At 22.3% G+C, this 144,179-nt stretch overlaps 12 protein-coding genes across 23 annotated transcripts; 8 read left to right on the top strand and 4 right to left on the bottom strand.

Moving 5' to 3' along the window:
• Positions 1-24,124: 24,124 nt before the first annotated feature.
• Positions 24,125-28,979, bottom strand: LOC122858697 (DNA fragmentation factor subunit beta). 2 transcript variants are annotated; one of them, XM_044161786.1, is made up of 6 exons: positions 28,457-28,979; positions 28,286-28,387; positions 27,574-27,703; positions 27,169-27,380; positions 26,466-27,082; positions 24,127-26,338 (listed from the first exon to the last, which is right to left on the bottom strand). In XM_044161786.1, exons 1-6 carry the CDS (start codon positions 28,511-28,513, stop codon positions 26,179-26,181), a joined length of 1,278 nt encoding a protein of 425 aa, XP_044017721.1. In that variant the 5' UTR covers positions 28,514-28,979; the 3' UTR covers positions 24,127-26,178. The 2 variants fall into 2 exon arrangements, with proteins under 2 accessions (XP_044017722.1, XP_044017721.1); XM_044161787.1 differs by lacking the exons at positions 28,286-28,387; positions 28,457-28,979 and having other exon boundaries at positions 24,125-26,338; positions 27,169-27,445; positions 27,574-27,689.
• A 2,330-nt stretch (positions 28,980-31,309) lies between these two features.
• Positions 31,310-36,421, top strand: LOC122858717 (elongation of very long chain fatty acids protein-like). The gene is made up of 4 exons (XM_044161822.1): positions 31,310-31,634; positions 34,048-34,133; positions 34,213-34,484; positions 34,812-36,421. The coding sequence occupies exons 2-4, from the start codon at positions 34,085-34,087 to the stop codon at positions 35,343-35,345; spliced, it is 855 nt and encodes a 284-aa protein (XP_044017757.1). The 5' UTR covers positions 31,310-31,634; positions 34,048-34,084; the 3' UTR covers positions 35,346-36,421.
• Positions 36,422-37,228: 807 nt separating this feature from the next.
• On the top strand, positions 37,229-43,593 carry LOC122859643. The gene is made up of 10 exons (XM_044163325.1): positions 37,229-37,616; positions 37,684-37,955; positions 38,381-38,564; positions 38,641-38,942; positions 41,791-41,881; positions 42,289-42,479; positions 42,555-42,638; positions 42,719-42,775; positions 42,855-43,097; positions 43,157-43,593. Exons 1-10 carry the CDS (start codon positions 37,556-37,558, stop codon positions 43,313-43,315), a joined length of 1,644 nt encoding a protein of 547 aa, XP_044019260.1. The 5' UTR covers positions 37,229-37,555; the 3' UTR covers positions 43,316-43,593.
• Positions 43,432-57,800, bottom strand: LOC122858712 (elongation of very long chain fatty acids protein AAEL008004-like). Of its 2 annotated transcripts, none has more exons than XM_044161813.1 (6): positions 57,781-57,800; positions 46,186-46,293; positions 45,839-46,110; positions 45,598-45,781; positions 45,297-45,412; positions 43,432-45,219 (listed from the first exon to the last, which is right to left on the bottom strand). In XM_044161813.1, the coding sequence occupies exons 2-6, from the start codon at positions 46,280-46,282 to the stop codon at positions 44,959-44,961; spliced, it is 930 nt and encodes a 309-aa protein (XP_044017748.1). In that variant the 5' UTR covers positions 46,283-46,293; positions 57,781-57,800; the 3' UTR covers positions 43,432-44,958. The 2 variants fall into 2 exon arrangements, with proteins under 2 accessions (XP_044017748.1, XP_044017749.1); XM_044161814.1 differs by lacking the exon at positions 57,781-57,800 and adding an exon at positions 50,111-50,397.
• On the top strand, positions 54,760-63,102 carry LOC122858714 (elongation of very long chain fatty acids protein 7). 3 transcript variants are annotated; one of them, XM_044161818.1, is made up of 6 exons: positions 54,760-55,167; positions 55,270-55,395; positions 58,589-58,932; positions 59,950-60,087; positions 60,384-60,626; positions 61,616-63,102. In XM_044161818.1, exons 3-6 carry the CDS (start codon positions 58,594-58,596, stop codon positions 61,793-61,795), a joined length of 900 nt encoding a protein of 299 aa, XP_044017753.1. In that variant the 5' UTR covers positions 54,760-55,167; positions 55,270-55,395; positions 58,589-58,593; the 3' UTR covers positions 61,796-63,102. The 3 variants fall into 3 exon arrangements, with proteins under 3 accessions (XP_044017753.1, XP_044017751.1, XP_044017754.1); XM_044161816.1 differs by having other exon boundaries at positions 55,267-55,395; XM_044161819.1 differs by having other exon boundaries at positions 54,804-55,183.
• Positions 63,005-63,856, bottom strand: LOC122858731 (NADH dehydrogenase [ubiquinone] 1 beta subcomplex subunit 7). Its single transcript, XM_044161838.1, has 3 exons — positions 63,635-63,856; positions 63,170-63,338; positions 63,005-63,102 (listed from the first exon to the last, which is right to left on the bottom strand). Exons 1-3 carry the CDS (start codon positions 63,741-63,743, stop codon positions 63,012-63,014), a joined length of 369 nt encoding a protein of 122 aa, XP_044017773.1. The 5' UTR covers positions 63,744-63,856; the 3' UTR covers positions 63,005-63,011.
• Positions 63,857-64,220: 364 nt separating this feature from the next.
• LOC122858722 (probable U2 small nuclear ribonucleoprotein A') lies at positions 64,221-65,540 on the bottom strand. Its single transcript, XM_044161828.1, has 4 exons — positions 65,308-65,540; positions 65,172-65,212; positions 64,533-65,109; positions 64,221-64,443 (listed from the first exon to the last, which is right to left on the bottom strand). Exons 1-4 carry the CDS (start codon positions 65,387-65,389, stop codon positions 64,400-64,402), a joined length of 744 nt encoding a protein of 247 aa, XP_044017763.1. The 5' UTR covers positions 65,390-65,540; the 3' UTR covers positions 64,221-64,399.
• A 5,413-nt stretch (positions 65,541-70,953) lies between these two features.
• On the top strand, positions 70,954-73,911 carry LOC122858711 (elongation of very long chain fatty acids protein-like). The gene is made up of 4 exons (XM_044161812.1): positions 70,954-71,302; positions 72,478-72,729; positions 72,803-73,046; positions 73,112-73,911. The coding sequence occupies exons 2-4, from the start codon at positions 72,478-72,480 to the stop codon at positions 73,570-73,572; spliced, it is 957 nt and encodes a 318-aa protein (XP_044017747.1). The 5' UTR covers positions 70,954-71,302; the 3' UTR covers positions 73,573-73,911.
• Positions 73,912-77,043: 3,132 nt separating this feature from the next.
• Positions 77,044-87,661, top strand: LOC122858710 (elongation of very long chain fatty acids protein AAEL008004-like). Of its 3 annotated transcripts, none has more exons than XM_044161811.1 (6): positions 77,044-77,170; positions 80,891-80,963; positions 81,797-81,987; positions 83,711-83,848; positions 84,457-84,699; positions 84,783-87,661. In XM_044161811.1, the coding sequence occupies exons 2-6, from the start codon at positions 80,903-80,905 to the stop codon at positions 85,116-85,118; spliced, it is 969 nt and encodes a 322-aa protein (XP_044017746.1). In that variant the 5' UTR covers positions 77,044-77,170; positions 80,891-80,902; the 3' UTR covers positions 85,119-87,661. The 3 variants fall into 3 exon arrangements, with proteins under 3 accessions (XP_044017746.1, XP_044017745.1, XP_044017744.1); XM_044161810.1 differs by having other exon boundaries at positions 77,048-78,117; XM_044161809.1 differs by lacking the exon at positions 77,044-77,170 and adding an exon at positions 80,570-80,651.
• Positions 87,662-92,607: 4,946 nt separating this feature from the next.
• Positions 92,608-101,559, top strand: LOC122858703 (elongation of very long chain fatty acids protein AAEL008004-like). 6 transcript variants are annotated; one of them, XM_044161798.1, is made up of 9 exons: positions 92,643-92,821; positions 93,088-93,106; positions 96,997-97,159; positions 97,776-97,966; positions 98,232-98,312; positions 99,498-99,581; positions 100,064-100,120; positions 100,192-100,297; positions 100,365-101,559. In XM_044161798.1, exons 3-9 carry the CDS (start codon positions 97,102-97,104, stop codon positions 100,850-100,852), a joined length of 1,065 nt encoding a protein of 354 aa, XP_044017733.1. In that variant the 5' UTR covers positions 92,643-92,821; positions 93,088-93,106; positions 96,997-97,101; the 3' UTR covers positions 100,853-101,559. The 6 variants fall into 6 exon arrangements, with proteins under 6 accessions (XP_044017732.1, XP_044017735.1, XP_044017733.1 ...); XM_044161797.1 differs by having other exon boundaries at positions 92,608-93,106; XM_044161799.1 differs by lacking the exon at positions 93,088-93,106.
• A 1,373-nt stretch (positions 101,560-102,932) lies between these two features.
• LOC122858669 (probable cationic amino acid transporter) lies at positions 102,933-118,249 on the top strand. The gene is made up of 13 exons (XM_044161726.1): positions 102,933-103,829; positions 107,681-107,824; positions 108,715-108,868; positions 109,476-109,706; positions 111,590-111,798; positions 113,193-113,364; positions 113,612-113,795; positions 113,868-113,992; positions 114,054-114,307; positions 114,370-114,609; positions 114,683-114,921; positions 114,991-115,118; positions 115,553-118,249. Exons 2-13 carry the CDS (start codon positions 107,681-107,683, stop codon positions 115,909-115,911), a joined length of 2,439 nt encoding a protein of 812 aa, XP_044017661.1. The 5' UTR covers positions 102,933-103,829; the 3' UTR covers positions 115,912-118,249.
• Positions 118,250-132,294: 14,045 nt separating this feature from the next.
• On the top strand, positions 132,295-140,317 carry LOC122858721 (latrophilin-like protein LAT-2). The gene is made up of 6 exons (XM_044161827.1): positions 132,295-132,399; positions 137,429-137,688; positions 139,092-139,193; positions 139,276-139,462; positions 139,539-139,622; positions 139,710-140,317. Exons 1-6 carry the CDS (start codon positions 132,334-132,336, stop codon positions 139,761-139,763), a joined length of 753 nt encoding a protein of 250 aa, XP_044017762.1. The 5' UTR covers positions 132,295-132,333; the 3' UTR covers positions 139,764-140,317.
• The last annotated feature ends 3,862 nt before the right edge of the window (positions 140,318-144,179 follow it).

Here is a 144,179-nt window from a genome sequence, read left to right as displayed (position 1 = left end):
AAAAAAAAAGATCGTTATCTGTAGGATGCAGCAAACAAATCCCTGATCCAACTGTTGTACAACACATGTATAACCAATTTTTATCTATAAATAAACGTTAAATCTTGAAAAAAAAAAAAATCTTGTTTGTGTGTATATACCAAAATAAAATGCAGATACATAAAGAAAAAAGAAAAAAAAAAAAACAAAAGATAAAGGTCCACCGCATTTCCGAAGATAAATATATTTATGTAGTTTAAAAAAAAAAAATAGTGGGGTGGTTGCCAAGGGGATAGTGGTTGAGTGTATAAGGTGTCGGTCGATTCACCTCAACTCCAAAGAAACTGAAAGGAGATTGGATGAAATAGAAGAAGTTTAAGGTACATCTCTACTCGGCTTACAGGGTTGTCTTCCAGGTGTACACTCAATTCCATGGAGATCCGATTTGCATTCACATTTACACGCATATACAGCAGCATGAAGACAACAAATACCAAGTGTAAGCGCATAAGTGGTTGATGGTGATGGTGGTGGTGGTGGTCCACCCTGAATCTCGCGGGATAAAATCATCCAACTGGGGACTGGCCATGTTGGATGCTTGTGTGTCTCTTGTTCGTGTTGATGTCCCCTCACCACTATTTTCAAAAGCTTTATATACTGTGTGAATTCTGGACAGCAACAAAAATAAACTTCAACATTGGCAACTCAATACAGACACCTTCAATCATCTTGAATATTTTATTTACTCAAACATTGCACCAGCATATCATCTCTATGTTTATATTTATTTTTTATTTTTTCGTTTACTTGGTCTTATTTTATAGCCTCTTAATCGTTGAGAATTTTATTTTTCTTTATTTCCTCAACTTTTCTATCCTCTTTTTTATTGTTATTTTTTTTTGCCATTTTTTTACTCGCTAAAATTCGACTATGTTCTTGTCGGAGATCGTATTACTCAAGAGAAAAAATGTATCTCTTATTCATGATGTCTTTATCCATGGCCTTTTTTTTTTTTTTTCATTTAAACTAATTGAAAGTGAAATAGAAAAAAAAAAAAATATTCTTCAGGGTGTATATACTTGAAAAAAATAGGTTTGTTGGAGATAATATATTTTAGATAAAAATAAGAGATTTTTATTTATTTTTTTTCATGTGAACTGTACGTATGTGAGGGTGATAAACTTTTGTTGTCGTGGGAAGACTCAAGCTGGTGACATGAGATTAGAAGTAAAAATAAAAAAATAAATAAAAAAATAAATTATAGACTATTTGGTCCATCAACTTGAGTGTATATGTTTAGAAATAATTTTTTTTTTTCTTGATATTTTTAAGATTCAGGTTCTCTTTTATTAGAATTATAATTTTTTTTTTTTTTCTCTCTTTCAGGACAGTGTATTTAGTGGATGCTGGCATTTTATATTGAAGCAGGAAATTCACCACTTAACAAGGTGACTGTGGGGTCGTACACTCTTGTATAATAACTGGCTTAAAATATAATACAGGGGCGGACAGGTGAGACCCAAAAATGTCGTTCACTTTTTGCGGCTTTATAAAACTCTGCATGAAATTTTTCATCCCTTCATTTTACCTCATTCTTACTACACACATACATACTTAATTTTTTCATATACAAATACATGAAAAAAATTCTCCTCTCTTTTCAAGTCTCATAAAAATTCTTACACCTTTTTTTTTTTTTTTTCTATTTTCTCATCCGTTCAATTTATTTTTCTTTTACTCCATTTCCTCGTTCTTTTACCTTATTTATATTTATTTTTTTTTTAATTTTATTTTTCCATTCTTTTTTATATTTTATTTTTTTTTTTATTCAGCAAGAATTTATCGCTAGAATTTTCACATTATCTCGATGCACACAATAATCATTTTCTTGAATGTGCAATTCAATCCATTACAATTTTATTTATGAACTTGTGAAAATCAGTGAGTCTTTTAATGCATTGTACAAAACTCACTAAGGTTTTTATTATAAAAAAAAAAATATAAAAAATTATAGTTTACATCAATATAAATTGTGTATAGTGAATTTGAGATAAAAAAAATATAAATAAATAAACTTTTGAACTTTCTTGATCTTACAAGTATAAATTTAAAAAAAAAAGCTTCAAGAAAAATGCGCATGTGCGTCTTTTACTTGAGCTTAAAAGCTTCATATTTTACTTTTTGCACAACATTCACTGTGTCGCCCTGTGCTTTTTTTTCAATTTTTTATTCTTCTCTTACATCTTGCCCTTTATTTTACTATAGCTGGTTTACTTGGTACCTTCTTACTTGGCTCTATCGTTCTCGACGACTTCGTGCTCTTTTGTTCTTCTCTCGAGAGCCTCATCAAACTCTTAAATATTTCATTCCTTTTACCTTTACATGCAGTATTATGGCTATTTTTTTTTGTCCTATTTATTTATTTTTTTTTTTTGTTTTTTTGCTCCTTTTCAATCTTGACTTTATAATGATCTTTATTTTTTCTTTTTATGGCTTGATGATTTATTTTAATTATTTGTTTGTTTTATTATAAATTGCATGTTTTTTTTGTTTAATATTTTAGTTTTTTTTCTTCGACAGAAAATAAGAAAAACTTTGGTCATTTTGGTGGGTTTAATTTGTGTCATTTTTTTGGTCTTTTGTTTAAAAATATATAAAACAAAATTCATTATTTAATAATAAAAATTATCCAACAAATTTTAAACAATAAAAATCTATTTTTAAATAAAAAGAAAATTTTTTAAATTTCATTTTATAATTATTATTTTTTACTCAATTAATCAACAATTATTTGTTTTTAAAAATAAAAAAAAAGCTCATTTTTTATTGTTTATTATTAAAAAAAATTATCCAATAAATTTTAAACAACAAAAATATATATTTCAATTGAAAAAAATTTAAAAAAATATTATTTTCGTTTTTTAATATTTTCAAATAAATTAATCAATTTGACGTAAAATTATTCGTCTTGAAAAACAATAAAAAAATCTCATTTTATATAATATTTATTATTAAAATAATAATTCAATAAATTTTCAACAACAAAAATCTATTTTTCAATTAAAAAAAATTTTTAAAAATATTATTTTCTACCTATTGTTTTATATATTTATTTTTTTTCAATTAATCAAAATTTTTCAGGTATATTTATTTGTCTTATAAAACCAAGATAAAAGCTCATTCTATTTTGTATATATATTTATTCTGACTGTTGCCATTATTATTCTCACAGATCATTTTTCATATAAAAAATATAAACGAGGTCATGTGTGTGGCACTAGATCCTTCCGTTTTATTTTTTTCTATCCCTAGAGGTGGAATAATAAATAATAACTTAAAAAAAAAAAAATGAAAAAAACAACAAAACAATAAAAAAAAAAAAAGGAGAAGCACAAAAAAAGTAAAAATTAAATATATATAAAAAAAAAAATTAAATAAATAACTTGGACAAATGATCGATGCTTCTTTCGTTCAACCCGGAACCTGCGTTTCTATATAATTGTTCGTGTTTCCACAGCATTATATATTTCGTGAGGTAAATTTATTATTTTATATTTACTCGACCGTGTTTATATTTATATACATATTTTCATACATGTACCTGAATTTTTATTTACTTATTTTTTAAAAACTTTATAAATATGTTAGTTTCAAACATTTTTACATGCAATGCTATTTTTTTCTTCATACAATTAAAAAAAAAAAAGAAGCAAACATTTTAAACATCATCACAATTTATTAATAAATATTTTAAAATTTATTATTAATTTTATTTTGCGTATAAATAAATATTAAAAATACATTAATATTCCTCGCGACTTTTTGGCTCATGTTCACCGACCACCAATTAAGCCCCAAAGGCAACCAGAAATTTCAGTCAGCATTTTGTTCCCTTGTGAATTCTACCCCCCCCCCCTCCCCGTTAAATATACTCCGCCACTTTTATCAAACCCCCTTACTCGCTTTTGCATCCTCTTACAAATTTAACCAGAGACGCATCTGTTGTTAGCGTTGAAATTATCATTTCACATTTTCACTTTTACTCAACTCGTTACAATGTAAATTGGCCATCATATGTATTACAAAATTTATATATCTAGAGGGTAAAATAAACTCTAACAAAAATAATAATAATAATAATAATAATTAAAGTAAAAAATAATGAGAGTAAAATATAAAAAGAAAAAAACAAAATGAAAATTACAATTCGAAAATATATGGGGTGGAATGAAATAATAATAATAATAATAATAAAAAAGAAAGAATGAGAGATGAGGTAGAAAAATCAATTGTTAATTATCGTTTTCTCCTGAGAATTTCACACCTTTTGCGTCACGTGCACGTCTGGGACTTCGGGGTGAATGGTCAGAGCCATGGGGACATTATGTTGAGGGTGTCAAATGGGACTCGAATAGTTTCCTTCATATATTTATATTCTTTTTTTTTTTTTTTTTGTCAATTTTGCACTTTTATAAATTTCATATATATTTTTCTTAAACTATATTATTCAGTGATTTTTCAAGATTTTTTTTATCATTTTATTTCAATATATATCATCATAATATGCCACTTGAAAATAAATTTTTTTATATTTGAAAAATTGTTTTTTTTGGTTTTTATTTATATAGTATTATCAATAAATTATTTATATAAATGATTTTTAAATAATAAAATAAGGTAATTGAATAATAAATGAATAATTTAATTTTTTTTTTTTTTTTGAATAAATTCGGTAAAATATCGGTGCATATTATTTTTTTTTTTCAATAAGTTAAAAATTCATTTTAATTATTTTTTGTTTTATTATTTATTTGTGCAAATAAATTATAATTTAAATGGATTTTTTTTTTTTATTTTGGTTTTTTTGTTTTGACAGAAAAAAATTAAGAAAATTGGTTCAATTTGATGTAATTTCGGTTTAATTTTTGTCGCTTTTTAATCTTTTGTTTAAAAATATAAAAAATTAAATTAAATATACGAAAGTATTGAATTTTAATTTCTTAATTTTTATACTTTACAGTATTTATTAATAAAAATTACCCAACAAGTTTTAAATAACAAAAATCTATTTTTAAATTAAAAGAAAATTTTTAAAATTTCATTTTCTAATAATTTTTTTAAATTCAATTAATCAACAATAATTTGTTTAGAAAAATAAGATAAAATCTTACTTTGTATTATTTATAATTAAAGTAAATAATTATCCAACAAATTTTAATCAACAAAAACCATTTTCTTATTTCAATTTAAAAAAATATTATTTTCAAAAATCTATATTTTTAAATTCAAAGAAAATTTATAAATCAATATAAAATACTAAATTATTTAAACAATATATGAATAACGAACTTGTATAATTCAAAACCCCATTTAAATAATTAGTATTTCATAAAAAAAAATTTTTAAAAACCCGTTGAATATTATTGAAAATGAATACTTTGTATATTTAAACAAATCGCCTGGAGATAAATTTAATTATATATACGTTCCAAAATCGATGGTTATCGTTATTAAACGTTTCGTATAATAACTTTTAGGAATTACATTTGAGTATTTCAGATTGATTTTGAGTGTAGATTGAAATGGGGACTATACGAAAATAGGGAATTGAAGTGTTGAGTGGTGTACAGTTCTTGTCTGGATGATTATGAAGAAGAAGAAGAAGAAGAAGGAGAAAGAGAAGGGATGTACATAGAAGAATAAATTGCATCAATGAAAAGCAATATATAAATAAATAAAGAGATGGTATGAGTTATGTCTGTGTGGATCTCATGAAACTGTCGCATTTTTTCTATCCCATTAGAATGTAACAGTTGTCAAAGTTTATGCCTCGGCTAACGCAACTTTCAACTAGCCAAAGGGAAATATATTTTTGGCTGAATAATATGAATGAAGGGTGATAATACCCACTAGTAAGGGCCAAGTAATGCCATGGATTAATACACCCTTTAACATTGCATAACCCGATATCATTTTAATTTTCTTTTCAACATAAAATACCTACTTGAATTTTTTTTTTTTTTCCTTTTTTTTTTCTCATATTTTTTTAATTGAAAAGAAAGTAAGATTTATTTTTTTTTATAAAAAGGATAATATGTATTTTTAATTTAAAATAAGCTGATTAATTTATTTTTAAATTAATATTGTTAAAAATATAATTTTTTTATTGAAAAATTTGTCGGATAAATTTTTTTTTTTTTTTTTGTGTAATGTTTTATTCAGTGTCGATTTAAAAATAACGATAGCCAATAAAAATATTGAAATATAAATTGTCGAATATTGTCGATAACAATTTAATGTATTTCAAAACAAATATACGTTAAAAAAAATATATATAAAATCTGATCAGTACAAGTACAAGTGAATAACTGGTAAAAAAAAAATGAAAAAAAAAAACAGCGGTGTGCTTGGATCTGACAGGTATAAAGTGGCTATACCAAAACAAAAATATATATATATTATTGTTATGTTATTTCCAGATACCTAGCACACGTCGAAACCATATAATCTTGGCTTGAAAATCAGGGATCATTCGTGCATACTTTCGCCGCCCAAAACCATCAGTATCATTCATCCGTAACAAATTTTAAAATACAGGTATATATAAAAATTTATCCGTGACTCATATTTATCAATCAATACCTTTGTAAATAAAAAAATAATATAAAAAACCTTCTCTCTCCTTCATTTTCTTTTTCTTTGTTATTTATCTATTTTTTTTTTTTCATTGAATAATTAATTTTTTCTCAAACTCCATCATCATTATCATCGTCAACATCAAAGTCAATTTAATTATTTTATTTTTTTTCAAAATAATCCAACCCTAATACACAGCTCCATGATTTTTATATTTATAAATAAACTATCACTAGAAAAAAAAATAAAATCATTAATCTATTTACAAGAAAAAATCATAAAAATATTGCGCGAAAAAATTGAATTATAAATTAAATACTGCATGCTAAAAAAAAAAATAGAAACAATATAAATAAAATTGTAAAATTGTTGATATAAATTTATGAAAATCAAGATATTATTTATTTATTTATTTATTTATTAACGTGATATATAACGAGTCTAGTTTGGAAAATTCTGACGCAGTTATTAAAACGGAAACTAATGGTGTTGAAGTTCTTGATGGGTGCTAAAATATAACGAGTAGTTTTATATGGCTACTTCGATCGAGACACACGCAATTCATGAACAAAAAAAACTCTATTATTTTTTAATTTTCTTATTTTTTTCTTATTTATATGAGAGTGTGTGTGTGTGTGAGGATAAAGTAATTGGAATTTGCAAGTAAAAGCTGACATGCTACAACTGTGTGTATTCATTTATGAAGTTTAAGTATACACAAGTTGAAATTGGTCACACGCAGCTTAGCCTTATGCGTTGTACATATATATTGTGTATAAATATATACACGTTGATTTTGCAAAAGCTGTTTGATAGTATGGGTCATCCAAAGTGAGTGAGAAAAGCCGGAACCGACACGCGCGCTAACCAACAACAACTCGACCTGCGACATTCACATCACACCATCAAGATCAAATCGACTATATATACATAATATATATATTGTATAAATATAAATGCACATTACAGCCAGTATTCCGGACGTCGCATGCACAGTCTGATTATTTAATGACATAATATTCATATGGCTGAGCTTGCAAGCCAACGAGCAATAATTTTTTTTTCTTTTTTTTTTTTTTACTTTTTTTTTATATAAACAAGTGGATGAATATTTAAAAGATGTTTATATTTCATTTGAAAATATAGACACTCTATTAAACAATTATTTATATTAGAAAAAATAAAATTGAAAAAGAAGAGGGTTTTATTTTGATAAAAATTATACTTTTTGATTTGATTGGAAAAGAGAGTGAAAAAAAAATATTTTTTGTTAATTTTTAAAATTTATTTTTATGTTTGTATTTAATAACTATTATAAAATTATATTTTTATTGCATTATTATAGAGTTAAATAAATTATTTATATTTTTTTTTTAATAATTAATAATAATTTTTTTTAACTAATTTATTATATTTTTTAAATTAAATTATTTATATTTTTTTTAATATATATATAAATTTTAATTTAAAATGATTTATTTTCATTTTATTGAAAATTTTAGAAATTCTTTTTTTTTTTTTTATATAAACGAGTAGATAAATATTTAAAAGATGTTTATATTTCATTTAAAAATATAGACACTTTATTAATCAATGATTTATATTAGAAAAAAAAAAAGTTAAAAAAAAAAGGGTTTTATTTTGATTTGATTGGAAACAAAAGTTGAAAAAAAATATTTTTTGTTAATTTTTAAAATTTATTTTAATGTTTGTATTTAATAATTATTATAAAATTATATTTTTATTAAATTATTATATAATTAAATAAATTATTTATATTTTTTTTTTAATAATTAGTGTTTTTTTTTTAACTGAAAATTAATTTTTTATTGAAAATTTTGTAAATTCTTTATTTAATTTTTTTTATCAGACATAAAATCGTGGATGAAACATATGAATGTGAATAAATAATGAATATTAATCATAAATAATTAAACAACCAGAAACAATAATTCACATTTGAATTAAAAAAAAAAATAAAAAACCTTGTAAAATTCGTTGTAACAAAAAAATTTTTTGTCTTAGTTTTTACCAGGTTGCGGCAAACACCCCTCACGTTCTATATAATTTTTTATTTTTTATATTTCTATATACAAACACGCAAAGCATTGGAATTTTATTATTTTGTTTATTTATTTTTTCAACATGAGCTGCATTAAGTAGACTTAGAACAATTGAAATATATTTACTGCTTAAAATGTCACCGAGGTTAATTTCTCCATACGAAATAAATAAAATAAAAATATGATAAAAAAAAAAAAAATGACCTACATCAGATGTGTTTTCTGTAAATTCAAAAAGAACGAAAAAAAACCGAAAATTATATTTATCTATCGATCAAGTTGTAGGGCAAAGGGCAAAAAGAAAAAAAAAAAAAAAAAGGGAATTATAATGGTATCGTATTTTTTGGGGTTGCTATTGAGCACTCTCTTCAAAACGCCCTATCACGTTTAAATGGTATGGGTATAGCCATATATGTGAATTTACTGTCAGGGGAAAGAAAAAATATATTAGTATAATGTTCAGATGTAGCTATACACTATGTCCTTACCAACAAACGTAAAACTTTGCCGCTCGCAATCGATTACTCTGATTCATTGTAAAATAATTTTTTTGTTTTCAATTTTTTTTATCTTTTTCATTCATTTTAAAAAACTACTTACGTATTATTTTTTTTTTTTGAAATATATTACATACAGCTTCATATTTCAGTTTGACATTATGATATTAAAATATTTATGTAAAATTGGTATTTGCGGTGGGCTAACCGCTAAGTGCATTTTTTTAACTTTTCGAGTTTTATTTAAAATATGTTCTTGCTTTTAGTAAAATATTCTCAATACGAAATTGTGTTTTTAAATTAGTTTAATAATTTATTTATTATTGATTTATTATTGATTATTCTGAGACACAAATTAATATTGTAAATTTATTTGTTTATTTGTTTTAAAAATTAATAAAACTTGCATTTTTTTTTGTAAATTAAAATACTGAAAAACCAAATGAGTCATAGTTTGTCTCATTATTTTTTAGTTATTTGTTAACTGTTGTTTTTATTTGATTATTTTTATTATCGTTGGGTAGTTTACAAAAGAATGAGAGAATAGATTTGAGGCAAGTTTTTTTCATGGGGCTTTAAATTACAACGGTTTTTATTCTTTTTTTATTTTCATATGTGTAATAAATTTAACGTATATATATGTAAAATTCTCGACTAGTGAATACATATATACATACATCAATGTGAAAAAGCAGTTTTTATTGTTTAAGAGAATAATAGCATGGTTAATCTGGAGGAAATGATGATGTTGGAAATTGTATGTTTGAATGAAATACACAATATGAATGGAAAAAATAATAGTAAAGTAAATATTAAATTCAAAAAAAAAATTAAATAAACATATTTATTTTTAACATGATACACATCAATCATTCTTTTTTCATTTAAATTATTAAAATTTTGAAAAAAAAACATTTTGCATTTGGTGTAAATGAATTTTTGATATATTTTTGAAAATTTTATTTCAATTATTAAATGCTTTACACACTTGTCAAAATATTATTTCAATCAATCAATTTACTTTGCAATGTATAATAATTAAATTTTATAATAATTTTTAAAATTATTTTTAGATAAATTGAAATATATTTCATTTTAAAAAATTGTATATTTAATAATGCTCAGCCAATGAAACAACATGATGAAATATTACATAAAAAAAATAAAAATATATTCAAAAATTATTCCTGTTTTTGATTTATGTCATTTTTACTATTATTAAAATAAAATTTAAATATTTGGAATTAAATTAAGGTTGATTTTTAAATGATTCATTGACATGATTTTTTAAAATAATAATTATTGAATAAATTTTTTTAATAATTTTATTTTTTACTCTGCTTAAATGAGGAATTTTATTTATGAAAAATTCAACAACCCTGATGCACTGGAATAAAAATAAAAAATAAAAAAAAATAGTCTTTGAAAGTGTGTTTGTTGTCAAGTTGATGGATCTCGTTTCATAGAGATAATATGGCAGGTGTAAAGGTTTGATACCTGTTTTAAACTATCGGCTTTTGTCAAGGCAACAAATAATCGTTTTTTTTTTTCAATTTTATGTCATCACCACTTAAAGTATTTTTATATAATTTATTATTTACTTTATTACATTTTTTTATATTGAATATAAAAAAAAAAATATAAATATTCACTAAAAGTAACTCTCGTCTTCACATAGTGTCATGTAAAGCCAACAATTTAATTACACTTTTTTTTTTTTTTTATATTCCCAAGCATTTTGAACTTTATTAATATCGAATTCTTTGACTTGGAGAATTATTTAATGTTGTGATCCATCAAAGTGTCTTTCTCATGTTGTGACTGATCTTTCTACTTGTAAATTTAAATAACTCTAAAAATAAATAAATAAAAACCATTATAAAGTTATAAAAAAAATATATAAAAAGTGTAGGCAGATGCCAGACACATGTGTAGGTGCAGGTATTTAATTCTTGGTATTTAAATTTACCTTAAAATTTAAATGTCTATAAAATTTAAAAAACATCATTTATATTTTATTTATTTATCTTTATGTATACATTTAAATTATTCAACTGTTAAATAATTATATCATAAATTTCAATTTATTTAATTCAAATGATTTATTATTATTTCATTGTAAATTAAATTTTTTTTACAATCAAAAATATTTTTTTGTTATCGTTTAAAATTCAAGGAATTTTTTACAAATAAAATAACTAAAATTTCTTTGTTTCAAATCAAGCTATAAAACCGTTTGAAATTATTTAAAAAAAAAAAATTTAAAGCTTTTTTATCGTTGAATTATTTCGTATAAACTTTTTTGTAAATTAATAAAAATTAATTTAAACTTTTAATTGAGAAAAATTTTTTTTAAGTGTATATTATTCATTCGAAATATTTCGAAATATTTCGAAATCATAAAACGACTTTCTAGAAGTGTAAAAAAAAATCCTCGTAAAAATTGAGAAATTAAAAATTCATTGTTTATTTGAAATTATACGAGATTTGATTATTTTTATGTTGGAAATATTATTCTATTACAGTTTAGAGTTATTATATATTTAACATATGAGAAAAATTTAAAGATTCAAGTTTTATGAAAGATGCAAATTTGCATCTTGAATGGTAAATTTTTTATTGTCGTAAAACTATTCGCAGTGTCTCAACTGAATGTAAAATTACGTCCAGAAGATTCACACTTTGACCTGTTTTTTTTTTTTCTTTATATTTCTATCTCTATTTTAACATTCTTGAAAAAACTCAAGCGTCTTGCAGTACACACTTGATGTTCTTACTGCAAACCTATATACAAAAACTGCGGTGAGAAAAGTTTATGGATAAGTTTACCATTGAGTTTTCTATTTTTTATTCTATTTTTTTTTTTCTTTTAAATTTAGTATGAATGCCAAATATATCCAAAGACACGTATACTGATAAAAAATAAAAAAATAAAATTCATCCAAGTAAAATCAACATAAAACTTTATTCAAATACTTTAATAAATATTTATAAAAATTTTTTTAATTTATTAACTCAACGAAATAAGTTTACAAAAATAACACAATTATAAATTATTTAATCAGTCGATATCCGGTGTCTCAATCCATTATACAAATAATAATTAAATTTAAAAATTAAAATTATGAATATTTTTGAATTATTTAAAGCTATATTTGCAAAAAAAAAAAATATCCATTTATTATTAAATTTCATTGACAGGATACAGATAATAAATATTTATCTGTAATTTTAAAATATTGAAAAAATAAAAATAAGATATAAATGTCAATCGAATTGAGGTATAAAAAATAAAATAAAAAAAAATGAAAAATTGAATGAAATAAATCTGACACAGTAGTAAAAAAATAAATATATAAAATAAAAAAAAAAAAAATTCCCGGAGGAAAGAAAAAAAGTAGTAGACAGTAGTGAGTATCCGGTTTGTTGGTCGTCGTCTAAGTAATATTGAAAGACAAGGAAAGACATTGAAAATTGAAAATTGAAAATTGAAAAAAATGAAAAAAAAAAAACAAGATTCAATGTGTCATTTATTTATTTATTTAATATTTTTTTCAAGTGATAGTTGTGTAAGTCTTGTCAAAAATAAATAAAGTATATATATGATAAAAAATAAAAATTTTTTCGAAATAAGGTATAGGGGCGTGAACAGGATAAGTTATCCAACTTTTCATTCAAGACCGCCCACGTTTACGTACGTTGTATAAAGCAGGACACTTTGGGCAGCAAGGATGTCCTGCTTTGCTCACGAGTTGAATTTTCAACTAGAAAATACACATCTATCTTTGTCTCTACAACAAATTTATATACTTTTTTTTTTTTTTGCTATATTTTTCAATGAAAAAAATAACATCAAAATGAACAAATATAAAATGAATAAAATTCAAAAGAAATTCATTGATGTGAGAGAGTAAAATTGACTTGTCGTTTTAATTTTTTACCCTCTCATCATATTGACAATTTACTCTTAACTTTTGATATAGATAACAATAGAAGAATTAAAATTCACCCCATTAAAATATCTATGACTAAAACTATTGTCATATTTTTATTCTCGTTATAACAAAATAAAATATTCCCACGAAATTTTTAACGCTACAAGACACAAATATAACAAATAAAATAATAACGCAAATAATTTATGAATGAAAAAAAATTATAAGTTAAATGCAAAATATAAAAATTGGGGTTGTAAAATAAAATATAATTTTAAAACGGATATTTGATATGGTTATTAATTCATTTTAAATACAAATAAATATATTTTAAATAAAAAGGGCCTGAATTAAAAAGTGATGTGATAAAATGACGAGGCGGAGCGAGACGAAAGAAAAATTTAAAGGGTCGGATTAAAAGTGGAAAAAAAAAAAAAATATAAAAAGGGATTGAGAAAAAAAAAAAATTTATAAAAAAAAGGATCGTAAAAACAAGTCTATTGTTGTCGTCGTTGTTATTCGGTGGCTCGTTTTGCAGTGGGCAACATTTGACTACCGGATTCCACGTCAGTATGTGGACGTTTTTATTTTTTTTTTATTTTATTTTTTAACCCCTATGACACTCTCGGCCTTTCTGACCACTACCCTCTACTCGTCGCTAGCTTTCATGTGATTCTTTGATTAATCTCTAGGGTATTTCATTTTTTTTTTTTTTATTATAATTTCTTTGATAAATATTGTTCTTTTATTTTAAAATTAATTGGGCGATTTAATTTTTATATTTTGTTTATTTTATAATTTTTTTTTATTTGTTTGTTCAAGTGGATGTGTGGATGAAAATAAATATTATAATAATAATTTTAAATTGTGAATTGGGTTTTATTATTTTTGGTTAATTTATTGGAGTAAATAATTATTTATTTTAATTTTAAATTGATGCAAATCATGCTGCATTAGATTCATTTGATAAAGCCTGAAAAAAATTTTTTTTTTCAATACTAAATTTGTTTTTATGTATTATTTTAAATTTTCAAAATTTATTTTATCATTGCAATTTATTATTCTTGTATTTTACTATGGATTACGTCAAATTTATTTCATTTATTCAACAAATATTTACAAAAAGCCACAAAAAACACCAACAAATTTTGCTTATAAAAATAATTTTTCTACAAATGCATCGACAGACTTACACTATCTACTATTGTTGCTAAAAATATTTGAATAATTTATTTTTAATTTCCCTCAAACAATGACAAGATAAATTAAATTTTATAATAAAAAGTTACCAAGATTATATGGCATAGTAAGTATGTCAAATGTTTGGTGAAGTGAAGTTTATAATATACACATATACGTTTGATGTGCACAGTATATAGTTTGTTAAGTTGACATATTTTTATGTTGGTGTGTGAAGAGATAAAATATGTTGAATAAAGAAAGGGAAGTTAGCTATAATGTGTATTGTACATGGACTTATACAACTCATATATAAAGACCCAATGTTCCCCCTCAAGTTTACCGACACTTACTGCACAGATAAACTGATTTTTTTTTTTACTTCTATTTTATTCATTCTTCATCGATCGTTTGTTATTCTATGATACCTTACATGATTGCTCATAAATGAGGCAATTTGTTGTACGTTTAAACTAAATACAAATTTATTTATTTTTTTTTCTAAAACAATTTAAATTTTATTTTTTTCTAAACACTTTTTATTTAATTTTCAAATTTATATATCATTTAAACTTACCACAATTTTTATTTGCTTTATTTGTCGAGCAGTGATGTTTTTTTTTTATAATTTTCCAATAAATTAAAGTTATTTTCACTTAAAAAAAAATAAAATCTTGAAAAAAAAAATTAATCACAAGATGCTGGAGTAAATATAAAATAAAAAATCACTGGTTGTAATAAACACTCACACGTCTTTCAATGGATTATAATTGTCAACTATAAACAAGATTAATAAATGTGAAAAAAAAATTATAAAAAATAATAATCTTCACTGTCGAGTATATATATTTTATAAAGCAAACACTGGATTAAATATTAAATCTACTTTTTGTGTAATTAGCATGGCAGTTTGTTGGTGATGGGTGCTTGTGGGGTTGCAATCACTGTCAACGTGATGACACTTTAGCCAAGTTTAAATAAAGCACAACACGTTAATAAATTTTTAAACAATCACAAAAAAAAATAAAATAAATCATTCACCAACGTCTGACTAAACTTGGCCTCTTCCACTTCAATTTTAAATACAATTTTTAATTCCAAATATCTATTCTATTATTCAAACAACAATAACAACTATTTTTTTCACAAAAAAAAATTTAAAAAATATTATAAATAATATTTTAAAAAATTCACTGAAACACGTCTCAAACAAAAATTAATACAAAAAACTTGAATTTTTTATTTATAAATATTTCGATGAAATAATAACAATATATTTTTTATTCACCATGTTATTATTATTTTTTTTTTTTCGCGTTTATTATTACAATTCACTGTTTTTTTTAAATGACAATAAACATTAATGTAATTCAACGAGATTATTGATAATTTAATGAGAAAAATTTTTAAAATTAAAAAAAAAATTATAGACACAATTTAAAAACCGTTGCGTATCGGTGAAACGTCCCGGCCGGACTGAATCCTGAATATTTTTCTATCGCTATGGTGGTGTCTCTCCCAGTCTCTCCCCTATTTCTGTCGGGAGTTTCGTTGGGTTTGTATGAGACGCGCACACGCTCTCTCATCAAAGTACCACTGGTACCAACACCCCCCACCCGGAGGAGCCACACGTTTTGCAACTAACACATATATCGAATTTTAAATATATATCTAACTCTATTTATCTTATTCGCGATATCATGCTATTCATCTTTATCATTTAGTTTTTTTATTTTTTTTATTTTTTATCTCTTTAGATGCTAGGGATGCTGTGAGCTGCTGAATTTGGTTGCAATGCGCACATTCAACAATCAAACTCCATGCAATTATTTGTATAAAATTTTTAGAAAATTAGAAAATTAACTGGAGATTAGAAATAATTTTTTAAAGATTGACAAATTTTTTTTTTAAATTTGTTTATTTGTGTCATAAAAAATTCAACTGATTTTTGAATTTTTAAATTTTTATATTTAATAATAGTTTAAAGGCAAAAAAAATTATTAAATTAATAAAATTTAAATAAAAATCATTATTAATAAATAACGAAAGATATTTTTTAATTGAATTTATTTTTTACAACACTTGAGATGAAATATTTGGAGTATAAATATTATCCTTAAAAATATTTAATATCTATTTAAACCGTAATATTGCAATATGTAATATTCCACCGTTGGAATTTAATTTAGAGGTAAATTAATGTTCCAGAACAAATAGTAGAAAAAAAAAAAAATAGATAATTAAGTCAGTTCAATCGAGATAAACAAAAAATAAATTAAAAAAAAAAATATTAATTAGTTGTTTTACTATTTGTTTTTTTACATTGTGCACAATGTTATTTATGCTAAATGAAAAATTAAATTCATTTTTTTTTTTAATTATAAATTTTCATTTGAATAAAATTTAATAAACAGCATGTATTTACTTGCTGTACAAATAGTAATTATAACTTTTGTGCTTTTATTATTTTAATTTGTGCAATATTTTCTTTTTTTTTTTTATATAAGATATGTATATAAATACATAAAGTTTAAAGTAAATTTACGACTGGCGCCAACTGGCAAAGTCCACAGAAAAAAAAAAAAGAGATTGATACTTTTGCTTTGGTGACGTTGCAGTTAAATAAAATTTTCTCACTGTTTTCGAGTGGTCTTTTTATTAAAATAAATAAAAATATTGTTGTTAATTTATTTGGGAGGAAGGGGAGCTTTTCTCTTTTTTTTTCAGTAAATATTTTGGTCATTACTATTTGTGTATGTTGATGGATAGTTATGGCATCAACGAGTCGATAACTTTCCCTTCGGTAAACTCAAATGAGAATTGAGAATTAGTCCATCGTTAACCAAGTTTACCAACGTGTTCGCACCGTCTGCCTTTGTGCAAAGTGAGCGATCCAGTGGTATGGGGGTGAAATAAATGTGGTTGATAAATTCAAGGGGAAAGATAAGAGGATGAGATAAACAGACACGTTTCGAAACAATCATAGTGTTTATGATCAGTAGCTAACTCTAAACTATATTTCAAGAAAGTATTTTTAAAAAAGCTTTTTTAGAAGAAAAAAAAATAAAAATTATATTACTCTTCAAGACACTGAGTCATTCTTTTAATTTATTTTATTTTTTTTTTGGCTTATAAATTAGGCAGAACCCTGACCTGTTGAAATTTAAAGTTAAAAAATATTTGGATATTTATTTTAGAGTGATGAGATTATTTGAAATTTGAATTACTCCATGTGGAAATGACACATCTAAAATTAGATTTATTTATATTTAAAAAATATATTAATTACGACAAAAACTAGATTATATTTTTAAATATGACACTATGGTATTTTAACTTGTAATAAAAATATTTATTTACAACTTTTATATTACTAAAATAGCTTGATTTAAATTCAGCAAAATGATGATAATAAAAGATACAATTTTTATAATATTCATTATTTAAAGAGACAGTTGAAAATAAATATAATAGAAAACTAAAATTATTGGATTTGTATGACGTCTTTTGTAATACGTATATAAATAAAATAAATTTACTTTTTTTTCATTATTTGTTATTAAAAGCTTTATTATATTCATATAAATATAAATTATGAAAATATATATATATAATATATGTTTTTTTGTCGATTTAATTTTAATTAAATTCTATCAATGTAAAATAATTAATTAAAAATTTTTTAATTATATAAAAATAATAATTATTATTATAATTTAAAATAATTTATTAATTTTTTAATATTATTATTAATTATTATTTATTATTTTATAAAATAACATTTTCAAATTTTTTTTTTTCTTTTTCGATTTTTTCGTTGACTTTTTTATGAAGCTAATGACTTGAATATTTAATGAATATGTCAAATAATTATTGAACAATTTTATAACAATATAAAAATCATTATTGTATTATGAAAATAATTTTTTTTTTTATTAATATTACTATTTATTTAATAATTAATATTTTTAGCTTGTTTTTTTTCTTTTTCGATTTTTTCATTTATTTTTTATTTTTTCCTTAATAACTTGACAAGTTTAACTTCTAATCAATATGCAAAATATATATTAAATAATTTCACAACAATATAAAAACAATAATTATATTTTTAAACCAATTCATTAATTTTTTAATTTAATTATTCTTATTAATTATTATATTATTAAATAATATTTTAAACTCGTTTTTTTCTTTTTCCATTTTCTCATTTAATTTTTTAAAATATTTTTACAACTTCAATTTCCAATCAATATGTAAAATAATTATCAAATAATTTTCCAATTACTATTATCATCAAAATTATTTACAAAAATATTTTTTTATACTCCCAAAATTTATATAATACGAGTGAATAAAAATGCAAAATTCAAGTCAAAAAAAAATTAATAACTTTGATTTATTTGGCTAACAAAAAAAATTAATCCTTAATTTAAATTATCATTTTTTTCTTTGTTTTAAAATACCAAAAATTTCAATTTTACAAAACAATTCATAACGAAAATATTTTTTTTTTTTTTTTTAAATGATAATTGAAATATATTTTAATACGTGCTTTGTTTTTTAGTTGATGCAATGACATAATATAAATAATTTAAATTTAAATTGAATTTTTTTTTCAAATCAGGAATAAAGTTTGATTATTTATCATACTTAATCGTGTCAGCCGATGGTTAAGTCGTCAAGAGCCCTGCCTACAGTGCTCGTGGTCTTGGGTTCAATCTCATATTTGAACATGGGCTGTCTTTGATTCAAAACATTCAACGTGTTTTCTCTGATTGTTAGAGCAAATATAATCTAGCATAGACAATGTGAACTACGCACTTTATCTACGCCAGACAATATTTGCCCAAAACACTGAAAATATTTTTTTATTTTTTTTTAAAGAAAGATAATGTAACACACTTACATATATTCTATCTATCTCTCTTTCACGATTATCAATGAAAACTGTTCTTCTTATAATAGAGAAAGAATAATATATAACAATTTGTTGTATTTTTCTTCTTTTTTTTTTCACTTTAATCATTTTATTTAGCAATTTTTTTTTTATGTTTTCTCACTTCCCCATTTATTTTTTTATAGTATATCTGCATAAGCTGATACTCAGAGAGAACGGACGGTTTTTGTTTCGAAAACTTTTCACAAACGTGTCAGCCCAATGGGACAGAAAAGCGTATATACGTGTGACATTGAATAATCGCGCCATGTGAAATAACCAGCTTTTTTTTTTAAACTTTTTTTTCCTCATATTTTCCAAGCTGGATTTAAAATCAACGTATATATAATTTTTTTTTTATTCTATTCTCCTACTTTCGTCTATCTATATACATAATGAATGTATTCGCCCCCAGAGGTACTGTCATTTTCCATATATATATTTTTTTTTCCATTCACCATTTTAATATTAAAATGAATAGAAGATTTCTCTCTGAGCATCTCATTGAGTCGCGCTTTTTTTTATTTTTATTATCATCATTTTTATATCATCCATTAGTGTGTGTATATATATACATATAAAAAAAGGTGACAGTTGAATGCTCGATTATGTGAATTGATTTTAAAAAATCATTATTATTGTTTAAAAAAAAAAAAAATTTCATTTCTGTAAATCACCGAGGATTGAATAAATTTAAAGTAATAAAAAAAAAATTGTATGAGTTATGTAAAAATTAATTTAAGGTTTTTTTGAATTATATTTTTCTACTTGATTTTTTATAACTCATCACAGTCACTGCTCATCAGCACCCTTTTTTTTATTTTTTTTTTTGTCAAATTAACTGTGGTTCGTGCTGTATCTTTACTCTCATGATGCCCAACCAAGTGTTTGTCATATTTTTTTGCAAAAATGCGTTGAAAAAAATTTTCGCATATCCATAAAAGCTTGTGCCTCATGTCACCCTCTCAATCCTCTTCTGCACGAGTTGGCATTGTTGTATTTCTCGAGAGAAGTGATGCCGAGTGAAAAGTGCCTACTTGAGTTTGTTCAGTATTCTTTACCCTCAACCATAGTTCATTAGTAAACTCGAGTATTTTAGAAAGAGAGTTGAGCATTTCACCATCATCCATCGACTCGTATTCACATGAATAAAAACAATAGCTTTGTTCAGCTAAAAAATAAATACAAATTATTGTTTAATATATAATTAAATTAAAAAATAAAAAGGCAAGTTTTTTTTTTTTTCATAATTAAGTGTTGATACATCAACAAATCTTGAAAATAATAATGAAAAATATTTCATCCATAAATTTGAAATTTATAAAAGAAAAAAAAATTTTAAAAAATTAAAATGACAACTGTGGTTTCAATGAGATTACGTAGATTGATCCGATTGTCAAAAAGAAATAAAAAAAAAATATACAAGCTTTGACGCAAGTCTATTTCTTGAAGCTTTTATTTTTTTATTTTTTTGCTCGATGAATTTGTATGTATTGTCTTTATATATAGAGACACAGTTGTTATGTCGTACATAGTCTGTAAATGTCTGACAGCCGACTGTCGAGGGTTGCCTCTACATTCATGAATTTTTTTTTCATCACAGTAAAAAGCTATATGAAAACTGAGTGACTTACACACGTGAAAAAAAATAATATGTAAGCTAGATAATTTAATATGTTTATTTATATATTTTTATGTAAGTTGGAAGAGAATATTTACTGTGCGGGTAATTGAGTATTTAATATTTTTGGTGATGTCACGACACATGTGGCTACTGAGTCAACACTTTTATTATGTATATAGACAAACTCTAATAATAACAGAATTTTATTTGATTGATTTTTATTATTTTATTTTTCTTTTATTCAATTATATTTATTTAATTAGAGATACTTTTTATTTATTTATTTTTTTTTTTTTGAAAGTACATGTGTAAGACTTCATGGAGTTGTTTTATTGGCTGACTGATTTTTTTTTTATTTATTTATTTTAGACTCTGTTTGAAGAGAGCAGTGTCTATTTGATTTGACTACCTGCAAACTGGATAAATTCGGGCTGCTGGAGCAACTGATTATTAGCATTTAGATGAGACAGAAGTACGTTCCATCAATACAACGGGATGGACCGTTGTATTGAGGGAACGTATTTCCAAGTTGTTCTAAAAAAGAAGCTAATATATATAGGGAAACTCTGCCGCTGCTCCAGCTGAAGACTTTGTAATTGTGCTACAACTTCCTAGCGATCTTAAGACTGTTGTTCAGCTGGAGCAGCGGCGCAATTTTTTTTTGTAACAATAAATTCGCGACGTCTCAAAAAATAAATATATACATAAAATCAGTCTATATCGTGCCAATATACACTGAAAAATGACGCAAACCAAACTTATATATACTTATAAGAACTTATATATATGTATTTGAAAATTAGCTTTAATATACAATGTCTCTAGCCAAAAAATATTTTTATTTTTTCATTTTTATGAATATTATAAACATTTTATCTTACCAATTAATTAAAAATTGAACCTTCATTCCCATTTAATATTAAATTCAATGTTACATAAAATTTTTTCTTAAATATGAAAATTAAATTTAGATATTTGTTGGCAAAATTATTATTTTGATACGGAGAAATTTACGGTAAATCCGGAGAAACTCTGCACTTATCCCATGTTCACCATAGATTTCCCCGTAATTTGTACAAATCTTTCTCGTAAATTCCTCCATATTAAAATAAAAATGTAGTTATTTTAATTTTTTTTTATTTTATAAATTTTATATTCATTTCATTAATTTTTTTTGAGTATATATACTCATGTAAATTATATATATATTTAATTTGAGATATTTTGTATTTTTTTTTTTTTTTAAAAGTACATGTGTAAAACTTCATGGAGTTGTTTTATTGGCTGACTGATTTTTTTTTTCATTTATTTAATTCAGTCTCTGTTTGTTTAAAGAGAGCAGTGTTTATTCAATTTGACTACCTGCAAACTGGATAAATTTGGGCTGCTGGGGCAGCTGATTATTAGCATTTAGATGAGACAGAGGTACGTTCCATTAATACAACGGGGATGGACCGCTGTATTAAGGGAACGTTGTTCTAAGTTATTCCAAAAAAGAGGCTAATGTATATAGGCAAACTGTACCGCTGCTCCAGCTGAACACTCATCAGCTACTTGCCAGTACTTGTGACATAACTTCCTAGCGATCTTAGGACTGTGTTCAGTTGGAGCAGCGGCACAGTTTTTGCTATAACCTCATTAGTATCAAAATTCATCCGACATTGATGGCCAAAGAGTAGATATAAAATTTAATTGAATCAACTTTAAACCCGGTCCGGAGAAATACTAAAAAAAAAACAATTGTCATCAATTGTATTATCAAAGAACTTATGTTTGAAGATTAGCTTTAATATACAATGTATCTAAATCAAAAATATTTTTATTTTTCATTTTTATGAATATTATAAACATTTTATCTTACCAATTAATTAAAAATTGAACCTTCATTCCCATTTAATATTCAATTCAATGTTATATATAGTTTTTTCTTAAATATTAAAATTGAATTTAGATAATTTTTGGCGAAATTATTATTTTGATACGGAGAAATTTACGGTAAATCCGGAGAAACTCATTCATCCCATGTTCACCATAATTTTCCCCGTAATTTGTACAAATCTTTCTCGTAAATTTCTCCGTATACAGTGCCATTAATTTTACACATAATATTTCCTTGAATATTAAAATAAAAATATAGATATTTTTATTTTTCTACATTTTATAAATTTTATATTTATTTCATTAATTTTTTCGAGTATATACCTGCATGTAAATTATATTTATATTATCATTTAATTTTTAAATAAATTGTAATTCATAAATTATTGCTAAAATGAATGATATTAGTCATAATAAATACACGACATACCAAAACAACTGACAAAGCATAGTGATCATTCAAATGCGAGACAAGAGTAAAGGTCACTTGACAACTGATTGTAGAACTATATGAATTTGCTGTCCAGAAAACTAAGTGTCCTCAGATATCATGAGTTTATTAACTGCAATGTTGTACCTCTGCCAGTTTGACCTTTGTCTCCATTAATCCTCAAATTATTTCCAAAATTAAAACCACAAAAAAAATAGCCAGTAAAGTAAATAAAATGAACTAAAAAATATAACAATAAATAAAATAAATAAAAAATTTAAAAAGAATAAAAAAAAAAATATAAAAAAGTTAATATAAAAAGCAATCTCATTGAGGTTTTATTCTCACGCGAAAAAGTCATCCAACATCAACACTATTTCTTGGCATTTTTGCATGATCGTAATTCACAGATTGGCCCTTATTAAATTCTCCACTAAAATTATTTTCACATGCCAACACAAACACACATAAATCACCTCTACAAAATAATAATTATTAATTTTTTTTATCAAATTATTATCCACTCTAATACATGCACTTTTGATAGACACTTGAATTTAATTTTACACACTGAATTATTTTAATTAAAATTGAAATAATTATGATTAATAATGAGACATGAATATAAATTTTTAATTCAAACAAATTTTACAAAATAACATTGGTATTAATTCAAAGAAAAAAAAAATATATTGATCCTATAATTAATACCAGGTGTAATTATTTTACAATCATTAAAAATTCAATTAAATTTATAATTATTTGTGTTAAATTTTTTTAATTTTTTTTCTGGTTTGTTATTTATACAACAGATGATTTTTATTGGATGATGAAATGGTACTCCCTGAGAAAAGCTCAATAGAATGAAGAAAAAATAAAATAAAATAAAAAAAAAAAGGTAGAGCTCATAAATTATTTTCCATTGTGAAGTCGGGGGTGTTCGTGATCGTCTGGATGCGACTAAACCCAGCGGGATATATATATATCGTATTATTCGTAGTCGTTGTGTGTACATGATGCAATATATGTATAATCTATAGTTGAATTAGTGGACACACTCGGGAATATTTGTCCGTCATTCTCATACGCCTCCAATGTGGTTCATCTTTTGGTCTCGCACCTCGGGGATCACATCATATAATCCTACAGTGTTGCACGTGGTGAATATAAATATTTTGTCATTTAAAAATACTCCAGCAAACAAAGATTTATTTTTCTTTTCATAAATAATATTTATAATTTTTTATGTTGAGACACCTTGAGAAAAAATAAATTTAAATTGTAAAAAAAATTATTTTTCAATGGAAATATTTCGAGAGATTATTTTTTTTTAATAAATTTAAAGCTGGATAATTGAAATAAAATTATTTGGAATTGTTTAAATAATTTTTAATGTATTTTTTGGTATTTTTTTTAATTTATAAAGCTGAAAATTGAAAGCTCTGTTAATTTTTAAACTGAAAAAAATTTAATTAATTAATTATCAATTTAATTTCGCAGTAATTTCATGATTTAATGTGTTTTTTTTATTTTTAGTTTTTTTTTTATTATTATTATATGAAATCCAGTCGTCTGGAAAGTAAATTCAACGAGACGTAAAATGAAAATTTATTAAAGCATTTCGATGTGGTGTCACATCTAGCTCTCTTCATTGTTTTTGACTCAAATATAACTGTCTCAATTGTATTTTATAAAAACTGTCTAATATTTTCTTGACATGGCAAACGAATCAATAGAAAAAATATTAAACTAGACACTTTTTATAAATTCAATCAAAAGTTAATACTATAAAAATATCTTTAAAAAAAAAAAATACAAAGTTAAATTTAAATAATAAAAGATAGATTTATTTTCTTACATAGATTATATTTTATTTTTGGAAAATTATATTGTTAATTAAATTTAAATGGCTTTGAAAAAATAATAAATAGGGACGGAAGTTTGAGACAAAAATAATTAAGTTAAAATAATTTTACACATTGACAATGAACAACAACTGATTGATAATTGGCTTATAAATTTTAACAGTTAACAAGTGCTATTAAAATCATCTCAATATTTCATAACTATATGTCTAAAATTGACTATATATTTATTACATTCATGTGTCAGTGACACTTTGATACTCAAACAACAACACAATGACATTCACAGTTATATGAATGCATTGATTATTTGAATAAAGCCAATTGTCATTCATTGAATTACATACTTGTAAAATTTAAAAATTAATTTAATAATAATTTAACATCTCAAGAATAATTCAAGTATCATTCAATGTGCTTTTTTTCGAAATTCATTGTCCTACAGACTCTTATAAATTAAAAATTATTAATAATTTTTATAAATATTAATTAAAGTCTTGCTTTGATTAATCACCCTGTTTTATTTTTACCTGTGTAGTTTTTTTTTTTTTTTTTTTCTTTGAGTCCACATCCTCCACATAAATATAATTTTGATTATTATTTTTTTGATCTTTTTTTTGCGATATTATTCAGTTCACTCGCAGATTTAATTTATGAAAATTATATTCATTATATATTCATGAAAATATACTATATACTATTTGTTAATAATATTTTTTTTTGGCACTGATTATAATTTTTTTTCTAATACTGATTTAAACACTGCTAAAATCACAAATTTATAGATAATTAATTCCTTTTTTTTGAACTAATATAGCGGCTAATTAGCATGTTTTAATTAACCTAATTTAATCTAAATAAACTTGATAATTATTTGAATATATATATCATTCATAACCGCGTGAAAAAAAAAATTAGTATCATTATTGATAAAGGAATTCCAATTCACGTACAGCCTTGATTATATTTTCATTTTAAAATTAATTACTAGCGTAATTTTCAAGCTTTAATTGCTTTATTTTTTTTCAAAAAAATATTAACATTTTTTACTTGTTGGCAAGTAGTTTTAAATGAACCAAAATACTCAAAAATTCATCAGAAAATAATTACTAAATTTAACTATGAATATTAAAAAAAAAATAATAATAACAATTAATTATTTATGTGAACCTTTGTCATGACAAACAATATGAACAAGTCGTAAATTTTTAATAGTAAATAAATTGTCATAAAATTTAAAGACAATTTTTTCATTAATCAAATTATCCTCTGAGTACTTGAGTAGTTGTGGAACAAGAGTTCGTGAGCGTTCCAATCTAGAACAAGATAAAGAAAAAAAAACAAGAATTAAAAAACTTGAAAGAAAAATAAAAATAAAAAATTAATTTTAGTTTAATAAAGTTTTAAAGTTATTAAAAATATATAATAATTAATTAAACAAACTTGTGATCAAGATTCCAAGTTGAAAATAATATAAGTTCTTCTTTTGATCTGTAAGGATTGATTTTATGTCTATCACCATATTTACAATTTTCATAATTCCATACACCTTCACACTGAAATTCTCCATTAGCATCACACAATGAATTAATTTCATCTTGACATCTTGAATAAACATTATAAGGACACACAATTGTCTCATCAATTTCTTGTTTTTTAGCTGGTCGATCATTGCTTTTTGACTGTCGTTTACCATCAACAGTATCAACATTATCATCATCAATTTTTTTCTCTTCATCTACATACTTTTCATTTACATCTTCATTATCATCTTCATCATTTTTTTTTTCATCAATTAATTTACATGGACAATGATCATAGCAATTATCAGTTGTCCTGGTAACAGCATCAATTTCATCTTTGTGACATTTACTTCTGTCGAAATAATAACCAAAATAATGATCTTTTTTTAGTTGTAATTTAAAATATTCAATAATATTTTGTAAATTTAAACGTGCTTGGTTATTGGTAAGCCAAATATTTGATGTTTTTATTTGTTCAATTGTCTTGTAGAGATATCCACGTATTCTGTCTTGACAACGACGATGCATATAAGCTTCCTTAAAATGTAAATTAAATATTTTTATTAATTTAAATAATTAAAATTAGATGGATTTTTGATATTAGAAAAATATTAATTAATAACCTTTGTTGTTACATTTGTTTCCAAACCTCTAAACCATTCTGGATGATCATCTCTATGACTTAATTGAGTTTTTGAATCATCCAAGTTCAATAAATTATGCAAAACTGCAACTTTTTTTTTGAGATTTTCAGTTACAAACTTTGTTGCTTGATCACCAGCCGTAAGATAATCAATATTTACTCGCCTCAGGGTTTCATATAGTAAATCTGCGTCTAGGTAAAACCAAGGCCAATAAATAATACTCATTATACAAAGCTAACTTATAAAATCGATTTAACTGTAAAATTCCAGGGTTGATATTAAAACGCCAATAAAAAAGTTATATTTATAAGAAAAAAAAAAATATACTATCTAAGAAAAATAAAATATATATAAAAAAGAGTTGACAAGTAGATTTTTTTATACCTGTTAATAATTTTTCTCCTGGTTTTTGAAGTATCAGTGTTGATTGAGCATCAAGTGTTTTAAAATATTCTTCATCAACAAGTGAACCATCAATCAAATAAATATTTATTTCTGATAAATCATTACTTATCTGAAATAAATAAAATACAGCTTTAAAGCTCAAATTTATTTAAATAATTATTGTAAAATAAAAAAATAATAGATTGCAAATTTGAAACTGTTTATAATTTTTTAAAAATGTTTTTTTTTTAATTTTGAAGGGCGAGACCTTGAATTGTCAAAAGGCCATGACACTATGGTATAAAATTATCCCGTTTTTAACACGTGCCGAGTTCGATAATGCACTACTATTTCTTGCAGGAATTATTTTACTTTGAAGGTCGAAATATAACCCAATTTACACGCCCTGAATTGTCCTGATTTCAGCTTAATCTAGGACAATTCAAAGCTTCAATTTAATATTATATTATTTAATTTATTTTTTTAATTATTATTTTTATAATCACTGTACTAAATTTCAGCAATTTTATACAATAATTATTTTATTTTTTTTATATATTATTGTCTTTATAAAATTGCTCAATTTAAGTCTAATTATTTTAGAAAAATTATTTGTAAATGCACGTTTACATATTAAAATTTTAAATTGTATATTTTTTTTTATTTTTAAATTTTATACTTATATAAAAATAGATGTATATTTACTACTTACATTTAATTTTTCACATGCTTTTTTTTTTAATTCCTTTAAATTACAACAAGCAATTCCAATTTTACGTGTCCTTTTAACGTCAGTTATTTTAAATCCTTTGACCTATTAAATAAAATATAAAATCAATAAATAAAAACATTATAAATTTATATAAACAATTGGAATAATTACCTCTTGTTTGAGTTTCGAACCAGTGAAATGAGATAAACAATTGGCAAACAAAGACATGTTGTTTTGTAATTTTAGAAATATCAATAATATTTTAATTTCGCGCGCAAAATAAACACTCTATATGTCATCTGATTGGTCAAAGTTTAAAAAAAAAAAATATAAAAAAAGAACCTGTCATACACTCTACATACAAGCGTGCATAAATATATACAAGCTACTCAATAATAACAAAGAAAATTGATAGTACACAATCCAAAAACACAATCAACAATAAAAAAAATAAATAAACACTTTGAACTTTAGTCTCTAGTCTCTCCTAATCATGTCTAAAAAAATATCAAACACCCATTTAAATAATTATTATAATTTTAATTTCAATTGCCACAGTAACCCCGATATTTAAAATAATAGAAAATTATGAAAAAATAAAGAAAATATGATCGAACAATAATATGACACAAGAACACTCTGTCAACTGATAATGTTCCATATTGTGCACTGCTGGAAGTTGGAACAGGTCTTCTAAATAAGTGTATGTAATTTTATGTCTATATATACATGAAAATATTTACTAACACAGTGGCATTTGAATGTGTTATTTTAAAAAAAAAAATAGTTTTTCCTGGCGCTTGCATCGCGTTCTCAATCAGCCAAATGAATTGTCAATTTATCCACAAGATGACGTTACCTTACAATTTTTAAATTACTCAACATCGATCGAGTAGATAATAATATACAAAAAAAAAAATTTATAATATTATTATTTAATTGTACGATTATTGTCATTTTTTATTTTAATATTTTTTTATTTTTATTATGCTCTAGTGACTTTGTATAATTTTTTTCAAATAGTTTTTATTTTTTTTATTTTTCTACATAGAATTTATTTATTTTTTTTTTTTTATATTTTATTGAAAATTATTGTTATTAACATACAATTTCCATATGTTTTATATAGCTATTAAATATCCTTGAAATAATGCTCGTGGGGATTAATCATTAATTACAAATAATTTGATATTTATTAGAAAAAAAAAAAAAAAAAGATTTCTCAATGATTAGTTTGTGAATAATACTAGCATTTTTTTTAGGTAATTTTTATTTTTGATTAATTATTATTATTATTTATTGATTAAGAGTAAATTATTATTGTTCAAATTGTAATTTGATGGAAAAATTTAATGGAAAGCAATGGAAAGATTGAGATGATAAGTAAATTTGATAAATGTTTAGTTTCATTTTAATTTTTTTTATTTATTCATAATTATTGACTCAATAAACATATCATCTACTTTGAGTGACTCGTTTAGCATAATTATATATTTTTATTCAATATTTTATGCGTAATTTGTATTTTTTTTTTATCAATTAATTTTACTGTGCATGTATTTCCGTGTAGTCTTGAAAATTGTATTTTTATATTGATAAAAATACAAAAAATTATCAAATAAATTCATGGAAAAATAAGCAAGTTGATTAATTAATTAATTCAAATTTTTCAGCAACTTTTAATTGTCAATTTTTCTAAATATTTCATTCCTTTTTTTCAAGTTTTTTTATGTTTAAATTTATAAGTCTTCTTGAATTGCACTGTAGTTGCACTTTACCTCCTGCATTTAAAATTATAGCTAATGAAAAATTCCTGTGATCATTTTTTATTTTTATCATCGAGTTATATCAAATTTATTTCATCTTTATTTTTGTGTTAAAAATCAGTCAATTTATTTTCTACTATTAACAAAAATTTCATCAGACAACTGAGAGTTCTTTGATCCAATGAAAAAATAAATGTCTCTTTTCAAAATAAAATAATATTCCAACAGTTAAAAACCTAAATAAGATAAAAGACCAAAAAAAAAAAATTAATTCTTGCCAAAAAAATAATAATAAAACATGATATACATTGTTGAAAATTTTAATGATGATCCAGTAGAAAATTAAAAAATCTTGTGTAGCTATCAAAGTAGATTTTTATGATTTTATATTCAAATAAATTTTTTATTTTATCATGATAATAAAAATGAGCAACATCAAAGTCGAAAAATCTCACTTTGATTAAATATTTTTTATCACAACTATTATCAACTCTTCTAAAAAATAAAAATAAAAAAACTAAAATTATTTATATTTTTAGAAAATCATTCAAATTTTCAGTTTAAACTTTTACAATAATTTTTTTGTAAATAAAAAATAAATAAATTTCGAATATTTTAGTGATTATTTATAAGCCTCATTCACGTGATCCATTATAAAATTATTTAAATAAAATAAAATGCATTTGGAGCAAATATTATTGTTATAAATAAATAAAATAAAATGCATATTAAATTAGATAAATAATTTAATCATTTGTCATTGAAAAAAATGCTTTTATTTTCGACATTGTTGACCCACAACGGAAATTACATTGTTTCGAAATTCGAATAAACAATCATTATTTAATTAAAATAAATATATAGATCTAAAATTTTTAAAAAATTTAAAAAATCACTAATATACGTAATACAAGTTTTTTTTTTTTTATTTTTCAAAAAAATTAGCATTATTGTTCTATGTAAAAAAAAAAATGAAAATTCATTTATTTAAAAATTTTCAAAAATCCATTGTTTTACATCATATATAAAAAGGAAAAAAAATAAAAAAATAAACTTGCCATTGCAAAACAAAAAATAATTAATTGTTAATGACATTTAAAATTTGATGTTTAACAATTAGTATTCAATATTAGAGTGACGTGTGAGTATGTAACTGTCGATGATTTTTTGAATTAAAGTCAATGCATTATAACGCATCAAACTGAGTGGCGGGAGAATCACAGTTGATGATATTTGCAAGGCTGCTGCTGTTCTTGTGTTGGTGGTGGACAAACGTTTGAGGGAATTCAACCCGAGTCCTCCAGCTCTTTATATATTAAGCAACAAACTTACTCAACTTTTGTTCAGTCTGTGGTCCAGTTGACGAGACAACACAAACAACATATCAATTGTTTATTTAAATCAAATTTATCAATAAAATATGTTTTTAAATTTATTAATATACGAATAAAATCGTGTACATTTTTTTATATTTTTTTTTCAATATCAAATTTTTGTTTATTATATAAATAATTTTGTTAATATTATAATATATTTATAAATTTAAAATTTAAAACAACAACAATAGAAAAAAAATCAACGAGGTCAGTAAATTTTCATAATTATTTATCAATAATTATTTTCTTTACAATTTATTTATTAATAATCAATTGCTTTTGTTTATATATTTTTTTTACATTATTTAAATATTAATTAACATTTTTATTATTATTTTCATTTAACTAATGACAATGAAAATATTTAATTATGTAATTTTATATATTATTTTTTTACATTTTTAAAAATCACTTAAATTATTTAAATATTACTAATTGATTGTTGAAGGATAATTGCTTGAGAAAAAAATTATTAATATATTTACATTGTCATTAAAATATATAATTTATTATTAATAATATATTTTTATTTTTTTATAAATATTCAATTGATAGTTAACAATATTTATTAGAAAATTTAATTTTTTTTTATAAATCAATTTATCAGGTTTACTTGTTATTATTTTTATTTATTTATTATTAATATTAATATTGACTATTATTTATAGATTTTTTTCTCTCATTAATTTCAATGTCATTGATAAATTTTGCATTGATTTTTATATCATCACATGGCAATTGAACCTCAGTGGAAATTATTATTCACATCCTCGATATTTTCCATTTTTGCAATTTAATTATTTGCAATTTAATGTATAAATTATTATGAAAAAATTAATTTCAAATAATTTCATTTGTAAAATACCTTGATACAAGTGCATACGTTATAATTTTTTGTCAAATGATTTGTCTTTTTTTTTTTTTGTTTAGCTAAGGAAATTTATAAATCATGACTAAATATTTCAAACGATTGTGACGTATGCTATTAATTTGTTTACCGGAAATAAAAAAAATAATAAAGAATTAATTCAAGTTAATTATAAACAAGTATTAGAGACAATCCATTACATTCTAATCATTATAAAAAAAAAAATATATAAACATAAATAAAACGTAAATAAATAAATAGAAAAAATGAAAGAAAAAAGAAAAATTCATTGACAAAAATCAAAGGTTGCATATCAGTTTATCTGAATTATATATTTTTTTTTTCCATTGTTTATTTCAAATCACTAAATTTACAGTCACGATTATGTTGTTAACAATAAGTATCATTATCAAATTAATTATATACATCAATGAATTTCGCAATATCCTATCGACAATAATTATCGCAATAAAATTTTTCTTTCTTAAAATAAAAAATATAAAATCACATTGGAAATTTTATTTATTATTATTTTTAATGTAAAAATATTATATGGGTTTTATTTTGTTATTATTAAATCGATATTTATATATAAATAAAATTATAATTATTTTTATTACCCAAGGTTATTTATTTAGACCAATAAAAATATTTAAAAAATCATTAAATTGGTTAAAAATTGATCAATTATTGTTGAGTATTTTTTTTTCAAACATATACAAGTTGTAAAAAAAAATTATTAACAAGTTTTTTGCTGCTTGGTTTTATTTATTTTTCATCCCTGGATGTTGGATATTACTGAACTTTCTTTCATAATAAAAACACTTGTCCCTGAAAAATCACGTATCTTTAGTTTTTTAAATTTTTTTTATATCCAGACAAGGAAATACAAAATTCATGAAATTATTATTTCAATAATTGTTGGAATAATATAATAACTTGAAATTTTTTTTTTTATGATTATAGGTAATTAAAAAATATAAATAAATTTTGAAATAAATTATGCGATGATGATTAATGATGACATTATTTTTATGGAGTATAATGCATCAGATAGATCATTAATCTGTCACGATTATTATTTTATTTTGAGTGTAATTTATGCAAAAAATATGAATGAAAAAAAAAAAATTGGATCGTCAAAATCACGAGATGTACTTTCGAATTTTTTAAAAAACCATGCACCTGTATTTAATTTAAATTAACTTGTTTACCTTGATGTACTTGTTTGAGTGATTAAAAAAGAAAAAAAAAATGATATCATTGTCCTTCCCTAGATCACGACGTTAATCAAACTTTGTTTAACTTTTACATTTTTTTTTAAATTGAACTGAAAGATTTGTTATAAAAAAAAAAAATAATGGAATTTTAAAAATAGAAAAAATATTCAATTTTTAATCTCTAAACTCATTTGCAATTTTATAGCAATTAAATCATAATTTTCATTTTTTTTTTCAAGGTTAAATTAGTTATTAAAAAAATGACAAAAAAATTTTTTTTTGATTAGTCCTTATTATGTGTATAAAAATCACACGAATATAATTTTTTTGAAATTATATTTTTAATTTTAACGTTGTTAAGCATTATTAGATAAAAAAAAAAAAAAAAAAAAAAAATTCATTCTAATGATATTTAATACGTGTGTTATTTATAAATAAAATCTATAAAAAAAAATTTTATTTTTATTCAATTTTCCTGTATAAAATATTTATAAATTAAAAAAAAGTATAAAAAAAAATTTTTTATTTTCAGATAATCAAGTTTAAAAATAAAAAAAAAATATTCAAAAATGTCAGGAATAGTGGATTGGTACAATGACCTCATGCAAAATAAAATTGGTAATAATAAAAAATCAAATGAAAAAAAATATTTTTAAAATTTATTTATGTATTGATGAGTATCATGTTGATGTTTCAGATCGAAGAACAGAGGATTGGTTTTTAGTTGTTGGACCTGGTCCACTTTTAATAATAATAGCATCATATATATATTTTAGTACAACCGCTGGTCCACGTTATATGCGTGATAAAAAACCATATTCATTAAAATACATATTAATTGGATACAACATAGTACAAGTTATTTTTAGTTATGTGATACTGCATGAAGGTCTAGCCGGTGGATGGTTAAATGATTACAGCTTTGGATGTCAACCAGTTGATCGTTCAAACAGCCCAACAGCACTTCGAGTAAGTTAACATAAAAAAATATTCAATTTATCTATTAATAATTAATAAAAAATTTATCATTAATCTCTCAACTCTCAGCCTCATTAAATACAATTAAATTAATTTTTCAATTTCAATACAAAAAATATAAAAACACAATGACTGTGTTATTTTTAAATTTAGCTTTTTATTTTCCTGCATTTTAATAACATCATTAGTGATTTAAAAATTTTTTCCTTATAAGATAAAATATCTTAATAAATATCTCAACCAAAATTCAAAGTAAATGTAAATAGTTAATTAAATGTTAAATTTAAATTTATAAATAAAAATATAAATAAATTACAGATGGCAAGAGCTGTATGGCTATATTATATCTGCAAATTAATTGAATTTTCTGATACAATATTTTTTGTATTACGTAAAAAAGAACGTCAATTATCATTTCTTCATATATTTCATCATTCAATAATAACATTAGCAGCATGGATCGCTGTGAGATTTTATCCAGGTGGTCATTCAACATTACTTGGTGTTATTAATTCATTTATTCATGTGTTAATGTATGGATATTATATGCTATCAGCATTTGGACCACATATGGAAAAATATTTATGGTGGAAAAAATATTTAACACGGCTACAATTGATACAATTTTGTATTGTATTTGTACATAATGCACAACATTTTTTTATTGATTGTAATTTTCCAAAATCACTTGCTGCTTTATTGTGTCTTAATAGTGGAGTGTTTATTTATTTATTTGGATCATTTTATATTAAAACATATTTAAAAAATAAAAATGACGAAAAAGAATTTAAGAAAAATAATAATAATTGTAATAAGATTGATGATTATAAAAATGATAAAAAATCAAAATGATTTTATTGATTTATCGATCATAAAAATTACAAATTCATTTTCAATCGGTTATTTACCGACGAAAAAGCTATTATTTTATTTTTTTGAAATTATTTATCAATAATTTGAAAATGTACTTTTTATTTAATTTATAATAATTAAATATAATTTTTTTTTTTTTCGTTTAATTTGTAAATATAATATAGTTATTAGTTGATTTTTTTTATTCGAAAAATGATGAAATTAAAGACGATTGTTTTAGCTGAATGTTTCGAGTATTTAAATTTTAATTTATAACAAAAAAAATATATTGTTATTATAAAAGTGTTCTTAATTTTTAAGATTATTTTTTAAATGTATAAATATTTTAAGATGACATGTATGCCTTGGTAACAAAAGGGCCAAGTTGAAATTTTTCTAAAAAAATTCACATTTTGTTTATAAAAAAAAAAAAAAAGGTTTAGATTTTTTTTAATGAATTTTCGATAGATAAATTTAAGGAGCTTGTAAAAAAAATAAATAACAAAAAGATACTTGTTCAAGATATTTGCGAAAAAAAAATTGTAATAATGATATGCAGATTTGTTGTAATCTGTTAATTAATTCTGTTAATTTTTACATCTAAGTTTATAAAAAAAATTCCGCAACCAATTAATTACAGATTTTTGTTATTTTTTTTTTTTTTTTTTGTTAAATTTAAAGCGATGATATTTTAAATGATATTCAAGTTCATGAAAATTACATACAACTATTTATGTAATAAAAAAATTACCATAAAAAAAAAAACTAATGATTATACATAAAAAAAAAAAAATTAGGAATTTCCGAGGTGTTGACCCGAAATATCTGCATGTTATTTATTTAAGAAATTAAAAATTTTATAATTGTAAATTATTTAATAATTTTTATATGTAAAAATTATAACTGAATGATTTTTTTTTTTTTTAATTCATATTAATTTAAATAAAAAATGTCAAATAAAATAACATTACTTGAACATTGATTTAAAAAATAAGTTAATATTATTTTAAATAATTTAATTTAACAGTGTTATATATAAAAAATAGATATTTAATAAATTTATTTTACAATACACATTAATGTTAATTAAAGTAATTTAAAATTACTGAATCACGGTGCGTCGCATATTTATTCTTGTTGATCGATTGTCGTAAAGGTCAAAACTGTGAGGACCCGAACGGCCCCAAGTTTCCGGTTTATTTTAAAAAACCATATATCTCATCGTTAATTTTCATTATTCAATTATTATACAATTTAATTTTTTACATTACAATTTTGCCATTGAAAAATTTATTCAGCTAAATCATACGATGAGCGTCCAACTAAATCAATGAAAAAAAATATATTTTTCATCAAAAAAATATTGAAATTTACGAGGGTCAATTGTAAAGAAGCAATTTTTGTTATTTTTCATCATGAAATATTCATTGACAATAAATAATTTCTTGAATGCATGTCAAGGAGCTTGAATAATTAAAATTATAAAAATAAAAATTTTTTCTTTTTTTTTTTTTTGTTTCACAGTATTTTTAATTTGTTTAAATTATGAATAATAATTTTGTTAGATATTCAAGCTATTTTACAATTTACTAAATCATTAGATTGAAAAAAAAATTAAAAATAAATAATGTTATTACAAAAAATACTTGAAACAATTGTTGAAAAGAAAAAAAATAAATGAAATTTATACTCTATGAATTTGAAAATTAATTTAAAATTTAAAATTTTATCTAATTAAAAAACAAAGTATTATTTTCGAAAATCATCTATTTACAAAGTATAGTATAAAAAATTTGAATTAAATTAATTAATTTCAAGGTCTTTCTTAATTACAATACAATACCTATTATTTTTTTCGATGGAGGTAAAAATTTCATTCAGTCTGTTTCGGTAGTTCAAAGTGGTCGTCACGGATAATTTTTTAAATTTTCATTACTTACTATCAAAAAACAAATTCTCCAACAGATTCACAATAGAATTATTATAATTTTTCAATTTTATTTCTAACGATTCACTATTAAATCTATAAAATTTACGAAAAATAAAAACTTCAAATTCAATAATGATCTAATTATGATTTTTTCATGTGCACATTTTTTTGTTATCTCATATTGTTTATGTGATTTTATAGTACCTGTATAACAAAAGATAAAAAAATAAATAAAACTAAGTGTTTTTGAGAAAAAAAAAAATTAAATTGACATAAAAAAATGGCAAAAATAATACGAATGTTTGTTGAAACTTATCATTTTTTAAATGAAGATGCTGCTGGTGAGTTTTAAATTAAAATAAAACATGAAAATTAATAATTTAAATGACTTGAAATGATTTTTTTTAGATCCAAGAACGAAAGACTGGCTGTTTATTGCAACACCATGGCCTATATTTGGAATAATTGTTACGTACTTATATTTTGTATTTACAATTGGTCCAAGATTAATGGCAAAACGTCCACCATTTAAACTTGAAAGAGTTATGCAAATTTATAATGTTGTACAAATTGTTTTAAGTGGTTATTTATTTTATAGAGCATTAACACTTGCATGGTGGAACAATTATAGTTATGTTTGTGAACCAGTTGATTATTCCGATGATCCAATCGCAATTCAGGTAATAAAAATAACAAAAAAAATTTAATAATTGATAGATTAATAATTATTATAAATTTTTATAATATTTATATTATTTATTAAAATATATAAACAAATATAAATAATAGCAACAATGTGTAATCGAAATATTTCGATTCGAAAAATTACTGAAAAAAAAAAAATTACAGCACGAAATTTATTGATAAAAAAATATAATTTAATTTTTTTTTTTAAATAATAGACTGGTTTTAATGTTAGGCAGAGAGAATTGACTAATTTAGTTAGATAATTAAAAATATAACAATAATAATTGAAGTTGAGAAAAAAAAAAATTTAATTCACGAAAATTTTCGATTTATTTCGATTTATTTTTTTATTAATTTAAATATTTATAATGTAATTTTGTTTTAATTGTTTTTTTTTTCTTCAATTTTTGTTAATTAGATTGCAAGAACAGTATGGATGTATTTTATTGTAAAAATAATTGATTTATTAGATACAATATTTTTTGTTTTACGTAAAAAAGATAATCAAATATCTTTTCTTCATGTTTATCATCATGCTGGTATGATTTTTGCAACTTGGTGTGGTGTTAAATATTTACCTGGTGGACATGTGACATTCATAGGTAATCATCTAAATTAATAAGCTTATAAATTAATTAATAAAATACTAAAACTATTATTTTTTATTTGTTCTTTTAGGTTTACTGAATTCATTGGTGCATGTGGTCATGTATTCTCATTATTTGGCAACGTCATTTAAAATCAACAGACCATGGTGGAAAAAATACATAACACAAATGCAATTATTACAATTTTTTTTAATTCTCATACATGCATCATTGTTGCTATTTGTTGAGGATTGTGGTTTTCCTGTATGGACACTTGCAATACTTTTACCACAAAATTTATTTATGGTTGTTTTGTTTGGCGAATTTTACTACAATACATATGTTAAAAAATCAAAAAAAAATATTACAACAAACCTCGATAATAATCAAATCAATAAAGATAAATAAATTATTAATTTATTATGAATTTTAATTTGTTTTTTTCATTTATTAACCTTGATATATATATTATTTTTTTTCAATTTTATTTTTTGATTTTTCTTGACAATTTAATTTTTTATATGATTGATTATTATTTTTTTTTTTTCGAATAATAAATTCCCATGACAAATGTTAAAATTCAAAGGTTACATTCTAAATATGAAATTTAAATTTTAGTATTGAATTTTTAAAGAATTTATGTTTTTTTCTATTTTTTTTTTTTAAATTTTATTTCTAAGAAAATAAATTATCATAATGAACTTGGTGAATTATAAATTTGACATTGACAATATTTTAAAATTTCTTTTTTTTCTTTTTAATAATCTTTATATCGACAGAATTTTGTTGATAAATTAAGCTTGAAAATAGATGGCGTAGCTGGAGTTTTGAATCATTTAATTTTGATTTTTATAAAATTGATAATCAACAGGTTAATTAACAAAAAGCAAATATTTTTAACAAACTTAATTTCAAAATGATATATTAAATTAAAATAAATTCATTTGTATTATTTAAAAAAATCGTCAGCCTTCAATTTTTTAGTGAAAAAAAGAGTTTTAAAAATTATCTTTTTACCTTGAAGTTTTTTTACCTCTGAACTAATCCTTGTCAAGGTTGACACGTGCATCAAATTAATAATTAAATGACAGTTACATCTTCATTATTAAAAATGCAGAAATAAATATAAAATCATTATTTAAAAAAAAAAAACATAATTATAATAAAATAATAATTGATGAAAAAAACAAAATAATTGAGAAAAAAAAAAATTCAAACTAAGCTTTCTAAACAATTCAATTTGTTTATTTTTTCAAGCTTATTTTTTTATAATTAAATAATCAATTATTCACTATTTCATTATATAAATAAAAAAATTTTTTTATTATTTTATTTTAGTATTATTAATTAATTTAGTTTATTGTATTTTTTTTTTTTTCTATAAAAATTATTCAAAGTGTTTATTGTATTTAGAAAATTAGAAAAATAAAATATCTTTATAAATAATGAAATTAAAAATTAAAAATAAATAACTAAATAAATATAATGAAAATAAATTTCAAAATTTCAGCAATAAAAGTTAACTATTAAATTCAAAGGTTAAATATATTTGTTAATTTTTTAAAAATTGTTAGAATACGTTCTACTTATTAAATGATAAAATCTTTGTGTCCCAGATTTTTAGGAATCTCCAAATACACATGTTGATATTTTTTATTTTAATTTTGGTGATGGAACAAGTATCAGGATCCACTTTACTGGGTCGAGAGCATCGAGATGCCGTTAGGTATTTGAGGTCCAACATACCCAAAGGCCGATCAGAGTTTCGATTTCGGTCAATCGCCAACGAAACCTGTTCATTCTTCTCATCATGACCTATATTTATTATTTATTTATATTATAATGTTACAAATTTATAAGCAGGTGTATTCAATATAATAAAATTAATATTCTATTTTTTTTTTTTATTTTCTTTTTTTTTTATCATACATTAATGCAACTAATCAAAATAATAACTTAAAATTTCTTGTATTTCAAATGTCATTGTATTTTTTAACACGACGATTGCGTACTCAATGAGCAATCATATTTGCTGATGAATTAATTTTTAAAAAAATATTAATAACGTCATTGGAATATTGGCTATATAGAACAATTAAAATTCATCATGGATTTTTTTTTTTCTTGATAATTTTAATAATCGTAAATATTTATACTAAAAATTATAATAATGGAAATAATAATGTGGTTTTTTATTAATTTTAAATAACAATAATTATTAAATTATATAATGACAAGTGTCAATAATTAATTGACATATTATCAATAATATTATTTACATTTTTTCAAGTTTATTTATCAATTAAATATATTTTTTAGTTTATTATTTAAACTTAAAAATATCATAGAAATTTATTTATTTTTTAAAATCACATTTCCGGCTATGAAAAATAGCCAAGACTTTATTCCTGGCAAATAAAACATTGACGCAATTTGATTAGCTAACACAAATATTTCACGTTGCATTTTAAAGACAAAAAAAAAAAAAAAAAAATTCCATATTCATTAAAAATACTAAATTCATTAGAGCTATAAAAAATAATAATTTATAGAAAAAAAAAAAACAAGATAAGACAAGATAAAATTATTATTTATAATAAGCCAAAAAAATGAAATTTAATAATTAATACAATAACAAGATCAAAGTCTAAATAAAAACAAAAAAAAAATATGACAATTGTGAAATTTAAATCAATCTATAACATTGAAATGCTGAATATTATTTTTCTATTTGTATAAATTTACACTATGATAATATTTTATCTAAATATTCATTTTAAAAAATTTTTGTTTTATTGTTATTCAAGTGATTTAAATAATATTAATGAAAAGTGATAAACAAATTTTAACCTGATATAATAATTTTGACTTAATAAATGCGTGTGTAGAAAATAAAAACGAAGAAGGAACATGCTCAGAAGGAATAAAAGTGGGGTAACATCCAATAGTATCAGTCTGTCGTTCATGGAAGTTACAACGTTTTAAGTTTTTGAATTCGTGTACTGTTCCTCATTCGGGACACTTACCCTAACAGTAAGGCGGTCAACACCGCTAAGAATTAACAGCTAAATTATCATTATAATATTTTTTAAAAATTTGTAAGTAGTCAATTAAAAAAAAAAGAAAAAAAAAACGCTATCAGTTACATAAAAAAATAGATAATTTTTTGCTATTTATTTACTTTTTTTTTTCACATTTAAATTGACACTGTTTTGTATTTTTTATATTTATTATTTCACAGTTTTTTGTGCTAAGGATTATATTTATTAACATGGCTAATTTAGTGAAACTCGTTGTCAGTAATTACAATGACATACTGGAATTTACAAAAGGTAAAAACATTTTTTTTTTTTCAATTTATACTATTTTTTGTTATGTTTAAAATGTAATATTTATTACTATTTTTGTATCTACGTTTATTTTTCAACACTTATGTTTAAATGCATAATGTAGTATGTTAATATTTGAATAAATAAACTTTGTTTAGTTATTATCTAATTTTGAATAATTGCATGAATATTTAAATGACCAAAAAATTATTGCTGTTTTTTTTTTTTTGTGTCAAGGAAATGTAATTAATTTTTTTAGTAAAATATTTTTATTTTTTTTTTTTATTATAAGCATATACAGTGTGAAATATGATATACTATTTGAAAAAAAAAAAAAACTGCAATTTCGTTAAATATTTTAACTTTTAAAAATAATATTTAATTTTATATTTTTTTTTAATTTGAAATAGATCCACAAGTTGATTCATGGTTTCTTATGGGTTCACCATTTCCAGTTCTTGTAATTCTCAGTTTATATTTATTGTTTGTCCTCAAAATTGGACCAAAAATGATGGAAAAAAAACCACCATTTACACTCACAAAAACACTCATTTTATATAATGCATTTCAAGTTGTATTTAGTGTCTGGCTGTGTTCATTGGTGAATATAATTAATTCATAAAAACCTCAATACAATTTACAAGTTAAAAATAAATATTTTTCATATTTTTTCCAGGCACTTGATCATGATGCGTTAAAATATATTTTATCAAATAATTGTTCGAATAAATCTCGTCTCGATGCATCTCTACAAACAATGGTATAAATTTTACAAATAAAAAAAATATTAACTTAAATCAAATTTCCAATAATATAAATATTTTTTTAAAATTCATTTAGCTATCAACAGGAGCATGGTGGTATTTCTTTGCCAAAGTCATTGAACTACTAGATACAGTAAGATTTGCAAATTAATTTTCCATATTAACAGTTCGATTATTAAATAATTATTCGTGTTTTTTTTTCTTTTCTTTAGATATTTTTTGTACTCAGAAAAAAACAAAATCAAGTTACATTTCTTCATGTTTATCATCACTCAATAACTTGTTTGTTTTCATGGTGTTATCTTAAATTTATGCCAGGTCAACAAGGACTTGTTATTGGATTTTTAAATTCATCAGTTCATATTGTAATGTACACATATTATTTAATTGCTGCACTTGGACCACAATATAGAAAATATTTATGGTGGAAAAAATACATGACATGGATGCAATTGGTGATTAATTAATCCAATTAAAATTTGTAAATATATTTATATTTGATATTTTTTTTTAGATACAATTTGGAATGATGTTGACGTATTTGATGACAATTCTTGCTATGGACTGTGCAATGTCAAAGGGTCTTACATATTTTTTCGTAACTAATGTCATCATATTCATCTACCTGTTCAGTGATTTTTATCGCAAGGCATACAGAAAAAAAGAAGCCTGAATGTTGTCATTTGATATTCAACAGTGTGACTCGTGTGAATGAATTTATATATTTTAAAAAATATATATATTATTATTTTTATTTATTATTTTTTTTTTTCTTCAAGTGTATATTCATGATAATAATGTTCAACAACAAATATACCTTGACAAGCTGTGACGACAATTTATATCGTATTCTGATAATACATACATTTATCATCGCTATTTAATTGCCAAGAAAATTAACTGTTAATTGTCGGAAAAATAGAAAAATAAAAAAATTTAAAATAATACAATACACAAATAATTAACGAATAAATATGAAAATAAAAAAATTATTTTTTATTTTTTTTTTTTTCATACGTACACAGTGGTTAAGCATATATAAAGAAAAAAAATAAATAATAATGAAATTGTTATTCAACGTATAGAACTATTTTAAAAAAATTTATTTATTATTTTTTTTTTTTTTTTTTACAACAATTTTGGGTGTAGCTTGAGAAAAAAAAAAAAAAAAAAAAAAAAAAATTTAGATATATTTAGAGCATTTATTTTCTAATCAAAATATAAAAATTATACAAATTATATATTGCTCATACGTGTTGTTTAATTTGATAATTAAACAAATGAAAAAAAAAAAAATTATATTTATTATTAAAATTGTTTAAATACTTGGTTATTTTTAAATAACAAAACCAAATTATTTTTATCTTGTTTTATTTTGTATATAATTAGTAATATTGTACAAAAAAAAATCATAATAGTGTAATTGAATATCGTGCTCAAAATAATTACAATTATTTTTTTTTTTTTTTTTTATTATACACGTTGATAAAATAAAATTATGTATATTAAAAATTAATAATAACAAATCTATAAATTATTATATAAATTGATTTTTTTTTTTTTTCATCAAATTGGTGTTTTGTTAGTGTTTATTTAGTGTTTTTTTTTTAGATAGATAATTGTTTTATTTTTTTTCGTAATCCAAATGTAATTTTCATTATTTTTTTTTGACTCGAGTTGTGTATTTTTATATATTGAATGAAATTAATAGTTAAAATTAATTGTTTATGTATTAAAGCCATGTTCTTTGGGCTTTTTACATACTAAATGTACAGTGCAATTATTTTTAAAAAATTGTTACAAAGCAGTCAAATGAATTGAAAAATAAAATTATAAAAAGAAATTGAATCATTTTATTATTGAAAGCTATTTTTTTTTTTTTTGTCTTATGAGAATTTATAATTAAATAAAATTTATCAATGAGCAAATTATTAAATAATAATATATCTACAAGAAAAAAAAATTTTTTCCTTTTCATTTAAAAATAGTACAATTTATTATTAAAAATCTATTATTTATTTCATATAAATATTGAAAATAGCTTTTTTTAAAATATCGTAGATTTGAGCAAATTTTATTACGTGAAGCTTTTTTTTTTATGTAAAAATTAAAATTAATCATTTAAAAAATTGGCACAGGTTTTTTTTCAAGCCCTGAAATATTGTAAAAAAATTTATTTTGTTATTGTAAAATCACCAATTGATTCGGTATTTACCAGAAATAAAAAATTGTAAAATATATTAATTTTTATTTATTTATAAATTTAATTTAGTTTTTTTTTTTTTTTTCAATATTTTTAATATTAATTATAATTAATTACGCTTGTTTATTTTTATCATTTTGATAATTATTTGTCAATTTTTTCGTGCCATTTTCCGTGATATTTTCAACACTGTTATCTATTTTAATTTGCTTTTTATTACTATCATTAGCGACGTATGATCTTTTATAAAAATCAGAAAATAAAAAGTAAAAAAACATGACATTTGGAAGAATTAATATGAGTGACCATCTTGGATATTCACAATCGTAAATAAGAAGTTGAAAGCTGTGAATAGATACAAGACAAAATTGTACCTAGAAAAAAAAAAAAAAAATTAAACATAAAAATGCTATTTATAAACGAAAATATAATTTTTCAAAATTATAATTACCATTTGAAGTGTAGTTATATATTTTTTCCACCAAAGATATTTTTGATACTGTGGTAAAGCAGCAGCAAGTAAATAATAAGTGTACATAACAATATGAACAAAGCTGTTGATTACACCTGAAAAAAACCAACAATAAATAAATAATACAAAAAACAACAACAACAACAATTAATAATCAACAAAATCATAAAAACCAATCATCATTTTTTCTATCAATCTTTGTTTCTTTTTTTTTTTGTTGTAATTATTTCTACTAATAACAAAACAATAAAAAAAATATTTAAAAATGCATAAATCATACCAATAAAGGTACCATGTCCACCAGGATAATATTTTGTAGCACCCCAAGATATCAACGGCATAACAGTATGATGATACATATGAAGAAATGTAACTTGTTTTTCTTTTTTTCGTAAAACAAAAAAAACAGTATCAAGTAATTCCGATATTTTAGCCAAAAAATATATATACACACATCTTGCAATCTAGAAAAATAAATTATTATTATTTTTATAAATTATTAATAATTATTAGGTATTTACCCTTAGTGCTTCTGGGCTGTTTGATTGATCAACTGGTTCACATTTCCAGCTGTATTTTCTCAGCCATGCTGCATCCAGGCCCTCCCAAAATAACCAGATACTCAATAAGACTTGAATAAAATTATAAATAATAAGTGTGTTATTGAGTTTGTATGGTTTACGATGCTCCATATGTCTTGGACCCCATGATAGTACGAAATACAAATATCCAAACATAATACTAGCACCTGGTACTGGTGATGACATTAGAAACCACTCTTTCGTTCTTGGATCTTTAATTAATAATTAAATGAAAATTGAAATTTATTAAATTTATTTATTTATTGTTTAATTTTTTAATTGTTTACCAGCTACATCATGAAATACATGCTGCCAAAATGCAACAATTGAATTATTGTAAATATTCGACATCTCGCTTGCTGCAATACCACTGCTGGTATTCATCGGAGAATAAACTGTAAATATAAAAAAACAAAATTATAATTTATTATTAAAATCTATTGATATTTAAATTTTAAATAATAATTTATTCACATTCTTATTTTATTTTCATTCATTCAATTTAAAAATAAATAATAATCAAATTTTTTATTTACGTCAGTCAATAAACTACGTGGAATTTTTTTTCTTTCTTTTTTTTTTTTTCGATTTTCAGTGTCATTAGACGTCAGTCGTTTCGAAGAATAGAAAATTAATTTTTTTTTTTTATGATAATATGTACGTGTATTTGTGTAACAAAGTCATAATTAAATTTGAAAAATAAATGTCAAGCAAAGTAACATGATAATGTGATTTAAAAAAAAATTTTTTTTTAAGCTCTCGTAATTTCGATTAGATTGATAAAAATAATAGTGATTAAAAAATTATGTAAATATATGGTCAAAATGACAGAGAGATAAATGTTTTACAAAGAAATAAATTGAATCGAAATAAATTTAAATCAATTATTAAATGATGTAGAATTTCGAAAAAAAAAAATAAAACAAATTTATTTCGATTTTCGAAATTTCGATAAATTGGTAATTTGTTATTTTGAAATATTTATGATGTTAGATGTTGCATTTAAAATGCAATTATTGGTAATATATAGACACAGTCACTGGTCACACAAATATAATAGAAAAAAAAATTTTAAAAACATCAATCAAGTGGATATGATGATGACGAAAATGCCATTGAGTTATTTTTCTTGGCGTTTCATTTCTCATGATCAATGGTATATATAAATTAATTTTTTTTTATATTATTTTCTTCTTTTTTTTTCTTTATGTATTTACACATAAATGTCTACATAAATGTATATTTGCTAAGTATATATTTTATGAACGAAACAAAACTGAAATCTGTCTAGAATAAAGGTTCGAATTTTTTTTTGTAATTTTTTTTTCTTGATGAATTGCAACATGTATTTATTCTGAACGTCGTATTTTTTTGTAAAATTATAAAGCCGTAAAAATGATAAAATAAAATGATGAAAAATAAATAAATTAATTGTATTTAAAAAATTTAATTAAAAAACAAAAAAAAAGAATTAAAAAATAATTTTTTTTTTTTTTTTGCATTGCGTTGTTATTGTATCAAAGTCGTTTATTTTTTACGTATAATTTTACAGTTTATTGACATTAATTACTCCGTAAATCTTGTGTATTTAAATTAAATTTATTTAACATTTCATTGAGAGGTCAAAATAAAATGAACAATGTATTGACGTACGAAAATATAAAAAAGAATTTCATTATGCAAAATTAATTGGTCAACAAGACCTGTACTTACCAGTCAACAAGTGCAACAAAAAAATTTATTGATAAATTTATATATAATCGAAAGGTAAATGTAAAAAACAAATGATAATAAAAAAAAAAGTTTCAATAGTTTTGTAAAAGTGGGGTCACAATAACAGCAAGATAATTATAAAAAAAAAAAAAAGATACAAAAATTTGAAAACAATTGTGGGTTTTTGCCAATGAGATTTGTTTATTTTTAAAAATAAGTGGGGTTGTTATTAATTGGGTACCTTTGAGTTGTGATACAACTATCCAAGTTCAAAAAAAAAAAAAAAAAAACAATAATAATTATCAGAGTGTGATTAGAAACAGTAGAAAACAATAAACAAAAAAATTAAAAATGTATAAAAATTAATAAAAATAGTTATATAAGTTTTTTTTTTTTTAAATGATGATGATGATATTGATGTTGATTTTGATATTTACGATGATGATGATGATGATGATGGTGATAATGTTGATGACTCCCTTGATCATCATCGTGACAATAAACAATAAAAACCAAGGTCAACAATTTTAGTTACCAAATTACACAACACAATCACTACAATTTATTAAAAAAAAATTTAAAAAAATTACAAAGTTGGCTAGATCAATGTAACACAGTGTTATATTTACACCACGCTACGCTTTCTTCTGTACATTTCTCTCTACAATATATATAATCAAAAAATAATTACAAAGAAAATTAGAAAAAGAAAAAATAAATCAATCAATAAATAATCTAATAAAAAATTCCTGCATCTTTCTAAACCTCATGTAAAATTAAATAATTAAAAAATTTCACCAAAATAGTTAATAATAAATAGAATAATAATAATAAAATCAAAAAAAAAAAATAATTTAAATAAACAGAGTGAAAATAAATGATTGCAGAATTTAGAACAAAATCCAAGGCTGAGTATTTCAGAATTTGTAAAAATAATTTACATGAAATAAAACTGTGATAATAAAAAAATCATAGACACAAAAAAAACAATAATAATAATATAAATAATAATAGCAATATGTTATAAATAATAATAAAAATATATTTAGATAAAAAATAGATAAAAAAAAATTTTTTAAATAAAATAACTTGATTACTTCCTTGTGCTGGTGGTGGTTCATCTGGATTACGTGATAAATTAGAGATTGAATATGTGAAAATATATAAAGTGGACATGCAAAATAATAAAATAAATAATATCTAATCTATCAACGACGTAATATAGGGAAGCAATGATTCAAAAACAAATGATTACTTTGGTCCATTACTTGCGGAGAAAGAAAAAAAAAAAAAAAAAAAGCATTAGCCATGATTACCATAATAATACAGTGAATGAAATAAAAAAAATGTTTTTTTTTTCTCCTTTTTTAAATGCCCTTTTATCTAACTCAACAATTTTTAAAATATTAATTTTATTATTATTGTAATTGTTATTTTCTTTTCGTCACATAACATATGACCGATAGACATTTTATCTCAAACTTCCGCGATTGAAATTCAACATCGAACTATTATAAACCATCACTTTCTTAGAATATATCTCGTCATAAATCACGTAACATAATATTACATTTAATGTAATGATGAATAATCATGTATGACTTAATATATAATAATATGAAAATTTTATGAAAAATAGAAATAGAAAATATTAAAAAAAAAATCATATTGAGTTTTTATTTTTAGATTATCTAATTAATTAATTGACTTGAAATTTTTATATGTAGTTGATTAATAAATGCGCGTTTTAATGAAAGTTTATAATTAATTTTTTTTTGTCTATGTTGATTTTTTAATATTGAAATATTAATTATAACTAATTGAAAAATTAAAGAAAAAATAAAAAAAATTTTTTTTTTCCTTTTTTTCGGAATATTTTGAAATGTCAAATGATTATAATGCAAATTTTTTTATTTTTTTATTTTTTTTAATTTGATCTGTCATTGCTACGTGATTACGCTTTATATTTACAGTAAACATGAAAACGTTATGCCAACTTCCTTGATGCGTATATAACTACAAACATGGCCTGGATATGACTGGGTAAACGCGTGCCGTTATACTTGATTATAAAAAAATTAAAAATTATTATTTAAATTTTATTGACATCCATACATTGAAAGCAGAATATATTTGATTTTTTAATAATTTTTGAATATTTATCAATAACCTTTAACATCAATTTAAATTCAATAAAAATTTTAAAAAAACTTTCAATTTTTGTAAAAGTCATTCCTCTTAAAGTGGCATTAATAAAATTATTTAAAAATAAAAAAATATCTGCCAATATTGAAAATTATGTGTGAATTGAGATGTCGGGGAAAGTTGATATATTTATTTACATCCGGAAATATTACATATCTACAAAATAAAAAAAAGAAAAAAAAAATTTTAAAAAATCTCAAAAATGCAAATAATTAATTAAGCAATATTAAATACCTAAAAAATTAATTAAAATATCAAAAATAAAAATAGAACAAAATATAAATTTAAACTTGCCAAAATTGTATGTGTCCACAGATCAATTAAAAGTTTGTTAATTAAAATTGATAAAAATTTATAAACAAATATAAAATTTCGACAAAATTTTCAACACTAAAAAATAAAAATTCACTTTTTTCACCGTTCAAAATCAATCACCCGTCGAAATAATTTGCCAAATATGAATGATAATATTAGGATAATTTGAATAATTAAAAAATCGATATATATTTATGAATATTTTGAATGACGAGACCCCTGCACCGACCGGTGTCTCGCCCCGGTGCAAATCGTAAACTGAAAATACTATAGAACAATTTTATTTCTTGGAGTGAATTACAAAATTGCAGGTGGGGATTTTGTCGATTAATATAAGCAAAGTTTATATTTTTTTTATGAAACAAAAATGCAACCAGTGAGAGAGGCTGTCTATTTAATAGTAGGGGAAAATAGTAATATATACATAAAATTTTTTTTTTTAATTTTTAAATGTATTGGTAATATTAAACGCATATAAATTAATATACAGTGTATAACTTGATATTTTAATTTTTTTTCAACTTTTTTCTTATACTGTGAATAAATATTTTTATTTTATTTATATTTTTTTATGTTATTTATATGTGAATTGTGGGGTATGATCGTTGGATCGTTTCACTACTGGTCAACCAAACTTACGTCACACTTGAGAAAGTTGTATAATAATTGACTTACTTTTTAGATCTATAGATTTTTATCTACACACAAAGACACTTGTTTTATCATAATAATAATTTTTTAAATTATTTATTAATACATCTATTTTATTCATCAAATTTTAACAAAATTTTTTTATACTTTTTTTTTGTTTATTAATGAAAATTTATGATAATATATTTATTATTTAAAATGAAAGTACCTTTCACCCAAAAAATTTTTTAAACATTTCATCTTGATTATTAAATTTTATATATTAATGAATTTTAAATTTTTTAATTATTCTAATTTTTAAAAATGAGCTTAAATTAATTTAATATATCAAAAATATAGCTAAAAATTTTTACGATAAAAAAATCTATTTTTCTATTGGAAAATAAATAGCTTTTTTAATGATTAATTTATAGTTTAAAAATAAAAATTTAATTATCATTTAATTTTAATATAAATATACTTTTATAATGACAATATTAAAATTCTCGATTTCACTGAAATTTATTATCCAAAAAACTATAAAATTTTGTCAAAAAAAAAATAAGAAAAAAAGAAAAAAAAATAATTTCATAAGCTGCAATTGTTTAATAGTCTTATTAATTTGTCTAAAGACACATTACTAGATAAATATCTATGATCAAAACAATTTTTAAATGTTGCAATTTAAGATTAGTTAATATAAATATATAAAGTCAGAAGAGAACGTATACACAGAATTTGTTGTTGGATTTAGCAAAAAGAAGAAATCGCGAAGGTTAGGCAGTGTCCAAATGACAGAGTGAGATAAAAAAAATATAAAAAAAAATATAAAAAAAATGTATTTAGCAAGAGGTGCGTATAGCAGGAGCAATAGTAAAATGAAAAAAAAAAAAAAATCATCAAACAGCTCGGTCATCGCCACTACTTGGCACCAAAAAAATTTCACAATAACGATGGCCAATGAATATGACTCTCTTCGAATCAGATAAATGTTGCATATATCAACTCATACATATATTTTTACACTCACAATCACAGAATGGACCAAGTTGCAAACTGAGAAATAACGTCCTTGAGAAAATCAGCGAAATGCATGTTTACAATTTACACGCTAAACGATTATATATATATTTATTATATCCCTTTTTTTTATTTTTTTTTCAACTATTATTTTCGACATCATTTCATTTGAAGTAAATATTGTGACACGGGATTCCAGATCTAGATAAAATTTCTAAAATTATATCTACAACGTAAAAGTGTTTTTAAATTGGGTTTTTTTTTATTTGTTTTTTTCCATGTAATTTGTTAATTTTAATTTTGTTTTTGTTTAGGAAATATATTTTGTTATTGTTTTGTTGAATATTGTTATTGTTATTGTTAATTAATATATTTTTTATTGAAAATATTTATTTATTGTAATGATAAACAGGAAGATTTGTTATGGTATTTATAAACTGAGCCTTGAACTATTTTGCGATCCGGGTTCATTGATAATTATTATTACAACTAATGGATTTTTAATCTACAAAAAAAGCATGTAATAAATAAAATAGTGAAAATTAAAAAAATTTATATTACTTTTTTTGTATAGGGAATAATAAATCTTTATTGCAATGATTTTTCTTTTAATAAATTTTATTTTAGTTGAAAAATTAATGGGAAAAATTGCACGATTTGAATACGAAAATAGGGCTGTTGTTGTTATGCAGAATGCAAATTGTATTTTCATTCAAAATTCCAAACGCAATTTGAGATTTTTATCAACAGAAAAAAATATTAAATAAATAAAACGAGTATTATTATTTGTGGCATGGATTATTGTGGTTTCTTTCTTTCCATCAGATGCTCTGTAGAAATTTTTTTTCTTATTTTTAAATTTCAGGGATAAAATTCCCAAAGTTTTTTCTAAATGGTATAGTGTAAATCAAAAATACAAAATGAAAAAAAATATTAATGATATGCATATACATCGAGCGAAAAAAATTTGAAAAATAAGAAAAAAAAATTCTAAACCGGATTTCGTTGGAGAAAAAATTTTTTTACACAAATTTTTTTAGTCAAGATGAATCAAAGTAAATGTAAAAACCCAAACTTGATAAATAACTTGAATTTTATCTGTGACGTAAGCAAATAATAGCTTTTGAATATAATTAGAAAAAATTATCATGAATTTAAAAAAAATAGCGACACGTGTCTTTCTAGCTCAAAATTAAATTCAAAATTTTACAATAAATTGTCATCGTTAGATTAGTCTTATCATTCCCAAATAAATATCCAATAAAATTTTTCAACGATCATAATTAGTGAGTTTATAAAAACACCTAGTTAAAAATTGAAAAAAAATTATGAAAAATTTTAAACTCTTCATATAATCAGTAATTGTATGTATTTTTTTTATTCGCATATTGAATTTGAAAAAAATCTTATATTCTTCAAAATAAAAATTAAAAAATATGATAAAAAAATTATATTTTCATTTAATTTGGCCTTGAAGTAAGTGGATTTTTTTTTCATTGAAATGATTGCTGTCAATAATCGATATTTAAATACATCAAAAATTTAATAATATATATTTTTTTTAGTAAATGGATAAATTGTTGTTGACATTAAATAAATGTATTTATGAACATACAATTTACAGGTTAAATTTTGGAGGTCAAATTACAAGGTACATACGATCAACCGGTTCAGCATCAACAAATAATGAATGTATTTGGTGGGAAATTCCCTTCTTTATTGAACCTTTCCAATGTGATCCAGCTATAATTATTATTTAAAATAAAAAAACAGGAAAAAAAAAATCCTATAAATCATTTAAAATATATTCACAAATATCTTGAAATGAATTTCAAGTGTTTTAATCTATTATTTTGAAGGTTTGAATAGCCATCATTATTTTAAGGTCACTAAAATCATGTTCCATTTAATAAATCAATTTACTATTGTTCAAAAAACATACACATTTCAAGGGCTTAATTACACAAAAAAAAAATTAATATGACCCTCAAAAATATTATGAAATAAAATCGTTAAATATTATTAAATAAATAAATTGAAAATAAAAATTTTATTTTATTTATAATCTTATAATTATTAAAAAAAAAAATTATGCAATTTATTATAATGAGTATTTAGATAAAATTTCTATCAAGTTTTATACCTTTCGAAAAAAAAAATATTTATTTTATTAATTATTAATGATATATGATGAATAGAATTTTTTTTTTTTTTCTCAAAGATAAATAATTCATTTACAACATTAAAATATAATTTAATTGTTGAAAAATTTTTTTTTTAATATTCATACTGAATTCTTAATATAGTTATCTATGTTGTATAAAAATTTCATAATTATTTATCCAGCAGAAAAAAAGCTATTCAAGTTTGAAAATGACGAAAAAAAAAAAAGCTTGTCTGACATAGCGAAGACTTGATCTACTGAAGTACTGTGCAGTTCGTCGTACACTTGTCTGTTGATGATGAAAAAAATTAAGAAAATTATATTTTACATCTTCTTTAAATGGCGAACAATAAAATGTTATTAATTTTTTTTTACATTTTATTATTGATAATTTTATTTGTTAATACAAGGTTAATGTCAGACGAGAGTGGCTAAAATATATAAATATTTTTTTTTTCCTTTAATGACTTTTGTGAATCCTTGAATTTATTCGTAAAGTTCAAGCCTTGAACTTTCATGTAATATCTTCATTTTGTAATGAAAAAAATAAATATTTAATATATTAAATAAATAAAAAAGAGTTTAAAAAAATAATGCAATAGTTTGTTTTGTTTATACATGTCATTGTAATAATTTTAGTTGTTTTATTTGTCAGTTGATATTGTAATTTTTAAATATTTTTGATTGGTGGTACATATGAGAGGCGCTCTTGCTCTTGATGTGTACCCCCCACTATAAAATATAAGACCCAACTGAGGCCCCACTTTGATAGCCAATACTTAAAGCTACGAGTTCGGTGTGCCTCTGACTACTCTTGCTACAGCAACGGCCAGTGAATTTTCCCCCCTCTTTTGCCTCTTTAACCCCCTTTTTTTTTTTTTTTTCTACCTGTTCAAATGTGGTCCGTAAAATTGTGCCAACGTTTTTGACAACACTAGTTGCACATTGTACGGAAAAGTGTTTTTACAACGAAAAAAAATAAAGCTTAATTTAAAAAACAAAAATGAATAGATAAATCATTGCTTTTAAATTATATTATTACAGTTTTTTTTTTTTTTTTTTTCTTGTATTTTAAATAAATAAAAAAAAGCCACTTTTTTTGTGTTTAAATATATTTTTTTTTGTTAAGTTTAGTCAATTATTGTGTGAGTTTGAGGAAAAAAAAAAAAAAAAAATTTTATAATTTTTTTTATGATATAATTATGAAGTCATTTATTAATGTGTAAGTTTGAGATAAGGTGACGTGGATAACTGGATTTTAGCAACATCATATTGTTTAATTTTGAATTAAAATTTTATATTTTTTTTACCTAATTTTTAGCAGAAAAATAAAACAAGTTTCATGGCAACGGTAAAATAGGATTTAAAGTGATAACGTCAACGTTTGAGTGACAATAAATTGCATAAAAACAACAATTTAAAATCAACAATTAATTTAAAGCAAAACAAGGTAAAATAATTTACAACATATTATGTATTTTTAAATACCTAAATTTAAATTTAACTAATAAAAATTTAAAAATAGAAATAATTTAGTTATTAAAAGAAAAAAAAAAGAAAATGAATTACAAATTATTGGTTAATCAATAATTGACAAGATCACGTTCTAATTTCATAACAAATAATTATTTTTAATCCGCAATTCAATCGCAAAGTCAATTGCACTATTTTTTTTTCATAATTGCCGAATTGGCTTTGATCTTTCATCAGCTAAAATTAAATAAAAGCAAAAATTATATAGTTTATATGATCAAGCTATCATTATAATATTTATTTTCAATCAATAAATTTTTTTAAATTATTTTTTTACCTTTTACCAAAGTAATATTTAAGTGTGTTAATTGCAACAACTCGTGTGACCCTCAACGTTCAATTGGTCTCATGTAAACTCAGTACATTATAAACATTTTTAAACAAAATATTAAACAGTTAATTTTTGTAGCTTTAATTTTTATTTTTTAAATTTACATATCACGAAATGTTTGCTTTGAATAATCCTGACAAGTTAGCACATGTATTACAAGGTCACTTGTACGCAATTATCCAAACTTAGGCTAATTATTTAGAAGAAAATTTGAATTGGAAAATTATTTTTGAATAAAGCAATTTTACAGTGAAACATCAAAGACAATACTTTTTTTTTTTCTATCAAAATTATATTTAGTTTTTTTTTGAATTTTTAAATATTATTTTACTTTTTCTTATTCATCTTTTGAAGAATATACTCATTCAAGTGACCTCATCTATCATCATCCGCTTTCTAATCCAACAAGTTTGATAATTTTTCATACATGTTATTATTGTAAATTGACTTGATTTTATTATTTATATCATTATTTTTAACTGAAATATTATCAATAAATTGGGTTGAATTTAAATATACACATACTTTAATAATAATAAATTAAATAAATCTTAGTGAGAATGTATTTAAAGGTCAAAAATCCTTAATATTTAAATTTAAAAAAATAAAAAAAATTATCTAAAATTTATTTTTATACAAAATTAATTTATAATTTTTTTTTTCTTTTTTATTTATAGTGAGTTTTTATTTATTAAACTTTTTTTTTTTTTTTTTGAATGTAATGATGAGAAAAAAAATTAATTTAAAAAAAAAAAAAATTTATTTAGTCAGATTGGATATCCTACTCGAATAAAAAATTGGGTCATTGTGATTGAGGAAGCTGGATCGTGAAGTCTGTGTCATTATAAATTACCACGAAAAATAAATTGATTTTTAATTATAATAAATTTAAAGAAAAAATTATTTGTATATTTATATCAAATGAAATTAAATGTATTTCATCAGGCAAACTTTTACCTCCAAAGAGTTTAAAATCTTTTCGGAAAATAATACAGCTGGTTTTTTTTTTTTATTTACCTTAAAACTGGCAAACAAGTATTAAATGAGGTCAAAATGAAAGGGAAATGTGCAAATAAATCCAAAAAAAAATATGAAAAAAAAGTACAATAAATAGCTATTGATAGCTATTGATTGAAACGAATGAGAAAAATTTAATGAAAAAAAAAATTAGAACAAAGAAAAAATATGCAAAAAAAAATATTGAATTTAGCGGAAATAATTATGCATGCCAATGATATCGCAGAATTCAAAAAGTGGGTTAACCGTATCATTTTTTTAGAAATAAATCTTTGCTATTTATATTTATCCAGTTGAAGTTTTACTTCACAGAGAGAATCATTAAGTTTCTTCAAAGAAGTACAACTCCATGATTAAATATCTGTTACTTCAATTCCTGTTGCTTTATAAAACTTCAATTCAAACTGTATATTTTTGCGATATGACATTATCATTCCGCACAATTATCATTATCAACATAAAAAAAACAAACCATTAAACACTATTATGATAAAAAATAAAAAAATAATAACAGAATTTCCCGACACACTTGAGCACCTTAAAAACTAAACATACATTTCAATATTTCAATATACAAAGCCGACAATTAAGTTGTTATTGAAAAAAAAAATAGAAAAAAAATAGTAGATAAAAGAAAATTGACATGTTTTAGTCAAGGTTTTGGAAGGCAAACAAGTGTCCAATGGAATTTGAAAGTAAGAAATGTACATAAATTTTTTTTAAAACTATAAAAAAATATAAAAAATTTATTAATTTATATCCAAAAAAAAAAAAAATATGAATTTTTTAAAAATTTAATTTATTCAATATAATATATGTTAAATAAGTAAAAAAAAAAAAAAAATATTGTTAAATTTTTAAGGATAAATTTTAGTTGTTTAAAAATAATATTAATGTTAAATTGCGTGACAGCGTGATATTGATAATTAACGAGGCATTCGTTGTTCTACTTACCCACTAACGGCGAGCTAAATCGTCAGACAGCAACGGCACTATATTTCAGATTATATCCCATGCACCAATACTATTATAATAATAATTTAACATTATTCGATTCAACTATATATATGTACATATACATTAACCGTTTTATTTTACCTCAAAGAAATTGTCGATGTGACCGAGACACTCTTTCGTTATTGGATATCAACACTCAAACTTTCTCTGTATAACAAGTACCGTTTCATCTTTTGAATATCACAGCAACCAATGAATTTTTACATTACTAAAAATTTTTTTTATTTCATCTTATTATTATTATTAATATTTATTTATAATCCATCATTATTTTGATGTTCACTAAATACATATATGTAACAAAATTAAATCGAAAAAAAAAAAAAAAAATTCAACTATTAAAATTTCCACTGTGCGGTGAAAGTTTTTTTTTATTTTTTATAGTTTTTTTTAAAATAAAAATAAATAATGCTATTAAACTGTAACAATAATTGATTCGACATTAATGTCAAGTTTTATTATTTCCTCGAGATAAATGAGCTCATCATTTTGTAATTTTTTTTTTTTCGAATTTCTAATGGAAATAATAAAATTGTAATTTTAAATCAAGTTTATGTAGAAAAAAAAAAAATCATGTCATTGTTATTATAATGAAAAAATAATTGAGATTAAGTTGATGTTTAAAAGTGACATGTTAAAAATGATTGCATGATAATTTTATTGACTAATAGATAATTTTTCATTATGCAATTTAATTATTTATATTTATTTGGATTATAATGATTTATTTGTGCTTTGTTTTTAGACACAATGGCATCAGTTGGTGCTGAGTTAGTTGCTGAAAGACAATCAGAAGCAATAATGGAAATAGAATCAAGTAATAAAACATTTGTTGGAGCTGAGGGTTTAGTTAGAATGGCATTTGAACAATACACTGAAATATTAGAAACAGCATCTGATCCAAGAGTCAGTGATTGGCCACTCATGGATTCACCAGTACCATCAATATTAATTGTTGCATTGTATCTTTATTTTGTAACACAATTTGGACCTAAAATTATGATCAACAAAAAACCATTTAGATTGAGAAATATACTTGTTGCTTACAATGCATTTCAAGTTATATTTTCAATGGGAATGCTTTATGAGGTGATTAACCTTTTCATTATAATTTTATTCTTATTAATCAATTAATTTATTTCAAGATTATATTAAGAGAAAAAAAAATATATATATTTAACATCCACAATTAAATTTGTATTACAATATTGAGTTAAAAAAATTCGTTAAAAAAATTATTAAGTTACTTTGAAAATTATGCGCACTGTGACATTCACAGGTAGTTATTTATTATTTTTATTATATTTCAAGGATGTCGATCTTGTGAATAACAAGGTCAGGCAGTCGAAATTTTTTTTTTTAAATTAACCTGTTGATGTCTACCTTGACCCATTAATTTATATCTTTCGAAATTGAAGATGAAAAAAACCAAAAATTCAACAGTTTACAAAAAAAATTAACAATGAGCTGACAGGAAAATCTTGTTGTCAATGATATATTTAAGATGAAATTTAATAACGACAACATTTTGATTACACAAGGTTGATTTGTTAACAAATATTCCCGACGATGTCTGAAGCATCCTGTTTTCAAACGTTTGTGCAACGAACCGTTCCTTGCCTTTTTTTTAAAAAAATATTTTTTATCTCTTGAGAGTGTCCCATTCTCTCGTAGAATTTCCTTCGATTACTTTCCATAAGTCGAGGCTATTTATTTGAAATATATATATTTGCAATAAAATGCAATCGAGTCCTGAATTTTATGACGAAAACTTATGATCAAAAGAATGCGTGTAATATGATTTAATGTTTTTTTATAATTTTTTTTTTTTCAAATAGAAAAAATGTCTAGTTTAATTATTGATTGAATAAATTACTCTTGACAGTTTGAAATAAAATAATTTATTTTATATAAATTAAAAATTGGTAAACTACTTGATGTTGCCAAACTTTTTTTCTTTTTCTATCTCGAAATTTACGCAGAGGTAATTTTTTTTTACTAATGCAATTTCAATGTTCTACAAGAAAATGTAAATTTTTTTTTTAATTTATAAATTAATTGTTGTATTACACGGTGTATTTAATTGAAATTAAAATATTTTTGCAGCATTTAATGTCCGGTTGGCTGTCAGATTACAGCTACAAGTGTCAACCAGTTGATTATTCACAAAATCCAACAGCAATGAGAATGGCTAATTTATGCTGGTGGTATTTTATCAGTAAATTCACTGAATTTGCCGACACGGTAAGACACTCTTCACAAAAAAACATAAACCAAATTTAAAAATAATATTTTTCGAAAATTCAATTCACAAATTTTCTATTTAAAAATCATTTGAACCTATTTTTTTTTATGACAATGACCTCATACAGGTACATCACATACATCAGAAAAAAAAGCGTTACAAAAGAAAATTTTCGTAATATTTTTTTGGCTTACTTAATGTGTATACGTATTATTTAAATAATTCATAAAAAACGAAAAAATAAAAACAACTTGTTATTCACTTGAATTTCTTATTTTAAAAATTTATTTTTTAGATATTCTTTGTGTTGAGAAAGAAAGACAGTCAGGTGACATTTTTGCATCTGTATCATCACTCATTGACCCCACTGGAAACTTGGATATGCGTTAAATTTATAGCAGGTGGACATGGCACCCTGGGTAATCTCATAAATAATGCTGTTCATGTTGTTATGTATGCTTACTACATGCTCTCAGCAATGGGTCCCGAGTATCAAAAATATCTCTGGTGGAAAAAACATTTAACCACTGTACAATTGGTACGTATTATGTAAAAAAAAATTAAATAAAACTTGTTGATTTTATTTACAACATTATTGCCATAAAAAGAATTGAAAAGACTTTTAATTTTCTTTGAAATATTTTTAATAATAAAAGAAAAAAAAATATTAAAATAAATTAATTTAATTAATTGTTAGCCTAGCTCTAGATAATTGCCGCTTTTTTTTATAAAATATTTTTGTTAATTTTCATTTCGAAATAATTACGTGGCAGGTTCAATGGATGAAATAATTCTGTCTATGAAAGTAAATGTTTACGGTCAATGTGCCAATAATGCACTTGCTCCATATTTAAAAAAAAAATATTAAATAATAATAGTACCACGTGGTGATAAATGTGATGATTTAAAAATAAAATCAAATATTTATTTATTCATTTATCTATTTATCTATCATAAATATAATGGCTTGTAATTTAAATTAAACAGTAGGATTTAAATGATTTAAAAATAGTGTAATAAATTTAATTTGCTGGGAAGGTAAAAACAGAAGGAAAAGTAAAAATTTATCTATTTAATATTGAGCAATTGTGACTGAGTTGTTTGGTTGGACTTACTGAGTATCCAACCACACTCATATTGGTGTTGCAATTATTTGGCATTCCAATAAAACTGTGGGACCAATGTACTTTGTAAAATAATAAATTAATAATTACTATTTTTTATAGTTTTATCTATTGGCTATTTTGTGTTAATTTTTTTTTTTTTCTTCTTTAATTATTGAAAAAAGGATTGACTGTTTTTGAGTAATTCGATGTAATTAGTTGAAAAAATTTGAAGCGAAATTTGAAATATTTTTCGAGAGAAAGATAAAACCTTGAAAATGTTATGATAGAAAATTTTATTAATCAGTCAACCATTACTGACAAAATAATTTATTTAATATTTTTTAAATTTATTTATAAACTATTGATTTATGTCTTTTTTTTTCTTTTCAATTTTTAATTATTTTTTTTTTTTTTGTTTCAGATACAATTCTTTTTGGTATTTGTACACAGTGCACAGGCACTTATTTTTCCATGTGGATATTCAAAATTAGTTGCAACATTATTACTTTTACATTCAACAATATTTTTCATATTATTTTCTGATTTTTATCTTCGTGCATATCGCAAGAGTGCAGCAGCCAAAAAACTCAAGGATCAATAAATCAATTAGTATATTTAAAAAAATATAAAAATCTAATAATTTCATTGAAAAAAGAAGATAAAAAAATATATTTCAGTCAAAAATAAAAAAATTATCTTATTTGTTTTTTAATTATTTAAATAGTTTTAATTTCGAAAAAATAATTGAGCTAAAAATTTGTGGCATTGTTAGAAATTTTTTCACTGATAAATAATAGTTTAAAAATAAATTAAATAATTAAAATTGTTAAAATTATATTTAATAAATAATTTAAAAAATTCAATAGCATTGTTATAAACAAATAAAAAATAAATTTAAAGCTAAATTAACAAAAATAAATTAAAAAATAATTTGAGAAAAGAAAAAAATTTCTTTAAATTATAAATAAACAATAAATCTATAAATAAATAATAAAATTATAAATATTGTATTAATTATAATAATGTATAATTTAAATAAGTTAATATAATTATTCCTTACCTCTTGTAATTACACCTATAATTATCATTTTAAGATTTCATTTGACAAAAAAAAAAAAATATCAAAACTCTGTTTTGTTGTTTAAATTTTGTTGCTCAACAATGAAACTGTTGACACTAGTTAATTAATATAAATCAATTAATATTATAAATATTCTAATTGTTTAAATAATGTGCTAAGAAAAATTGTAAATTGCAACTGCACTTGTATCAAACTGCACACAGCAGTTGATAGTCTAGCACTATCGATTATATCAAAAAAAAAAAAAAAAAAAAATTGTGAAAACGTTCAAGTGGCCCAGTGACACTCAAACCCTCAAAACAATGTAATTAAAAAAGCAAAAAAAAATATAATTTTATACTTAATTGACAAATTAATTGTAATTTAAATTATATAAATAAAATAATTATAAATATTATAAATAAATAATTTTAAACTATTTCGAAATCTCTGATTTAAACCAATTTTTTCTTCTTTTTTTTCTATAACTAACCATGCATTATTAATAATGAAATGAAAATTATTATATCAACAAAATTTAGCACGTTTATAATGGCCTTTAATTAGAATATTTCATAAATATGTACACAAACAAGAAATAATTATTTCTCGTTCACCACAATATCTAATTTTCAACATGATGAATAAATTTTTCTTAGTTTTCTTATTGTTGATATTTTTATTGTTATTAATTATTAATTCTTAGTTTTTTTTTTTCTTTTTCATTTGAAAAAACCTACTTTTTATTTGTGATTATTTATGCAGCAATTGCCTGCTGTTCTTTTTTTCTTTTTTGTCTTTCCAACAATCTACGTTCACGTTCGTATTCTTTCATTCTCAAAACATAACTAAAATAAAATGTTTAATTATTAAATAATACATTGATAATTAAATTAATTTATTTATTAAACTTACTCGTCATAGTAGCATTTATTCCATTCATGTACCTCAGCACCACATTTAACAACAAATGGCCAATTTTCAAATCTGCATTGTTCAAGTTTTAAAAAATGATGAGCACAATAATCACGATCTTCTTTGTCAATACGACAAGCTCGCATCTCTTGTTCAGTTGCAATCATAACTGAAAATCAATGATAAATATAAAAACAACCAAACAATAATATTTATCATCATCAAAATGGCTAAAAAAATTTCATTGCTTATGTCATAAAAACAACAATAATATTTTGATGAAAAATAAAAATACTAAAAATTCCATTGACAATGACATTTGACTTATTTATTTACAAACAAATAAACATATCAATAAATCAATGAAAATATTTATAAATTAATTTAATTAATTATTACAATTATTTTGTCAAAATTAGATATTAAAAAAGAAAAATTGTTTCGAGGTTATGATATGTTTTTTACCTCGCTCTTTTCTGCCATTAGGAAAACCAAGAAGAGGATCAAAAGTTGGCTCAGAATCTCCCATAGGAGTTGTATCTGGATTTTTCCAAATTGAATATGCACTTCCCATTGTTGTACAATTATTTAAACAATAAATATATTTAATTGTTGGAAGCAACTGTGCTCCAACACTGGCTCCAACAGTCACTCAAACACGGTGACACCTATTGGTCGAAAAATCATTACATAATACAATAATTTTTCTACAAATAAACAATCTTCTCTTTTTTTTAACAATTTAATAAATAAATAACAATTACTAAAATATAAAAATCCAGCTTAATAATCAACAACAACACCAGTCAAATTAATTTTAAACTTTAAATTTATTTAGATTTTTTTATAAACAAAAAAAGAAATTATTGAAATTAATTATACAAAAAAACTTGATGATATTTATTGTGATCCATTTTCTGAAATAGAAAATATCAAATTTTAATTATTAATATAAAATATTACATTAAATATTTAATCGCTTTTGCCTTGTTAATTTTTTTTTTTTATTTAAATCATAAAAAATGATACAAATAAATTGACAATAATTGGCATTGATTTGTGTAGTAACCATTGTCTTATTAACTTAATATAACATACAATTATTCCTCAATCCTTTATCAATAAAAAAAAAAATAAACAAAAAAAAAGGATTATTGATTAACCAGTTATACTTACTTTTAATGAATTTATTATTTTAATTAAATTAAAATGTTTCGATGATTCTTACGCTCAATCATCATCATCTTCTTCTTCCATAACTTCTGCTCCATTGCCTGTAAAATAAACGACAAAATATTTAACAAAAACTGTTTAATAAATTTGATAAATTTAAGCTGTTTATTTGTTGTTTTTTTAAATTAACCATTTTCTTGTTGTTCTCCTCCAGGAATATGACCAGCTTGTAGTAATTTACCAAGTCTTCTGACTTCTTCAAGTGATGAAGCTGATGATATAGCTTCTCTTATTTTATTTTTTTCATCATTAGTCATAACTGGTTTATCTGGTATTCCTATCATTGATTGTAATTTAGCTTTTTTTGATATTTCTCTAGCCATTTCTTTACCACGTTTACTCTTGAAATATTCAGCAGCTGCTAAACGTTCTTTTTCTTTAATTTTTCTAAAATCCAATAAACGTAATTGTGGAATACGATAAATACAATATTGACGATACTGTGGTTTTGCTGATACTGGATTTTGTAATAAGCATAAACTTGTTAAACTTTTAAGCTGTATCAATGGATCCAAATCACCAAGTTCTTGTAACATATTTCCTGTTAACATAAGTGTTTCCAAATTTGGTATACAATGCTCCAAACCATCTGATATTCTTATTATTCTATTATTATTAAAAAATAATGTTTTTATTCTTTTTAAATATGGAAATCCATCCAATTTTCTTATGTCATTATCAGAAAAATCAATTGTATCAAATTGATCCTAAAATTTTAACAAATTAATTATTATTTTTGTTTATTTTGATAATTAATTTATCAACTTACCAGTGTTGCACCAAGATTTTCAATTGTTGGAATTTTGTAACCTGTAATTTAAAATGAAATTAATAATTTATACTTTATAATTATTTATGTTTACATTGGATTATTATTGAGGACGCAATTGAATATGTAAACTAACCTCGAAGATCAAGTTCCCGGTCTCTTACTGGATTTATATACTGCATTGATTGTTGAATCAAATCTGGTGTTAATTTAACCATTTTGATGGTTTTTTTATTAACAATTTAATAAACTTAATCAACACTTGATAGGCCAATTGTTTTTATTTAATAATTGACAATAGAATAAACAAACAATTGTTTTATTATTTTATTTTTCTGACAAAATTCTGATGCATGTTGGATGTGCATCTATCAAAAATAATAATAATCAATAATAATAATAGGAATAATAAAATGGCGGTGAATGAATTTCAGTTGATAAAAAAGAAATCTATTTAGTAGGGTAATTTAATTTCTTTTTCGAATTTAAATTTATTACGAGAATTGTTTTTCGAAATTTCGATGTCGAAAAAATTTTTCTAGGCTTATGGAAAATTTAAAAAAGACGTTGAATATTATTTGGAGAAAAAAAAATATTGTTGTGTATTTTTAATTTTGTAGGTTTATATTTTGTTAAATTAATTTTAGTAAATTTATTTAAAATTGTAAACAAAATTTAAAAGACGAAAATATATATTTTTAAAGGTGATTTTAAAGTGATGTATTAAAATGAAAATAAGTATTTGAAATTATTATTGTAAACAACAGCAATGATTTCAGCAAAATTTAAATTTCCATGATAATTTTTTATGTAAAATTGAGATTTTTAAATTGCAAAAAAAAGGTTACATCAATAATTCCATAAGGTCTTAATTTGAATCGATAAAAATTGATCTAAATTCACGTAAAATGCGTTACAAAAATAGAAAAAAAAAAAAAATTTCTAAAACAATAGAAATTTTAAATTCAAAAAATAAAATTATAAACAAACTAAGAAAGAAAAAGTTATATTCATATAATTGATGATTATTAATTAAAAAAAAAAAATTGATTTGAAGGACTGTTAGTTGTAATTACAATTAAAATAAAACGTCACTGGAAAATTTTCTGATTCACACGTGTTCACGATTATAAATAATAATAAATAAAAAAAATTAATAAACAACATTTGTTAAGAAAAAAAAATTAAATAATAGAATTAAACAAAAAAAAAAAAAAAAATCTCGATCATAAAATTGATATAATTTTATAATTATTCTTTTCTTAATAATTTTTATAAAAAAAAACAAAAAAAAAAATGAAATTATATTCTAATAATTATAGCGTTGATTTATACTTTTATAAATTTATATTTTCACGATCATTTGGTCATGGTCAACGATGTAATTTCATTATAAAAAATGGATTAAATTTTTTTTTTGTTATTAATTATTTATAGAATGACTTACAATTATATGATTTGATTAACTTATTATACAAAATTCAATGAGAATAACCTTCTGAGTTATTCAACTGATTTATCATTATCACCAATGCATACGTTTTTTTTTTTTTACTTTTTAATAATGGGAAAATTATATAGTAAATTGGTTCAAATTCATAAATTTTTTAAATATTCATGTGACATACAGTGACACTTAATTTTCATTTGAATATTAATTGTTGCATTGTTGCAAAGCGCAGAAAATTCTGAGCCCAAAGAAATTTTATTTTTTCGTTTATTATTTAAAGAAAGTATTTATCATTATTTTATAAAATTAATTTTTTAAATAATTATTGTTTATTATTAACTATTAATTTATCTATTCATTTTTTTAATCTTCTTTTTATTTATTTTTTAAAAATTTAAGTAAGTTAGACACTTTTGCGTTGAAATTCGTTTAATTTTTATTTGAATTTATATTTTTTTGTCAGTTGTTATATAATGATATTATTTTTAAAAATTAATTTCACAGTGCATCTAGAGATTTCAAGTGAAGGTTTATAAAATTTGCAATATAATTTTCGTCATTTTGTGTATATTAACATAATTTAAAGTTATAAAGTCATTGACTTAACAGTGACATCAAGCGTGACGCGACTTTAATACGGGGTTTCTTTTGTGTATATTCATTTTTATCATTACAATATTTTTTTTTTATTTTATTTTCTTCTTGATATGTGTGTTGAAATTTAACCTCATGAAAAATATATTACATATTTTTGCTGTAAATTAATGTTATTGTATAATTATCAAAATAAATATTTTTTAAAAATATGAATCAAGTCACAATTGGGTCAATATCATTGACAAAAAATGAAAAATAAAATAAAATAAATAGCATGTCGTTATTCCAATAAAATCAATAAATAACTGAACATTAATTTAATCAATTTTTTATCGATACAATAATTATTCAGTAACTAGATAAGAAATTTATGAAAAAAAAAAAATCTAGGAAATTTTATTTCACGATTTCAATTTGATCCATCTCATGGAAAATTCATTATTTAATTTAAACTGGAAATTTTTTATTTTTTACAAGCAAATTCATCAGTTGAAAATGAAAACAAGATTTTTTTTTTTTATTTATGTATAATAATGAATTTAAAAAAAAAAGTTCTACAAAAGACGTCATCAAACAGGAATTTATTTACCTATAAGAACGCAATTAAATACAAGAACCTCCCTTCATTTTATTTTTTTATCTTAATAACATATAAAAGCCATTCACGATGACCCTGAAAATAAAAAAAGTAATAAAGCAAAAATTAAAAATCAAAGTACAAAACAGATCAGTGCTTAATAAAAAAAAAAAAACGAAAAATTTCCAGATCATTAATGATTATATTCGAATAAAAAATTAATGAATGAAAAATAAATAAAAATTTATTAATGAATTGAATTCTTCAATCTTCATTAATTGTATAAAAAATTAAAAATAAAAATATATTTCATCAATTTAAATTATTATTATTATTTCATTGTTTAAAATTTATTTAATTTTTTATTTTTCATGATTGAGTTGAATGTCCATTAAAATCCATTGTAAATTAAAGCCCAAAAAAAATTATGCTAATCAGTGAATGGGGTAGAATGTCAAAATTTTATATTTTGAATATTGTTGAAAAAAAAATTATGTAAATTTATTTGACCCTGAAGATGAATATTTTTAAAACGACCCCTCAAATGGTTTTTGAACTTTGAAAAAACTATAAAAAATTTTACTTTATTTAAGAAAGACTGGATTTTTTTTTAAGTATAATTTTATCTCAATAATAAATCTGAAAAATTTTTCGCCTAGATTTTGCACTAACGTTTTTTTTTTTCGGTTAGGACCTCGATGTTCAAGGACATCATCCAACTTTCTTAGCAAAAAACAAGTTATACTAGTTTATTTTGCTTTAAAATGTCTATTTTTTATTTATAATATTTTTTTTTTTTTAAGAAAATCAATTTAACCCATCGTTAATTGCTATTATCACTTATGGAATTATTTCTATTTTTGGTTTTAATAAATTCAGTCTAGGATTGATCAACTGACTAGCTAATTTCTTGCGAAAATAAAAAACAACTTCACGTTTTATGCCAAGTTTATTTATTTTTTAATATTATTGTTTTTTTGTTTTTGTGTTAAATTTATTGTTTGAATATTGGTGAATAATTTATTAACAATTAATTGGTGGGAGATAATGATTATCGTCGGTAAAATGTGGCTAACCATAATCATTGATTCTTATCGATTTTATAAATCTTCTATTGACGTCACAAAAAATATGTTGATTCGCATTTTATTATTATTAACATCAATAACAATAATATTGTTGTTTGATATTTTTAATTATAGAGTAATAAGGAAAATTTTTTAAAATTTTAAAGATAAAAAGAAGAGTAGTTTTTATTGATTTAAAATTTTTTTTTTCAACCAAAAATATATTTTTTTAAAATAATTGTAATTGTTTAATTTAATTGTTTTAAATGTTATTGTGTAAATTAAAATCTATCGAAGAAATTTTTTTAAAATCAAATAGAGTTATTTGAATTTAATTTTTTTTTATTTTTCTATTAAATCTTTTTAATTGTTTAAATTAAATTGAGATATTTTTAGTTAATTGAATTTATTAATTTTTTATTTTAAAACACGTTAAACTTTGTTGATGTTTTCTTATTTCGAATTGTTTGAATGGGTAAATTTTTAAATCGAATGAAATAATACAACAAGAAAAAAATGGTCATTGATCTTGTTTTTTTTTTAAACGAAAATAACAAAATAATAATTATATAATTACCATATTAAATAATTTTTAAAAATACTATTTTTAGATTATTTATAATATATTCCAGCTTTTTTTTTAATCCAATGTTTGTTTCATTTTTTTTTTTGCTTTACAAACCAGACAAACTGGCAAATGACATAAAATTGTTTTTAAATTTCTCTGAATTTAAATTTGAGTCGTAATAGTAAATAGAAAATAAAAAAAACTATCATGGAAGCTTTAAAAAAAATAATCTCGATTTAATAATTAACTTTTTGTATACACTTTACAATTAAAATTACGATTTAATTTATTTAATAAATTGTATACATTTTGTACATAGATTATTTACAATTGAAATACTATTTTTCATTATTTTGTAAAGTAATGCTTATTTTCTAAATTTAAAAAAATCCATGAATTTATAATTATCTGGTGAGCTACTTGTGCAAGCAGACGAATGAAAATTATCATTAAAAATTGCAGTAAAATATTGAATAATTACAGCAAACATTCACGAATTATTCAAATTATTTTCACTACAATTATAACACGTGATTGACCATTTATGAACAAAATGCATTACCATCAATTTTTAAATATTTTTTCTCTCCATTTAAAATACAACAAGTAGCAAAGTTGAAGATCAAATGACCTTGAATCAACATCCCAAGGTAAGTTACAATCGTGACTCAAGAATTTAATAAAAAATATAAAATAAAAAAAATAATTTAAAGTTGCTTCCTCAATAATTATTATACATAAATATTTAGATTGAAAAATTAAAAAAAATAAAAAACTATCGCAAAATATATCTTTACGATATCTTTATTTATTTAATTTAACTTTTAATAATATAAATTACTTTTTTGCTCTTTATAATTGTAGCTAATGCACTTTGTAACCATAACACATAAATAATTTAAAATATAGTCTTGTTATTATTAAAACAATGAATAACAAAACAAAAAAAAACCGGTTTTTTTATAAATATAATTTCAAACAAAATAACAATGCACTTTTGAACTAATCATTTCAATCTTAACAATGTTGATAAAAATTTTTTAAATTTTCATTTTAAATAAATAAATAAATTTTAATATTAAAAATTTATATTTTTAAATAATAAGTATATTTTCATGTTAAGGGTGTAATAAGCATAATTTAAATAATTTTCCATCAATTATTTTTTTTTTTTGCCTTGAATAAATAATGTTAAAAAAAAAATTCAATATTTAAATGAAATATCAAATTAAACTACAATTTTCATAAAATTATTAAAAACATAAAAAAACGGTATTATTGTTATTATTTTCCATTTATTATTGATAAAAGTTTTGTAGATTATGAAAAAAAAAAAAAAAAAAATTTAATTTATTTTTTTCAAGTGGGAGCACTGGTCAATGTTTATTAAATAAATAATAATAATAATAATAATTTTATTTATTTATTTATATATTTTTTTATTTATATATATTATTTATTTTATTTTTTTGAGTGGTGGGGGGACTGTCGAATGACTGAAAGGGTATTTCGCGTGGGACTTTGCAGCATTTTTTGCAATACTAGTGTCATACACATGCTGAGACGATATAAGGCGGTGTTTCAAATGATGACAATCCAGTTGATAATCAAATTTCAAACAAATAAAATCACCTTATTTTAAAATTGAAAAAAAAATAAATTATAATACACACAAGTCAGTCATTAAAAAATTGGATAAACAAATAATCAACTAAATATCCAAAAAAAAATATAAAAAAAAATTTTTTAAACTATTATTTATATTTTTTTTTAAACAATAACAATATAATTTGTTGAAAAATAATTTTGGTATTTTGTTTTTGTTGTTAATAGAGATACTGGAAATTATATTCAAAAAAAAAATAAATAAAGGTAAGAGTGATAAGTGTTGATTAAGCTTGTGAAAAAAATATTTTTTAAGATCTATGTAAATATCGATCGATAATAGAATATTGTCAAGGATAATATAATATATATAAAATAAAAAATAAAGGAATAAATATTGTGATAAACATAGGTAATTACCTAAATTATAGAAATATGTTTTTTTCGTAATTTGCGAATAATTATCAGCGTTATCAAAGACCAGCTAATTTATTTCTAATCATCAATTATTTATCATTACGTAAGATTAATATAAACATGTGGAAAATATTAAAAAAATAATAGTGATAATAATACTGTGGCATGTAATTGACATTATTAAAATTTAAAATTCAAAATTTTCTTTTTAAAATTCAATAAAATTTGAATAAATTAAATTTTGTTTTTTCAAATTTTTGATTAAATCACTTTATTCTTTTGTAATCAAATAGTATTTTTGATTTTTAATATTTCCTTTTTCACATAAAATAATTGAATAATATCTATTTTAAAAATTCATAAAAATTTTTCCTTTAAAATTCAATAGAAAAAAAAAAAAAAATTGTTAAGAAATTAATATTATTATTACAAATACGCATTAAAATTGAATAAAAGAAATAATAATATCAATGAAAATGTCATAATTTAAAAAGCCTTTATTAATTCTTGATTACAAATATTTTTTAAATATTATTATTTCTTGTTGCGTCATTTTTTTCATACAGTCATTTAAGCATAATGGATTTATTTATTTTTATTTAAATAATATGGTAAAAAATAAATAAATAAAACTGGAATCCAGCTAGTTCAGTTGGTCAGTGTTGACCTTGAAGTATTACATTCACCACTGGCAAATCAAGCAGACATACAAAAAATTAAAAAAAAAAGTTTATTACAAAAATATAAATCAACAAAAAGGGTTGAGATAAAAAAAAAATTTTTTTTTTTTATTTTTTCTAGTATATTTTAAGCGGATTTAATAGAAACTTTTTTAAACTCAGTTTCTTTTGTTTAATTAAAATTTTTTAAACAGTTAAAACCACAGGCAATAAGGCAAAGGAGTGGACTAGTCACGTTTTTAAAATAATTAAATATTCTTAATAAATAATAATTAAATTTATCAATTAAAAATGATATTTTTTAATTTAAAAATCTTTCTTATATAAATATTAATGATTTTTTAGATGGCATCATTGGTGAGAAAATTAACTGAAAGTTATCGCGATTTAATGGACAATAAAAGTGATCCAAGAGTAAACAATTGGCCACTAATGGATGGACCACTTAAAACATTTTTAATATGTATTTTTTATGCATATTTTGTTAAAGTACTTGGACCAAAAATTATGGAAAATCGTAAACCATTTGGTCTTAGAAAAATCATGATTGTTTATAATTTATTTCAAGTTTTATTTTCAATGTGGTTATTTTATGAGGTAAACAATATATAATAATTAACATATATGAATTTAATTATTTTTAAAAATTTATATTATTATTTATTAATAGAGTCTTGCTGCTGGTTGGTGGAATGATTATTCATTTAGATGTCAACCAATTGATTATTCAAACAGTCCAAAAGCAATGAGAATGGCTAATGGCTGTTGGTGGTATTATATGAGTAAATTTACTGAATTTTTAGATACATTTTTTTTTGTATTAAGAAAAAAAAATAATCACATATCAACACTTCATGTTATTCATCATGGTGTTATGCCAATGTCAACTTGGTTCGGTGTTAAATTTACTCCAGGTAAATAACCAATTTAAAATTTATCAAACAAACAGAATAATTATATTTTTAATTTAAATTTTTAGGTGGTCATTCATCATTTTTTGGACTATTGAATACATTCGTACATGTTATTATGTATGGCTATTATCTTTTAGCAGCACTTGGACCAAAAGTACAACCATATTTATGGTGGAAAAAATATATAACAACAATACAAATTGTACAATTTGTTGCTGTTATGATACACTCGTTTCAATTGTTGTTTATTGAATGTGATTATCCAAAAGCTTTTGTATGGTGGATTGGTTTACATGCAATATTATTTTTCTTTTTATTCAAAGATTTTTATATCAAGGCTTATAGTAAAAAAACAAATACAAATGATAAAAATAGTAGCAACAAAGTGCCTATGAAAAAAGAGGATGATTATGAAGAAATTAAAAATAATGGCTTTTATCAAAATGAGTATAAAATAACAACTGGATATATTTCTGATAATGGACTTAGAAATCGTGTCTTTATTGACAAATCAATGCAAGAATAATATTTTTCATTTTTAATTATTTTCTTTGACAAATCAACATGTGATCAGATTTAATGTAAAGTAGTTTTTCTTTTTATTTAATTTTTTTTTTTCATTAAAATGTTTACGTCAGTGTCGTAATCCAAATTCCAAAGATTTTTTTTCTTTTTTTTTTTTTCTCTTCTTCTTTTTTAATATTGTTATTGTTTTTTTTTTTTTTTTGCATTAATTTAACGTACGAGTATTTTGGTTTTAATCATTGAGGATGACAAAAATTTTCATTGAGTTTTTATTTTCTCAATGGTTAGAATTTATTTTGTACCGATTGACGACTGATATAGAGAATTGCTGCGTTAATATTAAATATAGTTTTTAAAAATATGTCAATGTTTAAAAAAAAAAAAACAAATGTGCAATTATTTTCTTCCCTTTTATCGTTAATATAAGATTTAATTTAATTTAATTTTTGTATAATTTTTTCATGGATTATTGATATTTTTTTAAACGATCATTAATTACGTTTTGATTTATCGAAAATTTTCATCACTATTTTGATTATTTTGTATGAAACAATAATAATTAAAATAACGAAAATTTAAAAATATTTTTTTTATTTATTAATATATGTAAAATTAGTTTTGTTTCAATAAAAATATTAATAAAAAAAAAAAATACACAAACACTTTTTAAAGGTGAAATAATTAATTTTTTGTTTTTATTTTTCAAAATTTATTACAAAAATAATTTGGTATTTCAATAAACTCAATGAAAAACAAAAAATCAAATAAAAAGTCTATTAACAAATTTTAATATATAATTTTCATTTTTTGTCTGACAAAATTCCCAGACAAAAAACATAGTGGTAAAAAAAATTTTCAAAATTCAAAATTCAAAATTCATTCCTGCTTTTATAAATCGACTTTTTCAATTAATTTTTTTTCCATCAGCTCAAGAAATCCCATAGTAATCTATAGCTTCATCTAATAAATCAATCTAACAATTTTTTCAAACAATAAAAAATTAAATAGTATAATTAAATATCCATAATTGCAAAGTAAAATTTCCAATATTTTAGCAACCGACGAAATATCGATTGTTGATCATTCCCTCAATTCAAAACTTGATCGGTAACACAGCAATTTTATAAATAAAAAAAAAAAAAAGTATACACGTAATAATTTAATAATAACAATTATAAATAATTGATAAACTTTTGATAAATTGAGATGAAGAAAATCCATGATAATTAAATTTGATATTTAATTATAAAATGAAATATAATATAATTTTTTTTTTCTCTAACTAAAGTTTTTATTTAATAGATTTGTTTTTTTTTTATATTATTAAATATAATTTGGCCCATTATACTCAATAGTGAAAGTGGCCATGAGATTTTCAAGTTGGGGGGTGAAAGTGTAAAAAACACGCGGTGTGTAAAATGACGGAAGGCCATTCAAATACATTATTACATTATCATCAACACTAAAAAATGCATTGACCCACGTGTCATATTAAATTTAAATTAATTTCAATCGTCAAATAATACAAAGAAATTTTTTCCATTTCAAAAAAAAACATACTAATTCATGTAATGCTATTGTGTTTTCTTTATTTATAAAATTTTTTTTTTTTTTTTTTTTGCATTTTTACTTGTTATTTTATGAATAATAATTTGATGAAACAATCTCATGGAGTTCAGAGATTAGAAATGTCAACTTAACAAAATGACATTCTAAAAATTAAAATTAATTAATAATACAAAAAAAAAAAAAATACTAAATTCATGTATTAAGTGTATATCCGTTTTGAGTTGTAAAATTTTAATTTTTTTGAATTTTAATTTGAAGAAAATAAACATTGCAAATTAGTATATGAAAAATAAAACGATTTAATATACAAGATATTTGTCTCTATTCGGGTAGAAAGGATTAAAAATAAAAAAAAAATTAAATGTTTATAAAAAAAGAGTTGAGAGAGGGAGGTCACTTTCGCTGATGTTCACTGTATGTATTTATTGTATAATTCAATCGCGCAAGGCCTGTTATGCCGTCAAATATATATTTATTTTTATATATATTTTTTTTTTTTATGTTTTTTGAGGTCTTTCAATATTCCGGTTATTTCTTGTACAAATCTCCGGTTCAGCTTTAATACAGGACCCACTTTGGTGACCTAGCTGACTCATCAAGAATTTTTAAAATAATCCTCAATGAATATTTTTCATATGTTTAATTTAATTTTTTTTGTAATTTTAAATTTAACATGATAATTAAAATTTTATTCTTAATAACATGAATTTTGTAATTTATATAGGTATATTTTTTCGAGTGTTAATAATACATAAATAATAAAATACAATTTGAAAAAATATTTTTTTTTTGAATACATTTATTTGAAAATTTTGTGGTTTTTTTTTTTGATTTTTTTTGGCTTTTTAAACTTTGAAAGATGACTGTCATCGACTTTTGATGTTGAGCCGAAATTAATTTACATATATCGCTAAATAATTTGTTCCAACAATGTGATAAATAAATAATGGAAAAAAAAAAAAATAAAAACAAAGATTTATGAACTTTGTTTTGTTTGATAGACTATTATTTTCTTAAAATTTTTACATATAGTTGTGAAGATAATTATAATCCAAGCAACTGACCGAAATATTAACTTGAGAATAAAAAGTCGAGTCGCAAGCTTGTTAATAATTTACAATTCAAATGTACATTAACAATGGTCATCCGGTGACGTATTTTGTAAATTTGTTTTGAGAAATATTGTTTTTAGAATTTTGAAAAATATTAAATGTCATTTGGATTAATAATAAAAATCAATAATATTTTTTATAATTTAATTATTCATATTTCAAATATTATAACCAATTATTATTATAATTTTTTCAATTATTATTGTAATTTTTTTTATTTTTTAATTTAAAATTAAAGTTCAAATTTTATTAAAAATATCAAAACAAATTTCATCATTTTTAGGTCAAAAAAATAAAATTAATATTTTTTTTTTAATAAATATCATTGCAATTATTATTTCGAAAAAAAAAAATAATAAATAATTTTTATAATTTAAAAAAAACAGCTCAATCAGCAAAAATGAAAGAAAAAAAAAAAAAAGAAAAAATTTATTTTTCCCAATTACAGAATGTAAAAAAAAAAAATAATAATATAATAAAAAAAAAAGTTTTAAAAAAACAAAACCACGTGATTGAGTGCAACTGAAAAAATTGTGCCAAAAAAAAAAAAAAAAAAATTTGCAATCATGTAAAAAAATGAGATTAATTTATGATTAGTTTTATTTTCCATAATTAAGTGAGGTGATGCAGGTGAGCAAAAATGTTAATAATGTTTTTGAGAATTGAAAAAAAAAAAAAAAAACATTCAGTGTATCAATTTTTTAAATGAATTTTAAATGTCGGCATATTTATCATTACAAAATTAAGTGGTAGGGAGACAAGAAAAGAATTTAAAGAGAGAAGGGGTTCTTACTTGACAGTCTGTACGAAAATACGAACAGTTTAACTCGACAGATCGTTGAATAAGACTGAAAGTGTCAGTTGATACGCGAACGCCGGACCAAAAATTCGGATAAACAATAATTTTATTAAAAAAAAGTAAATATAAAATTAATAGTTCAATAATATCATCTATTATTAATAAACAAAAATTAAACTAATTTTTTCACAAATTTTTCCATCATTACTTTTATAAATCAAAAAACAAAAAAAATTAAATAAATAATAATAATTATTAATTATTACAGTAAAATAATAATTACTTAATAAATAAAAACAAGTGTTTTAATAATTAAATAGTATTTTCTAATTTTTAAATTAATTTTTTCGCTTAAATTTTTAAATCGCGGGTGATTTTTCAAAATCAAATTCAATCGTCAATATTTGATATAATTTAAATAATAATAATATTATGAATAAATAATGACTGCCAACAGTCGGTCAAGTGTCGACACTTGAGGCGGGTCGTGAATAATAGTGTTTAATTTTGGCGCTGCTATTCGTCGCGCGCCGATTACATTTTGCCATTTGTGGAGCAGTCGGGGACAGCCTCTCGGCCAAAGTTAAGTGGGGCCGTGCCCGCACACAGTTTTTCATATTAAAAAATAATAATTTTTTTTTTTTTTCATTTAAATTAATAAATTTTTAAATAATAATCATTATTTGTATATTAATTCAAACAATTTTCATATATAAATTATAAGTAATTAGTGTGAATATTTATTTTTTTTCTTTTTTTTTTTTTTTTTTTTTGTTTATCAACAATATCATTAGCTAAAATAAAAACAAAATAAAAAAAATGAGCATATCGTTAATTAGATGAATAAATTGAATATAAAATATTTGTCGTAGTACTATTTTAACGTGTTTGGACAGGTGACAGTGAGATATCAGGAATTAAAAAAAGAAAAAAAAAAAAAATTTTAATTTTTAACGGGGTGGAAACGCGGCGTGCCTCGTAGTGTAATTTGAGAAAAAAAAAAACATAATAAATTATAAAAATAATAAAACTAGTCAAATAATAAATAATTGACAAAAGTACCTTGGTGAGTTGTGATATTATTACTATTATTATTCATCATATTTAATCATCAAAATAAAAACTCATTTGTCTATAAATATAAAATCTAAAAATTATTTTTATTATTTTTATTATTATTATTTATTCATGTCTTGATAATTATTTATTTTTAAAATTTTATCAAAAATGTGTCTACATTGTGGTGATAATATTATAATTGATATTTAACTATTATTTTGTGAATAAATTATTGAAAAAAAATAAAAAATAAAACCGGATGTTGCCGAAATATTTAAGAAAAAAAAGAAAAAAAAATTGAGGTTAGGTTGTCAAGTAGACAAAGTATCGATTAGCAATCAGAGCCATCAAAATATTTATTTTCAAACAAAAAAAAAAAGTAAATAAATAATCAATGATTTATCAACAAACTATTATTGTTATTTTTGTGGATAAATTTGTTGTTTATTTTGATTTAAATAAATTGTAAATATTGTTTATTTTTTTTTGATAATAATTTTTTTGTTTGTTGATAAAATGAATGAGCTATTTGAAATTATTTTAATCAATGATGTAAGTGTCAAATGACAATAACTAACCTAGAAATAATATTACACACACAAAGATTGACGTAATAATTTATTTTTATAATATTATGACGACAAGTATCATCGACTTGGTAGTTGGTTGTAATATAGGTTGCCTCAGGTCAGAGGCCGGTAGTAAACTCTCGGATATATTCGGTAGACAAACCGACCAATCACAAATTGCCGATTATAAAATTATAATTATTATAAATTATTTAATTTATAAAATACAGCTAATAATTGGCGAGTCAATTAAAATAATCAAAAAATAATCAGATATGTTTTTTTTTTTTTTTTTGTAAATATACAAATTAATTTGAGATTCATTTTTTTACTATCAGTACTTGTATGATTTGATGTTTATTTGTACTCTGGGAATATTGCCAATTTCATGAGTCATTCATTGTCTCTTTGAGGAAATAAATGTGATAACTTGACTGACCTTTTTAGATACTTGATTCATTCATTCTTGCAGACGCAACAGATATCAAAATAAAAAATTGATTTACAAATTATTTTTTTTTATTTACATTTTAGAGATAATTTTTTATAAAATGTAAATAGTATACTAATTACATATGGCTTCTTTGATAACCCAACTGGCATATGGAAATTAAATTATAAAAAAAAAAAGCAGCATTAATTGATTAATTTAATTCTGTTTTTGGGGGAAAAATTGTTGGACTTTTGTAATTTTAATGAAATAAATTTGTTATTTATTTTTTAATGGTTGTAATTTTAATTAGTTGATGTATTTTTGTAAAATTTTTGTGCAATTAATATGGGATATGTGTAAAAATTTATGGAAAAATCAGTTGGTAACTTGAGGAAATATTATCAAATGAAAATGATCCGGTTATTGCGTAACTCAGACAACTCGTGTTATGCTGGCAAATAATTTTCATCGTTGATTTTTTTTTTTTTTATACTTAAATCACTCAGCTACGGTTTACCGATTGTAACTTTCACCCGAATTATTTGTCTTATTTCAAAGTTGACATTTTTTTTTCTCCTCTAAAAACGACGTATATAATATTACTTTTTTTTATCTAGAAAAAAAAGTAAAAGATAAAAAAATATTTTTAGAATATTTGATAAAAATTGGAAATAAAAAAAAACAGAAATTAAATATACAGACGTGTCATAGTGTTTACGATCATTGGGTGTGTTATCAAAGATAAGGAAAAGGAAAAAAAAAAATTAAAAAAAAACCCAGTGTGTGCATGATGTAATTGAGCTGAGTAATAAGTCGGTGAAAGACCTTTACTTTTCAAGCCAATAAATTTATTATTATTTTTTTATAAATAAATAAAAATATAGCGTTTAAATGCGCACAATATTCTTGTGTTTAAAAAATTATTAAATATTAAATTATTTTGTAATCCACGACCTGCATCAAAAAGACAAAAAACAAATTGAATTTTATTTTTTTATTAAATAGAGCATGTTATTAAATTATCGATTCACCTTTTTCATGACCAAGAAATTATTTAAAATTTATTTATCGATAAATATACATTGTATTTAAATATAATTTGCTTATTTTTATATTAATTTAATTATTATTTTTTATTGAATCATTTAAAAACCTCTTATTGCGCGAAAAAATCAAATGAATATTTAAAATAGAGGGAAAAAATTAATTACAATTGAGATGATAAATAATAATAATTATTAAAATATGAAAACAAAAAAAATTAATTTTAATTGAAAATATAAAAAAAAATAAAGGCTTGTGGGTGATTGCGAGAAAGTTACTACTGAAATCATCGTCACCATGCTGACTATTACTACAGAGTTCACTCCGTAATAAACAGACTCGTGCACACGCGACGCGTGCGATCGATGAATATAGGCGACGGAATGACTGGCTCTATACCAGACGATCAAAATAACAAAAAAAAAAAAATAAATTAATAGAAAAAAAAATAAAGAAAATGTTCATTTAACACGAGACGGCGCCCAATGACTTATGGTAAATAGGACACACACTTTAACAAGCTTTATTATTATTTAATGAAATTTTAAATTTCTCAATTTTTCATTATGTACCCACTGACAATATCGATTGAATAATATTATTATTTTTTATTATTTTGTACTTGAAATTTATCAAGTTTGCATTTTATAAAAAAAATTAAATTTCGTGTTAAAATTTAACTTGAACATTCTTTTGTTATTTAATCAATAAATTTTTATAATTTTATTTTACAGATTAAAGCCAAAATGACGAGTATAGTGGGAAATATAATCCACGGTTATCGAGATTTGATGGACAACAAATCTGGTAAGTTTGAAAAAAAAATATATTTACTATTTTCTAAATTTATTTCGTCATGCAAATCACCAAAATTCTTACAGCTCATGAGAACGTTGCTTTGGTAAATATTGAATCAACGCATACATTAAAAATCCAGAGAGAAAAAAGGATTTTTAAAAATATGGCGAAATACTTCCTAAATGATATTAAATGAATATATTTATATTAAAGTTAAATTCACATTTCGGAAGTTCATTTAAATTCCATTTACGCAATGGAAGTTTTTTTCTTTTTTTTCAAATAATATTTACTGTCAGATGACACATGTCTATTTACTGATTGATTATAAATATCAGGCTTGTCAAGGACAAGTATATTTTTCAAATATTCAGTCCATTAAAAAACAAAAAAAAAATAAAATAATAGCACAAAAAGTTTTTAAACTTTAAAAAAATAATAAAGTTTTAAAGCAAAATTATATCAATGAATTTTTTAATAACAAATTACGTTAGAATTATTTATTTTATAATACAAGCCTCGTCATCATCGAGCAAACAATATCACGATAACTTGTGCATTATAACAAAAAAAAAAAAAGTATAATCATAACATTAAATAAAAAAAAAAATAAGTTGTCATTGTTGCACGGTTGGAAATCGCGTTTCGTGAAAGCGGCACGTGAAGAAAAAAAAAAAAAAAAAGCACGATCAGCGAATGCCAAATCGGAAGAAGGTGCTCGTTTAAATTGCGCCATCGAAATTCCATGTCAGTTGGACAAATGTTTATCGATAGAAACTGAAATTAATAATAAATGAAATTAATTTTGTTTTGTTATTAAATATATTTATTTATTTTTGTAGATCCAAGAGTCAACAGTTGGGCAATGATGAGCAGTCCAATACCAACATTAGTAATATGTTTGTCATATGCATATTTTAGTAAAGTCATTGGACCAAGAATAATGGAAAATCGTAAACCATTTGATCTTCGAAGAATATTAGTTGTCTACAATTTGATACAGACACTATTTTCCATGTGGATTTTTTACGAGGTGGGCTGATAATACACCACGATTAATTGACACAATTTCTATCAATAATGATTTCGTTGAGTGGCCAAAGTGTGTCAAGGATTACGAATTTTATTAAACTCAATTTCGATTTCGATTTGTTTTTTTTTTTTCTATTCATTTCTTTAAATTTTAAATTATTTATCTAATTTTTTTTTTCCTCTCGTTTGTCTTGCTGGTAATGAAGCAAATTAACGTAGTAAAAATTTTTCAATCAAGTTTTAAATTATATATATAAAATTAACGTTAAAGAAAATATAAAAAAGTATGATCGATTAACGAGTCTTGTTTGACGATATCACGGACGGCCACTTCCGACTCGTGTCTTCCAAGCGGCTAATCTAATTTCAATGAAATCCATAACAGAATAAAATCGATTAGCATCATTAAATATATAAAATACAAGCGAATTCATCGACACACACAACTCAATGAACCAACAAGCGTTCTAATTTTTTATTTAATCATTAATTCAACAAAATATATATACTAAAATCCATTTATTAATTTTTTTTTTTTAAACAAATTTTTAAATTATTTTAAATTATATATTTTATTTAGGTCAAAGTATTTTATTTCATTTATTTTTTAAACATTAATTTATATAGTTTTTTTATGAATTATTGATTAGGTAAAATATGAAATAATTTTAATCAGTTTTATCTGTCCTTGTGGATGATGATATTATAATGAAAATTGAAAATATTTTATGACTCGCGGCTATTTTTATTTTGCTATGATGTGTGTTGATTGAAAAAAAAAAATAAAATAATGATAATAGCAATAATTGTTTAACGTAATATAAAAAACGTTATATGTTAGAATTTTTTTAGAATATTTTTCTTACAAAGAGTTATAAAGTGCATGCATAAATACATGTCGGATAATCATGATGATTGAGTACATATTGTTGACGAGTAATAATATGTCTTTTAAAAAATATAAAAAGCTAGAAAATTGTCTATTTGTTTAGCTACTTAAATTATCATTTTGCGGAGATATAAAAATAATCATAAAAATATTATTTTTTTTCACCACAAATTATTATAATTTATGACTTTGACATTGAGCCATCAAGTGATCATTTTTAAAATTCAAAAAAATATTTATTTTTTTTTTCAATGACTGTTGTTTACTTTTATTTACACTTTTATGTTTTCAATAAAAAAAAATAGGTTGAACTTTGTATTTGGAATACTTAATTTGTCTGAATATCATTACAATTATTTTTTATTTTATTTTTTCAATATCATAAATTAATTAACAAATTCAAATATGACATAGTTAAATAAAAAAACGACAAATTATATTTATTTATTTATTTGCAATGTGGAAAAAATTAATCAGCAGTTTAATTAAAAAAAAAAAATAAAGACACAGAAAATGTGGCTTTGTAACTCGACATGTTCAACCTTGATACACTAATTTACAAATTAATTGGTAGGTGGAAATTTTGTGTCATCAAATTCCACACTTAAGTTAATTATTATTATTATTTTTCAATTTATTCAATCGTTGAAAACCTTGAATAAATATATATTTAAAAATTCAAGTTATTACTCATTTTTTATTTTGATTGCAAGTCAATTTAACTTGTCAAATAAATATTTGCAATAAGTAATCATTTAAACAATTTAAAAATAATATCTATGTCAAGATTAATTTATGTTGAATATATTATAATAATTTTTATTATTTTTTTTAGTATTTGATGAGTGGCTGGGCGAAGGGATACAGTTTTAGATGTCAACCAGTTGATTATACAAATAATCCTTTGGCAATGAGAATGGCCAACACTTGTTGGTGGTATTACTTTAGTAAATTCACAGAATTCTTTGATACAGTAAGTTTTATTATTTAAAAAAAAATTTAATATTTACAATATTGTACTTTGTATTTTGATCAAATTTAATCTTATATTTTTATATGTCATCAAGTTTATTAAACAACTTGATAAACAAATTTTTTTTTCTCTCATTTATGTCAGTTTTATTTATTTATTTTTTTTGTAATTTTACTTATTGTTACATAGTATTTTTTTCAAAATTATATTTGGCTATATGTTTTATTCAATAATTTATTATCAACTGATTTATATTTTTTAATTTTTATCCTCAATAACAGCTATTAAAAAAAGATCGACAAACTGATAAAATATTTTGCAAAATATATCAGAAAAACGGTTTAAAAAAAAAAAGATTTAATTTGCATTAATTGGTCAGTATTAAACAAGATAAAAATACACAAACAATTTAGTAATAATCGTCTGAAGATAACTTTCATTTTTGATAAATATATTTTAATTTCAAGTCATCTCAGCTCGAAGAAATAAGTTGAACAGATCAAATGTTATTTAATAAATAATTCTGATTGAAAAATAATCATAATACTTGAAATATATTTTAATTTAAATTGGCATTATAATAAAATATTTTTTTTTTGTTTATTTAGATTTTCTTTATCTTGAGAAAAAAATATGCACAAGTATCGACTCTTCATGTTATTCATCATGGAGTTATGCCATTTTCTGTATGGATGGGATTGAAATTTGCACCAGGTGGTCACAGTACATTTTTTGCTCTTCTAAACACTTTCGTACATATAATAATGTATTTTTATTATATGCTTGCTGCAATGGGAAGTGAATATCAAAAATATCTTTGGTGGAAAAAATATTTAACTTCATTTCAAATGGTAATATTCATTTTCACTAATTAATATACATATTTGCATCTTGATTTTAATAATTAATATTTATTTTTTTAATTATAATTTAGCTTCAATTTGTCGCAATAATGGCACATCAATTTCAATTATTATTTATTGAATGTGATTATCCACGTACTTTTATGATATGGATTGGTCTTCATGGTGTTTTATTTCTTGGTTTATTTTCTGATTTTTATACTGAAAAATATGGTAAAGATGTACGTAGAAAAGGAAATAAAAATAATGGTGCATGTATGCCAATTGATGATAGCGATTCAAATCCAAAAACAAATGGTGTTTCAACATATACAACAATTTATAATAAAGAATACAATAGTTGTTACAGTAATGGTACAAACAATGGTTATGTTGCCAATAATAATACTGAAAAAAAATTGGCTTAATTATAATTGTTTTAATAATTAATAAAAAAACATTATAAAATGAAAAAAAAAAAAGGCTACTAGCCAAATTAACGAGATAATAAGCCGGGGTAATAATATATCAAGATGTCATACTGGAAATTGACAAATTTTTTTTCATTTTACATTTAAAAATTTATCATTTCCAGTTAACTTGATTTAAATTTCGATTTTTTTTTTTTCTAATTATTATTTTATTGGTTTATTATTCAAAAACCCGGCTATTTGATCAAATACACTAAATGTGCGTATCATATTGCTTCAAGCAATAATTGAAAAAAAGAAAAAAACGTACTTTCAAATGAATATTTCTTTCTTTTTTTTTTGTCTGACATAATCGTTAGGACACAACGCTGTCTTTTGTGAACGAATGAATAGTTTATCTTGTGTTGAAAAAAAAGCAACAAGAAAATTAAAAAAAAAAAAAGGTATGACTGTGCACAAGTGTTAATGATGTTTTATTTTTTATTATAATTATTTTTTTCTAGTGAATAAGTGAATTGGAATGTCAACATAATATTGTGTGAACATAAAAAAAAATCGAAACCTTTTTTTTTATTTTTATTTCGATATAAAAAAATAGTATTTATACTATCTAGATAATTGTAATAACTTTTGGCGAATATTCTCATCAATGAATGCTAGCCAAATGAAAAAAAAATAAATTGAAAATAATAAAAATAACTGATTAATTAAAAAAAATGAAAATAATAAATTTCATGAATTATTTCTTGGACATTTTTGTCGCTTGTGAATGATAAAGAATAAAAAATTATTGTAAAAAAGATTTAAGAAATTATATATATAAAAGTAAAATGAAAAAATGCCATAAAAAATTGACAGTCTAAAAATATCGTGATTTATTATGTAAATAAATCATTCGCAATGTGAATGCTTTAAATATATAAAAAAAAATATAAAAAATAAGTGCAAAAATACAGCACTAATTCTAAATGTTTTCTAGGATTATTATAAAATGGTAGATTATCGTACGAATCGAGGTTGGTCGTATCAAAAAAAATAATTAAAAATTCAATTTAAAAAGAAAAAAAAAAACATTAAAAATGTAATTAAAACGCACAATTGTAAAATTTTATTATAAAAAAACAAGTTAATAATAATTAACAAAGATTGGAAAGTTATTTTAATGTAAAAAAATATGATAAATAACTGACAATTTGTAGCTCGTTGTACTTTACATCACCATTGTTCCAACTGTGTTCAAATGCTACGCTTTTCATCAGAGGCATTTAATCATAATCTTCGAAAAGAAGACAATTGATTTTACTAGGCAGCTATAATAAAAAAAAAAAATTAAATAATAATTATAAAAATGAAAGTGATAGAAAGAAAAATAAATGATTAATCCGTGCCTCGATTCGTGGACAAATTCCTAAAAAATATACGAACCATAAAAAACCTCATGGAATAATTAAAATATAAAATCCGGATTTACTTAAATATAATGATCAATTTATCTGTTTTTTTTTTTTCTACAATATAACTCAGTTTATACAATTCAATTTGTTTTTTTTTACACCAAACAAATTAATACTAATATCACAAATTTACGTGTTTTTTTAAATTAAATTTTTCAACTCACAAACTTGTTTAAGAATTGTTTTTGTTTTTTTCCATCAATCGAGGATATGAGGTTGTCAAATAATTGGCTATTGGCTAACTCGATTAAAAATAATAAAATAATTATTTAAATTAATCATCTTAAACAAGCTTTGATTGAATCTTTTTTTTTTTTACCAATTGTGTGGTTCCATGTGAATGTGTGATATAAAAAAAAAGAAAAGAAAATAAGTAATTTAAAACGAAACGAAATAATAAAAAATATATATATGTTTTTGCTTTGCAAGTGGATTAATATGATGGCTTTTACTTTTAAACTATCAACGTTAGATAAAAACATAAAAAATATCCAGATAGCTAAATTGTTGTCAACAGAAATTATACTATTTCTATTTTTTATTATTCATATTATTTATTTATTTTTTGATTTTTTTTGTTGTTTGCTTTTTTGTGATTGTTGTGTATTTCCAGAGTATTTATGGTACAAACTTACGACTCGTTGTGACGAAGCCAAGCCGCCGAAATATGAAAAATAAAAACGAATAATTATCAAAATTGTAATATCCAATATACACAATTATTATTATCAATAAAAAACGAGCTAATTTTTAAAATATCACTACTTTTTTGAAGATTAAATGAAAATATTATTAATTAAAACAAAAATGTATACAAAGTCGATATGAATTATTGATTGTTTTATTAATAAAAATTTTGTTGATATTATTTTGGAGAAAATTTTATATAAATATATATATATTTATCGAGATAATAATGTACTCGAGGGACCAATGATTAACTCGAGGATATTCCCAAACATGAAAGTATAACATTTTTTTTTTTTTGTAGCTCTATTTTTTTTTAAATATTGTATATTTATTTTTAATTCACGATGTGCAAATAGATGGCAAGCCTTTGACCTCGTTGAACAAAAAAAACAAAGCATTTACAATAATTATTCACATGATAAATATCGATGAAAAAATAAATATAAATGATTGAAAATATCAAGTAAAAGTCTTTCAATGTGTGTGGCATCGTCACGTACTCAAATTTTAAACTCTGTAATAATTATTTTATTAATTTTCATTATATTTTTGTACATAATATTACACCGATAAATAAATAAATAATGAAATTAAATAATAATTATTAAGTACATGTTATTTTACTAAAATTAAGTATCATTTCGTTTTTTTTTTTTTGAGAATAATTAGTTGGCAATATAGACATTATTGTTGAACGAATTTTATGATTTTTAAGAGGCAAATTAAACTTTGATTTTTGACAAAATAAAAAAAGCTTTTAAGATTAAAATTAATTGTTTTTTATTAAATTTTATTTTGTTATTTTCAATTGTTGTTTTATTTGTTTATTTTTTTCATATAAAATTTTATTATTCTACTTAAAAATGTTTTATTTGAAATTTTTATCTTATCTTTTTGAAAAATAATAAAATTCGTTTCTTCAAAATTTTAAAACTAATTAGTTTTGTTTTTTTTTCATTATTAATTTGTCATTTCTATTTTGAGAAACTTTTATCTTTATTTTTTTCGTTGTTTTCAACTTATATCATTGAAAAATTTCACCTAAAAAATATAAATTTCACCATACAAAAATTTGATTCAATCGAAATTTAAAAATCGAAATATTTAAAAAGTAATTACACTGAAATTTCGAATTTGAATAAAATCAACTGAAAGTAATTTAACCATACGTATATATTCAACTCACCTAAACTCTTATCTAATCAAACTTTAAATAAAAAAAAAAAATAAAAAACGCATACACAACGACACTCTCGTCAACAGTTAACTCAATAAATCACCAATACAAGCAAAATGAAATGTCATATTGTAAACGTGTCAAATAATAATTATTATTTTTAAACAAAAAAAAAAACAGCTTAGTAGAATCAAATTTATAAAAATACTCGAAATATTGATAAGAAAAAAAAATATAAAAATACAAATGACTGATAAAAACTATTAGTGTTTCTAATTTATAAAAATTAAAATAAAAAATTTTTAATAAAAATAAATATCAAGAAAAAAAGTTGAAAAAAAGTTGAAACAGTTTCACTTTGTATGATGTATTTTTAAACTTAGAAACCAAGTGTGAGTGTTACTCGAAATATTTAACGTAACTCATAAAATTTTACAATAAATTATTAATTTTTTTTATCAACTAAAAACAAAATATAAATTTTTTTTTCACATATAAATAATTTAATAACGTTTAAAGCATGTGATAATAATTTTTTTTTTAAATCAAGTTTTGTATTTTATTTGTTTTGTTATTATATCAAAAAAAATTTATTAATTATTTTTTTTTACTTGATAAATGGTTGATTGCTGTGAGATAAAAATTAATTTTTAATTTTATTCATAATTTTATTTATGTTTATATTTATGTTAATTTTTCATCGAGTTTTTTATTTGCGCAATCATTGTGATTATTGTGGAATTTTGTTGTTTTATTATTATCAACTTGGTAAGTTAATTTTGATTTATTTAAATAAAAAAATTAACAATTATTTTCTATTTTTAATTTAAAATTATAAAACAGTTTATTTAAATGTTACTTTTATTTTAAAAAATTAAAAGTCATTGAGTTTTATTTGATGTCATTGAACTGCGTGTTATCGTTTATTCAAATTTACAATTAGATCGTTAAATATAATTAAATTTGAAATTAAAAAAAAATTATTTAGCAAATGTAATTATAAATTTAAAAATGATAATAAAATTTTATTAAATTATATTATTTTTTATACGAATATTCATTTATCTTATAAATTTTTAATGCGAATTTTTAATAAGCCATGTTGTTACAGTGTTTATACTGTATTCAATTACACTACAATATTATCAATTGTAATTTCTTTTAATGACGTATACAAATGACAATATTGCAAAATCATCATATTAAAAATTTCGAATAAAAAATAATAATTTATACATAACTGAAATAATTTAAAATAAAAAGGTCTTGAACTTAAACTTTTTTCCCTGCATTTACGACATTGTTGCGAGTCTAACTGTCTAATAAAATAAATAAAAAATTTGTAATTAATATTTTATTAACACTAGAATATAAACAGATAAATTTTTTTTATTTCAAATGAATTTATATAATAAATAAATTATTTAATAAAAACTTGCTACAGTATTATGTTACATGAGATATTTAACTTGGAAAAAAAAATTATTTACTATCAGTTTGTTTCGAATATTGTTGATTGGTTTTATAGATTTTTAAAGTCCATAAATTTGTGATATAATTGTTTAGGTATTTAAATATATAAATACATAAATTGATTTAAATTTAAAAAATAACTTTCGCTTGTTAGGAGCGAATTTAGTTTTTTTTTTAAATTAAAAATCACCTTCGTCCCTGGAAATTTTTATGATGTAATTTTTGCAATAATACAAGCACGATATAAATTTTTTGTTTGCTCATCGTGTATGCAACTACATACACTCCAAATAAAAATAGTAGGTTAAGGCCATTTTAATTGTTCCATTAGATAGTTGAAATTTTTTATCTTTAAAATCGAAATGGTAGTGTTACATTTAAAAGAAAATCATGAAAATCGAAATAATCATGGATCGTAAAATTACACACTTATGATTTTTTAAATTTTACATTAATTTTATAATTTTAATTGTTTTTTATAAAATAAAAGTCAAATTTGTTTATCGAAATTTTTAAATCTTGGAGAAATTAAATTTATGAAATCGATTTAAAAATTATTGGAAAATTATTTTTAATATTTTTATTTTGATTTCTTTTCAATTTTTAATATTTTAATTGTTTTATTAATATTTTAATTTTATTTTTGTCTATTCACATTGTATGCAATAATATACGAAATTTGCCAATCATGTTTCTTTGAACTCTGCAATTCAATGAATTTTAATTCTGAATAATTAATAAACCAATTTTTAATTGTTAATCAACAGGAAATTTATGTGAAAAAAAATTAAGTTATCATTCGTTTTTATAATAATATTAATGAATAAATAAATAAATAAACAAAAATTAATATTAATATTATTTTTTTAGAAAAAAAAAAAAAAAACAAAAATTTTTTAATTTTTTTTTCATTGTTTAATTATTAATTATTCATTTAACTAAATATTTTTTATAATATTTTGATAGTTTAAATTTTTCTTCATCACGGATATCGATTGAAACTAATATTTCGAATGACGTAAATTATCAAAAATTTTTTACGATGTTTACTAAATATTAAATCCTGTTTTTATTTTATAAAAATTTTTAAATAAATTATCTACCAAGACATCTCATTCATTTACAAAATTATCATCATCAACAACAACAACAACAAAAACAACAACAATAATAATAAAATTTACGAAAAAAAATAAAAAAACTTTAATTGTTGGCTTTTTTTTTTTCTTTTTTTTTTCATTTTTAAATGTCGTGTTTGTTTATTTTTTGATAAAGGAATATAATTTTTAATGTTTTTTTAAATTCAATCCGTTAATTATATACGAAAAAAATTTTTTTATTTCACTGGGTTAATCAAAATAATATCTAGTCAGTCGAATTTTTAACGTGTCGTTGATCTTTTATGGAAATTATTTATGTGTCCTCTTAATGACCTTGAATAAATAATTAAAATAAGATAAATATATTTAAATTTTTTTGTTTATATTATTTAGTGACTAAGGTCATGACAACTCTATAAATTTTAGATGAAATAGTTTCAAAAAAATTATCAATTTTCTTTATTTTATTTATCACTGGAATTTGACCACTAAAAATTTGAAATGTATCTTCAAATTAACTTTTTTTTTGCACTATTTAATTTATTATTAAAAATATTATTATTATATTATTATTATTTGCCAATGTTTAATCTATTGAACCCAATAAAAATACAAAATTTATATAATGTTTATTATTTTGTAAATCAATGTCAAAGATTATAAAAAAAAAAAAAAATTTCAAATTTAAAAAACAAAAATACATAGAGCTTTACAATTAAAATTGCCGATGAAATATTCATTCGAATCCACTTTGTTTTTATCATTTTCCATTACAATTTTAATTTGCAACAATAAAAAATCAACCACACAATAAACTAATCAATAAATAATCATTAAAAATTTATAAACTTGTCATTAGTCTATTTGCGGTAATGCACATGTCACAATTCACACACAAAAGTGTCATAAAATAAAAAAAATATAAACACAAGGCCAGTTAAACCTACCTCTCATAATTTCATTCACAAAAAGAAAATATATAATAATAAATTACAAATTTTCCAATAAACAATTAATGATTTAAATAAACAACTAAAATTAAAACCAAAAAAATTTCTTTAACTTTTTAAAACAATTGCCTCTTATTTGACTACAATTAAGCCAAAAAAAATAAAAAAATAAATAAAAAACTTAATTATAATTTATTTTAAATTAATTAATTATAAAGTCAAAAATTTTTCCTGTTTGCAAGTTCACGAAAGGGTCACAAAAACGTCATTAAAAGTCAATCTTAAAAAAAAAGGCATTAGAATAATACAAAAATTTAAATCGAATTGAAAAAAAATAAAAAAAAAATTTTATATTGAGAGACAGGTTGATAAAAATAAGGTGAATTATGCGCATGAACGTATTGTAACAATATATCTATGTATAAATACAATACAACAAAAAAAAAAGTAAAAAAATTGAAAAAAAAAGTTAAAAAAATTTATGAGAAACAAAGTGTATAAGATTTGTGTATGTTAAATTTGACACAAACGTAATATGGTGATAGTTTTATTAAGGTGAAGAGTAAAGAGAAATAAAATAATGATTAATGGACTAGGGGGGTTGTGGGGGGATTATTATTACGGAGGGGCGAATACCAACATGGCGCGTAGGTTAAAAGCAATAGCTCCGGCTTAGCGGCTGTCAGTCTGTAGTTGTCGGGAGAGAATAGAGCCAGTGGCATAATAGTTTTTTTATATTTATTTATTTATTTTTTAATATATACATTATACATGTATACATATTAATATATTAGATATATACTGTCTAGTTTTTATTGTGACACTATTATTACACTCAATAATATTTATTGTGATGGTAATAAAAAAAATATAATCAATACATTTAACTATTTTGATTTTTAATTTTTTTTTTTGATTCATTATAATTTCATTATTTTATACAATATATTTCATCAAGTTTTGATATATATATATTAGTGAAAATAATATTAATTTTTTGGAAATTTTAAATATTATATTGTGATTATATTTTAATGGAAAAAAATTTATTTATATTCAAGTGATTTGTGATTAATTGTGAATGTTTTTTTTCATAATTTTGATATATTTTTTTTTATCTAGTTTATAGAAAATAGTGTCGGTAAGATATTATTGATATTATTGATTTTAAAATCGTTTATTAATTTTGTTAATTTTACATTGCAAATGAAATAGTTTATAAAAAAACTATTTAATTATTTATTTATCTTTTTTTTTTTTCCTTTTAATGCAGCAACAATTGTAGTTTTTTTTTTTTTTTTGTTACGCAACGATAATTATCTACGTAAAGTATGTCGACTGCCGGTGCTTCGTCTGTATTTCAGGTGATTTTTGTAGGAAAAAAAAAAGAAAAAAAATAATAAACTCGTATTTACGTGAAAATTATAAAAAAAAAATTTAATTTTTCATTCATATTTATTTATTTAAAGTATTTTTTTATTATTTTTATTTTAATTTACATGATAGAATATAACGTTTTGTAAATAATAAAATAGCCTCATTCATTTTCGATGCACGTGTACAGATTTATAGTGACTTGGCAATGTATATTAACAATGAATTTTTTATTTTTCTCAATATTTTTATTTTTCCTTTTTCGGTATTAATTTAAATTTAAAAACATTCTCTAATTTATTAGCCTCCTCCTCAACTCCCCCCGCTATTTTCACCGCGAGACAAATAAAAAATTATCCTTGAATTAAATAAAAATAAAATATATTTAGCGGAAGTCAATCTGAGCAAAGAAGGACACTCATTAATTGTCTGGTATTTTTTTTTTTATCATAATCAATAATAAAGTTTCAGTAAATGCCAATTTGAAATTAATCGACAAAGTATTTATATATTTTTTTAAATTAATTGACGTTTACGGTGATCAATGTAAACATGTAAATAATTATATTTTTAGACAAAAGAAAATAAAAGTCATTGTACAATATTGAGTCATTTTGATGATTTAAAAATAATTATTATTAAAATTATCTTAAACTTCCTTGTAATTCATTTAAAAAAAAAATCATTTAATTAACTTTGATTGATTTGTTGAAACTTAATTAGCACAATGTTGTAAATTCATTTGCTAACAATTGTTAATTTTGATATCTCATTACAGCCTCGTGATATGAATTATAAATGATTTAATTTTTTTTTTTTATCATTTATTCATTTGCATGTTGTCTTATTTTGTTTGTAAATAAATAGTAGCAATTTTTTATACACGAGATTGTAAACCAGTGTCTATAATAATCGGTTAAATCGAAAAAAAATATAAGAGTGTTTTTTAAATTACAATTTCATAATTGATATAATTTTTATATTTGAATATTGAAAGTCACCTTAATTACTAATTATCAACTGGTTTCAACAGTTAATTTTTTTTATTAATACTTGAACATGCTTGTTGCTAATTACAAATTAATTATTCATTACCACTTACATTACATTTTTTATACTTTTTTTTTATTCATTCAAATGATTGATTGCATAAATTTACCTAGCGGTTGTATATAATTTTTTTTAAATATTTAAAATTCAAATAAAAGTAGAAAAAATTTACTCAAACAAATTGAAACAAAGTAAACGAATGAAAAAATAAATTGTAATTTTAAATTAGCGCTAAAATAAAAAAAAAAAAAATGAACGTAATTAAATTTTGAATTTAAAATAAATATAAAAATAATATTTTCAAGGGTTTTATTAAATAATAAAAAAAACATAAAATTATTATTTTAATTTAAAATTATGTAATAAAAAATTTAGCTACTTGTAGTTCCTCAAGTCGAGAGACAACTGTCGGATGGTGCTTGATAAATCCAAAAGTGTTTTGATGCGTTAGACCAATGTTAAATGACACTAACAGTCAATGCACTTTCCCCATAGTAAACTTGGTATGTTGCCTACATATCCACCTTGTAATAATAACTAAAAATTATCACGACAAATCCAAAAGATTTGATAGCGAACTAAACAACTTGATATTTTTTCTTTTTCCTTATTTATTTACCTCCAGACTGGATTAAATTTCAATGGAAAATTTTTAAACTCTTTCTGCATTCCAACGAGTTCAAATCATAGAGAGATATATTTTTTTAAATTTTATTAATCTATAGAAATTTTACAATAGGTAAATTAATTTTATATTTTATACACAAATTGAACGTGTTAAATAATTCAATAGACTATCAAGGTTATCATTTCGCAAATAAAAAATATAAAAAAAGGAAGTATATGTAAGGAGGAAAAAAAGAAAAAATAATTCATAAACATGTATACACTTTTTGTATTATTTTTTAACGCAATATTTTGACGATTGTCTCGTTACTACATCGCATTTTTCCTTATGCAACTAGTCACTCCCAATTTGTCTGGCTTCTCCCTTTCTCTCTTTGTATTTAACGAGCCTTTGCACTTGTCTGTCACAACTACTTGTTAAAATTTTAATAAATAATTACTAAAACATTATCTTTAATTTTATTTTTTTTCTAACTTTTTTTTTATTTATTGTTAATTATATCGACACTAATAGACACACAATTATTTATAAATTGTAAAATTGCTACTTGTGTATCATCATGAGTAATTACTAGAAAAAAAAAAAAAAAAAATAGTAGGCTTTTTATTTAAATTTCTAATCACGTAGGATTTCATTCAAGGTTCATTTACACATGACACAAAACAGACTGCAATTATCAATTTATTTTACCTGTGTTTATAAATTTATATAAAAATTTTATTTTTTATTTTAATACACTCAGTAGCTATAATAATTTTCTAAAAATCTAAAATTAATTTTTCATGTTTAATTTGAATTGAAAATTAAGAAATTAATAAAAATTTTAATTTGAAAATTGTAAATGTTGTGTTGAACTTGGTCAATTGAACAAAGTGTCTGACAAAAATATTGTGCAATGAATAAAATTGCACTTGTTTTGTGGTGATGGCCCCTTTTTATTTTCCTTTTTTTTATTTAATTTTTTATACCATTTTTAATGTATACAATTTTCGCAATTCTCAAGTATTTCTCTTGCCTGACGACGTGATTTTGATGATTCAATATAGCGACGTTTTAAAATTGAAATATTTATATATTTATAATAAATTGAAAATATAAGGAAACTTGAATATTTTGAAATGCTATTGAACATAATAGTAAATTAATTTTTCATTACAAATAAGACACACAAACATTCATAAACTCAATGTGAGCTATACAAAGCAGCTATTAAATCAATGAATTGGAACAAAAATAAAAATAAAAAAAACTAGACATTATATTTATTATTCTTCATTGTAAAATTGAATTTATTATTAATTATTCAATGTGGTTATTGGCTATTGAAAAAACAGGTCGTAGGTCAAGTCACAACTTCATTAATATTTAAACTCGTATGCACATCCGTCCACTCAATCAAACTGCAAGAAAATTTAATTATTTATTTAAATAATAAATGAAAAAAATAAAATACTTGAAAATTATACTTGTAATTATTATTATTATTATTATTATTTTAATTGTTATTATGATGCTATTATTTATTTAAAAAAAACATGACGAAGTGAAAAATGAAATTTAAAGTCCATTTTTTATTTGAATTTATTTAATAAATTTCATAATATATTTTTAATTATTGCAGGCTTTGTTATCAATTAATTTTTTTAATTAATCTATGATTTTGAAAATTTTATTTTAAGGATAAATAAATAAATTTCTAATTTTTAGTTACTTAATTATTGTAGAATCTTGCGTATATCAAATAACGTGCAATAGATTATTTATTTATTTCACCTAGTTGTTCATGCAATGTGACAATGGGCTCGATAAATTTATTGAGTAATACATTTTATAAAATAATGTGGTAACTTTTATGTGAGTTAATCGTAACACAATTGTTGCACATCGAAAAAATATATTTTATTTATCCAAGCATCAAAAATATAAATAAAAATATATCATTTATTGTTGCTAATGGAATTTATATTTATTTGTTACAGATTAATTAAAGGATAATTGTATAATTATTGTAAATAATTAAATTATCAAAAACTGGGACCAAAGTATTTTATATTTCAATTTTTGTGAAAATTTTTCCTGGAAATATGTCGATTGTTATGCAGTACTTGGATAATTTTCATGAGATACTTGATACTTATGCCGGTGAGTAATTAATTAATTTAAATTATTTTAATTTTTTTTATTTGTTAAAATTAATTTTTATATTACGTTGTTTTTATACCAGCTGAGAATACAAAAACTTAAAAATTTATTGACAAGGTCGTGGCCAGTTTTATCTGTGAAAGCGAAAAAAAAAAAAAATCAAGGAATTTATTATGACCTTGAAAAGAATAATTATCAAAAATTCAAAAATATATTTAATTCATGAAATTAATATAAATAAAAATTTATTATTAACTGATTTTTTTTTGTTTGAAATTATAAATGAAATTTATTTTTTTTTGCAAATTTGTTATAATAGAAAAAAATAAATTTATTTTAAAATAAATATTTATATTTGTTGTTAAATAAAAAAAATATATTTTTTTTGTCAAAATATATATACAAGGTCTTTGAGCAGGTATTAAAATTTTGGTTTCATGTTATAAAAAATTTATCCTTGAGACTTTTTAGCAGACTATTGTACTGTCTTTGTATAAATCTATTTAAAATAAAGAATTTTTTTTTTTTTTTTTTTTGGTATTTTAAACTTGTTTAAACGTTTAAAATTATTCAGTTTAAATTTTGTTAATAAATTATTATAAATTAATAATTACAGATCCAAGAACAACAAAATGGTTTTTGATGAGTTCACCTTTATATACTGCTGGTATATGTTTGAGCTATGTCTATCTTGTCAAAGTTCTCGGACCAAAACTTATGGAAAATCGTAAACCTTTTCAGCTTAAAAAAGTGCTCATTGCATATAATTTATTTCAAGTTATATTCTCAACATGGATATTCTACGAGGTAAAGAAAAAATGAAAAACATTTTTTAAATTATTTTATACTAACTTATTTAATACAACATGATTTTTAAATGTACATTTTTGAATTTCACAATCAGTAAATACAAATTTAAAATTCAACAAAATATTAACAATAGATTTTAAAGTAAAAAAAAAGTAACAATGCCAACAATGTCAAATGATTTTTATGATAATGATAATTACTATGACATTGAAAAAAAAAATTAGTGAATAATTAATGAATAATAATTTCAATAAAATCACAGAGTCTTGCTTCTGGTTGGTGGAATGATTATTCATTTAGATGTCAACCAGTTGATTATTCAAACAGTCCGAAAGCAATGAGAGTAAGTAATATTTATTCAACAGGAAAACTTCAATATGGAACATTCAATAAATTTTTTTCTGTTATCATTTTTTTTATTAAATCATTTTTTATTTATTTTTCCTTGCTTGAAACATAAATTATTTGGTTTCATATATAATTTTTTTTTCATTGTATTTTTTGAATAAATACAAATTTAGTTGGTGCTTTTTTTTTAGTTTTAAATTACTAATATAAAACTATTTTATTAATATTTTCTTTCTACAGAATTTTTTTTTTTTTTTAAATTTTTTTGTACAATAAAAATGACATTTTTGTTTTGGTAAATTATTTAAATTTAGGTGAATTTTTTTTTCATGGTTTTTTAATTTATAGATTATTTAAATATCAAATTTTTTTTTTTTGGCAGTTTTATTTATGAGCTGTTTTAAATTATTCATAAAAAAATTTTATAATATTTTTTTGTATTATAAAAATATTGTTAAAATATTGTTGAAAATTAAAATTAATTTTAAATAATATTTCAATTTTTTAACAATGTTATTATTTATACAAAAAAATATTAAATAATATTATCTAAAATTACATTCTTTAATTATCTAATTAAAAGTAAATAATTTAAAATTTATTAAATAAAAATCTATTCTTTTCTTCTTTTAATAACTGTTTAAAAAAAAAATTAAAACTCAGCTTAAAAATAAATTGTACAAAATTTAAATTCTTATTCAATAATACCAACAAAAGAATATTAAAAAAATATTTTAAAAAAACCGTTAATGTTTTATTTAAAAAATGTCAAACTTTAAACAATACAAAATAACGGAAAAAAAAATTCAAAAATGAACTAAAACCGTTAAAAAAAAATTTACCAAAACAATGTCATAAACATTTTATATTTTTTTGAATTCAAATAAATATAAAAAAAAAATTTATCCATTAATAATTGTACAAGAATTTTAGCATTGCTGGTGTATATTATTTTTTGTATTTTTTTTTGAATAAATTTTACAGTTGCAAATGGTGAAAGAGCGTTAAAAGGCTCTACAGCTCAAATGACGAGTTAAAAAAAAACACAAATTATTCAAATAAAATAATAAAAGGACATTGTTAAAAAAAAAAAAATTGTATATTTAAATGTTGATGTAGTTGGGTTATGGTTAAATTAACACATGATAAAAGGTACGCGTTCTCTTGGTTGTGGTTACAGATATCAATAAGTGGATGGCTGACTGGTCATTATTCGCTAAGGTGTCAACCTATAGAAAAACAAGATGACCCCCGTGTACTGAGGGTGGGTTTTCACACCTATTAATATATTTATAAAATAAAATAAACAATCACAAGACAGTTGATAATTATAGTTGAGTATGAAAGAACAAACTCGACTTGTAAATTTTTTTTTTTTCTAGTCAATTTCTTCCAGAAATCCATTGTAGAAATTAGTAATTTATTTTTCCATCTTAAAGCTTGATTTAAAAATCATTAACAATAAATATTTAAACAAATTTTTAATGCTCAAAAAAAAGCTTATTTAAGCTACCATAAATTATTTAAATTTATTATACTTAGCTTACGAAAAAAACAAAAAAATCACATAAATCTGATAATTTTTTTTCTTGAAGAAAAAATACTTTTTTCTTTGATATTTTCTTATAAATCATTGGTCTATTTCAATTCATAATTTCCATTTAAATTTTATGCAATTTTAGTTAAATATCATGTTAATATTTAATATTTATTTTCTTGTTAATTTATCATCAATCAAATAAACAGATGGCGCACGCATGTTGGTGGTACTATTTTTCGAAATTCACGGAATTTTTCGATACGGTAATTATAAAAAAATTATGTCAATTAAAAGTTCCTAATTAGTTGTCATTAAAATAAATGAATAATTACAGATCTTCTTTGTGATGAGAAAGAAGACTGACCATGTTTCACCTCTTCATGTTATTCATCATGGAATAATGCCAATGTCCGTCTGGTTTGGTGTCAAATATACTCCAGGTAAATTTAAAAAAATAACAAAAAACAATTAGCTAAATAACAATAATTATTTTGTAATTAATTTCAGGTGGTCATGCAACATTCTTCGGTCTTTTAAATACATTTGTTCACATTATAATGTATTCATATTATCTACTGGCAGCACTTGGTCCATCAATACAACCATATCTTTGGTGGAAAAAATACTTAACAGCTCTTCAAATGATACAATTTTTAGCAATAATACTTCATGCTTTTCAATTAGTATTTATTGATTGTAATTATCCAAAAGCTGTTGTATGGTTTGTCGGTCTTCATGCAGTTATGTTTTACTTTTTATTCAATAATTTCTACAAACAAAAATATGTTAGTAAAGATAATAAAAGTCGAGTTAAATCAGCGGCAATTGACACGATTGAAGCTGTTACTGGTGCATGTATGCCAAATAATATTTCAAATGGAAAAAATTATTCATCGACTAATGGAAAAAGACGAGATGCTGCTGATTATTATGTCAAAGGTGAAATTGCAACGAATGATGTTAATTTAAGAAAATCATACAAAACAACTGATTGATGATTTATCACATTTATATATTCAAATTGCATTACCAAAAAAATAATTAATAACATTGAGAGATACCTAAAAGATAATAAAAAAAATAACAAAAATTTATTAATTATAAAGTTGAATAAAATGAATAATAGTAGAGTGCCATTTAAAAATTATCTAACATGAAGTTAATGGAAAATTGGTACTACGAAAATCGTGATAATCAATGTTTGTTTTTTTTTCTTTTTTTTTATTTTTAAATTTTATATTTTATTATTATTGATAAATAATAATTATCATTGGACAATTATGGTTGAAAATTTTTAAAATCTAAATCTTTTTGTATAAAAATAATCATGTATAATTGAAATTTTTATTTGTTTTTATTTTGTAAATAGGCTAGTTTTTTTTTTTTTTCTTGCTAAGTACGAATTTTAATTTAGAATAATTATTTTTTTTTCTTAATTGACGATGCTCATGACATTGGATTTATACTGTCGTATATTTAAACAATGATTTATATAATTAAAAAATATTTAAATAAATTATTATAAGCTGCGCGTTTTTTGTGTAAAAAATTTTTGTTTTTAATTTTTTAAAAAACGCGATGATTGTATATATGTATAACGGATTTTAAATGTAATGTTCGAGTGAGCCAAACTTGGGAAATCATGGGAATTTATTTTCATTTTGTATGATAAATAAATAAAATAATTAAATTATAATTTCAGCGACTTGAAGTACTTGTTTTTTTTATGAAAAAAAAATCCCAAGGATATTTTTAATCCCAAGGGAAATAAAAACAAAAAAAAAAAAAACTAACCTATGGATTATGTAGATTAAGACTTAGTCTATAATTAGCATTAAGATAAATTAATAACAAAAATAAACATAAAGAAAATGAATTTTTTAAAATAATATTATTTCGATCAAAATTTATTTTATCATTGTTTTTTTGGAATGGCATTGTCTTCTCAGCATTGGCATTGTCTTCTTATTTAATTGAGAGAATAAAAGCCTTTTGTTTTTACACTTTTACGTATCCAAGACTTGACGTTATTTTTTTGTAAAAATCTTGGTCGTAATTTAATTAAAAATACACTCTCTGAGTTTAGAAATTAAACAAAATTAATTAATTCACTTATTACTAGCATCACATTGATCAATAAATTTCCAACACAATAGCAAGTGCCTTTGAGGAAAAATACAGATTTAAAAATTGATAATAAATAATAATAAAAATGTATTAAATTCAAAAATGTATCTTGGTGAATAAAAACAATAAATTTATTATTTCTAGCTGAATATCTTTACTCTCATTACCACATGCGCAACACATATTTTGAATTTATATTTTCATAAAAAAAAATAGCGCTTATTTTTTGCTGTTAATATTTTTTTCAAGTTGACTAAAATCTAAATTGACTAGTGTATGCTTGAAAATTTTTAGAAATTTAGATGCATCCTCTAATTGCATTTGAATAATTTACCTGAAAATTTTACAAAATATACACTAAAAGTAATAAAAAATAATTTAACCCTTTAAAAATCCGGAAGACATAATTATTTATGGTGAAAAAAAAAACTTTAAGCTAGTGCTACTGTTTGTCCTTAATTTCTGCGTATGGATTTTCATATATTTTTGTAATTGTTATAATTTTTTTTAAAGCAATTTATTAATAAGTAAGTTAATTTTATCTATTAAAATATTTTTTTTTTGTTCATAAAAATTAATAAATAAAATACACATTGAAAAAAAATTATAGATGGCACTGGGAGTTAAATTAAATGCATGGTTTTTACTCATTTTTACTGACGTAGCCATTACGTCATAGAGAAAGAAATTGCAATGCAGAGGGATGAAACAGTGTTAGTGGGGGAGAGACAGGATAAAGAGTGGGGACAGGACGTCAATAGGTGAGAAGACTGTGGGGGATGAAAGTTATACAGACACAAAAAAAGGGGATGAAAATTGTAGAGAGAAAAGTAACGTAAATTTTCTTTGTAAATGTATTTGACTGATGACAATGATAATGGTGGAAAAAAAAAAAGAAAAATCACGAAAATGTAATAAGATATGAGAAAAGAAAAAAAATATATATGAAATTTTAAAAAGCCAAAAAAAAGAGACGTTAATGAATTCGGCAATGATGGTAAATTTAAAAAATATATGCGTAAATGTTTGAGATGAAATGATGCTTGAGGGTGTATTGTTAGTTCGTGGAAATAAGGGTGGTAAAATTTCTGGGGTGAATTAAGAGGGGAAAAATTGTGAAGCAGATGAAACGCGCGCATATATTCATTTGGGATTTGATATTGGGGGTAAAAAGGGACGAAATAGAGGGGACATTGAGGGTGATAAAATAGTCAAGGCACTGGTCGTGATAGGGGTGGTATTACCGCGAGGATAAGACAAATCGTGGTCGACTGACGACATAACCGGCACTGTGTTGTATCAACGAAATTACAAAAATAAAAAAAAACACATTTTTTTAAACATAAATTAATAACAAATAAATAATAGTTAAAATTATAAATAATTATTTATTTATAAAATGTGAATTAAATATAAAAAAAAAAAAGAAGAAAAATTTTGTTATTTAATTAAAATTTGAAATGATTCAATTATTTTATAAAATTTAATTAAAAATAAAAAATAATTATTAAAAATATGAATATTTTTTTATTGTTTAAATAAGAATTTAATGAACAATATTTTTGGTTTATTTTTTTGACAATATATATTTGTGTATTGAGTATAAATAATTAGATGAAAAAAAAAAAAAGTGCAAGTTGTTTTAAAAAAAATTTAGAAATTTTTTTTTGTCAAATTTTTTTTGTTACAATGAAATAGTGTATTAAGTGAAGCTATTGTTATTGTTATTGTTGTTATTTATTTAAATTGAATAATTAAAAAGAGTATTATTAAGGTGGTGTATGGAATTTTTTAGGAAGGAATTTGTAAGCAGGTCAAAGTTGAAATACAAAATAACAATTCAAAGTGAGTTGAAATTTTTTAAAATTAATTATTAATAATAATTGTTGTCAACAATAATTTTAATATTTTTAGTGCTATTTTATTGTTTAATAATAACTGCTTTATTTTTTTTATTAATTCATATGAGCTACATAATTAATTTACAAGAAAAAAATTGAAAAAAAGTAAATAAATTTTTACAGTAATTTGTAGATAATTATTTATATTAATTACTGGCTCTGTTTAAAAATGAAAAAAAAATATATAAAATTATCAAAACACAAAGACTATACATTTATTTACATACAAAAAACATTTTTTTTTTTTTATAAACATTATTTTTTTTATCGGTGATTATTTATTTTCTACAATTTCTTATCTTTTTAGAACAATAGAAAAATTTTCGACGCATACAATCGACCCTATTGCGTATCATGCCATTCATCGAGTGAAAATTTACAAGTTTTTTTTTTATTTTCAAGTTAACGTCAATTAATTAACATATATAAAATTTTAAAAAAAATCCAAAATAAAATCAATTAATTTAAACAAGTAGTTTCAATTGATCTCATAATTTTCATTTCAATTTTTTTTTATATTTTCATTTCTTTTAGATTAATTATTAACTTGTTATTATAATTTTTTTCATTTAACAAAATATGGACAATTTATTTAACAAATTTCGACACAATTAATACAATTTTTCATCTAATATAATAAAAAATTACCTTTTGCAAATTGTAAAATTAAAATAGCCAGCTTTTTTTATAAATTTAAATTTAATTTTCATTTCTTTTTGAGTCCATTGAAGAACTTTGAGTTGCACTTATCCAATGTCCAGAAAGGATAATCTCTTGGTGCGATTGATCGATTATAAATTTACGACACATTCACACGCACAAAAGAGGCTTCCTAATCACCAATGGCCTCATTGAATAACTCATCAAAAAAATAAAAAGCCCTAATCTGCCCTTATTTATTTATAAATTATATTTATTCATTTTTTCTTTGGCACAGTGTTAAATATATATAGATCAATTCTTCAATCAATTTATCATCACACGTACAACTGCAAAAAAAAAAAAATAAATTATGCTAGGTTGGATAAAAAAATCTACCGCCTGTTGCTGGTATCGTTGATGTACCTGAGAGCCTCATGGTCACTACTCCTTTTAACCTACTTATTCTCAACCTTATTTAATAATTTTATAAATTTTTTTTATTTCGTTATTGACTCATCGAGATGTCGTGTATCATTTGTGCTTAAAATATATTTATATATTTTTAATACTAAATAAAACACTTGCAATTGTCACTGTGTCCTCATTATTTTTTCATGCTCAATAATCGATTGTTTGCATCAATTTTTTAGCAATAAATTGTAAATTATTATTTAGAAAAATAGACATAAATATAAAAAGTATTGAAATATTTTTATAAATAAATTTAATTATTTGAGGGAATAAATATAAATTTGAATAAATAAAAATAAGTTATTTAATTTAATATTTATTTGAAAATAAATATTTAAATTGAGTGTATGATTCACTTGTCAATTACAAAAACAACGTGATGTTTTTTTTAAATTTTGTATGGCTATGTTGAATACAAAATTTATCATAATGTCAGAGTGAAATTGTTTTACAAAACTGTCAGTTGTTTTGTCGTTCAAGTATTCATTATTCCTTGACAATGTCTGAGCTTGTTTGTCTCAATGACTAAAACAAACTGTGCTCTTAAAAATACTTGACAAAGAGAAGTAAATTTTTAAAAAATATTTAAAACAATAACGAGTTAATGAAATTATAAATTTTAAAAATATTTATACAAAAATATTAATGGTCATGGACTTTTTATATTTTAATAATTTGTTATATTTTTATAATTAATTTGAAATTGGATATAGTAATTTTTAGGTCATCAATATGTTAGTTACTTGAGAAAAAATTCAAACGGAATATAAAAAATTTTATTAAATAGTTATTGAATAATAAATTGGATGTTTTTGTAAATTTATTTTCCAGCTATGAAATTATAAAAATCCATCAATTTCAAAGTTAAATTTTGTACTAAATAAACAGATAAATTTATCGAAAAAAAAAGGACATTTATTATCAAAAGTAGAATTAAATTAATAAATTGAAAAAATTTTTTATACTGGTTAAGGTCAGGACATTCTGAAACGTTGGTAATATCGATCGTCTTTTACATCAGTTTGCCAACTTGAAAAATTTCTACCAACAATATTACCAAAGAAATTGAAAAAAAAATTTCAATAATAAAAACAATTCACTTATTGATACTCAAAATTTATTTACCATTCAAATTATTGTTAACTTTTAAATAAATGCACTAATTAATTAAAAAATACATTTCAATTGTTAAAAATAAAATTTCAATTTTCAATTTAAATCATTATCTTCACTACATCAATTGACTCTAATTTAAATTTTTAATTATTTTTTATTTTTCTCCCTTATTCACCTTTAATTATTAATTAATTTATTTTCAATATTTTTTTATTTAAAACCATTAGCATTATTTACAATATTTTTTGCAAGAAAACTCTTTTCATTTACTTGGTTGTTTTTTTTTTTTAAAACACAAACAAAGTCACATTAAAAAAAAATATATATATATATATTTTTGGATGTAATTTTTGAAAGCCTTGATGAATCCTGGTCAGCAATTTGAAAATAACTTTACATTAAATAAATATCAGTCTCGTATGGTTAACCTATTTTTTTTTTTTTTTTTACAATGTATCTTGATGTAATTATTTATTATTGTTTTGTTTTTTATTTAGCTGCATGTCCTAGATTACTCCTCAGTGTACTGTATCTTTAATTTTTTTTCATATATATAAACTGTAATCTTACTCACGTAAAGACCACCTGTCGATCACAATTTATCGACTTCCATTTGAACACTTTCAAACATCATTTACAGAATAAAATAAATTACGTAACCTTGTTCAACAAACTGGAAAACTAATTCAGCTTTAATTTACATAAAAAAAGAAAAAGTAATTTAAAAAATAATTTACATGCTGATGTTACTATTAAAATTAATTCTAATCATTAAAAATATATTTTATAATTGTTTTTTTAATTTTTCAAGTGTCACTATTAATTGATGTAATAATAAAAAAAGTTGATGAAAAGTTTGGTGTTTTTCTATCGGCTTGAATAATAAAATTAAATACTTGCCTAGATAAAATAACAGTGTCATTCATGTGTCAAAAATATCAAACTTTCAAGCGACATGTATTTTTATTGTCAGCAAAACTTTTAAACTTTGTAAATATTTCAAGTTTATATATCAAGTTACGTAATTTTCACGTAATACAAAAAAGCAACACGTACATATTCATGATTTTATATTTTTATATTATTCACTTAAGTGTGACTTTTTGGTGTCACTATTTTTTTATTTTTTTTTCTACTGTAAAGTTTACAAAATTTACATGAAAAAAAATATTCAAATTTTTCTATTTTTATAAATAAATTCTCTGTGAGGATCAACGAACTAAAATCTGGAAAATTTAAGGGAAATGTTTTTTTTAAAAATTGCCAATACGTGGAAATTTTTTCTACAAAAATGCGCCGGTAAATATTTTCGAAATAAATCGACCAAATTAACATAAAATTTAACTATTCTAAAAAAATTTTTACATGGAATTTTAATACAAATAAAAAACCATTATTAATTTAAAAAAAAAAAATTCCATACTGAATTTTTATGTAGAAAATGACAAAATTTCTATTATAAATTTATAATAAACACTTGTCTATTTTTTTCTATAGAAAAAAAAACAATCTATTTGTTTATATTTTCATTTAAAACATTAAAAAATAAATTTAATTTAATTTCAGATGATGAATCTGGATAAAATAGACCGGGAAAAATGCCTGGAGCTATTTGGAAAATTTATAAGAACAAAAAAAATAGACAATCTTCAAGGTGAACAAAGAAGAAGAGGTCCTGAACCAACAGACTCGTCAAAGCAAAAATTAACGGTAAAAATAAACTATCAATTAAACAATTAATTAATAACCATATTAATTTTAAATTTGTCAATATTTATTAAGCCGCAATTAAATATATAATTTTAATTAATTCGCTATTGTTTATCATGACGATACCAACATTTTCCATTAACAAAATGTCATTAGTTTCGACTTTGATATCTCGATTTCCTACCGACAACAATGTGATACAATTTTTTTTTTTTCAAGATTGATTTTTGTATTTGATTTTAATCATATGTCTCCTCGCAAATTGATACCAACAAATAAATCAATCTAAATCTTCCAAATAAAAAAACAAAGCCAATGTAAATACAGAAATTTTTTTCGTTCACTAAAACTAGGTCATAGGTAATTCTACGTTCTAATTTTTTTATCAATAAATTGTTTCTTTTTCTATTACTTATTTTTAAAAAGAAAAAAAAAATTTTTAAATTTGTTTTTGTTGGCGTTTTTTTATGGTCAAACTTTTGCAATATAATTTTTTTTTTCCGCTCACCTTATTACATTTTAAAAATATTTTCAATCTTTTGTTTTGTTTTTTTCGAGCAACAAAATAGTATTCGAGTGACAAATTTAAAACTTTTTTTTATCTATTATTTTTCTATCAATACTGTAAAGTTATTGGGTCAGAAAAAAAAAATACTTTGGTGTTGTTTAATACGTGTTTAGATTTAATATAAAAAAATAAAAAAAGTATTTTAAATTAAAATAGTGTTGGAACAAAATATTAGAAAAATAATATTTAAATTTTGAATTAATATTAGCTGTTATTTTTTTCATTTTTAAATTTATAAATAAAAAAATGATTGATTTCTTTGTGTGTCAATTGACGTATTGATAATAATACAAATAATATTTTTTATTTTTAAAAATAACAGAAGTGCCTGACAACTCTGGATCTGACATCTCTCGGTGTTGGTTCATGTGTTGGAACTGGAATGTACCTCGTTGCTGGAATGGTTGCACGCAACTATGCTGGACCTGGTGTTGTCATTTCATTTATTATTGCAGCAATTGCTTCAATTTTTTCCGGTAATAAAATATTAAACCTCCTCGACAAAATAAAACATAAAAAAATAATCAATTTATTTATTATTTCTCCCAAGTATATTGACTGTTTTTTTCATCTAAAAATTTATTCAATTTTTACAATAATTAAATGCCATTAAACATCATTAAATAATAGTTAAAAAAAAATAAAAATTACTATTTTTGACTTATTGATAAGCATAGTAAATATGAGATTAAAAAAAATTTAATTAAACAATTTAATTGAATATTAATAAGGGTTAATTTCGTAATTGAAACATATGCATTATGTAATATGTTGGTATTAAATTCAGTTATTCCATTTACATCGAGTCGAAAATTTAATCCACCGAGAGCTTTAATTAATTGAAATGAAAAAAAATATTAAAATGATTTTGGCATTTAAAAAATTACAATTAATATCATAAATTGTTTCGAAAAATAATAATTAGTATTTTCGATTTGTTAAAAATGAAGTTTGAATTTTATTTTTTAATTATTTATATAATTTATAAATATGAAAATACAAAATAGTTAATATTTGTTTATTATAAAAATATATTAGTTAATTTTTTTGATATTAATTAATGAAATTATCTTATTTTCTAAGGTGCATGTTATGCTGAATTTGGTGTTAGAGTACCACACACAACTGGCAGTGCATATGTATACAGTTATGTAACTGTTGGTGAATTAATAGCATTTATAATTGGTTGGAATATGGTATTAGAGTATCTCATTGGTACAAGTGCGTGTGCTTGTGCACTTAGTGCGTGTTTAGATGCACTTGCTAATGGAGAAGTTTCAGCTAAAATGAAAAATACATTTGGCACAATATTTGGTAAGTTTAAAATTCAATAATTTATAAAACACCTAAAAAAGCTTTTAAATTAAAATTAAAAAAAAAAATTTATCATAATATTTAACTATCATTTTATTTAAAATTCAATTCAACTATTTTACATAAAAATAACGATTGAAAAAATGAAAAAAATAAAAAATAGTTTCATATAAAAATGTATTTTTAATGGCAGTTTTGAATGCAAAGTAAATTTTTTTTTTTTCGTATAAAATATCGGATTGTTACTAAAATAGATGAGGGGTAAAAAAGGGGTATCAAATAAAGGGTGATAGTGACTATTTTTTCATGGTTGTGATTCAGTTTCTCATATCGATCGACCTGCCAACGTGAATTTCCAACTTATTGTCGACAAGAAAAAAAAAAATACACAAAGATATTTTGTGCTATGCAAACATCTTTTAAAAATAAAATTAATAATATTATGTATATTTTTTTGTTAGTGTTAAATTAAAGCCTTTAAGGTGTTAATAATTGTGTATTTATTTTTGAATTATTAATGATAATTACAAGCTCATAGGGTAGACAATAAACCAGTCGATATTCCAAGGAAAATACAACTGATTATATCGTTCAAACTATAAACTTGCCAATCGATTACCTCAATATGAATTATTAATCTCAATTAGTCAGTTCAAAAAATCCATTAAATCACAAATTATTCATCATAATAATGCACATTTAAATTTTAAATTATAATAACAGTAAAATATTCAAAAAAAAAAAAACAAATCAATAGTTTAAATTTTAAATAAACAAGATAAATTAAAAATAAATTTTTTTAATTATTATAAACTTGTATAGTTATTATTTATTAACCCATTTATTTCATGGCCAATAATTAATCTATTTTTAAAATTTATTATATTTATAGTTTCACTCTGGAATAACAAATAACAATAAATTTAAAAAAAAAAAATATCAAATGACATCAAGTTTCAGTAATTATTTTTCACGATATAAAAAAAATTTAATTAAATTAATTTTTGTCAAGCTTAATTGTTTTTTTTTTTTTTTAGTCGATATGATAATAGGGGGGTGTAAAAAGGGGGGTTTATATTTAAAGTCCATTTAAATTGAAAAATGTAATTTTTTTTCTTTCGATAAAATTATTTTGAAAAATTGAAAATAATAATGAGGTTTTTTGACTGAATGAGATTAATATGACGAAAAAAATAGAAAATATTTTAGAATATATATTATATTTTTAAAAAATGGGGTTTTAAAAAAAAAGGGCGGACGCATGCGCATTGTTATTAATGCGTCTGGCACCTGTGGACCTCATCGATCCAATTTTGCTTGAAAACGAGAGAAGCGCCTCACTCGACTGCTTGGCCAACAGACCTCTATAAATCCTCTCTTATTTTATTTATAAAAACAATAATTATTTATTTCATTTTTTTTTTTTTTTTTAATCCCATTTATCCTAGTTTTATTTCAACAGTTAATAACATTTTCTTCCTCGCCGTTTTTTAAATTCAATCATATTTTTTTTAATTAAACAAAAAAAAAATAAAAAATATAAATAAATTTTCTCATTTTATTATAAATAAATCATTGGATTTTTATTGTTTTATTATTTTATGCTATTATTCAAACTGTATGATCGATTATTATTATTAATATTTAAATCGAAAGATTTACGTCATAGATTTTATTTTTTTATTAAAAAAAAAAATGAAAATACATGTTTTATGATGAAAAAAAAATTACGTAAACAATTAAAAATACTTTCACTATTATTTATTAATAATAATTATAAAAAAATATATAAATTTAATTAATTTTTATATTGTTTATTAATTATTTATAGCTAAAATTTTTCTAAGAAAAAATTAATGATTTTTTATTTTTTTATTTTAAAGGAAGACCACCTGATTTTCTTGCATTTTTTATCACAATATTGATGATGTTTTTGATGGCTGCTGGTGTTAAAAAATCTCTATTATTTAACAATATATTAAATGTGATAAACCTTGCTGTCTGGGTATTTGTAATGGGTGCTGGAATGTTTTACGTTGACTCAAACAATTGGTCTGAACATGCTGGATTTCTGCCAAATGGCTGGAGTGGTGTAAGTTTCAATTTTTTCATTCTTTTTTATAAATAATATATAAAAAAAATTAAATATTATTATCTTGCTTTTATGTATTTTATTTTTTTATTATTATATTTTTTTTTATGTTAAATTTAACCCGAGATAATGTCAACCCTCTCGTAATTCCCCGAGACAATATATTTTTTTTTCATCAGCTCAAAATAAGCTAATAAATATTTTATGACAATTTTTTTTATTTCTTTTTATTTATATAATATTTCATCTATGTTCTTTTTGTGTTTATACATATTCACTTGGCTTTCCCAGTATGTTAAATTGCATAATATTTTGTGCTATGTAGATTGTATGTTGATGACGCCGCTTTAAAAAATTTAAACTTAATAAAACAATGGTAAACTTGTTGCATTTATAAGATACATACATAGTTTAAAATTAAAAAGTTAAATATTTCAAATCAGATAGAAAAAAAAAAAATATGCTTGAAACACAAAAGATAACGGAGAAAATAATTTTAGCTGAATGAACAAAAGGGAGAGGTTAAAATAATATTATTACTAAGCTGGTTTTATATACACATATAAAAACAGATGAGAATAACCATGATGAGGGTAAAATATTCTAAAAGATCAATAACAGACTCAACTCTGGATTACAACCCTCCGATTAGACAATAGATTTTCTTATTGATTTAGCTGAATTTATTTTTCTATATTTATTCTAGATAACAAAAAATAAAAAAAATTGATGAAAAGAAATTTATTACTTTAGTCTTGCAAATCATAATTTTTAATCTATTTTTTTTTTTTTTTTCTTTTAGTTTATTTAGTATGATTGAGGGGTGTTTCAAGGGGTGATAATAATAGATGCTCAATGAAACTAGTCGATACTTTTCTATACAGATCAAACACGTTGATATATATTTTTGAAATTTTTTTTTTGTTTTGTTTTTAATGGTATCGAGGGCAAAAGAGTCTAGAGAGTCATCGTGACGAAAAGTAGACTTGGGAGTGGTTTTTCTCTCTCAGCATGATATGACCTTTCAATGGCTTGACATTATTTTATTTTTTTTTTGATTTTATTACTTACTTACTTTGAATTTAAAGAGCCAAGATGTCATTGAACTTAAAAATTGGTTGATATTTTTATTATAAATTGGTTTAAATCATCAAATTTACTGGAGAATTTTTTAAATTTTTGTTTATTTTTCTCTGTGGTATTTACATTTATTTTTGTCGGTTTATGATAAAAAAATAAATAAAAAAATACTCTAAAAAATTCAGTTATTCATAGTATATTCAATGTTCTTTTTTATTTTGTTATTATTATATTATTTTCTTTATATTAAAATTGAATTTGTAAATAGAAAAATAGTTGAATAATAATTTTATATTTTTATTGATTTTATGCAGGTGTTTGCGGGTGCAGCAACGTGTTTTTATGCATTTATTGGATTTGATATTATTGCAACAACTGGAGAAGAAGCTACAAATCCAAAACGTAGTATTCCATTGGCAATAATATCATCACTTGCAATTATTCTTGTGGCTTATGTCTCAAGCAGCATGGTCCTAACACTCATAGGTAAGTTACCCCTTCAAATAATTCAAAAATAAATTGAATAAAAATTACTAAATGAATTGTCATGTAAAAATAAACATCCTCTCATTATTTAAAACAAAAAAAATTAAAAAATTTTTTTACCCAACACTTGTTAATCTTCATACTTGTTATTAGCTATTTTAAATTTTTTAAATAAGAGTTTCAAAAATTTTTCAACAATAAAAATAAAATATAAATAATTAGTTAATCATAAAAAATTAATTTACAGTACCATATGATCAAGTTGATCAAGATTCAGCACTAGTTGAAATGTTCGGCCAAGTAGGCGCTTACAAATGCAAAGCGATTGTTGCAATTGGTGCACTTGCTGGATTATCAGTGTCCATGTTTGGCAGTATGTTTCCAATGCCAAGAATAGTATATGCAATGGCACAAGATGGTCTCATCTTCAGGTAATACAAAGCTGCATTATCCTTGAATGATAAAATTAATATTAAACCTTATTTTAACTGTTAATATTTAAGATCATTGAGTCAAGTGTGGCCAAGTACTGGTACACCAGCACTGGCAACATTGACATCTGGCTTAGCAGCAGCTGTTGCCGCTCTTTTAATACAACTTGAAGTTCTAGTTGAGATGATGTCAATTGGTAATTATAAACATCATCAAAAATAATATAAATTTTCATTATTTATTTATTTTTTTTATAGGAACACTTCTTGCTTATACACTTGTATCAACTTGTGTATTGATACTTCGTTACCAGCCTCATTCAACAAATTTAATTGAGCTATTACCACAAAGTCTTCGTACACCATGTCGTTCACCATCAAAAGAAGTTCAAAGTAATTGTCAAACACCTTATGGTAAAGAGCTGAGACCAGATCAATTGACAACAGCATTAAACACTGTACAAGCAGCACAAACTGAAATAACAGCAACAAATAATGGTCAACGTGTTACTGTAAGTTTTACTTATTTAATTATTAAAATAAATTTATTTATTGTTAAATTTATTTATCAAAGGTACGACGTGTTAGACGAGCAAATAGTTCATCACCAGATTCAGATGATACATATGGAGGTGAAGATGATGACATTGGTCTTGGAAAAGATGATCAATATTTAGTTAGTGATAGAACTGAAAATAAATTTTATGGTAGTGTTCATGCTGCTGCTGGTTCAAGTTGTGGTAGCACACATCAATATCCAGGTACAACACCAATTATTGGACCACCACTTAATTATCTTCAACGACGATTACAAGTAATTATTAATTTTAATTATTTTCAATATGAATTATCAAGAAATATAATGTTGATTTTGTATTTTTAAATAGACTGCACAATATTTGTGCCCGGCAATATTTCCATGGGTTGATAGAGGACCAGCAACAGAAGCATCTGGTCGTTATGTTATGAAAATGGTTGGAGTACTTTATTTGTTAATTTTAATATTTGATTTGATAATTGCTTTTGGTATGGGTGACATGGGAACATTCAGTACTATGATTACATTTGGATTTTTATTTGCTATTATTGGTGTGTTACTTGCAATCAGCAGAAAACCACAAAATAGGTAAATATTTGATATAGTGTGAATTTTTTGATGTAATTGTTGTTTCTATATATTTTATTTCGATTGTAGAAATTCATTGATGTTCATGACACCTGGACTTCCGTTTGTACCAGCAATTGCTGTTACTGTTAATATTTATCTTATATTTAAATTGAGTATTCTAACACTTGTTAGATTTACTATTTGGATGACACTTGGTAAATAAATATTTAATTGTTACTATTGTTTAAAAAAAAAAAATTGAAAATGGGATGTTTTAGGATGATTTTTGTTGACTTTTTTTTCACTTAAATTACGAGAAAATATCATAGAAATTGTGAATAAATAAACAAATTATTTCGTGGCAAAATGAGACAATAAAAAAAAATTTATTATATTTTTTTTAAAGAGATTTATTTGTAAAAACTTTGGAGCTTTTAAAAAGCTCTTTACTTAAATTTTCGATGAAAAAATAAGGATCAAATTATTTAATTTATTTTAACAACTTTTTAGTCTTTTAATTTACCTTTTTTCTTTAACAATAATTTGTGATAATTTCAAGTAAAAATAAAAAAACAAAAATACTTTTTAAAATATCCCATTAATTATTAAATAATAATTTTAAAAATATTTTTAAAAATATTTTTTACAGGTTTTTTTATGTATTTTCGTTATGGAATTAAAAATAGTACATTACAAAAAGAAGCTGATGATAATAATCATCATCCAGACAATGATAATGCCGGTAACATAGAACTTAAAATAACTGATCATACAATTTCATCATCACCATCACATCGTTATGTTAACAATCAAGATCGTAGTATTTACGAAGGACAACAACTTGATGCATTTGGTCAGCCAGTATTTGGTTGCACTAATTTTGGTGGTTCACCTAGTCAACCTACAAATACAACAACAGCACCAACAACAGCACCAACAACAACAACACGTACCACAACAAATCCACTATTTATTCCACCAGAGAGTTTGCCAACTTGGGATGATTAAACTAGCTCACACAAAACTCTAAAAATGAAAATCGCTGAAAGATAAAATAAAACATGAATGATTTTAAAAGCCGGGATTATCGTTGAGTGATTTTATTAGCAAATGATAATTACAAATAAAACATGAATATATACACTAGGTATATCATTCAATCGATTCAGGATATCGAAAGCATATCGACGCGATTCATCACTTCATCCAGCGCCTTCCATCAAATAAAAATAATAATTAGAAAAAAAAAAAAATGAAATACTTGCACTGCGATTGTATAATTTTTTATTATTTATTTACAATTAATATATTATTATTAATAATAATAACAATTTGATAATTATATTGTCAAAAGTGATTTTTTTAAAAAAATTAAAAAAGCAATTTAGTATGCTTGTGGATAGAAAATATAAATTTTCAATTAAATAATAATTAATAATTTTAAAATACACGAGGAAATGTTTAAATTAATAAATTTATAATTATAGTAATTATTATTGTTATTATTAATAATGTCAGTCTTGTCTAAAATCTGTAGTTTTCCAAAAAATTAAATTCTCGTAATTATTAATTTTTAGCTTGTAAAATTTTTATAATTTATTTATAACCTAAATATTAGCGAAATTTGTATAAAATTAATTTCCATATTTAATCTTGAAGCGGAAAAAAAATTATTAGGCTTAATTTTATGGAAAATTTTTAGTTTTTATGAATTTTTTTTTCGTCGAAAAAAATTTATGCTTTTTGCATAAATCGCGCACAGATTTTGTAGTCCGTTTAGAAAAGAAATAAACATAATTGCAATATAAAAAAAAAAAAAACTATATATTTAAAAAATAATAATAATAAAAATATTATCGGCAGGAACGATGATATTTTATTTATTTTTATTTGACGTCATGAGCATTTTGTTTCTTCAATAAAAAATATTCAATTTTACGGGTTAAATGATATAAATTGTTCTTGCAATCAATTGGTAAATTAATCACTATTAATTATTAATATTTTACGATCGTTGACGATATTCGTGAAATAAATAAAAAATTAATTGAAATGTTTTTTGAATAATAATTGTAAACAACCGATGAAAATGTGTCCTCAATGTTTTTCTTCTTGAAATATTTATTAATGAAAAATTCCTATCTTTCTCTTTAAATTATTATAAAAAAAAAAAACAATATAACAATTATAATAATGATAAATTTTAACGGAAAAATCTAAAATTCCTTTGAAAAAAAATTCTAGTCGTTGTGAAATTATAAAAAAAAAAAATATAATGAATAATGTTGAGAGCAAGATGAAAAATGAAATATAAAAATGTACCTCAAATTCTACTCAGAATATTAAATTTTATCGTTAATTAAAAAAATAATTGTTAATTGGTAAATTTATTTAAGAATAATAAAATAAATTTTTAGTTTATTTTTCATCATTTTAATAATTATTTTTTTGCTTTTTTAAAATTATGTAATCACCGTGTGTGTACAAGAAAAAGTTAATGATAATATTAACTAGAAAAAATTGAAAAAAACAAATGTAACTTTTAAAAAAAATATATTATATGATAAGAAAAAAGAATGTAAAATTTTTGAACTTCTTATATGTATTGGATAATTTTTAATAGTTAATTTTTTAGTTAGACTTTTGAATTAGATAGGAGGAGAAGGCCTATTTGATGTATTTGAAAAAAATATTGATGAATGAATGAAAAATATAAAAATTATTATGAAACATTAAATGAATTTGGATGAACATTTTAACTTAGGATAAATTCATGTTATTTATCTAAATCATTGGAAAATTCACTGTGCATTTTTAGGTATTTCTATCTCTGCTAAAAGTTCGAAAGAAATTTTTTTTTTCTATCGCAATGATTACTCATGATAAGAGAAGTAATATAAAATTTTAATTTCATATCACAGCCAGTTTTAAAAGCTAAAAGAATTTTACAAAAGTTTAAAAAAATTACGAATGAAAATTGATGAAAAAAAAAAAAGAAAAATTAACTTTAAAAACGTCGTCCAAGTTGTATTATATTGTCATGTAATTTCGATCTCAACATGCTGAATGTGTGTTCAATTATACTAACGTTACTATATGTATAATTAATTAAATTATAAATTTTTTTTTAAATATAATTTTATTGACATTATATGAAATATGTAAAGTCGGTTTGGATATGTGTGCAGCGAATTTTATTGAATAAAAAAAATTGAATTTTCCATGTAAAATATATACCCTCCGTATATAATTACGTTGTTTAATATCTATAAGTATTATAAAAAATAAAAAAACAAATCATTCCAAAATTTAAAGCAAAAAAAAATAAATAAAAATGAACAAATTACAAGTTTCACATTTTTTTTTTCCTTTTAAATGTGTTTTGTTTATTCAATTTCTAATTAAAGTTCGAAAAACAATATCAATTTTTTATTACAGAATTTTTCTAACAAGTCACTTGACTTGGTTTTTCAGATCTTTTTTTTTTTTTATATATTTCAAGATATTTTGTACAGATTGTAAGATAAAAAAAAAATTGATTTATGATTGTTTGAGACCATTATACTAAGGTAAGTATATATATTTTTTGAAGTTGAAGTAAATTGCTGTCAGAAAGAAAAACCAATTTTTTCAAAAGTATCAATCTCTTGTGTCCAATAAACGTCATTCAAAATAATGTAAAAAAATAAATAAATCCAATAGAGAATAAATAGAAAAAAAAATATAATAAATAAATAGCTAAATAAATAACTGAATAAATAAATCAATAAACAAATAAATAAAATAATATTTCAAAAAAAAAAAAAATACCCGGCAAATTTACTTATTGACTTTTAAATAAAAAAAAAAAATTCATAAATTTCGCTATTAACTTATTTCGATAAAAAAAAGTGGAATAAATAAATAAATAAATAAATAAACAATAAAAAAAAATTATTTATAATTGAACTTGATAAACTATTTGAGGCATGCCTGATGGTGACATTGTTGATTAAATTATTGACCCTTTTTATTTGGTATTTTAAAGAATTATTCGAATTATTTATTATTAGATATTTTCATGTTTTTTTTGTTTTTGTTTATAACAATATTTGGTGTACACCGCTAGTTGTCGCTATTGTATATTAAATAATATTTCCTGAAACCGCCGCGCGTGACTAGAAACTAGTAATCTACCCAAATTATTTATTTAAAAAAATGTTATCAATTAGGACAATTTATTTCCGAACAAAAAAAAATATTCAAATATTCAATATCAAATATCCAAATAAAAAATTATCAATCCCCACTTTTTAATCTAATCAAAACAAATTGTAGGTAATAGGTATAGTTTATTATTATTAGATTTGCGCATGCGTTTACAAAAAATTATTGGCTACCATTTTCTCGACAACTTTCTCTAAAAACTGTAAAAAACTTGTCGTTGCTACTTGCTTGTCGTTGTCGACGTGTCAGGTGCAGTCAGGTGCAGTCAGGTGTCTACACTCTACACTGGCCTATGTACACAAACACGGTCATACGGGTTGACGTTGTACACAGTTGTACATACATACACTGCTACTCTATTTAACTCAATTTAACTGATTCTAATTTCTAATTTCTAACGTCTGCTAACGAAGCAAACGATCTTGGTCCCCGGTACGCTTGGTGTAAATTAGTGTAAATTGTAAAAAGTGGACCACGTTACGACGTATTTATTGTACTTATACGCGTTATATATAAAATTTAGTTTACTAAATAGTTTAATAAATTTTCCATTAAATATACAAATATACAGGTCCCGTTAAAATTCAGTTATCAGTTCATGAAGATTCATGTACATGGTTTAGTTAAATAGCAAAAGACGATTCTTATTAAACCACTACACAATAACTTCATTATACATTTCTATTTGACAAGTTGGTGCAGAGGTTAAATATCATTTTATTCACGTACATTAGAAAAAAAGTATATAAAGTGCAGTCAATTTATCAAATTTTCAGAATTTAATATTTGAAGTTAAGTAGATAATTCATCGATTAATTTTTTTTTTTTTTTCGATTAACCGAAAATAAAAAATGCCGACCAATAAAAAGGTTATTTCAGGCCAGCGTAAAAAGAATAAAAAAAAGAATACGAACAAAAAAAACCTTCCAATTCAAAATCAAAAAGTAAGTTTTATTTATCTTTACTAGCGCCCTCGCCAGCCGCAAGCGGCCACCCCAGTTGTTTCTATGCTATATATGCTAAATTCCAATGACACGTCATCATGTGGTGTTATTAACAAAAAAAAAAAAAAAAACAATGAAATTTTTAATTAGAGAAAAAATTAATTTATAAATAATATTTGACGATGCCTAATAGAATGCTTGAGCCCAGCCCACGGATACGAAATCCATTAAAAGCCTTTTGATTTGTACTAATTTTAAATAATGTCAACAATTATTTTATTTACACGTTATTGAAAGGTGGAGGACCGGTTAATTTTTTTCAAATTGATTCGGAACACGCAAAAGTTGCTAAATGATCAGAATTATTTTGTATTAATTTGTGCTATTAACATCGGAATTATTCACCTGAAGATAATAACGACAAAAAAAAAAAAAAGTTACTCCAAAAAATGTTTATACAAAAATGATGATGAGAAAATGATGAATCCTTTTTCCATTTATTTCCTATCTATTTCAAAGAAAAGGGCAATTCTGAAGGAAATATTTCTCCGGCATTACTCCGTTTTTGGTTCATTTCTTGAGAAATTACTCTGACATGAGATCAATGCTGAATTTTTGTCTCTTTCATTGATCTCATGCCGAAATAATTTTGCCGGTACTAATTTCATGCCGACGAAATTACTCCGGCATCAATCTCATGTCGGAGTAATGCCGGAGTAATATTTCCACCAGGGAAAAGCCACAACTTGTATCAATAAAATAAAAAATTACACCTCAATAACAATAACATAGATTGTAAATTAAAATTTTTTAGCTCACGTCTTTCTCATCAAAAATAATAAAAAATTGTTTAAAATTTTAAAAATATTTTTTATTAAAGGCACTATGCAACTGTTAATAAATAATTGTCGTTCAGCAATTTTTTTTCATCTATCGTCTGTCATGATCTGCTATTTATTGTAAGAAGAAATAGCTTACTCCAAATTTTAATTCACAATATTTTGTTATTATTATTGATGTGATGCAATGAATTTTTTTATTTAAGGATTAGGCGTTACCAGCGCTAATTTTGGGGGGTACATGGAGGGGATATGTCGAAAATTTGGCAATATTACGATAAATAGAGTGGGTATAAGCAGAGTGACACCAACAGGCTCAAATTGACGGTTTCAGGTCCGCTATATCGTGCTTTTTATATAAAAGTTGGTATAGGCAGAATGACGTCACTTCTGGGCACCTTTTTGCCTTTGGCCTCACTTAACTTTGCTTAACTTTAACTGCTTATACCCATGATATTACGATATCCGTGGCGACAAAATTTTTTAACAGATCCTAAATGCTTTTTTCGTGAAAAAAATGGCCGCAACAGAATTTCGATATCTTTAATATTTTTCGAGATATTGAGCTTTAAAGATGAAAAATATCGAAATTTATAGTAAAAAATAGTAAAATAATAAAAAATTAGTAAAAAAATTTTGATATTTTTCATCTTTAAAGCTCAATATCTCGAAAAATATTGAAGATACGATATTGATGTTCAATCTATATTATTCCTCGTAAAAAATACTATTAAAATCGATCTTGAAGATAATTTTTTTGTACTTACTTACACCATTTATTTATAAAAAAAAATTCGATATATTGCCTCTTCGATATCTCGAAAAGTATTCGGGATATCAAAATTCTGTTGTGGCCATTACTTTTCTCTCCAAAATACGTTCTAATTTCAGTCATAACATCTTGTCGCCACGGATATCGTAATCTTGCCGAAAGTTTCGTTTTTTTTTTTCTGAATCTTTTATTATTTGTTGATTGTTTATTGTTAATCAAATTGAATAATAAATTTATTTTTTTTATAGCCCGAACAAAGTCAACATGATAAAGAAGTAAGTTTCAAATTGTGCAATGTGCTCTAAATATACGTGTGTGTGTTTCAAAACTAACATCAGTGATTTTTATTATTTCATACTATTGTTGTCAAGTACAAAAGTCTCAAAGCCCTATCTTAATTTTAAAATTAAAAATTTCTTTTTTTTCTTCTTCTTCTCTTATTGATCTTTTATTATTTGTTGATTGTTTATTGTTAATCAAATTGAATAATAAATTTATTTTTTTTTATAGTTCGAACCAGCCCGGGAACAATTTCTACGAGATTCTATAAAATACATCATAAAAGAAAATGATAGTGATGAAGACGAAGAAGAATTTCAACGTTCCATCGGAGGTATGTCAGAGAAAACAAGAGAAAAACTCATTGCACAGCATAAAAAGCTTAGGGACCAGATTCAGGCGCGTGGTATGTTCATTTTTATGCGCCGTTTTAGAACAAGTAAGAAAATATAACATTATATAATTATTAAAATTTTTTGTATAATTACCAAAATACTAATGATAATATTTAACTATGTTTTCAGTATGTGAAGATATCAATAACAAACTTGTTCTTTCAAGCTCTACAACATATATTTCTCATAATTGCAATTACATGAAGAATTATAATAATGCAATCAATGAATGGCATGACAAACGAAATTATTTAAAGTATATAATTGATCTATGTGGAATCAAATTAACTTGCCTATGTATAGAAAATTACAAGTATTCTCATATAATGCCATTTATTAACAATAATTGTCCAAATCTTAGACAACTTCGGTTACAATTCACAGAAATAAAAAGTGAAGATTTTAAAAATGCTTTTTCTAACATGTCTAATCTCAAAGGGCTGGGAATTGCATGGGCATGTGATGATTCAACTCTACCAGATACTTTGATTGAGTCATTAGAACAAGTTGGTGGAACCTTGAAATATTTAAATTTTAAATCTCGTGTAAATACAGATGAGATTTATTTACCAGATTCATTGGCTTTGGTAAGTTTAATTTTTTAATAAATATTATTTGAAAAATATTTAAAACGCAATGAAAAGTTTTATTTAATTTTTAATAAAATTATTTATTTTTCAGTTATTTCCTCGATTAATTGCTTTAGAAAATCTAGAAATATATAAATTTAAACTTACACAACCAGTACTCGGTAATAAATATAAATTTAATATTATATAATTTTTAAATTGTAAATAATAAAATTAATAAAACAAATAAAATATTAATAATAAAACAAAAAGATAATAAATTTAGTAAATTTATTTAAATAAAAATTGAATAATATTTTTATTATCATAGTATCTTTATTGTAATCACGTCAACTGACCACTTTGTTGATTTTCTATCATTTATAGTACGTGCTGAATAGTACAGTGATAATAATAAATATACCACTTGACTATTGATTACTTTCGTAGGGCAATAACAACGTGATAATCATCACTAAAAAAAAAACTAAAAAAAATATATTTTATTTTTATTGATTTGTTATTTAAATAAATAATAATTGGATATTATTTATTTTTAATTATATAAACAAATAAAATATATTGTAATAATCAAATCCGAAAATTACATATTGATATTTAATTTTAAAAAATAGATAAATATTTTTAAATTAATTCAAAAAAATTAGCAAGGATTATTTTTTTTTTTTTTAAATTAAAATTTATGCTGGTGATTGTTTTATTTGAGGACATGTATTTATTGATAATTTTTAAACAATGTTTACCGGCATTGCGACATTGTTCTGAATTTTTTTTTTTTTTTTTTTTTGATTGTATATCTACTTGTAAAATTCCGCACTGCAGCCGAAGTAGTTTAAGTCAATGTACAAACCGACATGTCTTTCTCTAGCATGCACAACTGTGTTGAGTAGAATAAAAAAATAAAAATTTTTTTATTTATTTTTAAAAAGTTGAGTAAATTAATGAAAAAGAAAATAAAGTTTGTCCACTCGACCTCCTCTAAATTGTACTAATTATCCACCATAATTCTTGCATAAAATTTTTTTTTTTCTTTTTTCTTTATTTTTTATTTCACTTGCTCTTTTTCTCTATCTATTTTAACTTTATCTTTACTTTTTCATTTCTATCAGATGCCTGAAGAATGCTCAAAATCCCGGCCAATTTTATTCACTATTTTTTTTTTTTTTAACTATTTTTTCCTTTTTTATTTTTCTTCTTTTTATTTCTCTTCACAAGTTGTTTCTCAATTCTACTCTTTTTCTCATTCGGGTCAACATCAATTTGAATTTTTTGTTTTTATATTTCTATGTCAAATTCTTTGTATTATTTTAATATTTTTAAATTATTTCAATGTCAAAATATTTAAAAAATTTATATACTGAAAGTATTTTGTTATTGAAAATTTATACTGAGATAAAAATAAATAAATTCTTTGGAACTCGTCACTTGACAGACAACAAAATAAAATATATATCAAGAATTTCAATGCGAAGATATATTTTTCATCGATTTTAAAATCCTCAAGTAAATGGAAATTCTAAAATATGGAAATATTTTTTTTTTGGCAAGGGAAATATGGTTCTGCAATGAGACAGTTGAAATATTCACGACAAAATATTTCCAAATAATCAAAAAAAAAAATACAATACAGTGTCACTTAATATTTTTTTATTCCCTGAATATTTTATCATTCAAAATATAAATTATAAATCAACTAGGTAAATAATAAATCAACTAGAAAAATTATAAATCAACTAGGAAAATTATGAAATACATAGAAAAATTATTACACAGTCCTACAATTTTTTTCTATTTATAAAATCCACCTGAAAAATTAATTACCACCTTCATAATCGAAACATTAATACCCAAATTCTTCACAAAAAAAAAAAATCAATTAAAACAAATTAAAAAATATAAAGCTCTTTTTATTTATTGAAAAAATTCCACAATATTTCATCAGATTAAATTCTTGTTTCACCTTCAAAGTATCTTCTTTTAAACTATTTTTAATTTTCTCATACCCCATCAGCCTTTTTATCATTTTACAATTTTTTTTTTTTATATTTATTATTTGATGGAATCAAATACCCGATGAAAGTTCCGGTGTCAGAAAAAAAAAAAAATAAAAATCTCAAACATTTTTTTTATTTTCTATCAAAGATCTTTCTGTCGAGGACAAAAGATTTATCAAAGTTTTTTCAAAAAAATCTTACGGAAATTATTTCGATGATAAATATAATATCGAAAGAATTTTTTAAATTTTTTTAAAAATAAAATAATAATGATTCTGTCAAAAGTAAAATCAACAAGATAAATGTAATTTTGAAAATAATTTCAAAAGTAATTTCAAAAGGTATTCAGGATCAGTATAAAATAATTTACAGCGTCAAAATTTTTTTATGTAATTTTTTTTTTGATAAAGAGTAATAGAATAAAAGATGGGCCATCATAGAATGTCGCATGTCAATTACGATATGACGCTTGAATAGGGGTGAAGGAGGAGAAAGCACCGAGCAAATCAATTGAGTCAGAGGTCCTTGTTATGCTCCAGGTTGTGAGCTAAAATGTCATGGCATCAACCATTATTTTCAATTAACGTTATTTTAAAATACGTCAAATTCAATAAAATTTCCGAAAAAAAAAAAAAAAACAATTTAAATTTCCCTATGCAAAAAAATTTAGTTGAAAAATTTTTCAAAATATTAAATCATTAATTTCTAATTATTTATAATTTAAAAAAAAAAAATTATTATTGTTAAATTAATTACAAAATAAATAAACAAAACAGAGACAAAAAAAATCACTTGAAATTTATTGAAATGAAAAATAAATAACATCAAAAGAAAATAAAAATGGAAACTAAAATTTTCTAATAAAAAATTGAGACTTATATATTGCTAAAGAAAAAAAAAAAAATGTCTAAAAAAATTTATTGGAAATATGGTTTTTATTTTTATTTTCACACCGAGAATTGGCGAATAAAGTGCACTATTAAACGGAATAGAATCGTTAAGGTTATATACTGATAACAATTCAAGCAAACCTTTTAACATTTGATGAGCTTTTTTTATATTTTTATCATCTCAATAATGTGTTAAATAAAATCCTCTAAATATATTTATTTCTATTCGTAAAGACGCATGATGAATGTTTATTAAATAAAAAAATAGTGAAAAAAATAATAATAAATTTGAATAAATAGTCATTGAAATCGATAAAAGGTCCTTTTAACAATTGGTGCAGAATGCCTGTGGTGATTCACAAGCAAATTGAAATGCATTCAATGCAAAAAACCAAAGAATCCAATCTCAATATATGAATGACATAAAAATATTTACTGATTTTTAAAAATAAACTCTGTTTATCGATATATATTTTTTATTTCAAATTTATATTTCAATTTTTTTAAAAAAAATACAGGTAAATCTACTTTGCCATTTTGAAAAAAGGCTAAATTAATCAATTTTTTTTTTGAAATTTTAACTATGTAGCTATGAAAATTATGATACAAAAGTAAATGAACGAGTTTTAACTTCGTTCGTATGTTACTCTCGCGTAATATAATTTTAATTGAAACTCCAATATGCTTCTACTATAATTTACCAGCTTCGATCATCATGTTCTCACATATAGTGCATGATATCATCACTGTAATTATTATTTAAATTTATATACTTTAATAATTATTATAATAGTATTAATAAATAAAAAAAAAAATATATTAACATTGTATTTGAGTTTATTAAAAGTACTTTAATCAAGTACATATGAATTTTCATTTTGCAATTTAATAAATGATGGATATCATTTTTAATATCGCAACAATGAGCATTTTATTTTCACGTGTTTATTTCCCAGCGGAGGTGTGCTATCGATCATATTCAAATCTTGCATCTGTCACAGTATTTTATTTTTTATTTTATTTTTTTTTTTGTTATTATTTACATGATATTCCAAAGTCAAGACTATGTATGCCAATCACGTCGTTCACTTTTAACCATTCGAAAAATTATATAATTCAAATAATTTTTCAAACTCATCATCATCAAAAAAATATTTAATTGTTAAAATTAATTAAAAAAAAAAAAAAACTTCAATGTACTTGTCAACTATTAAAAGTATTTTGAAATTAATTTATTATTTTTATGAAAAATTTTTTTACCTTATTTCCCTGTGACAAAAAAAAAAAGAAACTATTTCGAAATAAAAAAGTTGTTTGTGTCAAGTTGATTCGACTTTTAAAAACACAAATAAATAAATAAAAAATATCAGTATTCCCATTGGCAATTATTACAGCATAAATTTAAACATCTAGATGAAAAATTATATGTATAATAAACCTGGGGCAAAATACAACAGGGACATTTGTTTCAGGGTGAAAAAAAAAGAGAAAATAAAAAAACGCCAGCAGGATTGGCACAGTTTTCCAACGACTTATATGGCTTGTTGTATTTTTTTTTATTTTGAAAATTAGTTAAACTACTAGATGATCAAATGTGTGATGATAAAGATTTTTTAAATTACTACCTTTTTACTTTAAACATCAACCAGCGAGTTTTAATTATCAAGATGAAATACAACAGGGACATTTGTTTCAGGGTGAAAAAAAAATATAAATTTAAAATCGCGAACTATAAATCATTTTTTATTTTACTATTTTAAAAATATATGTCATGGATTTTTTTTTCTTTAAAAAAATACTAGGTTATCACGTTTTGCAAATTTTTCATAAAAATATTTATTCCAAGATGATAATAATATTGATGCAGTGATATGTTGAGATTTTTTATTTTTTTCAAGTCACCTAGTTTCAAGCCAACAATTAATCAAGATACGTTTTAAAATATTAAAATAAAAAAAAATTTATTTATTTTTCGATATTAAAATAGATACTTGAAAATATGTATTTATATTTTCTACCTTATAAAATACGAGATGACTCTTTCAACTTGATGTCCTGATCAATATCTAATAAGATTATATAATATTTAATTAAATTGAAAATATATTTAGATACTCAACTTTTCAATCATAATAGTGATTTTTTTTTTCATTGAAATTATTGAATATAAGCTGGATAAACTTGTTCTTCATTACTCGTTATTGGATGTTAAGTAGAGTTAGAATTTTTTACAGTTGAATAGGATTTCTTACAAATATAAAATCAAGTAAAATAAAGTAAAATCGATTGAACCACATAAAGTAGACTATTGACGAAGGTTTTCTTAATGAAAAAGTTTCGATAACTTAGAAATAAGTAAAATAAATAAATTTCGATTATATAAATCGTAGTAATTTCATTTTAAATTACACTTTAAAAGTTGAGCTTTAAAATGAGCTTAAAAATTCTTTAAAATATCAAAATTTATTATTTAATAACTTACATCAAATTTGTGATTTTTTATACTATTCATTTTTTTTTTGAAATTATTAGACATTGTTTAAGAGTTAAAAAAATAAAAGTTTTTCATGTTTTTTTTTTGTGAAACTTATTGAATATATTTTCAAGGTGTTAGATACGAAATGACGCAGTACAACAGAATGTACTTTTCTTTAGGGTAAAAGTTAAAAAACGCTTTCAACGAAAAAAAAAAAAAGTTTTTTTTTTTTATGATAATGGTAAAAACGATTTACTGCTAAACCACGTAAACACACATACTCTTAATACATACTTGAATAGATTCAAAAAGAAAAAAAATAAAATGAAAAAATTTTTATTCATTTTTATGTAATTTAGAAATGAAAGAAATTTTATTTTGAAAAATTATTCAACTTGAAAAATGGGAATTAAATTATATTAAATTAGTAATTTTGAATTTTGTTGTTTTATTTAAACTTGAGAGAGCATACATTATCATAATTAATTTACTGATTAATGTGTAGAAATATTATGAAGTATATAAATCATAAAAACGTCAAAATTTTAATGGAAATAATAAATAAAAATTGTGAAAATATTTTCATAAAATTTTACTTTATGCAGAGATATTTGAAAATTGAATTTTATTTTATTTATTATTCTTTTTTTGAGACAGCCAGTTGACAAGTTTATACATTCCACTATATTTCACTATAGCTTCAAATCATATTTGCCTTTTGTCAGTTTAAATTTTTTTTTTGTTCAGCTGATTTATATTGCTTGTTTGTAACTGAAATTTAATTTTAATCTCGGTTGTGTATATCCGTCACAATTTTTTGTATTTTTATTTTTTATTCTTTGAAATAAAAAAAAAACATAAATAAACAAATATTCAATTGTAATTCAATTAGCCGTTTAATTTTTATTCAAAATTTTTTTTTTTTTTTGTATTTTAAATAATAAAAATTGAAATTATATATAATTTTTTTTAACTAAAAATAAAATTGGCATTCAAAATTGAACTGTAAATAAATCGACAAAAAAAAATGGACTTTACAAAGTTTAAAAAAATACCAAGTGACTTTTTTTTCAATAAAAAAAATAATTGAGAAATTAAAATTAAAAAAAGGATTTTTGTAAAAGCTTTTGTTAATTCTAGTGTCTATTTGTCTTTCAGATTTTGTACTTGACGATAAAACACCTATTTTACAAAGTATTACATCAATGAATTTCATTAAAAAAAAAAAAGAAGAAACACTTTTCAATCCATGGAAAATTAAATAATTTTATTATTTTTATATTTAGTTGGTTGGTTTAACAGTAAATTGAACTATATTATTATTTTACATTAATTAATTTAAATATATATGTATAAAGTAATATAAATTAAAACTCTGAACATTGTCTTTGTATAAATCCGATTAAAATTGTAAAGTGCAAGCGTAAAATTCATTTCCTTTTCCGTTGTCACTCATTTTTGAATAATTCATTTGACAAAGTGAATCCATATAAAAAATTTTTCCATCAGAATAAAATAAAATAAATAAAACAGTAAAAATATCTACGAACGTTCGAATAAAAATAAAAAAAAATCCACTGTATGTAGAATAGTTCAAGAAAAAATACATGAAAAATTAAATAAAAATTCGATTGAAATAAACATCGAAAAGTCACAGAGTAAACATTGAACAAAGTTTATCTTAAAAATGGAAATAAAAAAAAGCTCATCACATTAAAAAAAAGCTCTATTTTCCAACCAAACAGAAACCATATATATTTAATTTTTTTTTACTTAAAATTACATGTATATACTGACTAAATATTGATTTTAAAGTTTAGATCATAGTTTGAAAGACGATATGAATATTTCATGATTTTTCATAAATTAAACATTTTAAAAAAAACATAAAAAATAACTATGAAATTTAAAAATTTAAATATGAATATGCAGAAAAAGACTGTGTGCATTTATTATTGAAAAAAATAAAAATAATAAAAAATTTTGTAATGTAGAAAAACTTTTAGTCGGAAAATATACCACTCTCGTTTTATACAGGCTGAATACAGTGTAAGCTCCACCGCGTCCCTTGAGAAAAAAAAAAAAAATTTGAAATGCTTTTCGCTTCAAAAAACATAAGAATATCATTAAATATATATACACGCATTTTATGCTTATTTCAAAAATTCCAGCTGGTCGCGCATTACAGCCAATATTATTATTATAAATGTTTTTTTTTTTTTTAAATAAATATACACATGAGACCTCTGTTTTGCTAAATCGTTTAAAAATTTTTTGTCTTATTTTATCGGGTCAAAATTACTTGTAGATAATTAAATTTAAAAGGTCAATTTTATTTTATTTTATAATTGATAAAAATAAATTTATTTATTATAATTTTACACGGGGAATTTAAAAAAAAAAATGTGAATAATTGAAAATTTTATTTTTAAAAATGATTATAATTTACAAAACGAATGAGAATAGTAGTTAAATATAATACAGAGAATTTTCAAGAGGATCAACTTTCAATTATGATGATGTGTACTTGTACTGGCATTGATTTCAAATATGTCATAAAAGCGCCTCTTGTCTCTTTGGTACTTAACATTATACAAATCTACTTGTAATTTAAATTTTTATTTTTTTTTATATTTGCAATCATGTAGAACGAAAAATCCAATTATTATTAAATTAATTGATTATAATTTTACAAATGGAAATGGAATTGCATGTTGTTATATAATTATATTTTATAAATTTTATAATTAAAAATGTTGGAAATTTTCAACATGTATTTGTGGAGAAAAGAATAAATATTATATTTCAATTTTTTAAAAAATTTTAAAACATTATACATAAAATAAAAATAAATTTCATAAGTATATTTTTAATATACTCTAAAATTATAAATTAAAAAACAAAAAATTTAATTAATTAATAGTGGTTGTGAGCTTTTTAATTCCAAAAAGTAATTTGCAAACTAAAAATTGAATTTTCCCTTCAGAAAAAATACGAAAATAAAATATAAAAATGTGGAAAAAAGTAAAATAAATAAATCAATTTTTATCGATTCAATTTACTCGTATGATGGAGTAAAAAAAAAAAAAAGAAAATATGAAATTTTAATTGTTTTACATGCATAAAATTATTTGTATTATTTTGTAAATATTTTACAGAAAAATACTCGACGTTGTAATTCAACACAATTCATACATTCCCAGAATAATTATCGAACATTTGATTTGATTTTACAAAATGAATTCTGTTTAATTGAAAATTCATTATGAAAAATACCATCATGTATTAAATTACCAAATGTAAATGAAAATTTCGATTATGAATTATTCAGTTTATTGTGAATTAATATTCGTGTTAAATATTATTATCTCAGATTCACTAGAATGGTCTTCAACATCTCAATGACAATCTGAACACGTACAATGTCAACTTTACTAAATTTATCATCGACTAACTTTAACTTTTCACCTTACATCAAACTTCTCCAATTTTTCTTTATTTCACCAACTCCAAGTCAACCATATTTCCCACAATTTCAACCAACTTTTCCCTCTGTGAATAAATAAATAATTATTCTATAAATATTTTTTAACCCAAATTATAATGAACAACATTCATCATCTCCCATCAACATCTCCAGTTGATTTATCGTTGTAAATAAAATAATCTACAATGATGAAATAATAAAAAAAAAAAAATAGAAAAAAAAAGTTTTAATTAAGAAAAATATATCGCGAGTTAAAAAAATTTTTTCATTTTCTACTTGAACTGTTTGGAGATTGATAAATTGGTGTGTCTTGAAGATACACTGATAAAGTTTGAAAGAAAAAAAAAATTAAACTGCTGAGGGTAGTTTTTTAAATTTATTTTGTTCTGTTTACTTTTGTTGTTTAAACTGTGCTTTTATTAAAGTTTTAATTTAACAAAGATAATATATTAAAATGAATAATAAATTAATAAAATATGTTTGTTTAATTAATTCAGAAAATTTTCTTGTTGTTACAGTTTGTTTTCGGACCTTCGAAGCCTTGCGGGTACAACCCTCATGAATTTACTTGCAGCTTTGTTTATGGTACAGCTTCTGTTTATTGTTGGTGTTGGTGGTGTTCATGTAAGTTTATCCGTAATATATTATATTACAAATTGGCAGATTATATAATCCTTTTGATATAATTATTATCACTTTAATAATAAAATACCCTAATCACAGAGCATAACAAAAAAGTTTAAAATTGCAAACGTGTTCTTCATTGTTTTGAGTATAAAAAGAAAATTAATGTGAAAAATTTAACTCACAAAATTAATATAAAACGCTTGTTGAAATTAGACTATAATTCTTTGGATTAAAATTATTTTTACTTGAAGAATTTTTTTTTATTTTGCAATGACATAAAGCCTCAAGTTTTTTTTACTTAAAGACATTTCAGTAGTACAAGTCAACCAGTGTCAGACATAAATTCCTAATGATGATTTTTATCTTCAAAATAAACACGAAATTTTCATAATTAAAATTAATAACTTGACTTGTTTAAAGTTCATCTAGTATCAATAAAAAAAAAACAATTTAAAATATATTTTACTGGAAAAGTGAATTGGTTTTTTTTAATTAGAGCTTTTTTTTCGTGAAGATAACGCAGGTAATTGTGAGGAGGATACACATTCAATACATTAGAATATATATTTATTAATAGATATCTATAGATACTACCCAATTAAACCAAGTGGTCTTGAGGTTAATCGATTTCACGAATATTCCACATAAGAGCTTCCAACTATTCTACAAAGTTAAAATCATATTGAATAAATTAGCAAATGAAGAATCATTGTTCTCTATAAATTAAGACAAACAAAATGAAATGAGCTTACATTGAAATTCAAAACTTGGCAAAGTTATTGATAAATTAATTAACATCATAATTTATTTTGACGTTTTAATTAATTTTTTATCGTGTCAATATTTTAAGTTATATCAAGTTTATATTTATGATTATTATAATGAAATAATAAGCTCAAAATTATATCATTAAATAATGGATTTATTAAAAATTATTAAACAAATAATACACTTGAAATATTAAAAATTTTCACCGTCAAATTTTTTGACATTAAAGTGCTTTGTTATTATTTTTTTTGTTTGTTTTATTTGGTTTTTTATTTGGATAGAGAAAACCAAATGTTACGAGGTCATTTCATGAGTGTGAGTCGTATTACATTTGTGTCCAAATGTCAGAGATTTCAACTGTCATATCCAACACAGAATGACGTGATTCACCAAAAAGTTTATGTTTATATTATTCAGCAAAATTCAAGGGTTAAATAAAATTATATATCACTGTTATTAATACAACTGTTTTTCATTTATTTTAAAATTAATTTAATGAAAATTAATTATTAGTATAACTATGAATAATATTATTTTATCTTAGTGTTTTAATTTTGGTTTTTTTCTTTTTCATTTGACCAGAGGTAATTGCAATTTCCACTCGTTTTACCACGTGTTTTAAGTGATTTTAACTTCAGCCCTTCAAGCCACTCGAGTTTTACGATCTCAACGAGATAGAAACTTGAAAAATTCTGGTTTTTTTTTCATCAAACTCCGGATATTTAAAAAGGATTTAACAGAATAAAGAATTTTCCTGTAACATATTATTATTATTCTAATTAATCCGTCATAATTTTAAACAATTTCCGGTGGTAATTAATTTTTTTCATTACTTTTTATGTAGAACCGCTTTTTATTATATCAGTTTTTTATTATTTTCTTTTTTAAACTTTTCATGTATTCTAGCTATTTTGTGGTAAAAAAATTCTACAATTTTTAAAACAAGCTTTATCATGTTACCGAAAGAAAACAGAATAATTATTTAAAAAAAAATTAAACAGTTGAAAAATAGAATTATTAATTCAACAAAGTATTTGAGCACAAAAAAAAAAAAAAAAAGAATTATTAAACAGCAGAAAATACACAGACTTGTAAAAAGTAAAAAAAAGAAAAATTTATATTTTTTTCTGACGTGTGTGCGTGCAAGAAATAAAAAAATATAAAATATAAAATTTCTGGACGTTTTTAAAGATTTTCCCCGGGCGTATATAAAATGTAAAATATAAAAAATATTTTTTCATGATAAATATTTTAGTCATGTCGTATAGCCAGATGATCTGTTCAAAAATTCTTTTTTTTTTATTTTTCTTAGTTTTTGCATTCCCCTGTGCGAAAGCTGTCTTCATAAAACATTTTCTTTTTTTTTCATTTTATTATTCACAAATTCTTGGACCCAGACGTATAATCACAAAGGTGTTATATTCATATTTTTTTTTTCATTTAATATTCAATTTTTTTTTCTTTGTTTTATTAAATTTAAAAAAAATTTCATACAAATTTTATGAATATAAATATCTGTAAATAATTTAAACACAAAAAAAAAAAAAGTTAAATTTTTATAATTTTAAAAAAATCCTATTCATAAAATTAATTATAAAAATATAATAATTTAATATTTTTAAAAGCTAGATAAAGTAATTTTTTTTCATGATTAAATAATTTTTTTTAAATACAAAATAAAAGTTCAAATTTTTGATTTAACATTGCATTATTGATTTGTATTTTTAAAATATTTTAAAATTAATTTTTGTGTAGAAATTAAATACTAAAATTATATTTTGATATTTTTAAATATTCTTCATCTATTTATAATGATGAAAATATAACTATTAAAATTTTAAAAAACACACAAATGCATAAAAATAAATTTCTAATAGAGTAATAGTTATTTGCAACGTGACACAAATGCGCAAATATTGCATCATTGGAATTTGTTGTAAGTTTGCTGTAACATCAATTTTAAGCATTTGTCTTTGTCATGCAATTGATTTTCCCGAACATGTATAAACACGAATTAAACCCTCAATGCATATAGAATTTAATGTTTACATAAATATAGATAAGATTAATTGTATTCACTGAGAAACAAATGTACAATTGCTTATGGTATGTCTAAAATACAAACAACATTATTTATTCACGTCGAAAATTCAATACAATTTCATCATTTATTTTATTCATTCGCCAATTTTATAAATCTATTTTTTATTTTTCTTTATGTTTTCAATTATAGTATACAAACGAGTTACCCGAAAGCTTTTGAAAAAGATTTTTATCAGTATAAAATCTGTCGGGAAATCTCCGAACAAAAAATCTCTATTGTTACTATTTAAATTTTTTTTATCAAACTATTTTTTACTATCAGATTAAAACCCGCTTTGTTACATGATTCAATTATTTTGTTTTGAAAAAAAAAATACACCCGCATATGGTTTAAATTTAGCCGATATTCTTCGTGGAAATTTTCATCAAATAAAATTTATTTATACAATGTACATGAAAATATCAAAGCTGATAAATTAATACGTGGTTTATAATATTTGAATTATTAATATTATTATTAATTAGTAATTTCATTGGATAATTTTTATTGTATGAACAGCGAATTGAATTATGTAATAATATTATTGATCGGAAAGGCAGGTATATATATTAGATACACGATGAAAATATCTTGTTTATGTCAAATAATTTTACTTTGATCACATTCAGTTCATCGAATTAATATCATACAAATATAATCATGTTAAATATACAAACAGTCAAATATCATGACTGCAAATTTGTTTTTATTTATCTTCTCATTTGTGTTTGACTATATCCCATTGAAATCCTTTTACGAAATATCCTTTGTTTAAACTAAATTAATAATTGATATTTAATGAAAATTTAACTGTTTATATTTCATGCTGAAAATTGTTGATTAATTTTGTAAATTAATATTTTTTGATAAACTTAAAAAACTGTAATTAAAAAAGTTTTTTAAAATTTATATTTTCTATTTTTTTTTTTTATGCGGGTATTTATTTTTAAAAAATAAAAATAGATAAAAATAAATTAAATTTTTTTAATATTTAATAAATCGCATAAAATTTTATGTAATTATTAATTGTAAAATTAATTTAATTAATTAATTTTATGTCGAAGAAAATAAAATAAAATTTATAAATTTTACAGTTTTTTTTCTAATAAATAATAATAGAATACATTATACAAGTTATATTGAATGAAAATAATAATAAACACACGAAAGCTGTAAAATACCGATTAAAAAAAAATATAAAAAAAAAAAAAAGAAACTAGTGGTTGGAAAAGGTAAAAGTGATTACGGAAATAGAGCTCGCATCTTGGCAAGATGTAAAAAAATAAAACAATAAAAAGTGATATAATAAAAAAGAAAGAAAAAAAAAAAAAGTATTTTAAAGTTTAAGAGAGAACACTAAAGAAATAAAAGGAAAAAAAAAAATTTAAAAGACAAAACTAGAAAAAAAAAAAAAAAACGAGTAGAGGGATAAAATAAAAAGGGGTTGCCAATAAATATAAAAATAAAAAAAATAAAAATCGTTGTACGTGCCTACATAGATAGTAACCGGAAGTTGGATGAAAAAGCTTTTTTTACAGTACTCTTTTACTCACTTCCTGTCATTTCTCTACGAACGTGCCACACAAAAGAAATAGCATTTTTTTTTATTTTTAAATGGACCACAGTGTATGGTAGATACTTGACGTATTGCTATCACTGTAGAATAAAAAATATATTTGCAGTAAAAAATTCTAAAACAAAGAACTCAAAAGAAAATATGAAAAATATGAATTTTAATCATCGAGGGATAGACAGCTGTGTCAAAAAAAAGCTCAACTTTTAGTCTTAAAATTTTTTTAGTAAATAATTCTGTAAATTATCATATTTAGAAAAAAATTTATTTAAAAAAAATATTTTTCATTTAAATATGAGTGAAACACACCGAGTTAAATAATAAAAAAAACATGTAAATGTTGAAATAAATTTTAAAAAATTGTAAATCTATTTTCCCAATGAAAAATATTAATTTTTAATTAATTTTTTTAACTTGATAATTATTAAATTTGACCTGAAATTTTCTATTGATTTTCTATTATTTTCAAAGGCTAAAAAGAAGCGATATAATTCTTGTCAATATTAATTTAAAAATAGTCAAAAAAAAAAATCATTTCAAACACTCTCATTAATAATTAATTTTGTAATATTTAAATTAATTAAATTGAATGTTTATTTCAGGATTCCGAGCTGTGTATATCACTGGGTTTGAGCCTTCAATATTTGAGGGTATCAGTTGTATGTTGGCTTGCGGCAATGTGCCATCATTTATACGCAACAGTCGCTTCATTACCTAGCAGGGATGATCCACCAACATATCTTAAATATAGTTTATTTGCCTGGGGTGCACCTTTAATAACACTACTCGGTGCTATTCATATACAACGACAAGAAAAAAATGATATTTGGAACGTTAAGGATTTGACACCCTTCAACTGCTGGTAATATATATGTCATTCTATTCAAACACATTTTTTCATTTTATTTATACAAAAGCTATTGTGAATATTCTATTGAAAAAAAGCTCTCTTTTATATATTCAAAAATAAAAAAATTTCGCATGAAGCAATATTGTAAAAATAACAATTCTTTTACTCTTCAAGAAAAATTTAATTTTACTTTTATTTGAATCTATTGTTTTATTAGATTATCTAAAATAATTAAATTACAAAAAGAAATATAAAATGAAAAGAATATTACAATTAAAAAAATAAAAATTAATTATTCTCTTTTGAGATATAGAAACAATTTTATTTCATGTTTTGTCTTGTCAATTTTTGTCTTTTTTTTATTTTTATTTTCATTTGTTTTTATTGATTTTAATACGCTTTTTTTTTTGTTTTATATTTATTATTTTTATTGATAAATATTCGCTCATTTTTAAACTTCAACTGTAATTATTTTTGAATAATCTAAAAAAATATTTAAACAAAGGAAAAGTCTTGTACAGTGAAAACTGAAATTTTCTATTGTTGACAGCTTGAAAAACTTTACTTCTTAATTTAATTAATTTTATTTATTAATAATTTAATTTATATAAATAAAAATGCTTTTTTTACTGTCAAAAAAATATATTAATAAAAAATAAATTAAAAAAGTTTGACGTGGTTGTTTGAAAAAGTATTATTTACCTTGAAAAAAATAAAAAAATAAATCAAAACTTATAAATGTTGGATTGTTTTTGATATTAAAAAATAGTAGTAAAAAAAAAAATACTATCAATAGTCATTTGATCATTAAAACGAGCTTAACTTTGAAGAGCTTTTTTTTATTATTTTTAATAACATCATCGATTTATATTTCCAATATTACCAATGTCCAATTTTATGGTACATAATTCAGGTCAAAAACGTAAAATATAATAAAAGATTATTTTATTACAAAAAAGAAAAAAAAATATTAAAAAGAAAAAAATGAATAAAAGAAAATATTGAATTTAGTATATGCTTTGAAATTTTGAAAATGATAAATTATCACAGTGGTGAGCATGAAACCGAATAATTTGAATGGTTTTTTGAACAATAGCTAGTAGACAAAAGGGTCACAGATCACACTCACCTACATTACGTGCTTTGAAACCATACAGAGAACAATTGAAACCAAGATGATAGACATACTCAGATGATCCTTGTCATATTTATTTAACCAAAGTGCAAAATCACATCAGCATTTATTATTTAAAAAATTTATCCATTTGTCTAAATAAATTACTGATAATATTTCAAACTGTAACTATTGTTTTCTTCTATTTTCTTTTACTATTTTATTAATGAAAAAAAAAACCCACACACACACAATTAAATACCCAAGCAAGTAATGAAAATAAAGGAACAATTATTTGCAGGTTTCTTGGAGCAAAAGCAACTGTTTACACTTACGGTTTGCCGATTATTGTACTTCTCCTTATCTCCGGATATTATCTCGTCAAGGCAGCAATTGTTTCAAGGTAAATAATGCTCCTGTTATCAATAAAAAATAATAATAATAAATTGTAGCTAGGGTACTATAAGTTGAGATAAATTTTTTAGATATACCTGCAGTATGCAACTTGAAGTAAAACAACGTGAAAAAATGAAAAGAAGACGATCATTGCAGTTGGTGTTGTTTTTGAAAATATGCATGATCATTGGGCTAATTGCTGGTTGTGGTATTGCTGCTAGAGTCTGGAAAGTTCCTGTTTTTTGGGCAATTTTTTGCACTGGTCATTCACTCCAGGTATATTTAATATATTTCTTTTTCTTTTTGTTTAAAAATGACACATTTATTAACTAATTTTCTTATTGATTTCTAGGGACTTTGTGTTGCTGTATCTGTTGCTTGCAATTGTCACATTGTCAAGGTTTATTCTAGAAAGCAAAAACAATCAAAACAACAGGTAAAAAAATTAATTAGAAAATTTATTTCAAACTAAATTGGCAGTGATATAGAATGATTTATTTATTATTTTTTTTTATGATTTTAGATTGCAAAATCATCGAGTATGCAACTTTTGGCACCACAACCAGATCCAGTATAGGATAACAATACAGCCAACAGAATGCTGTTCCAAATTTACTTGGAAATATTAATATCAAAAGCAGATAAATCAACAAAAAAAAAATAGCAGCAACGTCTCAAAGAATAAAATATTTTTACACATATTTGTTTGAAAATATTAACAGTCTTTTTTGTTTTCTCAGTGTTCGATGATCTGAACATAAAATATATATATTCCAAGTAGATTTACGATATGATAAAATAGTGATAAAAAAAATAATAAAAATAGTAGTAGATGTAAATAAAATTGAGAAACATTGAGTCTACGGATAGCTTTACATATCAAAATGAAAAAAAAAAACAAATAAAATTGCTGCATCAACATTTTTTTCATGCAAAGAAAAAAAAAAAATAAATCTGTGACCTAGGTTTTTTTATGATAATTTTTTAGACAATATATTTAGAAAAATTATATAATTTAAATAATTTTTCAAACTCATCATCATCAAATAAATATTTAATTGTTAAAATTAATTAAAAAAAAAAAAAAAACTTCAATGTACTTGTCAACTATTAAAAGTATTTTGAAATTAATTTATTATTTTTATGAAAAATTTTTTTTACCTTATTTCCCTGTGACAAAAAAAAAAGAAACTATTTCGAAATAAAAAAGTTGTTTGTGTCAAGTTGATTCGACTTTTAAAAACACAAATAAATAAATAAAAAATATCAGTATTCCCATTGGCAATTATTACAGCATAAATTTAAACATCTAGATGAAAAATTATATGTATAATAAACCTGGGGCAAAATACAACAGGGACATTTGTTTCAGGGTAAAAAAAAAAAAGAGAAAATAAAAAAACGCCAGCAGGATTGGCACAGTTTTCCAACGACTTATATGGCTTGTTGTATTTTTTTTTATTTTGAAAATTAGTTAAACTACTGGATGATCAAATGTGTGATGATAAAGATTTTTTAAATTACTACATTTTTACTTTAAACATCAACCAGCGAGTTTTAATTATCAAGATGAATGTCGACCTCATTTTCCCTCTTGGCCAGGACAAAAGTAAATTGGTGGTTTCAAGAAAGTAGAGCCAATTGAAACATCCAAGAAGTGACTTTACGATGTTCTCACACTACTCTTGGTGTCTCTTGATGAAATCAACACCTTTAAAACACAAAATAAGATGTACAAAATATGATTAAAGACACAAATCAAAAGTACAAATTTAAATTTACAACAGACATTACTCAAACCGACCAAAAAAACATTTAAAACTTTTAAATATTTAATTAATTTCACTTTTATTTTTATCACTAAAAATATTACTTTATCAGCTACATAAAATGTCATTAAATATAATTCAAAAATCAAGTCCCTATAGATATAAATAATTAACTATTATGACTGGTCTTGTTGGGGATACACGTTTGTTCAATCTTAAAGTACATTTGGTTTAAAAAAAAAAACCAACAAAGACAAACTACTCACCACAAAATAATTTTTATTTTCAGAATAAAAAAAAGAAACCCCCTGAGCATCGTTTTACTTTAATGTGGTTTTTTTTTTTTACACTGAGCTTTTAATTATAACCACAAGCACTTTCAACTTTTAAGTAATCTTTCCTTAAAAAAAAAATACGTTTTAATTTGAATAATTAAGTAATTATTTATATAGAATATACATTTATTAATTTTGATTTTCTTAATTTAAAGGATTATTATTTATTATTATTATTATGATAATTGGCTATTATTTTTAATGGAAAATTAATGATTTTGATGAGACAATTGAAGATGGTTTAGTGCATGAACAAGAGGGTTGATCGATCGACCTCGTTTGATGATAATATATTGTGTTATGATAATAATCCACGTATTGTTTTCTGTAAATGTACATATTTACATTTTATTTTGTTATATATTTGAGTTGTACTTTAATGGGTCATACTCATTAATTTAAATACATCCTTGACATGTAAATTTTAAGAATTTATAATTAACATAATTTCCCAGCAGAAAGTTTCAATCAACAAATCAATAGTACATGTAATTTTTAAATTATATAGATCAATTTTTCATGTTGAATTTCACTCACGTTTAATTAAATAAAATAACCGGATATTGATAATCCAATCAATTCGAAATTGTTAAAAACCTCGTTTTGTTTGTTGCTTTGGATTATAGTAAACAATGCCTTGTAATTAAAAATCATTCTGTTAATAAATAAATAAATAAAATAATTTATATATTACAAATAAAAATTTACATGTTTTTTTTACATTTGATTAATTATTGATCGAGATTCAAGTCTGTAACTGCAAGTAAATTGTCATCGAATTTAGCTAAAAAAAAAACAGCCGGCTTTCATGAATTTTAATTAGATATTTCATTGGTAATTTAAAATTAATAATTAATATTCAATCAAGGTACCAACAATTTAATATAAAATATGAAAAGAAAGGGTTTTTTTTTTATTCTATTTAAAATATAAATATAAATTAAATAATTTTATTTTTCAAGGACAAAAAAATTCTCTTGAACATTTTTTTTTTTTCACTTGGACGACATGTGTTGTCAAAAATTTTTTTTTTATCTGGACATTAATCTGCAGGACATATGCCAAACGTGTTTCGAAAATTTTTACCTGCAGTTCGCAACCTATGACTCATCTGCAGAGGGCGCAGTAAAGCAAATAGAAAATAGAAATATCCGGTCTTCGTTTGTGGTATATAAAGGGCTGTCCTGGACGATTTCCAGTCAGTTTTTTTTCGGTTCGTGCCGCGTGAACATCTTTCAAAACGTTTTGATCCGTCGAGTTTGGTTAGAAATTTTTGAAACTACCTCGTGGTTGCTCGGTATGAAAAAAAGTTCAAGTATTTAATTAATAAAATAAAATCTTTAATTTTTTGTGGGTTTGTCTTGGTTTTCGCGATCGTTTTACATTTCTTTATCAGTATTTCAAACTACCTCGTGTTTTTTTCAATATAAAAAAAAAAAAAAAAGAGTGAAATCGTTTTAAGTTTTTCCGTTCGTTCAATTTGGTTAGAAATTATTTGAAACTGCCACGTGCAGGCAGCCTCGTGATTTTTTATTATAAAAAAAGAAGTGTTTAAATAATTGAATAGTGAAAGTGTTTGTTGAAAGAAAATTATAAAAAAAAAATAAAATTGCAAGTGTGAAGTAATCATAGTGCGCGATAGTGATTGATTATTTCAAAAAAGTGTATGAGTGTAAAAAGTGCCTTTTTGGATTAGAACGAGTCATTCACTGGAAATTATCTTCATGGATTATTGCTGAGAAATTTACCTAGACATTTTATTTGGATTATTGGAGATTACCTGGATATTTTAATTGGATTATTGGAGGTTACCTGGACATGTTTGCTGTTTGCTGTAATAAGCTAAGTCCCTCTAGCCAGGATCCACAAAGTGTGAATAAAAGCCAGGATCACGACTGACTAGTTGTAATTTTTAACCCATCCCGGAAAAGTGCTCTAATGTCCTTGAAGTTTCAAAAAATTGTTTTTTATATTTTTTGAAACTTCTCGTCGTTCCCAAATTATTTTTTTTTAGATTCATTTTGACGATTTTTGTGAATGATCATATTCAATTTTGATGCCAGATTAAATGGTGGTAGAGTGAAAGTCAAAATGGATTAACCTTGTCTATCTCAAACCGAGTAGACGAGGGTGATTAGGATGTATTATAATCTATCGTGATAATTTATAATAGATAAATTATTACCCTTTTCCAATCGCGATGTATGTTAATATGTAAGATTTTTTTATTTGACATTATCTGCACTTTTCCAAAAAAAAAAACTTATTTCGTTTAGTTTTTAAATACTGCGTGAAAAATTGATTCCAGAGATTGCAGAAACAGATGGCCAACGGAGGAGATGCAGAGAGGACATTGGACAATTTCTGGATGATTGCTGAAGCAGATGGTCAACAAAGGAGGTGCAGGAAGGACATGAGACGATTTCTAAAAGATTGCTGAAACAGATGATCAATGATGGAGATGGAAAGGAACTCGGTGGTACATTCAAGGATTGGTAATATGGTAATGGTAATATTGATAATTGTGGCTATGTTTAATAATTTTTTTTTTGTTTTTTTTTTTTTTTTGTTTAATTTTTTTAATTTTTTCGTTTTTAAACCCTTTGTACTTGCAGCTTTAAGCGCAGTACAAATAACTCCGGTGATAAGCGCAGTACGTATACTTGCAGCTACGTGCGAAATTAGCGTGAAGTAATCATAGTGATCGATAGTGGCATAGTGAATAAAGTGAATGAAGTGAATAAAGTGAAAGAAATGTCCTATCAAATAATAAATGATTACTTCTACAAAAAATTCCGGAACGGTATTTTTATGCGTATACTTGCAGCTGAAAGCGCAGTGCGACGATTTGCTGCTACGAGCGCAATCCAAAAATTTATAAATCGAACC

This window comes from Aphidius gifuensis, linkage group LG6 (assembly GCF_014905175.1).
Source record: "Aphidius gifuensis isolate YNYX2018 linkage group LG6, ASM1490517v1, whole genome shotgun sequence".
In the NCBI taxonomy this organism is placed as follows: Eukaryota; Metazoa; Arthropoda; class Insecta; order Hymenoptera; family Braconidae; genus Aphidius; species Aphidius gifuensis.
Note: the sequence above shows the minus strand (reverse complement) of the source record. Positions and strands in the feature narration are given on the sequence as shown.

What these genes read in the sequence shown, in the direction of transcription:
- LOC122858697 (XM_044161786.1), bottom strand. Translation starts at nt 28,513, where the DNA reads ATGTCTTTGTTTGCCAATTGTTTATCTCATTTCACTGGTTCGAAACTC. An exon ending in AAGCATGTGAAAAATTAAAT is followed by an intron (nt 27,704 to 28,285) that starts GTAAGTAGTAAA and finishes TATTTATTTCAG; the next exon opens with ATAAGTAATGATTTATCAGA. An exon ending in AGGAGAAAAATTATTAACAG is followed by an intron (nt 27,381 to 27,573) that starts GTATAAAAAAAT and finishes GGTTTTACCTAG; the next exon opens with ACGCAGATTTACTATATGAA.
- LOC122858717 (XM_044161822.1), top strand. Translation starts at nt 34,085, where the DNA reads ATGTCAGGAATAGTGGATTGGTACAATGACCTCATGCAAAATAAAATT. An exon ending in CCTCATGCAAAATAAAATTG is followed by an intron (nt 34,134 to 34,212) that starts GTAATAATAAAA and finishes TTGATGTTTCAG; the next exon opens with ATCGAAGAACAGAGGATTGG. An exon ending in ACAGCCCAACAGCACTTCGA is followed by an intron (nt 34,485 to 34,811) that starts GTAAGTTAACAT and finishes AATAAATTACAG; the next exon opens with ATGGCAAGAGCTGTATGGCT.
- LOC122859643 (XM_044163325.1), top strand. Translation starts at nt 37,556, where the DNA reads ATGGCAAAAATAATACGAATGTTTGTTGAAACTTATCATTTTTTAAAT. An exon ending in ATGATCCAATCGCAATTCAG is followed by an intron (nt 37,956 to 38,380) that starts GTAATAAAAATA and finishes TTTGTTAATTAG; the next exon opens with ATTGCAAGAACAGTATGGAT. An exon ending in TCATTGAACTACTAGATACA is followed by an intron (nt 42,776 to 42,854) that starts GTAAGATTTGCA and finishes TCTTTTCTTTAG; the next exon opens with ATATTTTTTGTACTCAGAAA.
- LOC122858712 (XM_044161813.1), bottom strand. Translation starts at nt 46,282, where the DNA reads ATGAATACCAGCAGTGGTATTGCAGCAAGCGAGATGTCGAATATTTAC. An exon ending in TGTATTTCATGATGTAGCTG is followed by an intron (nt 46,111 to 46,185) that starts GTAAACAATTAA and finishes TATTAATTAAAG; the next exon opens with ATCCAAGAACGAAAGAGTGG. An exon ending in ACAGCCCAGAAGCACTAAGG is followed by an intron (nt 45,782 to 45,838) that starts GTAAATACCTAA and finishes TTATTTTTCTAG; the next exon opens with ATTGCAAGATGTGTGTATAT.
- LOC122858714 (XM_044161818.1), top strand. Translation starts at nt 58,594, where the DNA reads ATGGCATCAGTTGGTGCTGAGTTAGTTGCTGAAAGACAATCAGAAGCA. An exon ending in CAATGGGAATGCTTTATGAG is followed by an intron (nt 58,933 to 59,949) that starts GTGATTAACCTT and finishes ATATTTTTGCAG; the next exon opens with CATTTAATGTCCGGTTGGCT. An exon ending in ATTTAACCACTGTACAATTG is followed by an intron (nt 60,627 to 61,615) that starts GTACGTATTATG and finishes TTTTTGTTTCAG; the next exon opens with ATACAATTCTTTTTGGTATT.
- LOC122858731 (XM_044161838.1), bottom strand. Translation starts at nt 63,743, where the DNA reads ATGGGAAGTGCATATTCAATTTGGAAAAATCCAGATACAACTCCTATG. An exon ending in TAATGGCAGAAAAGAGCGAG is followed by an intron (nt 63,339 to 63,634) that starts GTAAAAAACATA and finishes ATTGATTTTCAG; the next exon opens with TTATGATTGCAACTGAACAA. An exon ending in AATAAATGCTACTATGACGA is followed by an intron (nt 63,103 to 63,169) that starts GTAAGTTTAATA and finishes ATTTTATTTTAG; the next exon opens with TTATGTTTTGAGAATGAAAG.
- LOC122858722 (XM_044161828.1), bottom strand. Translation starts at nt 65,389, where the DNA reads ATGGTTAAATTAACACCAGATTTGATTCAACAATCAATGCAGTATATA. An exon ending in CCGGGAACTTGATCTTCGAG is followed by an intron (nt 65,213 to 65,307) that starts GTTAGTTTACAT and finishes TTTAAATTACAG; the next exon opens with GTTACAAAATTCCAACAATT. An exon ending in AAAATCTTGGTGCAACACTG is followed by an intron (nt 65,110 to 65,171) that starts GTAAGTTGATAA and finishes TTAAAATTTTAG; the next exon opens with GATCAATTTGATACAATTGA.
- LOC122858711 (XM_044161812.1), top strand. Translation starts at nt 72,478, where the DNA reads ATGGCATCATTGGTGAGAAAATTAACTGAAAGTTATCGCGATTTAATG. An exon ending in CAATGTGGTTATTTTATGAG is followed by an intron (nt 72,730 to 72,802) that starts GTAAACAATATA and finishes ATTTATTAATAG; the next exon opens with AGTCTTGCTGCTGGTTGGTG. An exon ending in CGGTGTTAAATTTACTCCAG is followed by an intron (nt 73,047 to 73,111) that starts GTAAATAACCAA and finishes TTAAATTTTTAG; the next exon opens with GTGGTCATTCATCATTTTTT.
- LOC122858710 (XM_044161809.1), top strand. An exon ending in TCACAGAATTCTTTGATACA is followed by an intron (nt 83,849 to 84,456) that starts GTAAGTTTTATT and finishes TTGTTTATTTAG; the next exon opens with ATTTTCTTTATCTTGAGAAA. An exon ending in ATTTAACTTCATTTCAAATG is followed by an intron (nt 84,700 to 84,782) that starts GTAATATTCATT and finishes ATTATAATTTAG; the next exon opens with CTTCAATTTGTCGCAATAAT.
- LOC122858703 (XM_044161797.1), top strand. Translation starts at nt 97,102, where the DNA reads ATGTCGATTGTTATGCAGTACTTGGATAATTTTCATGAGATACTTGAT. An exon ending in ACAGTCCGAAAGCAATGAGA is followed by an intron (nt 98,313 to 99,497) that starts GTAAGTAATATT and finishes TTGTGGTTACAG; the next exon opens with ATATCAATAAGTGGATGGCT. An exon ending in ATGACCCCCGTGTACTGAGG is followed by an intron (nt 99,582 to 100,063) that starts GTGGGTTTTCAC and finishes TCAAATAAACAG; the next exon opens with ATGGCGCACGCATGTTGGTG.
- LOC122858669 (XM_044161726.1), top strand. Translation starts at nt 107,681, where the DNA reads ATGATGAATCTGGATAAAATAGACCGGGAAAAATGCCTGGAGCTATTT. An exon ending in CGTCAAAGCAAAAATTAACG is followed by an intron (nt 107,825 to 108,714) that starts GTAAAAATAAAC and finishes TAAAAATAACAG; the next exon opens with AAGTGCCTGACAACTCTGGA. An exon ending in AATTGCTTCAATTTTTTCCG is followed by an intron (nt 108,869 to 109,475) that starts GTAATAAAATAT and finishes TTATTTTCTAAG; the next exon opens with GTGCATGTTATGCTGAATTT.
- LOC122858721 (XM_044161827.1), top strand. Translation starts at nt 132,334, where the DNA reads ATGAATTTACTTGCAGCTTTGTTTATGGTACAGCTTCTGTTTATTGTT. An exon ending in TTGGTGTTGGTGGTGTTCAT is followed by an intron (nt 132,400 to 137,428) that starts GTAAGTTTATCC and finishes TGTTTATTTCAG; the next exon opens with GATTCCGAGCTGTGTATATC. An exon ending in GCACTGGTCATTCACTCCAG is followed by an intron (nt 139,463 to 139,538) that starts GTATATTTAATA and finishes ATTGATTTCTAG; the next exon opens with GGACTTTGTGTTGCTGTATC.